This window comes from Eretmochelys imbricata, chromosome 20, assembly GCF_965152235.1.
Source record: "Eretmochelys imbricata isolate rEreImb1 chromosome 20, rEreImb1.hap1, whole genome shotgun sequence".
NCBI classification, from domain to species: Eukaryota; Metazoa; Chordata; order Testudines; family Cheloniidae; genus Eretmochelys; species Eretmochelys imbricata.
The window spans coordinates 20,927,485-21,068,647 of record NC_135591.1 but is presented as its reverse complement, the minus strand read 5'-3'; the positions used below and the strand labels follow the sequence as shown (position 1 = coordinate 21,068,647).

Genomic DNA, 141,163 nt, shown 5'->3' with positions numbered 1-141,163 from the left:
AAACCACCTCTGTTAGCCCTTCCTGGGACTCTGAAAACTTTGTCATTGGATCAGGACAGAATTAAGGGCGGCATCAAATGGACTCTCAGACAAACTGTTCTCAGGCCTGTTGTTTCCACAGCTCTGTCCCAGAGATTCGTGGATTTGTAGGACTGAGCTGGGTCTGGGAGCTCCAGGACATGACGCCTGGTGCAACACCGTCAGCTGTGGTCCCTCTGGCTGGCGCAATAGCCCTCAGCAGACTCTGTGCGTCTCATGAGGATGGTAACGTCCCCAGTCAGCAACACACATGGACACACCCGTAACTTTCTGCACACGAAACCCTAGCAATGTCGGGCTGGAAGAGACCTGGAGAGGCCAGGTCATCTAGGCTTTCCCACTTGCTGAGGCAGGACCAAGTAAACCTGGATCATCCCTGACAGGTGTTTGTCCAGCCTGCTCCTAAAAACCTCCAATGACAGGGCACCACAACCCCCTAGGTAACCAATTCCGGTGCTTAGTTAGCCTTAGAGTTTGAATGTTTCTCCTAGTATCTACCCTAAATCTCGCTCACTGCCAACTAAGTCAAGTTTGTCTTCTCCTAGCCTTGCTGGACGTGAAGAGCGATTGATCACTATCCTGTTTATGACAATCTTGTCCACCTCTGAAGACTGATGTTACGTCCCCCTTTCAGCTTCCCCTTCTCTAGACTAAACATGACCCAGGCTTTTAATATTTCTTCAGAGATCAGGTTTTCTAAACCGTGGATCAGTTTTGTTCCTCTCCTCTGACACTCCAATTTGTCCCCGTCTATCTTACAGCACAGTGCCCAGAAGTGGACACAGGTCTCCAGTGCCGAGCAGAGTGGGACAGTTACTTCCCATGTCTTAGATACAACCTTCCTGCCCCTACAGCAGCACTTGGGTCCTGCTGGCTTCAGTGGGAGGCATGGTCCCGAATGCTTTGCTGAGATCCAACCCACATCTGTGTGGGAGTCCACCTCAGGTGCGTAGTACCAGGCCGCTACGGTGTGTCAGGACAGCTAGTGGAGGTCTCTTTCTTTGCCAACGTACTCGGCGCGTTTTATGAGTCCAGCGCGCTGCGGGGAGCTCCTTGCCAGGCTGCAGGGAGATTGGCAGAGAAATCTCTTGGGAAATAGCCCACATCTCATGCACCGTCCCCTCCATTGTATATTTACCGACTAGCCCCTGCGGGAACCAGAAATTCTCACATGGACCAGGACTGTCTGAGAGAAGCCCCAGAGGCTCCAGGAATCATAGAATCATAGAATATCAGGGTTGGAAGGGACCTCAGGAGGTCATCTAGTCCAACCCCCTGCTCAAAGCAGGACCAATCCCCCATTAAATCATCCCAGCCAGGGCTTTGTCAAGCCTGACCTTAAAAACTTCTAAGGAAGGAGATTCTACCACCTCCCTAGGTAATGCATTCCAGTGTTTCACCACCCTCCTAGTGAAGAAGTTTTTCCTAATATCCAACCTAAACCTCCCCCACTGCAACTTGAGACCATTACTCCTTGTCCTGTCCTCTTCTACCACTGAGAATAGTCTAGAAGCATCCTCTCTGGAACCACCTCTCAGGTAGTTGAAAGCAGCTATCAAATCTCCCCTCACTCCTCTCTTCTGCAGACTAAACAATCCCAGTTCCCTCAGCCTCTCCTCATAAGTCATGTGTTCCAGACCCCTAATCATTTTTGTTGCCCTTCACTGGACTCTCTCCAATTTATCCACATCCTTCTTGTAGTGTGGGGCCCAAAACTGGACACAGTACTCCAGATGAGGCCTCACCAATGTCGAATAGAGGGGAACGATCACGTCCCTCGATCTGCTCACTATGCCCCTACTTATACATCCCAAAATGCCATTGGCCTTCTTGGCAACAAGGGCACACTGCTGACTCATATCCAGCTTCTCGTCCACTGTCACCCCTAGGTCCTTTTCCGCAGAACTGCTGTCGAGCCATTCGGTCCCTAGTCTGTAGCTGTGCATTGGGTTCTTCCGTCCTAAGTGCAGGACCCTGCACTTATCCTTATTGAACCTCATCAGATTTCTTTTGGCCCAATCCTTCAATTTGTCTAGGAATGTTAATTTCTTTGGAGAGCAAACATCCCAGGCGTTATCCAAATAAACTAAAATAAAAAATGCAGGCCCCAGAGTCGGGCCTGTTGCGGGGGAGTGAGTTATAATTTATATCCCCAGCTCTGCCAGCACCATGCCGGGGTAGACTTGGAACGAGCGTCTCATCTGTATTCCGGGCTGTGCCCTGCTGGGCCCTCACGGAGCAAATTCCAACTGAAACTCATGAATAAACCCTCTTTGGCACAAGGTAAAGTTTTATTCATAGCTCACTTCGTGAGCCACCGAAATGGAAAAAAAAAACAACCCTAGATTTATTGTTAATCTCAACTGTTAAAGATGAGAGGCTGTGGGTGAATTTCAGGCATAGTTTAGCTCCCAAGACAGGGGGAGGGGGAACACCCAAAATGCATCTCTTTAGCTTCATGCTCCCCACCGAGGGCTGAGATTTGCCCAGGACCTGCCCTCTCTGCAGCCGCTGAAGGCAGGTGAAGGAGGATGTAGGGGCCCCCAGGACCCAAGGGGCCCAGCTGCATTTCAGCCCGGCTTTACAGGCACAGTCAGGCCCCGCGTCACAGACCGGGAAGTCCAAGGGGGCAAGAAGCTGTCTTTAGTCTCAGGCGGGGAGGGAGAAGGTGCTTCCTGAATTGTTTCCTTGTGGGTGAGGCCCTGAATTGTGACCCAGGATAGCTGGACTCTGTTCCTGCCTCTGCTGCCGACGCCCTGTGTCTCTTTGGGCCTCCGTTCTGCGCTGTGGAGTGGGGGTGATGATCCTTCTGGCAGGGTTTTCTGGGCAGGGATGCTCTCGCGCTGCGTCTTTGTGCCCCTGCCTCTCTGATCCATTCGCAGATACCTGGCCTGCAAACCCAGCCAGGTTCATTCATTGGCTTCTGTTGCCGTGAGCATTGTCTGGTGCACAGCACAGGGAGTGACTTTTTGTGCGAACGGCAGCAGAGGGCCTGCCTGGGGCCTGCCTTCTGGTTCTTTTCCCACATGCAAAGAGGGAGCAAAGTGAACATGCTTTGTTCAGCAATGAGGATGTCCCTGTTCTGCAGCCTGAAATGTTCCTGGGCTGTAACGGGACCCCTTGTCCTCAGGGCAAGGAGCCGAGGTGCTGCAGTCTGGCAGCCTGAGCTGCAAACCTTCCCCTGTGCTTGACAAAGGATGCAATTTCCTTCCTTCTCTGCAGGGCACTGAAGTTCATACCCGCCAGGCGCAGGTTACAAGCAATGGCCAAAGTGGTCAAGGGACGAGTGACTGTGGGGGCCTGATTTAGGACACCTTAATGGGGTTTGAGTTCCATAAAACACTGTAGCTCACAAAAGCTTATGCTCAAATAAATTGGTTAGTCTCTAAGGTGCCACAAGTCCTCCTGTTCTTTTTGCGGATGCAGACTAACACGGCTGCTCCTCTGAAATAAAACACTGAGCACCCATCCTTTGGAAATCAGCCTCCTTCAAGGTGTCTGAGAGCTGGCTTCTGTTCCCAACTCTCCTCCTGACTCAACGCTTTATCTTTGGGGCTGCCTCCGGGACTCTGGCAGGGATTCCTCATTTCACCTGTTGCCAGCCCTCCGGTGTCACCACGAGAGGAGATCTGGGAAGAGCAGAAGATTCTAACATGAGCCAGGAACACGCTTTGTTTGCGTGTGTCCATTTCCCCCCCACTTCACTTTGACAGGGCTCTATCCATGTATAAAGCCTGACCTGTTTGTCCTCCTTTGAGTCGCTTGCAGCCCACGTTTGTGTGCTCTGCATTTAAAGGGATCAGTAGAGGTCTGGTTATGCTAATCTGCCCAGCAGCACTCTGGATCCTAAACACTGCACCTGGATTAGAAATGTCACACTCAATATTCTGCATCCTTCATTCCCCCCTGTCATAAATATAAAGGGAAGGGTAACCACCTTTCTGTACACAGAGCTATAAAATCCCTCCTGGCCAGAGGCAAAACCCTTTCACCAGTAAAGGGGTAAGAAGTTAAGATCACCTCGCTGGCACCTGACCCAAATGACCAATGAGAGGACAAGATACTTTCAAATCTGGAGGGGGGGGGAACAAAGGGTTCATCTGTCTGTGTGATGCTTTTGCCGGGAACAGATTAGGAATGCAGCCTTACAACTCCTGTTAATTAGTAAGTAATCTAGCTAGAAATGCCTTAGATTTCCTTTAGGTTAATGGTTGGTAAAATAGCTGTGCTGGAGGGAATGTATATTCCTATTTTTGTGTCTTTTTGTAACTTAAGGTTTTGCCCAGAGGGATTCTCTGTGTTTTGAATCTGATTACCCTGTAAGGTATTTACCATCCTGAGTTTACAGAGATGATTCTTTTACTTTTTCTTCTATTAAAATTCTTCTTTTAAGAACCTGCTTGATTTTTCATTGTTCTTAAGATCCAAGGATTTGGGTCTGTGTTCACCTGTACAAACTGGTGAGGATTTTTATCAAGCCTTCCCCAGGAAAGGGCGTGTAGGGCTTGGGGGGATATTTTGGGGGAAGACGTCTCCAAGTGGGCTCTTTCCCTGATCTTTGTGTAAGACGCTTGGTGGTGGCAGCATACAGTTCAAGGACAAGGCAAAGTTTGTACCTTGGGAAGTTTTAACCTAAGCTGGTAAGAATAAGCTTAGGGGGTCTTTCATGCCGGTCCCCACATCTGTACCCCAGAGTTCAGAATGGGGAAGGAACCTTGACACCCCCCCAGCCACTCTCTCTCTCTCTCTCTCTCTGAGGCTGTAGGTAACCTTGCAAACTCTGCACTTTGTTCTGGTTTCCAGGACTCCGCGGATGAAAACCAACAGCTGTTAACATTCAGGGAAGCAGCAGGTTCTTTTCACTGCGGATGCAGGCATGACTGGAGTGGCTCATCCTTTCCGAAGGAAACCTGATCCACCAGTCTTTTCAGGAAAGAGAAGCCACTTGGATGTTGCTAAGGCAGAGTGGCTGGTCCCCTTCCCCTCCCCCTGCCTTGGTTAAATCTCAGGGACACAGAGAGACAATTATAAAGTTAGCAAAACAGTGATTTGTAGCTCAGTGGCCCTTGCAGAGGGTTTTGTGTCTGAATTCACCAGGAACAGCAGGTCCTCTGGGGCCGCTCCTTTAATCTTCATTTTCTGCACAATTAAGTTTAAGCGCAGACAACATTACAGCCTTCTCAATGGCCTTTCGTCCCTGCTTCACAGAGAGATCCCCTCCCCCCCACACACACACGAAGTCACACGTTATCCTGGAACTAAAAGAAAAGGAGGACTTGTGGCACCTTAGAGACTAACAAATTTATTAGTCTCTAAGGTGCCACAAGGCCTCCTTTTCTTTTTGCGGATACAGACTCACACGGCTGCTCCTCTGTATCCTGGAACTGTGTGTCTGGTTTCTCACCGAGGAGGTGGAAGATGGTTGGAGAAGAGCCAGCCAGGGAACAGCCAGGCAGGACAGGAAGGCCACTTTACACCATTTTTATGGCAGCACCTAAGGAACCTAATGGAGATCTGGGCCCCCTGGGGTCGGGTGCTGCACAGCCAGTCAGAGACAGCGCCTTCCCCAGAAAGCTTCCTGTCTAAATATCAATCCAAAGGGAGGGGAAAAGAGCTGTGAATGATCCTGTTACAAATGGAGAACTGAGGCCCTAGACAAGGGTCTAGGTTTGCCGAAAAGCTAAGGAGTCCGAGCATGTGAACAACATGGACCTAAGTGACTTGCCTCAGGTCACACAGCAAGTCTGTGGCAGAGCCAGGCGTTGCAGCCTGGTCTCCTAAGTCCCAGCCCAGGCCCTTCCCCACAAGACAGGCCTCCATTGCTGCTTGACCAGCTGTTACCCCAGGAAAGTATCATTCTGCGGCGCTCAGGCGCGTATCTGTGATGCAGGCACCTCGGTCCCATTTTCCAAGGGGACCAAGGTGCTGAGCTGCCCTGCATGGCACTGAAAGGCAGGGGGAGTTGAGCTGCCGAGGGGCAGATTTTCTAAAGTATTTAGGCACCTAACGCTGCAGTGAGGTGCCGGGGGGGGGGGGTAGTGAGACCTGCCCGAGCACTTAAATCCATGGGAGTCAGGCGCCCCCGTCGGCTTCAGTGCTTTGAAAACCACAAGGGGTGGGTGTATCTCTTTAAGCACCTGAAAGCTATTGAAAGTCTGACCCTTTGGCACCTAAACCTCCCTGACTTTCAATGAGACTGAGGCTCCTAAATCACACCTCAGCTCCTAAATCCCATAGGCATTTTGGGAAACGTTCCCTGCCCTCGAACAGCCTGGCTGGGCTGTTGGGATAATGATGCACGTTCTGCTCTTTGCAAACCTAACAACAATTATGCCATTCGGGGCAAAGGGCACCAGCTCTGTCTTCAGGCTGTCTGGTGCCCTGGCCCCAGATCAGCCACCAGCCTGCTTTGAGAATGAAGCTAACCCCTTCCTTTGCCTGGTGTAACTACATTACCCCCTCCTCTGGCGCTGGCCCGGGGCCCCCCCGGGGAGACAGGAGAATGTGATTGCCTTCCCCAGCATGTAGATTGAAATGCATTCAATTTTTTAGTCTTCCCCTAACCAATCTCCCAGCCCTGACAGCTGGCTACAGAGCCTGCATCCTGAGCAGCTCCTCACACCTGCAAACCATCAGGAGAGAGGCTGGCAATAAAGTGGCTGCAGATCTGTTTGCTTATCTATTCCAGCAGCATCCTGGGCCGGGGGGGAAGCACGGGAATTGTCTCTGAAAGCCAGGGGCCAACCACCCTGCCCCTGCTCACATGTCCTTGTGTCTCCAGCGCGGCTCTGTGCACACCAGACTGGGTCACAACACTCCAGCTCTCTGCAGCCTCACAGACTAGAAGCAGAAGGGAGAGAGAAGAGAAGGGCCTGGGTGTTCAAAGGATCTGAAGTGCCCGACTCTCACTGAATTTCCATGGCACTGGTTTGCCAGGCCTGTTGGGAAAGCCCCACCTGAGTCAGGCGCAGAGGTGAACCTGGGGTGGTGTGCTGGTGTTGGGATATCTATCTATCTGTCAATGCACAGTGTGATTGATGTCTCCATGTAATATGTTATCGGGCACTGAGGCCTGGTATGACTGACACATGCTTGGCATGAATGCGTGCGTTGCAAGTTAGCAACCGAAGCAAGGACTTAAGGTCAAGGACTATTAGAACTCTGTGCAAAAACAATCTTCTGTTCCGAGAAAAATACAGAAAATCATCAGAAAAGGAAATAACACCAGCTGGACTGATATAAAAATTCCTGTTAGACCCGCAATAGCGGTCTCCCTGCGGGATGGGGAGCAAGCAGATACCAGACACAGTGTTGGTATATAATACTCTAAATGCTCTTTATTGATTACAAAACAAACCTTACTCACTCCACATTCGCACCCCAAACATACTATACCGGAGTTCAAAGGTCAGAATGGTCCCAATGGCCAGTTGAGGTTCCTTCCATCGGGATAAGATCATAAGATGCGGGGAGCCGGTGAAAACCACATCTATATCCACATGGGACTCTGGATCAATAAACGACTCCGATTTGCAGAAATCGTAGGCACCCATTTATAGTCCATTCCGTTGCATCATCGGTTCTTTGCCTTTGTTCGCTAGGCTTTCACCCGCACAACTCCAAAGCGACAATCCTGGGCGAGCTGCCATGATCCAAGGCGTGACATCTCCTGAAATTCTTATACGATTTTATATCCCACCCTCTACCTCCTTGTGCTTTGTCCTCTACCAGGGCCTCTTCCTCTCCCACGGCACCCTGATCGATCAGCACTCTCCTCTGAATATGTTACTGCTTCAAGGAAAGGTACTCTGGGTTTCAATCCTTCCACCTGGCGTCCCCCTTTCATCGTTTGTTGGCACATGCTCCGGCGCGTCCATAACCGTTAACCCCTCATCCTGAGCTGCTGGGTTCACCAACTTAGTAGACAGCGCTAATAAATTTCTGTCCAATCCTTCAAACACATTGTCACAGAGTGTGGGGGAGTCAGGGCCCTGCAACCCCCACTTCTGCGATTCACCCTGACTCTCAGCTAGTAACACAGAAGGTTGATTAGACGACAGGAACACAGTCTAACACAGAGCCTGTAGGTGCAGGGACCAGGACCCCTCAGTCAGGTCCCTCTTGGGGGGCAGGGAGCCCAGACCCAGGTTCTGGGCCTCCCCCCCGTCTCCCCAGCCAGCTCCAAACTGCAACTCCCTCCAGCCTCTCACCCAGCCACACACCCCGGCTCCTCCTCCAGCCTTTGTCCAGTTTCGGGGCAGAAGGTGTTCCCTGGCCGCAGCCCCCTCCTGGGCTCAGGTTGTGTGCCGGCCGTCAAGTATCGTCCCTCAGTGAAGTCACCCCCTGATATCCAGTGGTGAGCTGGAGCCGGTTCACCCAAACCAGTTGTTAAATTTTGAAGCAGTTTTAGAACTGGTTGTGAACAATTGTTAGGGCTCCCTGAGCTCCCGGCAGGGGAGGCTCCCCCGGCCCCTCCTCCGCCTTCCCCCCTCTCGCAGAGCCCCAGCGTGCCATGCCGCCAGTGCTCTGGGCTGCTCCTGGGCCACTCGGCAGCTCCTGCCGCGTTGAGCAGCATGGTAAGGGGGTGGGGCTGCGAGCTCCAGCGGGCCGCGCAGCATCCAGACACGCTGCCCTGAGCAGCATGGCAAGGGGGCTGGGCCGGGGCTGGGAGGGGGGGGTTGGATAAGGGGCAGGGAGCGGTTGGAGGGGGCCGAGGTTCTGGGGGGCAGTCAGCAGACGGGGAATGGGTGGGGGGGTTGGGTAGGCGTGGGAGTTCCAGGGGTCTGTCGGGGTGGTGGTGGATGGGGTCAGGGCAGTCAGGGGACAGGGAGCGGGGCAAGTTGGGTAGGGGACAGTCAGGGGGGTGGGAACAGGCTGTTTGGCGGGGCACAGCCTTCCCTACTTGGCCCCCGATACAATTTTGCAACCCTGACGTAGCCCTCGGGCCAAAAAGTTTGCCCACCCCGGTCTAGTTTATTATTTTATTAACAGGGGTCGCACTTGCCTCATTCATTATGTTGATATGCATTTAATAAAGTACTACTTTGTGTCTATTGCAATAAACATGTAAAAATGGTTTTTATTTTTTTGATTGTTAAGTATGATTCCCCATGACTCCATGCATCGCCGCTTCTTATGGGGAAAGCTACAAAAAACACACACCGTGGCACATCCCTTCAATCAGGACTTTTCATAGGGAACCGGTGGTTAAGATTTTGGCAGCTCATCACTGCTGATATCCCACCACCATCTAGTATCAATCCAGACAGTAAACTAGTAAAACTCCCATGCAACATCACCAGGTTAATACTCCCTGCTCCGTCACATCCATCTTTCCAAATTCCCCCTGATTCAAACCACCTGCCATCAAAGAATCAGCTGTGACATGTCTGATGACCTCCACCCTGGGATTAGTCACCAGTCGTATTTCTCCAGCCAATAATCCCAATGTTATTCTCTTTAACAGGTAATCCCTGGATGAATCTCCAGGCTTCATGTAATCTGCACTGGATAACACCTTCATGGGTCTTTGACCTCTCTCTTTTCCTAACAGCATAATAAATCGTGGTATCAGCTGGTGTGCTTCTGGCTGCCTGTCCAAAACATTTTTCACTTGATCTACTGCCTGTCTAATCTCTCCAGTGGTAACTGCCCTGATTAACCAACAAGATTCACTCATATTTAAATTCTCTGTTCCTCCTAATTCTGCCCACTGTACTAGACATGTAGCTAAATTTTTCATATTCACTGGGCCTAATGACTTTACCATCAACTGTAAGTGTGACGAACTCGCAGGAATTATTAGTGTTTGCTCTGACTGTATCTCCCCCATTGCATCCTTAATGGTTGATTTCCATTCTACCACTGCTGCAGACTTTTCTGGTTTACGTTCTCCTGGCCCGTTTCTTATTTCTTCCCTCAACTTAGTATAAAACCCCTCTCAAGGTTGCCCAAATTTCCTTTTCTCTTGACCCCCTCGCAGATTCTCTCCATACCAAACATCATTGGAATCCAAATCCAAATCTCTCTCTTTTTGACACGTAGCCGTAAGTCCCAGGTCCTGTATTTTCACTTGTTTTTTCAATTCTGCTACAGTTTTCTAGCACCATGTGTGAGCATCGCTTGTGATCTCCTCTTCCTTTTTCTTAGTCAAATCTCGAATTAACTGTTTCATTCCTATCACTTGATGGTCTAATTTATCTTTGTCTGCTTTAATCTTTTCCCAATCCATCATTCTTTTCTCCAATTCCCTGTTTTGTTTCCCCATCTGTTCTAACTGAGTTTGCATTATCTGTGCCTGCCTCACGTCCCGTTCCAAATTTTCCTGGCAAGTTTGAAAGGCCCTAGGGCCCCTGGGCTGGGACCTGGAGTAGAGGGAGGCCCCGGATCCCTCACTCTCCACTCCCCTCCTCTAGGACACTAGTGGGGCAGTTAATACCCCAGTTCAGGGGCAAGAAATGGTGCCCTGAACGCCCCCCCAAGAAGAGAAAGCGCAAGACCCCCTCACACTAGTGTAGGCAATTTGCCACCGTTTGTAACTCTCAGAACATATGATTGTTTTTGCACAAAGCGTTCTAATGGTCCTTGACCTTAAGTCCTTGCTTTAGTTGCTAACTTGCAGCGCACACATTCATGTCAAGTGCACGTCACTCGTACCAGGCCTCAGTGACCTATAACATATTAAAAGGATACATGAATCACTCTGTATATTGAGATATACACCCCAACACTGGGGGTGGGTTAACATACTTGGTCTGGGGCAGCAGAAAGAGCTCCTTCTCTTATCCATCAAAATAAACAAAAATGAACCAACATGCAGGGCAGCTGCTAGTGCAAAAGGGTGTGAAACACTCCCATTCCTGCTGGGTAGCATTTTACACTCACTTTGCAGGAGACAGAGGGCAACCTGGCGAGCAGGTGTACAAGCCCCAAAGAGCTTACAGTGTCAGCAGCTTGTTCACGCTGTGCAATGCGAGGCGCATAAATCCCTGCCCTGGGATCAGAAACGTCCTGTCACGGGGTGGATTCCACTGGGCTTTTTTTGGGGCAATCAAGCTCTGCTCGGACACAGCCCCCCCAGTCGCTCGTTATGGGGATTTGTTCACATAGACCACGCTTCACTGAAGCGGTCGTGTCCTGGGAACGTCCCTGCGACAGGGAGTCTCAATGACTCCGCTCCATTCCCATAGGTCCCGCAGGGGGGCAGCCACCCCAGCCGGTGCTGACATGCAAACAAAGGCTTTTCAATGGCCCAAGGAGCCCAGCGTGAGATCAGCTGCATCAGTGAAGAATGTCTCGGTTAATAGGCTGAACCACAGGCAGGTGTGTGACTTTGTGTTTGTGTGTGCTTTTGGGCATGGGTGCACGCACGTGTGCGTGCGTGTGTGTGTGAGCCCACAAGTGAGCAACACGTGGCTGCAAACAAAAATAAGCGCTGGCTCTCCGTACAGCCGTGAAGGCGGTGGGAGTGAAACGTTCGGGAGGCCGTGATCATTCGTTTAGCCCACGCAATAACCTGCAGCTGGAGAGAGACAGCAAGGAGGGTCTGGAAGCAGCCAGCCCCCAGCCCTCCCAGCGTGGAACTAGGTTTCTCTAACTGCGGCCATTCAGCCCAGGTGGGGATCCATAGCTATCAATTACCTCCGACGTGCGCGCCCCCCAGGGCTGCTCAGTCCTTTCGGCTGAACATTCCCTGCTTCTGAAGGATGATAAAGGCCTCACAGCGGCTGGGACTGATGGTGGCCTTGGAAACACAAGGGGGGTCCCTAAAGGGGCAAACAGATACTGGAAGGCAGCGTGAAAAGCGATTTACAGTCCAGCCGAGGACAATTGCTTGAGGTTCGGTGCTTTCCTTTACGGGACTGTTTTAAAGGTGACAGTTATAAGCGCCTGCTGCGAGCCGCTTCCCTTCCATAAATAAGCCTCAATTATCGTGCTCACACTGCATTTTGTTAGGGGAAGGTCCCTGGCGGGCTGTGAAGGGAGCAGCGGCTGCAAACACAACAGTAAGTCTCTGCTGTAAACATGATTAGTGTGCGTCCCCGTGCAGGCGGGAGCGGCGGCAGATCTATGGCTGCTTAACGATGAAGCAGGTTATTAATGGGGAACTCAGTGTTCCGTGAGCTGGGATTCCAGCCGGTCTCGGAGCAAGCATCACACAAGAGCTGTTTGGAGTTTGCAAAGTTAACCGCCAGGGTCTCCCAAGTGTCTGAGCCGCAGCAGGGCATGTGGGGAAAACGGTGTGACGAAGTGGGACTGTTCTTAATGTTTCCTCTGAATATTGTGGGGGTGCCTCAGTTTCCCCTAGGCAGTTCTTAAGTATCTAGGGGGTGGGGTAAGGCTGTATGATCATTGCAGAGCCCTAGAGGGCAGGTGTGTGCAGGGGTCTGGATACAGAGAATGGCCGACACCCTCTTTCCTGGCAACTGATGGCCTGGGCCCTTCCCCCTGCAAGGTGAGAGCTAAAGGGTTGGAGAACGAAGGAATCAGGTGACCTCCTGGCCCGGGAAAGGGACAAAGCCCAGAGGAGGAGGGGCTGGAGAGAGTTTCAGTTTGGGGCTGGTTGGGGACGTGGAGTAAAGTGCAGACATGGTTGTCTGGCTCACTGCCCCCACAAATGGACCTGGCTGAGGGGTCCTGTTCTCTGCACCTGCAAGCTCTGTGTTAGACCATGTTCCTGTCGTCTAATAAACCTCTGTTTTACTGGCTGGCTGAGAGTCACGTCTGACTGCGGAGTTGGGGGGCAGGACCCTCTGGCTTCCCCAAGACCCCGCCTGGGCGAACTCGCTGTGGGAAGCGTACGGATGGGCAGAGGAGGCTGAATGCTCCAACGTCAGACCCAGGAAGGTGGAAGCTGGGTGAGCTGTGTGTCCTGCAGACAGGCTGCTCCCAGAAAGGAGACTCCCCAGAGTCCTGACTGGCTTCGTAGGGAGCAGGTCCAGAGCATCGCCCAGGGACTCCATGACAAGTGTCCAGACCCCTGCACACACCTGCCCTCTAGGGCTCTGCAATGATCATACACCCTTATCCCACCACCTAGATACTTCAGAACTGCACAGGGGAAACTGAGGCACCCCCACACTATTCAGAGGAAACATGAAGAACATTCCCGCTTCGTCACAGGCAGCACAAATGATTCCCCAGCATTAGGCCGGGAAGGCGCCATAAATCACCGGGCGCCACCGCTGCGGAGCTGAGAGGGTAAAGGCCTTGTGCCATGCAAACCCCACGGAAGCCATCGCGCAGCGAGCGCCGGGGGCAGACAGCTGCGGGAGGGAGGGCGCGTCACAGGGAGATGCTGGAGGGACCGGTGTGGGCCGGGCGGCAGAAGACTGAGGGGCATCAGCAGAGCTAGGCATGGGGGGAGCCCAGGGCTGGGATAGCAGGGGGTTTGTGCGTCAGGATTGAGGGGCAGCAGCAGAGCTGTGTGCATGTTGTGGGGAGAACCCCCCAGCTCTGCTGGTGCCCCTCAATCCCGACCCACAGCCCCCTGCTGTCCTAGCCCTGGGTTCCTTTAGTCTTCCCCTTCTAGACATCCACCATGGCTCCAGCCCCTTCCTGCCAGTTCTCCCCTCTTTAGGATTCACGGGCCTTTACAGGCCCCTGGGAATTCGTCTCCCATTTCTTACAGCTCCCTGGGTGAGGGCAGGCGGCCTGTGCCCCTCTGCAGAGCGGGGACAAAAGACCTGGGACACATCCCAGCGAGTCTGTATTAAGCCCTGTGGGTGGACGGGGGTGTGACGTTCTCCAGGCTCCCCGCCTAGGAGCAGCTGGGCCACGCCCTGCCTGCTAATGCACACGTGTCTGGGGGGGCTGGCACGTCGTTCCACACAGGGCAGCCATTCTGGGAGCGCGGCTGGAGCCTGGCGGACCGATGGCCTCCACCGACCCCCTATGAAACACCCTGTGCATGGCCCGTGTAAGGCCCCAGCTGCTGCTGGGGTGAGAGGTGGCCATGAAGTCTCCCCGTCTGGCTCTGCCCTGTGTCCCAAGGCGAGGGCCGAGGCTGGCAGAGCTGCGGGGCTGGAGTTTTCACCGCAAGAGAAGGGGTGAAAAGGCTGCAGCTTGGGGAAGCGGCTCCTCTTGCAGGCAGCTCCCGGCAGAGGTGTAGGGCTGCGAGGGTGGGCGTGTTATGGCTTGTATGGCGGGGACCACAGGCTGTGGCCCAGGGTTCTGTCTCTGTCCCTCGCTCTCCATCGGGGCCTCTAGGTGTGTCTGTGATCCAGACATGAGCCCCCAGCCATGGTATGGCTCATGCCTGGTGCAGATTCAGCTGCAGCTCTGCAGCTTTGCTCAGCCCCATCCTGCTAATGTGATATATTTAGATCCTGGTCCCCGCTCCCCAAACGTTCCCTGCATGAGGGGCCTCACACTCTCAGCATCCCCCTTCCTCTCACCGCCAGCTGCTGTGAATCACAGACTTCTTCGGCAGCCCATAACACCGGCGCAGCCAGGAGAGACCCGGCAGCGGGGGTGGGTGGCGTGATCGCGGACGCTCTGCCGCAGATGGCTGGTTAAACGCTGTCCATCAGCGCTAGGGAGGGGGAGACGTGCTCAGAGACAACAGCTCTGCTCCATGGAGCAGGCAGCAGAGATTACAGAGAGGGATGGGCTGGCTGCATTCAAAGCCACTTAAATATGGGAAAACCCTCTGTGTCCCCGGCTTATGCACGCGCTGCAGCAGCTCCTCAGCGTCGCGCCTCCCCGAGGGGCGAGGGACCCTGCCCTGACCCACGCCAGGAGCCGAGCGTAGGAGCTGCGATGACATAGACTCGCTTGGGCAATAAGGGTCATTTGCAGCCCAGGTATCCTGGGAAAGACACGTCCTTCCCCATGCTACCTCCTGGCAGTGGGTGCAGGCAGAGGATGCCAGGGCTAGGTACGTGCTGGCGAGGAGGCCCAGAGGTCAGTGTTCCTGTGTAACAAGGCCCACGGTGGGTATCGAACCCAGGACCACTGGCTCCTGTTTGCGCGAAGCACACAGCTCAGCCGCAGCAGCTGCGAGGGGGCAAGAGTGGGTCCCTGCGCCAGCCAGGGGGATGGGTGCACTGTGCCGTGGGCAAGGCAGGGCGTCAGGAGATGAGCGAGTCCACGGGGGCCCTGGTTTCCAAAGTGCTCAGCTCCCTGCATGCTCCTTCCAGGACACGCTTTGGAAATCCAGCCCTGCTGTGGGTGCTGAGACAGGCTGGGACTCCAGCCTGAGTGTGGGAGCCCGCACCCAACGGGGCCTGTGACCAATTAACCCTGGGGGTTCCAGGCCAAACCAGCGAGCCGCCCACACCCCGACACTCGCAGGTGACAGAGCTGTGCCTGGCTGGGGGGGCTGCTGCCCCTTTGCTAGCACAGCCCCAGGGGTGGAAATCCAGGAACACACTTTGTCCCAGATGCAGTGAGATGCGGCGTGTGCAGTACGCGGCTTGCACTGGGCCTGGGCTGTGGGAAATCTCCTGGCTGATGCGTCCTCTGCGTCTCTGTCCTTCACACTGGCCTGGCGCTGCGCTCTATCCACCCCGCCTGCCCTGCACAACACAGACAAACCAACAGAGCTAACGAACCCCTCGCTCGCCCTCCCACCTTCCCGGCGGAACCTTTCCAAAGTCTCAGCCCAATCAATCCTCATTACATAAGCTCAGGATCTCTGCACGGCCCAGAACAAACGTGGCATTTGGCGCCGGCTTGCAGAGGGCTCTGTCCTTGGGCTGAAGGTCGGGAGTGACCCCGCAGTCAGAGGATGCCGGCCGCGGGAAGGGCAGAGCGGCACTTGCAGGCAGACTGGGGCTGGGTGCTAGGTCGATGCCAGACAGCAGAGGCCTGAGCGAGGCTGGGGGTCACTTTGATCGGCAGGGTGTGTGGGCTGCTCTCCTGCAGTGCAGGGGCCTAGCTGGAGCACACGGACCTTTTCTGTCCACTCAGCAGCTGCTGGAGGCCAAGCCAGAAGGGCCCATTAGCTCCAGCCTGACCTGCCTAACACAGGCCACGACGTGGCTCCCAGGGACTCCTGCCCTGTGTGAGAGACGCTCACCCCCATCACCTGTGGCCAAGGACTTGACACTCGCCGCTGGGGCTGGCTTTTGCTGCCAGCTCAGCACCCCCCACCCAGGGCTGTTCGGGAACTCAGGTGCGCATGTTCAAACCTGGCTCCCGGTGCGGGTGCTCAGCCCCTCTGGAGATCTGGGCCCCGGGTGTTTCTGCGCCTTGGGCCAGTGCGGCCCGGTTTGCTGCAAGACACCATCTTTTGTGGCACTGCTAGCATGGGGCTGTTCTGGGAGCAGGGGCTGGATTGGGGCACAGGACACCTGGGTTCTCTTCCCAGTGCTGACCTGGTGTGTGAGCTGGGCAGGTCCCTGTCCCTCTCTGTGCGTCTGCCCCCCCCAGCGTCGGGGGTGCCGGGTGCCACGGGGGCCTCACCATGCTGCTGCGATGCCGAGACCAAACAAAAACTGAATTTGCATTTAAATCACCAAAGCCCAGCGAGATGCCTCAGCAGAGGGCTGAATCAGCACCGGCGGGCTGCCAGCGTCCTTAGGGCTTTTAGCACCTGCAGATGCGACAGCGGGAGAGTTAGAGAAAGCCAGCTGAGGGCTGCCAGCCCCAGCAGCCGGGGCCCGGCCCAGCCCGGCGCCCACCAAAGGGGCTTTATGGCTGCTCCGGCAGAGGAGTAAGTCAGCTTGGAAGGACACGTCGGACTTTTAGGGCCTCTTCCCACAGGCAGGATGCCAGATATGACCCCGGGCCAGGAGTGCTTCTTCCGGGGCCCATCTGCCACATGCGATCTGCTCAGGGCTGGGGCTGGGGCTGAGGGAGTGCACCACCCCGCACCTGAGCCCAGTAGGCCAGACTGGAACAGGAGCCTTGCAGCTGCATGAGGTGCGGGGTAGCGGATACAAGGCGTCCTGGCAGCGTTGGCTATTTGGGTCCTTCTCTGGAGCATTCACCTGTCCCCCACGACCGGCCTTCGGTGGCCCCTGAGCCCCACTCCTTCAGCTGCCCCGGTGGCATAGCAAAGGCCCAGGCCATGGGCAGAGCCGCTGGCCCTCGCTCCACGGTGTGTTTATTCAGGGCCCCGCCAGCACACGTGCCGCTGATGCGCTGGGTTCACACCGGAAGCCGCTCCACAGGCCAGAGTTGATAGCAGCTGAAATATGGCCCCATTGCTCCAGCTGGTGAAATACCCGGCAGAACCCGGCTCTGGCGCTGCTCTCCCCTCGCCCGGCACAAGGCTCCTGCACCGCGGCTTGGCGGGACCAGTCCCTTTGGGTGGCTCCAATTCATTCCGCTGTGGGGCTGGGGCCGCAGGACGCCATCTCTGAGCGGGAGCGGCCTGAGAGCTCGCGGGTTGCACATTTCACTGCGCCCACTTGGGGGCTGGCACAGCTGCTTAAACTGGTGAGACTTGAAATACAGAGCAGGCCCTAGACGCCAACCAAGTGTTTCCCTTTGGGGTGCCCAGGGGCTCTGGCCACATCCCAGCCCCACTTGGAGAGACTCTGGGGAAAGCCGAATTCGGGACACAACCCTCCGGAGCGGCCAGCTTGGTGCTCGTGTCTCCGGTTCCTGCCCTGCGGGTTTATCCCTGCGAGGCAGCTGTGGAAGCGCCTTGCTCCGCCTGAGCTGGGTCCCTGGGCGATTCACGTGTCCTGCCCAGAGACTGGCTCTCTTCATTAGCTCCTATCACTCCAGGGCTATAAATAACTGTAATTGCTACAGACTGGAGCCCGCTTGGTCTCCAGCTCACGCCTCCTCTCCTGGGCTTTGGGGAGTCCTTCAGCGCCTTGGGCGTGGAGCCGAGTTGGCGGGGCAGGGCAGCATGCCTGGAGATCTCCTGTGGGACTGGAGGCATGGTTTGCCGCGATGTTTCGATCCAGATCCAGCCTTTGGATCAAGGGCAGAGTCCCAGACTCGCTCCATGTCACTGGGTGTGACGGTGCCCTGAGCGGGCAGCAAACCTGTCACTTTAGCAATGACAGTGCTGTTAATTACAGTTGTTGTGTGTCTGGGCAGCACCCAACATGACGGGGCCCCCATCTCAGTCGCTGTGCGTCTGGGCAGCACCAACATGACGGGGCCCCCATCTCGGACACTGTGCGTCTGGGCAGCACCCAACATGACGGGGCCCCCATCTCGGTCGCTGTGTGTCTGGGCAGCACCCAACATGACGGGGCCCCCATCTCGGTCGCTGTGTGTCTGGGCAGCACCCAACATGACAGGGCCCCCATCCCGGTCGCTGTGTGTCTGGGCAGCGCCCGGCGTGTCAGGGCCCCCATCTCGGTCACTGTGCGTCTGGGCAGCACCCAACATGACAGGGCCCCCATCTCGGTCGCTGTGCGTCTGGGCAGCACCCAACATGACGGGGCCCCCATCTCGGTCGCTGTGCGTCTGGGCAGCACCCAACATGACAGGGCCCCCATCTCGGTCGCTGTGCGTCTGGGCAGGGCCTGGCACGAGGGGGCCCCCATCTCGGTCACTGTGCGTCTAGGCAGCACCCAACATGACGGGGCCCCCATCCCGGTCGCTGTGTGTCTGGGCAGGGCCCTGCGCGACGGGGCCCCCATCCCGGTCGCTGTGTGTCTGGGCAGGGCCCGGTGCGACGGGGCCCCCATCCCGGTCGCTGTGTGTCTGGGCAGGGCCCTGCGCGACGGGGCCCCCATCCCGGTCGCTGTGTGTCTGGGCAGGGCCCGGCGCGACGGGGCCCCCATCCCGGTCGCTGTGTGTCTGGGCAGGGCCCTGCGCGACGGGGCCCCCATCTCGGTCGCTGTGCGTCTGGGCAGGGCCCGGCGCGACAGGGCCCCCATCCCGGTCGCTGTGCGTCTGGGCAGGGCCCGGCACGACGGGGCCCCCATCCCGGTCGCTGTGCGTCTGGGCAGGGCCCTGTGCGACGGGGCCCCCATCCCGGTCGCTGTGCGTCTGGGCAGGGCCCGGCGCGACGGGGCCCCCATCCCGGTCGCTGTGTGTCTGGGCAGGGCCCGGTGCGACGGGGCCCCCATCCCGGTCGCTGTGTGTCTGGGCAGGGCCCTGCGCGACGGGGCCCCCATCCCGGTCGCTGTGCGTCTGGGCAGGGCCCTGCGCGACGGGGCCCCCATCTCGGTCGCTGTGCGTCTGGGCAGGGCCCGGCACGACGGGGCCCCCATCCCGGTCGCTGTGCGTCTGGGCAGGGCCCGGCGCGACGGGGCCCCCATCCCGGTCGCTGTGCGTCTGGGCAGGGCCCGGCGCGACGGGGCCCCCATCCCGGTCGCTGTGCGTCTGGGCAGGGCCCGGCGCGACGGGGCCCCCATCCCGGTCGCTGTGCGTCTGGGCAGGGCCCGGCGCGACGGGGCCCCCATCCCGGTCGCTGTGCGTCTGGGCAGGGCCCGGCGCGACGGGGCCCCCATCCCGGTCGCTGTGCGTCTGGGCAGGGCCCTGCGCGACGGGGCCCCCATCCCGGTCGCTGTGTGTCTGGGCAGGGCCCGGCGCGACGGGGCCCCCATCCCGGTCGCTGTGTGTCTGGGCAGGGCCCTGCGCGACGGGGCCCCCATCTCGGTCGCTGTGCGTCTGGGCAGGGCCCGGCGCGACGGGGCCCCCATCCCGGTCGCTGTGCGTCTGGGCAGGGCCCGGCACGACGGGGCCCCCATCCCGGTCGCTGTGCGTCTGGGCAGGGCCCGGCGCGACGGGGCCCCCATCCCGGTCGCTGTGTGTCTGGGCAGGGCCCGGCGCGACGGGGCCCCCATCCCGGTCGCTGTGCGTCTGGGCAGGGCCCGGCGCGACGGGGCCCCCATCCCGGTCGCTGTGCGTCTGGGCAGGGCCCGGCGCGACGGGGCCCCCATCCCGGTCGCTGTGCGTCTGGGCAGGGCCCGGCGCGACGGGGCCCCCATCCCGGTCGCTGTGCGTCTGGGCAGGGCCCGGCGCGACGGGGCCCCCATCCCGGTCGCTGTGCGTCTGGGCAGGGCCCGGCGCGACGGGGCCCCCATCCCGGTCGCTGTGCGTCTGGGCAGGGCCCGGCGCGACGGGGCCCCCATCCCGGTCGCTGTGCGTCTGGGCAGGGCCCGGCGCGACGGGGCCCCCATCCCGGTCGCTGTGCGTCTGGGCAGGGCCCGGCGCGACGGGGCCCCCATCCCGGTCGCTGTGCGTCTGGGCAGGGCCCGGCGCGACGGGGCCCCCATCCCGGTCGCTGTGCGTCTGGGCAGGGCCCGGCGCGACGGGGCCCCCATCCCGGTCGCTGTGCGTCTGGGCAGGGCCCGGCGCGACGGGGCCCCCATCCCGGTCGCTGTGCGTCTGGGCAGGGCCCGGCGCGACGGGGCCCCCATCCCGGTCGCTGTGCGTCTGGGCAGGGCCCGGCGCGACGGGGCCCCCATCCCGGTCGCTGTGCGTCTGGGCAGGGCCCGGCGTGACGGGGCCCCCATCCCGGTCGCTGTGTGTCTGGGCAGGGCCTGGCGTGACGGGGCCCCCATCCCGGTCGCTGTGCGTCTGGGCAGGGCCCGGCGCGACGGGGCCCCCATCCCGGTCGCTGTGTGTCTGGGCAGGGCCCTGCGCGACGGGGCCCCCATCTCGGTCGCTGTGCGTCTGGGCAGGGCCCGGCGCGACGGGGCCCCCATCCCGGTCGCTGTGCGTCTGGGCAGGGCCCGGCGCGACGGGGCCCCCATCCCGGTCGCTGTGTGTCTGGGCAGGGCCCTGCGCGACGGGGCCCCCATCTCGGTCGCTGTGCGTCTGGGCAGGGCCCGGCACGACGGGGCCCCCATCCCGGTCGCTGTGCGTCTGGGCAGGGCCTGGCGTGACGGGGCCCCCATCCCGGTCGCTGTGCGTCTGGGCAGGGCCCGGCGCGACGGGGCCCCCATCCCGGTCGCTGTGTGTCTGGGCAGGGCCTGGCGTGACGGGGCCCCCATCCCGGTCGCTGTGCGTCTGGGCAGGGCCCGGCGCGACGGGGCCCCCATCCCGGTCGCTGTGTGTCTGGGCAGTGCTGACAGATGGTCACCCGATCACCACCCAGCTCCTGCTTAGAGCTCACAGGCCGAACACTCAGAGGCGGATCAGTGGGGGCGGGGGAGGCTGTTTTACTGATGATCTGGCAAGGAACAGGCTGATGGATGCGATCATTGCCCTGTCCACGTGTCATGGCTGGAGCCCAGAGCAGGCTCCTGGCTCTGCTAGGTGGGGATGCTGTGCCCCCACACCCAGGTGCTGGTCATCGGCCGCCACGGCACTGCCAGGAGCTGGGAACCTGCTGCTATCTGTGCCACTGAGGCACCTAGAGACCAAGGGCCTGTCATGCCAGGCGCTGCCCAGACCCCGGCCAAGACCAGGGCCCCGTCTTGCCGGGCGCTGCCCAGACCCCAACCGAGATCAGGGCCCCGTCGTGCCGGGTGCTGCCCAGACCCCGACCGAGATCAGGGCCCCGTCGTGCCAGGCACTGCCCAGACCCCGACCGAGATCAGGGCCCCGTCGTGCCGGGCGCTGCCCAGACCCCGACCGAGATCAGGGCCCCGTCGTGCCAGGCACTGCCCAGACCCCGACCGAGATCAGGGCCCCGTCGTGCCAGGCACTGCCCAGACCCCGACCGAGATCAGGGCCCCGTCGTGCCGGGTGCTGCCCAGACCCCGACCGAGATCAGGGCCCCGTCGTGCCAGGCACTGCCCAGACCCCGACCGAGATCAGGGCCCCGTCGTGCCGGGCGCTGCCCAGACCCCGACCGAGATCAGGGCCCCGTCGTGCCGGGCGCTGCCCAGACCCGACCGAGATCAGGGCTCTGTCGTGCCGGGCGCTGCCCAGACCCCGACCGAGATCAGGGCCCCGTCGTGCCGGGCGCTGCCCAGACCCCAACCGAGATCAGGGCCCTGTCGTGCCGGGCGCTGCCCAGACCCCGACCGAGATCAGGGCCCCGTCATGCCAGGCCCTGCGCAGACCCCGACCCATAAAGGATGGAAATATACAAACTTCTCCTGGATGATGTTAGATTGTGATTCCTCCAGAGGGCAGCTCGCTTATTTACCAGATCAGCAGTCGGGGTCACCGATGTGGTCCGACGTTGGCTGCGTGTGTTCGTTCAGCGTGGTGTCCCATCTCTGTGCAGGTCGCGGAGACAGCAGGCCTCAATTAAACTGCCCAATAAATTCCCAGACTCTGTTTTCCGCAAAGATGCCAGGCCAGGTTTATTGTTGATGGAGCACGGTAATAGCCCCTGGCAGACTCTACGAGGAGACTAGGACACGTCTGCCTGTGACAATGGACCAGCTCAGTCAGTGGTGGGACTTTCCAGTCCCCCCTCGGGTGGCCAAAGACACCCCCTGTGAGATACCTCTTTATACCCCGGTACAAACAAATCAGTTCTGCCCCGACATAGTTACTGCCCCGACCTCGCCAGTTATCACCTATCACCTTGTACAGGTCGGTTCAATCAAAACATCTCTATTCATCACGCTGTCATCCTGACTGTATCTTTTAGGAGGGTTCAGTGCATTGCTGTTACCCTTGGGGAATGTGTCTGTACCATCCTTGACATCAGGATGTTCTGGTACCGCGGGATGTGTTTGCCTGAGCACTGTGTGCCTAGCACGGCTTAGGAATGTGTATTTTTGCAATATCAGCCCTGTTCTTGCTAAATTCTGTGAGCAGGTCCTGCCTCATTCCAGGCCTCTAATACAAGGGCTTATGTCTCAGGCTCTCTTCCAACTACCCTTGTTAAATGAAAGCTGCGTATCTGATGTCACCATGAGTTGGGGCCCCACGCACGGGCCTGTGGGGTACCTGGATTCAGGGGAGGGAGCCTTTTTAGGTACCTAGAGAGACAGAAGCAGAAACGTCTCCCCTCCCCCCCCCCGCCCCACACACTCACTGTCTGTAGTGCTGCACTTTCCCAGCTATCCTCTGTCAGGCCCCCATCCTTGCACTACCCGAGCCTCAGACTCTGCCGTGCATTCGTCCCCCGGGGGGCAGGGAAGCGTCGCCCGCATGTTACAGCTGGGCTCAGAGACTGGGCAGACACAGTGACTCCCCCAAGGTCACACGAACAGTCAGCAGCAGCGTATTGAACCCAGGTGTCCTGGGCCCCAGGATTGATGTTGCTCACCCTTCAGCAATGATTGGTTAATAAAACTGGTGGAGCCGGGCCACCCTAATCCGCGGGCTGCCTTCCCTGCCCCTTTTCCCACCCCCAAGGGCAGAGGGAGGGGGCCGGGGCAGTGTTTCCTCGGTACCCTGCCACATGCTGCCTGGAGCATGTTCTCCAAATCGATACCTGCGAAGAGCAGCTTTAGCCCTTCTCATGCCGCTGTTGCTATAGTGATGCGAAGATCCCTCCGTGCAGACGGGCCTGTGCTGACGTCTCCAGCCGCAAGACGGAGAACAAACTTTATAGCAAACGTGGAGCCTGGGAGAGCCCCCCAGTCCCGCAGTGACTGAGCAGGGACATGACCCCTGGGCTCCCTTGGCTGGGGGTGCTCCGGGCTCTCCAGCACCAGCACCTTGCACCAGCACCTTGCAGCACTGAGCCAGCATCATGCTGGTGCCAAGGGCGGCACGACAGTCTGTCTGGGTCTCTTGCAAAGCCCCAGCCCCCTGCGCCCGGCCCACATTCGCAGCTGAGCTTGGGAGTGAAAAACAAACTGGGCAGGAAGTTTCTGCCCCTGGGGGCTGCAGAGGAAAGTGCGGGAACGTGGCCCCGGCAGGCTCAGGAACCGGACAGTGAGTGGAAGGAACCCGCCACTGCTGATCCGTTTTACGATTTCACGATGTGGGGGTCTGGCTCCTGCCTGTTGCATGCCTGGGGCTGGTGATGTGGGCTCCAGGCACAGGGCAATATAGAACCAGGCCCCGCCTGCAATCTTACCCCAGAGCTCCCAGTCCTTTATCTCCCCCCGGCCCCCCACCCTCCCTGCTAATCTGGGAACACCGGCCCCCGGCATGACCCCGCCACGCTGCGAGGAGCTCACCGGCTCTGCAGCGCTTGGTGATAGAGCGAGTGATGGCTGGGAAGCCGGCGGGGTCGTTCAGCGCCATGGCCAGCACCTGTGTGTAGCCAGCCAGCGCTTGCGTCTTTCGCCAGCAGCACCGAGCCGGCTTGGGAACCCCTGGACTCACGGAGCCCGATTCCCGCCCACCCAGTACCACCCACAGCCATTGCACTAGGACAGGGTGGTCTCGCAGTGCCACTGGTCGCACCCAGGGTCACGTCCCGCCCCCTCTGGCTGGGTCCAGGGCAGCAGTCAGCCCGTTGCACGTCCAGGGCAGAGCCCAGCCCAGGCAGCCAACGCGGGGCCGGGGGCTTGGAGAACCAGCCCCCCACCAGAGCCGGCTGTAGCCACCAACCTTCTGCAGAGACGCGCCGCCCAGGAGCCCTGCCCCTTGGGCCCTTGGCAAAGTGTGAGCGTGTGCACACGTCACGGTGCGCACGCATGCCGGTAGCGTGGACGTGAGCGTGTGCACATTGTGTCAGTGACTGCACAGGGGTGTGCGGGGGCTGTGCATTGTGTCCCGGGGGGAGGGGCCCGGGCGGATGCAAGGCACGCTGGTGAGGGGTTTGTGGGCATTGTGCGTGCACCCGCCCTCATTCCCCCCGGGGAGGCTCCTGCGAGTTTAACGTGCTCGTTTGTCATGGGGAAACATAACCAGGCAGCCGCGCTGTGCCAGGCCCCTGGGAATTGCAGAGGGGGAGCAGCCGAAGGCAGGAGCCATTCAAAAGCCGAGCCTGATGGGGACTACCGTCGGCCAGGCTCCCCGGAGACGCGGGGCTCCGGGGCAGCAGCAGCCGGGGGGATTCACTCCCGCGCAAAGGCCCCAGTGCAGTCCCCAGGCAGCCCTGGCCCGTTTTGCACAGGGAAGGGAGTGGCAGGGCTGAGACGCCAGCAGCCGGGGCGTTGTGCATGCCCAGCGCGTCCGGGCTTGGAGGTCGGGCTGTCGATCGATAGCGCTGCCAGCGTCCTCATTTGGAAAACAAGGGCCCTGCAGCAGGAGCCTGCGGGGGCATCGATTGGCGGGGGCTGCAGTGACAGGGTGGTCGGTCAGGGCAGCGTGGGAGTGTCACCCCCATTGACCGGCACCGGCTGGAAGGAGCCGCGGGGCCCAAGCCCCTGCAGCCGTCTGGCACCGCTCGGCTGCCTTGCTGCTCCAGAAGGCTGGGCTCTGAGCCCCCCGGGCGCCTGGGGCCGCGTGCCGGGCTGGGCTCTAGGACACACAGGCAGAGAAATGCAGCCGCACCTCCCCATGCTCAGACCCTGCCCTGGGTCCCAACTCAGTTCCAAACGGCCACCCTGGGCAGCCTCGGCTGACCCTGCTGCATGGGTCTGCTCCAGCCCCTCCCACGCACACGCCCTGGCACCCAGGTCTGTAGCCAGCCCAAAGCGAGCATGAAGCGTGGCTCTGCTGGCTTTGGTGCAGCATCCCCAGCGGTGCTGGGAGAACCGGTGCCCTCGGCCCCTGGCCAATGCTGCTCGCCCTGCAATGCCACCACCGATAGGGCACAGCCTGCCCCTCCCCCTGCCCCTCCATCATCCCCCCCGCCTCTCTCCCGCGCCTTCGGGGTGGGGGGGATGCTGTGAACTAGCCCCTGGGTGCTCAGGCTGGGGGCATTGCTCCAAGCGCTCCTAGCAGAGCCGGCTGCACAGAGCTCAGCAGCTGGCAATTGGGAACCCCCATCTGTCTGGGCCCCGTGCATGGGGTGGGGGGAAGAGGTGTTAGAGCCCCTGGGGCCCAGACGGGATGCTCCACAGCACCCCCAGCTAATGGGCCAGTTTGCCTGGCCTAGCAGCTGCTTTGCCCCTTGGAAGAGAAGTTCATGAACTCAACTTACCTGCAAACGGTCCCTGGGTCATTCCCTCCCCAGCCCAGCCCCCCACTAATAATGCTGGGCACACACACATGCATGGGTGCATGCACTGTGCACACCCCCCCCGCCTGTGCACACACAGGCCACAGCCCCCCCCCACACATGGGGGGCACACACGGGGTGCACACACAGGACACACACTGTGCACACAGAGGGCATGCACACACATACACACACACACGACACACGCAGGACACACGGGGCATGCACACACACACAAACGACACACACTTCGCACACAAGGACACACACGCACACACATTCCTGCATGGTGCTTTGCAATCACCATTTAATCTTTCCCAGCAGCCAAAAGATAACAAATTACAGCTCTTTGCAGGGCGGTGGCTCCCTGGAACTCAAGAGCAGCAGCTGCTGCTCCAGCCCAGAGCCAGATTAATATTCATGCCCACAGCCTGTTTAGCTCCCGCAATTACCGAGCCAGGGAGTTTCTGCTGGGCCCTAATTGCTAAACAACTGTCTGGGGGCGTCTTGTTTACTGTGCGCTGCCCGGGAGCAGGAGCGGATTGCCGCGCCGCTGATTACATTTTGAATTTGCCCTTTTACCAGAATGCTGTCCCGGCTCGCAGGGAGCGAGGGGGAGCTGGGAACGGTGCTGTACAGCACAGAGCGGGGATTGCCCTGCATATGCCACAACCTGTCAATGCTCAAAGAGCCTTCCCTTGCAGGAACAGAAGTCATTATGGGAAAGCAGCCTTCGCGGCTACAGGGCGCTTGCCCCGTTGTTCTGAACTCCCTGGTGAGTGTCCCATGCCCTGGTCTCTTGCCTACCCCCGGTGTTCCTCCCTCAGGTGCTCAGCCCACCCCCTAGGTCCTCTGTCCATAGAGAGCCACTTCCGCTCCCTTATGTCCTGGCTGGATAACCAGCCACCTGCCCCTCTCCCAGCAGGAGTGATGCCTGCTGACAGGCACTGAGGGGTCTTTGGGAAATGCAGCCAGTTTGGTACCGCACACAGCAGGGACACTGACAATTGCCCAGACCGTCTAGTACTGGCATGACTGTGATGCCCAGACACCCCGCTGTGCTGGGTACTGCCTCAAAGAGCTCCCAGCCACGCCAGACCCATTTCACACATGGAGACGGAGGCCCGGAGAGACCCAGGCTGGATTTTCAAAGGCACCTGGGCCATTCTCTGACCCTCAGTGACCTCTCCAAGGTCACCGCCGGGGTGCGTGGCACCATCAGGAGTCAAACCCAGAAGACCCAAGAATCCGTCCAGTCTTATAGCCCCACGACTGTTCTTCCCCAAGGCCGTCAAGAAGCCAGCCCGGGCCATTTTCCCGCTGTAGATTTCTCTGCAGGAGGCTGAGTGGGGCTGGGCAGGTGTTTCATGGCCTCGCCCCATCCCGGTGAGATTCCAGGCAAGGCGGGCGATTCAACCGACCAAGATTTCATGGGATTCAGAGGGCAAAGCACGGCAGCGCCCCATGACTGCAGCCGTCCCTGGGGGCAGCGCGGCTACGCAGTTTGCTCCGGCCTTTCCCGACTGGGTGGGAAGTTTCACAGGCAAAAAGAGCAATAAAGAAGTGACAGACACACTGGCTGGCTCTGGGCAAAGTGCTCCCCGCCTCCGCCCGGCTGTGTTTAATAACGGTTTCCCCAAGACGTGAGGAGCTGGCTGGTGTTTCTCTCGCTCACTGTCTCCAGCAGCCCACGCACTCCTGGCAGCAAATTAAACTCCCTGCCTGCCCTGGGAGCCGCAGCCCCAGCGGGAATCGGAGCCCGCCCGCGGGGAGCCCAGCTTCCCTGCTAACAGGCGGGGGGTGCGCAGAGAGCCGCAGGGGCTGGGCTGAGCTGCAGAGCGGGAAAGGCATCGCTCCAGGGCAGAGTGAGTAGGGTGACCAGATGTCCCGATTTTATAGCGACAGTCCTGATTTTGGGATCTTTTTCTTATATAGGCTCCTATTACCCCCCACCCCCGTCCCAATTTTTCACACTTGCTGTCTGGTGACCCTAAGGGCAAAGTCAGGAAGGGCCCCAGCTCTGCCGGGCCCAGCTCACTGCTGGGTCCTGTGCACAGGGGGCGACTTCCACCCTCTGGGACCAAGTGCCAGCAGCGGGGGATACGCAGCCGGTTTGCACTCTGCTCCCACTGCAGCTGCCAGGCAGGAGCCAGCCCCTGGAAATGGAGTCGATGGGACAGGCCCTGGGTGGCTGGGGAGGCAGGGGGGAAGCCAGGTGCCTGGGGGATTTTCTGGTTCCCGCAGGCTCCCGGTCCCCTGCCCGGAGAGGAAGGGTAACGCGGGGGACACACGCTCCGGTGGGACTGAGCTGAGAGTCTGGGATTCCCTTCCAGCAAGTGCACTTTAACCCTATCCTGTCCTGGCTGCATGACGCAGCATCACTGGTGCTCATGGCCCATGGGAACCTGCCTTTCCAGGCCTTCCCAAGTGCTCAGTGCCTGCCGGGGAGGGCGGTTGCTGGAGGGAGAAGCAGTTTTAAGAGCCCACACGGATTCTGCAGGGTGCTCCCTGACCTGCAGCTGTGGTTCCAGCATACTGTCACGGAGTCCCTGGGCGATGCTCTGGAACTGCTCCCCATGAAGCCAGTCAGGACTCTAGGGCAGTCGCCTTTCTGTGAGCAGCCTGTCTTCGGGACACACAGCTCACACAGCTTCCACCTTCCTGGGTCTGACCTCGGAGCATTCAGCATCCTCTGCCCCTCCGTGTGCTTCCCCCCAGCGAGTCCGCTCAGGCGGGGCTCCTGGGGAAGCCAGAGGGTCCTGCACCCCAACTTCGCAGTCAGACGTGACTCTCAGCCAGCCAGTAAAACAGAAGGTTTATTAGACGACAGGAACATGGTCTAAAACAGAGCTTGCAGATGCAGAGAACGGGACCCCTCAGCTGGGTCCATTTTGGGGGGGCAGTGAGCCAGACAACCACGTCTGCACTTCACTCCATGTCTCAGCCAGCCCCAAACTGAAAACCCCCTCCAGCCCCTCCTCCTCTGGGCTTTGTTCCTTTCCCGGGCCAGGTGGTCACCTGATTCCTTTGTTCTCCAACCCTTCAGCTCTCACCTTGCAGGGGGGGGAGGGCCCAGGCCATCAGTGGCCAGGAAACAGGGTGTTGGCCATTCTCTGTGTCCAGACTCCTGCACACACATGCCCTCTAGGGCTCTGCAACGATCATACACCCTTACTCCACCCCCTAGATACTTAAGAACTGCCTAGGGGAAACTGAGGCACCCCCACACTATTCAGAGGAAACATTAAGAACAGTCCCACTTCGTCACACATACGCCTTGGCCCAGCTCTCTGCACAGGGACCAAGGCCGCTGTCCTGCTGGAATTAGGCAGGCTTCATGGGCCAGATCCTGAGCTGCCGGACATCAGTGCTGCTGACTTCCAAGAAGGGCTGGACATTGGCTGGTGGACGCCCCCATGCGTGGCACCTGGGCAGGAATTCTGTGCTGAAAGCCCCACTCCAGGCTGGTGCCTAGCAGCTGCCAACAGGGACACATGCAAAGTAATGCACTTTGGAAAACATCATCCCAACTGTACATGTAAAGTGATGGGGTCTAAATTAGCTGTTACCACTCACGAGAAAGATCTCGGAGTCATTGTGGATAGTTCTCTGAAAACATCCACTCAATGTGCAGCGGCAGTCAAAAAAGCGAACAGAATGTTGGGGATAATTAGCAAAGGGAGAGATAATAAGACAAAAAATATCATATTGCCTCTATATAAATCCATGGTACACTCACATCTTGAATATTGCGTGCAGATGTGGTTCCCCATCTCACAAAATATATATTGGAATTGGAAAAGGTTCAGAAAAGGGCAACAAAAATTATTAGAGGTATGGAACAGCTGCCGAATGAGGAGAGATTAGTAAGACTGGGACTTTTCACCTTGGAAAAGAGATGACCAAGCGGGGATATGATAGAGGTCTATAAAATCATGACTGGTGTGGAGAAAGTAAATAAGGAAGTGTTATTTACTCCTTCTCATAACACATGAACTAGGGGTCACCAAATGAAGTTAATAGGCAGGAGGTTTAAAATAAACAAAAGGAAGTATTTCTTCACACAACGCACAGTCAACCTGTGGAACTCCTTGCCAGAGGATGTTGCGAAGACCAAGACTATAAAAGGGCTCAAAAAGAACTCGATAAATTCATGGGGGATAGTGTTATACCAATAAATAAAAACCAGCAGGATCTTATTAAAGGGGAAAAGGCGAAATGCCACATTTATTGTGAATACAGAAAGAATCATAGTAAGCAGTTAGTTATAGCTATAACATTCCATTCAATCTCATATTTATTCACACATTCATTCACAGGTTCTGCAAGATTGTTATCATCATTACCAGCGTAAGAGTTGCTCATGCCAAGCCACTGGCCAGGTGGCCTGGACATGAGGAGGGAGCAGGGCCTTTTCAGATGCTCATCTGATGCTCCTGGAAGTTGGTTTGCAGAATCAGACCCCAAAGTTCTCACTTTCTAGAGTCCATTTTTATAGGAATTTATTCCTATGCCAGTCTATGGGAATGGCTTCATCTTGCTGTTGCTGAATCAGTCAGCAGATGGCACATTCCTGACGGCTCCGTGCTGCCAGGTGTTCTCTTGTTCTTTGGTTCTCCCATCCTTGAGGCTGTTGGGTGGATTCCAGTCTGCCCTTCGGGGGTCCTCTGGTTATTTCCACTTGACGCCTTCTTCAGCCAATGGACACTGGATTCTTAGGCTGGCACCTCCCTGATCACTCAGTTATTATCCACACCAAGCATCCATCCACATACATCCTCTATCTCTATTTTAATCACAATTGTTAACAAAGTGAGATGAATACAACAAAAGGGCGGGGAGTCTCTGGGTGCTGTTTCTGCTGTTACAGAGTATTGCTTTGAGTCTCTCTCTGTGTGAGTAGTTGTTGTTACAAAGAATTGCTTTGAGAACAGACTCTGCCTTAGAATGTACTAACGCAATTAGCAGCTTGCAAGTTTCACACATAGAGGGAGAGAAACAGTACCAAAAGCCAAGAGACCTCTGAATTAGTAATACCCTGGAATTTAAACTATGGAGAATCAAACTCATTTGTGATTTTAATACAGAACTTCTTTAATATGATCCAACAATAGATCCATCAATGGCTATTAGCCAGGATGCGCAGGGATGGTGTCCCTAGCCTCTGTTTGCCAGAGGCTGGGAATGGGCAACAGGGGGTGGATCACTGGATGATTCCCTGTTCTGTGGCCCGCGTTGTGCAGGAGGTCAGACTAGATGATCATAATGGTCCCTTCTAATGTCGATGAGTCTATGTTCATTCTCTCTGGGGCACCTGGATTGGCCACTGTCAGAGGACAGGACACAGGGTGAGATGGGCCTTTGGTCTGACCCAGTCTGGCTGTTCTTATGTTCTTATGGGAATTCTGCAGTGCTCTGTGCTCCAGAACTGCCCCCATTCTGTGGGGTGGTCACGTCCCCCCCGCCCATGGCCTCCTCGGTGGGTCTGGGGGAGGTGGCAAACAAGCAGCGAGAAAGGGAGGTTTGAAAGGTCCTGCAGGATGGGCGTTGCCGCGAGGCCCAGCCAGACATTGGAGTTGCAGAGAGACTCACGGGAGAGAAGGCTGCTCCTCTGGGTGCAGAGCGAGAGCAGTCGAGCGCCTCGCTACTTCACCTGTCGCCGGCGGAGGAGGAAATAACGAAGAGGCTGGTGGGGGTGCGAGTGCGCCCTAGGGAGGCGCAGACCCAGCAGCTGTCTGCCAGGTGACCGCCAGGTGCTGGACTGCAAGGCTGATTCAGGCTCAGGCCACCTCGTCTCCCCCTCTGGCGGCCTAGTGGCGTGGCTGGCACCGAAGTGGTGTGGCTGGCTCTGTGCCAGCCATGCCCAGGGGAGGGGGCATGAACGCACTGGCCTGTCGTGCTGGTCCCCAGCACTGGTCCCCTTGGGGGCGCACGGGGAGCAGCCACAACTTAGAGCAGCGAGAGGCAGCGGGCATAGGGGCGCCGGACCTAGGACTCCTGGGTTCTGTTCCTAGCTCCAAGCTGCTCCCCACCTCAGCGTCTCGGTTTCCCCTCCTGCCTTTTGCCTGTTTAGACTGTCAGTTCATCGGGCCAGGCGTGTCTGTGTCGCATCCAGCACCGTGGGCCCCTGATCTCAGCTGGGTTCTGTGCCCTGCCGCTCTCGTCCCCGAGCCTGCAGTGCAGGGAGACTGCCCCGGCACGGATGCTGCTGCGACATGTCATCGCCGTAGTTAGCACGGTTAGCCTGTGAAAGTGCAATGATCTACAGTCGCACTTGGAAGCAATTTACGCGCCTCTCCTGGCACATTAGGCTGGTGGGAAGCAGAGGGCTCGTTAAAAGGAAATTGATTAATCCTCTAGCCTGCAGTGTCTTTGCTCCAGAGAGCAGCCGTGCAGGTGACACCAAGCTCACAGGGGTCACGTCCACTTTATCTCTTATATTTCAGCAGCACCTACCTAGCACCCCCCATTCAAGACAAGGCTGAACCATGCGGGGAGCTTGCCCAGAGAGAGGATGGGACGGGCCCTGCCCAGAAGAGGCTGCAGTCTAAGCAGCCAGAGGAAGGATTAGCCCCGGAGAACCGAGCCCCAAAGAGTCACTCGAGAAGCCTAGAACTGAACCCAGCTCTCTGGAATCTCAGCCCAGTTCCTGAGCCACCAGCAGGCCAGTCTTCCCCTCTTCACAGCCACAGCTCAGCCTCCCCTTCCGTGAGCTGTGCAGTGGGGCACACAGGCCAGCGGGACACTGAAGCCCTTCCACCACCTTAAATGCAAGCTTTGCAAACAGTCTCTCTCTGGCTGGTTTCAGAGGAGCAGCCGTGTTAGTCTGTATTTGCAAAAAGAACAGGAGGACTTGTGGCCCCTTAGAGACTAACTGGCTACAGTTATCTGCTGCCCCTGCAGCCCCAGCAGGCTGCTGCGTCTCACCCAGTCAGGGCTCAGCACAGTTGTTTCCTTCCTTGTGCATGAAGCTGGAAGATCAATAACCAGAGACGAAGCGAGGCCCTGGTGTAACGCTGGGCGATAATGATTAGTGGGACCACCTGGGGAGCCCGTGATGAAAACCCAGAGCGGCTGTGGAGGCGTGCCAGAGTCATGGGCTGAGCTGTGGCCGGGATCCAAACATCAGGAGAAACTCGGTGCCACAAGGGAAATTTCATCAGTAGCAGGGGTCTGAAAGCAGCCACCTCACTGCCCAGGGAAAGGACAGTGCCCACCAAGAGCCAGCGAACCAAACTGTAAGCCCTGGAGACGATGGAAACCGCTGCAAGCCAAGGGATGCAGCCACCGCCCCCAGCCCCAGCACCAAGGCACTGGACAGGATCGGCTGTGAGGGGGCAGAAGTCTCTGGCCAGACTGGACGGACAGCAGGGGCAACAGCATTGAGCCGGTGGGCACCCACAGCTGGGGCTTTGCCACGGTGACAGGCCCTCCCTGGAATGAGATTAATGGCTTTCCACAGTCACAGCCCTGTTGGGCGGAGAGAACACCACTCCTGCCCCCCAGGCAGTACAACCAGAAGCTGGCTCCAGCAGCTGCCCCCCAAAAGGAGAACCAGGCCAATTCTGGGTACAGCCTTGTGCCCCGAGCGCTATGGCTGGGACTCACCCTGGCATGAGGCCAAGTCACCCCCCTTGAGCGCTGATACTTCCTCCCTGGGCACCTCCAGCATGGCCTGGCCGTCTGCAATAAGTGGCAGGAAGGGACAGGAGTGGCCCCTGGGGGGTTCTCCCCCTCCCAGTCTGGAACTATGGGGAACATGACCAGGGTGCTTTGCTGTTCTCAGCCTGGAAGTTGGGGTGATTAATTCTGCCCCCCCCCCGCCCTCCAGCCTGCACCTCGGCCCCGCACTAACCACGCTCGCTGCGCCCTGCCGCTATAAAAGGCGTCTGTGGAGGAAGGCAGGAGTCCCAGCCCGCTGGCCCCTCTCCTCCGTTCCTCTGCACCCGGCATCGATGGCCAGTACCTCGCCTGCTCTAACAACGCAGAGTCACACCCTTTGCACACGCGCCCCTGACTGATTCCTGCCCTCCTGCCCGCACTTCGATGGCACCTCCAGTACAATCCCCAGGGCTGCTCTCCTGGGCTTGCACGGGTGGGATTCCTAAGAGAGGCAGACACCCAGTTCAGGGACCACGCTTGGTGTGTATGCGTGTGCACTTCTTGCTCACATGCCTTGCGGTTAGCCGCACCCTCTTTCTTGCACACGCATGCACACTTCCCTCTGCATTTCTCCCCACTGCCCCTCCCCGCGCCAGCCCTCGCGGCTCACGCTACGGTGGAATTAGCAGCCGGGTGGAGCCACGCTCCCGATCGAAATGCCTCCTCCAGTTTGGGAGGGAGTCCCAATGCCCAGCTGGGCTCTGTGTGCAGACGGCCACTGGGGCAAGCCCAAATCTCGGTCCCTACAACCATCAGGCTGTTGGAAAATGGCATCCTAGTGCCAACGCATGTGCCCACCACCAGAGTTGCCATCCTGGGGCAAAGGAGACAGAGGGGGTTTCACCCATTCCCCCAGTGGCCCCCTGGCTGGGAGGAGCAACAACAAACACCAAGTACCTGGTTTCCATCAGCAGCACCCCCACGATACAAATTGTTCCTGCCTCCCTGCACTCAGCCCTGCCGAGGCCAGATCCGCCCCCTGCTTCAGCAAGTGCTGCTGGCCTCGCACATTGCACTGTGACTGAAGCCAGGGCTGGGAGCGGGACAAGGAGCGCTTGGCAGGACTCGCTCACAGATTGCGCGGCCACAAGGGACCACTGTGATCAGCTGGTCGGTTCTCCTGCATCGCACCAGCCAAAGACCTGCCCAGAATCGTTCCACCCCAACCCTGGGTAAGTTGTTCCAATGGTTCATTTCTCTCACCATTAAAAATGAACACCCGATTTCCAGTCAGAATTTGTCTGGCTTCCACTTCCAGCCGTTGGCTCATGTTAGCCCTTCCCTGGCTAGACTGACCCATTGACATAGTTAGCTATTTATAGAATGGCATCAAGTCACCCCAGAACCTTCTCACTAGATGAAGCATCTTGAGACTGTCACGACTAATAATTTAATCCTTCTCGTGGCTCTTCAGTCTCTCAGCCTCTGTCACCCCAGAACTGGACACGCTATTCCAGCAGGGATCGCACAGCGCTGCAGCCCCGTCTGCCCTCGCTTGCCTGGCTTTCTGCCAACCCTGGCCTCTGGGCTCCACCTCCAATCAGTGCTTTCTTCATCAGCCCTAGGGCTCCCCCCAGGTGCAGCCTAGCAGGTTACTTTGCCCCTTCTGAGCCACCGTAAATTACCCCTTTGGGGGTGGGGTGAGCACGCCATCACACGGCCAGAAGTGGGAGTGGATGACAGGGGAGGATCACTTGATAATTGCCCTGGTCTGTTCGTTCCCTCTGTGGCACTGGGCATTGGCTGCTGTCAGCCACAGGAGACTGGGCTAGATGGACCCTTGGTCTGACCCAGTCTGGCCCTTTAATAGAACTGGCCCAGGCTGGAACCGCACGTGAGGATTCCCTGTGCGATGCTACACTCCATAATGTTTTACAGAAATATGCTTATGAGTGTGAATATGAGGTGACTGGAATATGCTTCCTGCAAAAGGTCTCTTGTAAGGCACCATTACAAAGCGTGTGATCTACTGAGTGTGGTCACCCCAGTTGTCTGCGTGTGTCGTTTCTGTGTCTGGCGTCAGGAGAATAAGAGATAAACGTGTATCACTGATGCAAATATATTAAGTGGAGGCCATTAAGGGCGCTTCAGAAATCGTGACCTGTGAGTGGCTGTTTACTTCCAAACCTGCCTGGGTACGTGCAGGCCAGCCCAGGAAGAACGGAAGCTGGGGTCTCACAGTGACATGCGACCATGTCACCTGAACTGGAATCAATCTTAAACCTGGTGCTTTTCCATTGAGAAGGAGGGGTGGGAACCCAGAGAGAGACAAAGGGTTCCCGCCTTTTGCGAAAGATATAAAAGGGGGTGGAACAGAACAAAGGGAGGTCCCAGTCATGAGAAAGCCCCTAGTTACCACCTGAGATGTCTGCTGGAACTAACAAGGACTGTACCAGGGAAAGGATTGGACCCAGACTAGGAAGGAGTCTAGTCTGTGAAAGAAGCTTTTTGGAACATCTCTGAGGGTGAGATATTATCTGTAATCAGTTTCTTAATGTATCAGGCTTAGACTTGCGTTTTTTGTTTTATTTCGCTTGGTAACTTACTTTGTTCTGTCTGTTATTACTTGGAACCACTTAAATCCTACCTTTTACACTTAATAAAATCACTTTTGTTTATTAATAAACCCAGAGTAAGTGATTAATACCTGGCGGAGCAAGCAGCTGTGCATCTCTCTCTATCAGTGTTATAGAGAATGGACAATTTATGAGTTTACCCTGTATAAGCTTTATACAGAGTAAAATGGATTGACCTGGGGGTTGAATCCCACTGGGAGCTGGGTGTCTGGGTGCTGAAGACAGGTGACCTGCTGAGCAGGTTTTGGTTAAAGTCTGCAGCTTTGGGGGCGTGGACCAGAGCTGGGTGTGGGTTGCGGCAGGCTGGCATGTCTGGCTCAACAAGGCAGGGTTCTGGAGTCCCAAGCTGGCAGGGAAAATGGGCTCAGAGGTAAATTCAGCACGTCAGGTGACAGTCCAAAGGGGGTCTCTGTGACCAAACCCGTCACACCCTGTGGCCAGTTACTTTAGGCCACCGGTCAGTTAGCTGAGCTGGCTTTTAACCATTCAACGTCTGCCATGTGTCTGGCGGGTTTTTTTAATCAAAATATTGTGCGTCCCGAGACAAATGCCCTATGGAAACCTAAGTGTATTGTGTCAACACTGTTACCTTTAACAAACAAACTTGAGATCTCATCCAAGGAAGCCAGCCAGTCAGCCTGACAGGCACGATTGTCCACAGACCCACAACGATCCGCTTAATTCTATTCACCTCCTTTACTTCTCCAGGAAGGCTGAGCAAAAGGCCCAGCTCCTGGCAACTCCTCCTCTGCTTTGGCCAGTATGGCTACTGCCCACTCCAGAGCCAGAGGATGAAGAACAAACAAAGCCAAGCCTCTCTATGGCTGCTAAAAAATCCCCAGCTTGACCAGACTCGAAATACAGACGCTGAAATTTCCCTGCCTTCTAATGGGGCTGTGAGCTGAGGCATTTCCTCCCCGGGGATGCTAGGCTGGCCACAGGGCGGAGCGCTGCGCTCCCTGCTCTGGCACATCCCAGCCTCTGTGAGAATTGCTGGGAGTCCCCCAGGTGCTGAGAGACAAGGGCAGCAGTAGCCCTGATGGACGGTCCCTGGTCAGGCTGGAGCAAGCCAGACTGGAGGAAGAGGAAGCTGTCCTCTTGCTGCCGAGTAGGGAAAGCCCTGGCCCCAGTGTAGCGCTTTGGTTTGAGGGAGGAGAAGGGTGTGCTGGACTGCTTCCTTCAACACCCGCCTAGACCGTGTCCCTGCTCCTGGGCCTTGCCTGCATCCGCACCCTTTCACCCGCCACTGCAGAATTCTCTCCAGGGAACCCCCCGGGGCCCGAGCCCCAGGGCAGCTGGGCGGGTCATTCCCAGACACACCCGCACTAGCCCTGCTGATAGGGGCACCTAAAATTACAGCACGGCTGCAGCAGCTCAGACCCCTGCGTGCAAACCCAGCTATCTTTAGGTGCTAGCGGAGGTCTTTGCAGGCTGGAAATTGTGCCTCCCAGCTGTGGGGCAGACACGTCCTCAGAGACATGAATTTAGCTTCGCTTGTGGAAGGAGCATGGTCCCCATTTTGGGGACCAGGCCCAGAGAAAGAGTCTCCCGCTGCGGCAGAGCCAGGAATTGAACCGAAATCTCCGGAGTGCCAGCCCACAGCTTTGCACACAGCATCCGTGAGCTCACGCGTGCTTTAACCTATGGCTTTTGGTGCGTGTTACAAATGCTTGTTAGCAGAGCCACCAACGCCCAGGAAAGGAGTCCCTAGTTCTCATGGGTGGAAACTGAGCGGCAGATGGGTAGGTGACGTAGCCAAGGTCACAGAGAGAGTCAGTGGCAGAGATAAAAATCTCTCTGCCTGCAGCTCAAGTAGCTGGATTTCTGTCCCTGGACACGGCCCTGCAGCACGTGCACAGCTGGGCATTGCTCAGGCATCCCAAGGATTCCTTCCTCTGTCCCGGCTTGCCGATTCCTTGTCAATTGGATTAAATTTTGCATTTAAAGGAGGCTGCGGCAAATACAAGCCAGCACAGCACAGAGGCAGGAAGAGCCGATCTCTCACCAGGGTGGAAACATGCATCTGAGCAGAGTGCCCAGGTCTCCAGTCTCCAAAACCCTCTCAGTTGCTTCTCCAGCACATAAGCACATAATGGGATTAGCAGGGGATTAGCCGCTTGCTCCCCACTCAAATGGGGATAAACAGGCCATGGACCAGCCAGCCTCTCCTTGCTTCAATCCAAATGCAGTAAACTTTGCTCCTGTCTCCTGCGGCCAGGCAGCAGGATAAGGGAGGGGTCCAGAACTCAGCCCACAAGCAGCTGGCGGTACCAGGAGCCCGCAGCATTCTAGGAAAGCCAGGGAAAAGCATTCCCAATAAATACAAGTGCCGGATTCACCACTGCCCTGCACCTCATTGTACCACCATTTTCACCAGTGCAAAGTGCGTGCCAAGCACACCCAGCGCAGAACAGCAGGGCCTGACGTCCCCCTGGCCCCGCGGCAAACGGGGGCACACGTTGCAGGGAAGTGACAAATTAGGCTCTAAAAGGGGGGGGGGCAGCCCTGGAGCATTGACTGCAGGGACCCCCCAGCCCTGGGGCCGGGAGGCACGAGAAGAGGCCAGGAGGTGAACTGGGGGTGCTCTCCTCGGCCCACCCAAAGGATAAGTTCCGCCTGCCCGGCTGTGGTGCTGCTCACCGTCGACTGTGCAGACATTTCAGTGCTGTTCTGCAGTGTCAGTGGGGCCATCGGGCTTTGATCCAGAGCCTGTCACAGGCAGACCTGTGCCTCGCAGGCTCGTGCAGGCTCTGAAAGGAGCCATTCCAGCCCCTTTCGGTCGCAAAGCTGCCGCCCAAAGCAACAGGCTGCATGGCTGCTCAGAGATAAGCCAGGTGGGCTGAGGGGTTTTCCCTCCTTGCAAACGAAGGGGTTAGGAGATCGGTGGCAACCACTGTGTGGTGGCGAGAGAAAGCCGGAGGAATGGTAAGCAGGCATCTGGAGGAGCCGATCCAGGGAGAGGGGGTCTTGGGGTTGGTTCTGCTGCAGGACGTCTCCCCGCTGATGACGTAGGAGGCAGGTGAAACTGGGCTGAGATTCCAGGCCCCGGAAGCAGGTTTCCCTCAGCTTGGAGGAATCTCTCCTACCTCATAGCCCTGAGCACACTCCACCTGGCGGAAATCAGTCACAGGCCTCATTCCTCCCACCTCTGCAGCGGTGCTGGGGGGCAGCCGCACCCCCTGGCTTGCAGCGGTTTCCATCACCTCCGAGGGTTACAGTTTGGTTCAGTGGCTCTCGGCACCCCCCCTGCACAAACTGTTCCACGTCCCTGCCTCTCGGGGTATCAGTGCGCTGCAAGCAGCCAGTGCAGGCTCCGCAGCTGGGAAGGGAACCCGACCTCCCCCACCTCTCACCCCATGCCTGGTACCCGCCCCAGTGCTCCGCAGTCTGGGCCAGGCCGGCTATTCCCCGGCTGCTCCTCCACTGCTAATTGTTTTGTAAATAATTAAACTTTTATCGTGAATTATTCACAGCCTCCTGAATATCAGTGCCCCTCTCTGTGGGAAGAATCCATCATCTCTGCCAAGCCGGCCGCTGCTGCTGACTCCCTGTGCTGGCTGAGGGGGCTCCGTTCCCCTCCCCACGGACCCCCCCAGTTGGCACTAGCGAAAGGTTCTGGATTCTCAGCCCTAGAGGCTGGATCCTGCTGGTCACATCGACTGGGCAAGCTCCCCCCGGCTGCCCCTGCAACAAGAGCCCCACAACCAGGGGCAGCCACCCTGGCCTATTCACCCTTTGCCTTTGCTGCAAAGGCCAAGTGCATCTGGGTGCTGGGGCCCACCCAGCCCCATTCACGTGGGGGCCATCTCTGTGACTGGCCTTCGCAGTGCCAGAGAGGTGAAGGGCGACCCCTGCTGTCAGTGACCCCCAGAACCGCCTGCCCACCCGTGCGGCTGCCGCACAAGCCAGTCACTGTCTGAAGGTGCCCCGAATCTCCCTTTAAGCAATTCTGAGGCCAGAGGGACAGCTGTGACCTGCGGCCTGACGTGGCCCCTCGAAGTCCCCAGACTAAACCCAGCTGGTGCCAGAGCAGATCTGGCAGGAGTCCAGCGTCCACTCCCCGGCTCCAGCTCCGACGGGAGCCTTGAACGAACTCTAACCCACCCCCTCGGCCCAGTGCGACACCCCTCAGTGTGTGGCTGCTGTGTTGTCCTCGATAACCGGCCTGGCACTGCACGCCGTGCAAGAGCTGGTCTTGGAAGAATTACCTTCTGCAGACCCCCGCTCCGGCCCACGTGAGCTGCCACTTGGCCCCAGCCTGTTCCTGGCACAGTGCTGCTTGGCCAGCGCTTTCGTTGGGGCCCCGGCCAGCTGCCCAGAATGGCAGCGACCCCATTTGGTGACATGCAGCTGCAGTCGTTGCCGTATCAAAACCAGCTGAAACCAAAGCTGAATCTTGCACGAAATAGCAACAAAAGCTACCAACGGATTTGAAAGGACCCATTTACGTTTTGTTCAGCCCAACAGGAACCCCGGAGCCGAGACCCGCCAGAGCTTTGATCATGGGAGACTGAACCCCCAGAGATGACGGCAGCTGGTTATTCCCTCAGCCGCTGGGCAGCGGTCGCAGGCACCTGAGGAGGACGGTACTTAGTGCGTGTCTGCTCCAGCGGGAAGGGAACTGGGCTGGAAGCCAGGACACCTGGGTTCCAGTCCCAGGGCTGCTGCATGTGCCTCTGGCCTCTGTCCCGTCGAGTTAGGGTGTACGATCTCTGAGGCAGGGGCTGTCTCTTGCCAGGTGTGCGTGCAGCACCTGGCGTAATGGGGGGCTGATTTTGGTTGTACTGCCGTAGTGTGAATGACAACAATTTGCATGGTCAAAGCACTGTGTGGGCATTAGTTAGCTGATCTCCACCAGCCCACTCCTGTGAGATGTCACTATCGTTGTTGCTCCTAAAGGATACTGGGGACCCACTGCACCGTCCCGTGGGGCAGGGACTGTTTGTTCATTCTCTGCACGTACAGCACCTGGCAGAGTGGAGCCCGAGTCTTTGATTAAGGCCCCTAGGTGCTATTGCACTGTTAATATCCCCACAGTACAGACTAGGAAACTGAGTCACGGAACAGAGGCAGGTTAGGAACTCAAAGCCACCTGCCTTCTGACCCTGTGCCCATTCCTCCACAGCATGCTGCCTGAAACAGGGCAGCCTCCCGGGGAGAAACAGCTGCCTCTTTGGACGGGGTGTGGAGAGAGTTTCTGCCTCCCATGTCAGATCTCTCCCACTGCAGACTTTTCTCTCGCTGTGTGAGCAGGAAACAATCCTCAGGGCGGACTTCCTACCAAGAACCCCACTGCGATATCCCCCCGAGAGCTGAGTATCGCAGCCACTGGAAACTCGACCCCATGGTGCCCTAAAGCCAGTGGGCATCAGGTCTCCCGGAGCAGATCCGCTCTCAGCTCAGTCACGGCTAGAGAGTTCCAGCCTCCTCAGGAAACCCTTCTGCCAAGGGGCCTGGCAGCCATGAGGGGCCCTTTAACAAGGCTGGCTGGAGCCGCTAGCCAGAGTCTCCCTGGTGTTCCTGCTCTGAGAATGAAATAAACACAACCAAGCGCTCTGGTCGCCTGCCCCATTCTGCCCAGAGAACAGAGGGGAAAGGAAACACCAGAGGAGAATGTGGGAAACTCGGAATGATTACGCCCTTGGGCTAAGGAAACCCAGGCTGATTTGTCAGGAGTCCCTTGAACTCTCAGCCTACCTCCTCCACCTGGTACCTGGCTTGCAGAAGCAGTTGTTCAGAGCTTTCTGGCTCCTCCTGCCCGGTCTCACCCTATGGTGTGGCTGCAGGCTCAGCTCACCCCCACTTCCGTCATCACTGCCATGTCACCTCCTCGAGGAGTTGGCTTGGCAGGTCCGTCCAGGGCCTCTCAGCCACGCAGATCAGCTCAGCATGGCTCCTACCACCTGCAAGATCTCTGCATTGCACCCATCACCACAGCACCCACACACCTTGCAACGTTCGTTCAACGTCACTGCTCTGCGTGAGCCAGGCCCAGGCTGCTATCCCTGCTATATAAGCAGGAACTAAGCTACAGAGGGGTTGAACTCAGAGCTTTAAGCAAGATCATGCAAAGTCTACAACACAGAGAAGGGGACACCAATTTCTGAGTCCTAAACTAGTATCTCTACCCACTCCACCAGCCTCCCTCTGACCTCAGCTAACTCATTCAGACAAGTCAACTCAATAAGCCCCTTGTCACCAGGAATGAGCACTCACATCATAGCCCTTTTCTGTTTTACTGCTAGCCACACACCATGGCTCAGCTGTGCGTGACTGGAGTTACGGTTAGGGTGACCCCTCACTCAGGGCATATTTCATACTGTTCTTTGGCCCTTTTGCTGCACAATCAGGAGAACTGAATTCCATTACCTCACCACTCCAAACTTAAATGAATTTTTACCAAAATGACCAAAAATTTCACAGTAGAATGGTGCGTAACAAAAATGCAAATGAAGCCCAGGCCCACACCGCTTTTTCCCTTGGACACCAGCAAGGGGGCGGGATAGAGACAGCTGAGGCCCAGATCCTCCCATTGGTTTTCCTGAGAGCTGAGCAACCTCAGAGCCCTCAGAGCCCCAGCTATGGGGCTTGCATCTGTCTTTGGCTAATGGCCATGCTCCCACGCCAGGGGTGCACATGGGTCAGGACAGTCTCACTGTGCGTCCCTGATAAAAGAGGGGGGTGTTGCCTCCGCACAGAGAGATTCTCTGGTACCAGCTGAAATCCACTAGCAACATCAGGGCTGGCAGCCCGAGCAAATGTCTCCTTCACGGTTCAACACCAAGGAGAGAGGCCCACGCACGGCGAAGGGGCGGGGGGGGACAGGGTCGCTGAGGCGTAGCAGCAGCAAGGTCTGGCTGGGCGTTTATCACCAGGTAATAACACTGTCTCCGGCCCATGCAGTCCAGTCGGCCCTCACTCCTCACCCCACAACAGGACGACTGGCTGGGAAGCAGCGGCGGTCTCAGACTTGACTCCTGGGAAAGTGTGTAAATGTGCATGTGTGCACTGAGCATAGGTGGGCACGTGCATGCATGAGTGTGTGCACGTGTGTGTGAATGCGAGTGTGTCTGCATGTGCACGCAGACGCGTGTGTGAGAGGGCGAGAGCCTGCGAGCATTTGCAGGTGTGACAGCATGTGTGCACACAGACAGCCACGGGTGTGTCTATGGGAACAGGTGTGGATGTGGATGTGTGACGGTGAGTGTCTGTTGTCCTGAGGATCCCCCTTGACTGTCACTCGGCTGGGGAGGCAGCAAGTCAGAAATGAGCCGCCCGCCCATAGAGATGGGCCCTGAAATCCCCCTTATTCATTGGCTGTCCCTGAGTCCCTGACAGCCTGGGTACTTGTTTCCTGCAGACCTCACCCTTCACCAAAATCAATTAGAAAGAAAAAATAATCCTGCTCCGACAGTGCCCAGTACCCCACAGCGTCCTCCTTAACAGAGCTGGACTCAATTTTACTACCAGGGAGCCTGGAGGCCCCAGCTGAGACGAGAGCCCCGTCTCGCCAGGCGTTGCCCAGACGCACAGCGACCGAGATGGGGGCCCCGTCGCGCCAGGCGCTGCCCAGACACACAGCGACCGAGATGGGGGCTCCATCGCGCCGGGCGCTGCCCAGACACACAGCGACCGAGATGGGGGCCCCCTCGTGCCAGGCGCTGCCCAGACACACAGCGACCGAGATTGGGGTCCCCTCGCGCCGGGCGCTGCCCAGACGCACAGCGACCGAGATGGGGGCCCCATCGCGCCGGGCGCTGCCCAGACACACAGCGACCGAGATGGGGGCCCCCTCGCACCGGGCGCTGCCCAGACTCACAGCGACCGAGATGGGGGCCCCGTCGCACCGGGCGCTGCCCAGACACACAGCGACCGAGATTGGGGCCCCCTCGTGCCAGGCGTTGCCCAGACACACAGCGACCGAGATTGGGGTCCCCTCGCGCCGGGCGCTGCCCAGACACACAGCAACCGAGATGGGGGCCCCGTCGCACCGGGCGCTGCCCAGACACACAGCGACCGAGATGGGGGCCCCGTCGCGCCGGGCGCTGCCCAGACACACAGCAACCGAGATGGGGGCCCCGTCGCACCGGGCGCTGCCCGGACACACAGCGACCGAGATTGGGGTCCCCTCGCGCTGGGCGCTGCCCAGACACACAGTAACGGGGCTTGGGGGCCTCGTCGCGCCGGGCCCTGCCCAGACACACAGGAACCGGGATCAGGGCTCTGTCGCACCGGGAGCTGCCCAGGACCCCGACCTCCTACACACAGCACCAGAGCATTTCTCTGCACACTTCTCCCAGCAGCCCTGCCTTCCCCTGGTCACTGGGGAAATTTCCTGTTTCACGGGGTACAAGACCAGCCGCTGAGCCGGTCTGAGCTCCTGCACAGGGCAGGCCAGAGACGGGCACCCAGTCCCCATGCATAGCGCCCTGTGTTTGGCTGCACAGCGGCAGGGTTAACACGTTTCGGTTAGCTGGTGCGGAGCAGCCCCTGGCTCCACCCGAGGCGGAACGTGGAACAACTGGCCCGCTTGGCTGACACTTCGGCGAGCCCCTGCTTTTTGCCTTGGCATGCCTTGTTTGTCAGCGCAGCCTTTTGCCAGCAGGGCATGTGCGCCGAGCACCGGGAAGGGGTGCGGGGCTCATCCCTGAGTCAGCATCTGCACCGAGCCGGGACCGTGTCAGCAGGCGACATCTGACCCCCTGGGCCCAGGCTGAGCCCACAGGGGCTTTTGCAGGGGCTGGGCCGTTCTCAGCCAGTGCCAGGGGGCAGTGCCCAGGCTAACAAGGGAGGTGAGACGAGGCTGATACAGAGCTTAGCCCTGGAGCCTCTGGAACGCTGCAGGCACTGGGATGCCGGGAGAACCAGCCCCGTCCCCGAGCGCAGATGTGACCCAAATCCCCTTGACAACAGGGTGCTTACAGACTCCAGGGCAGGCAGGGCAACCCAAGCGAGCAGCTTGAGCCTGTGCCCTGCCAGCAGCCTCAGCGACTCCTTGTGTGGGACCCAGGAGGCTCCACCCTCCTGCAGGGAGGCTTTGGCTGAGGCCCATGGCGAGAGGCTGGGTCCTAGAACAGAAAGCAGCCTCACGCCTGACAAGACGTGGTGCAGGTGAGGTGCCGGGCCGGGCAGTCCTGTAATGCCAGGCTTCAGCTGAGAGTGCCATGGCTCAGCAGGGGAGGGCGCAGGGCTGCAGCCATTCCCCCATTGCACTCCAGCAGCCCAGCTCCCTTCTGCCAGCTGCCCAGGGCTCGTGCAGACGCCGGTGTGACGAAGTGGGACTGTTCTTAATGTTTCCTCTGAATAGTGTGGGGGTGCCTCAGTTTCCCCTATGCAGTTCTTAAGTATCTAGGGGGGTGGGGTAAGGGTGTATGATCCTAGAGGGCAGGTGTGTGCAGGGGTCTGGACACAGAGAATGGCCGACACCCTGTTTCCTGGCCACTGATGGCCTGGGCCCTTCCCCCCTGCGAGGTGAGAGCTAAAGGGTTGGAGAACAAAGGAATCAGGTGACCTCCTGGCTCGGGAAAGGGACAAAGCCCAGAGGAGGGGGGGCTGGAGGGAGTTTCAGTTTGGGGCTGGCTGGGACATGGAGTGAAGGGCAGACGGGGTTGTCTGGCTCACTGCCCCCCAAAATGGACCCAGCTGAGGGGTCCTGTTCTCTGCACCTACAAGCTCTGTGTTAGACCATGTTCCTGTCATCTAATAAACCTTCTGTTTTACTGGCTGGCTGAGAGTCCCGTCTGACTGCAGAGTTGGAGGGCAGGACCCTCTGGCCCCGCCAGGACCCTGCCCGGGCGGACTCGCTGGGGGAAGCGCGGGGGGGGCAGAGGATGCTGAATGCTCCAAGGTCAGACCCAGGAAGGTGGAAGCCGGGTGAGCTGTGTCCCCTGCAGACAGGCTGCTCCCAGAGAGGAGACTTCCCCAGAGTCCTGACTGCCTTCGTGGGGAGCAGGTCCAGAGCATCGCCCGGGGACTCCGTGACAGCCGGTGCCCGCTCAGAGGGCGCAAGAGGCAATGAAAGCAGCCTGGCAGCAGCTCACACCTGCTGGGCGTGGGGGTAAATGTCTGCACCAGCATCTGGCACAGCGTGGGAGGGCAGCCGGGAGGGCAGGGCATTGGCCAGCACCTGCTGGAACTGGGCCTGGTGTACTCTCACGTGGGGCAGGACGAGAGAATCCACCTGCGGGCAGACACGTTACATGCACGGGGGGCAGCCGGAGACCCAGACACCTCGTATGCCCTGGGTGTGTTATGAGCTGTACAGGGTTACCACCGAGGAGCCCCAGTCCTGGAGCAGGACCCCACTGGGCTAGACGCAGTACGGCATCTATCAGGCGTATTACTGAAGTGCCTGGAAGCCCCAGGCCTGGGCCAGACCCCATTGTGCTGGTTCCTCTGCACCGAACGACCACAAAAGAAGAGACATGTTACAATCTCTACCACAGCAAGGGCTCTGGGTGACACTGGACTAAGTCAATACCAACAAGGCGCTCGTTCTGTTCTCGCACGTCTAGGGTTTCACACTGACCAGCAGTGTACCCGTATTGCATTTTAAAACCCGTCCTTTCGAACACTTGCCAGTATTTTACTTGCACGTATCGTTTTGAACATTTGTCATTTTAGCTGTATACATTTGATCTCTGTCATTTTGAACATTCACCATTATTCTAGCTGGGTGCTTCGGAGCTCAGCTGTGATGACGGCTGTTATTTCAATATTTAACTCTGGCTCTCGAATCTTTACATTTCTCACCCCTCTGCTTCTACGCACTGGATGTATAATGCACTTTTTGATGTTTGCCATTGTTCTGTGTGCGACTCTCACCAATTTCTGTATTTACGGGGTGAATACCCCACAGGAATTAGAAACCCGTGTCCCCTGCACAGCGGCAGAGAGACATGGCCAAAATCGGAAAGAAAAGGCACAAGCTCCATCAAATGTCAAAGAGATCATTTTTATTTGCCACCCAAAAGAAAAGAAAAGAATTGACCTTGCCTCCAACGAAAGCAGACGAGATCCATGCGTCATGTGAACCACAGGAAGAAAGAAAAAAACAGCAAAGAAGAACCTCTTGGCTTTGCTTCACGAAAAGAACGGTCGATCCCGAGGTGTAAAAAACGAAAGAGCGAAGAACCGAGTCCGGCAGCGGTTTCACAACTCGCCCGAAGTCTTTATGACGTGGAAGAGCGTGACGTTGTACACGACCTGGTGGCCATTGTTCCACGTGTACAGCACCCTCTCCCGCGGGTTGTAGTCCAGCATGGAGATGTGGGAGTACTGGTTGTGGAACGGGATGTCCGTGTACTCGTAGCTAGAGGTGTTTGTGTAGTAGGCAAAATAGACCTTGGCCCCGGCCAGGTGGGAGTTTGTGACGTAGAGGGTGCCGCAGATCATGAAGGACTCGCCGGCGCTGCGCTTGGGGTAGCCGGTGTCCCAGCTGCGCAGGATCTCCAGCGTCTGCGGGTCCACCTTGCTCACCACGATGTTGCCGGCGTTCTGGTTGGTGGTGTAGACCGCCCACAGCCCGTTCTCGTCCACCATGAAGTCGATGTCGGAGAAGCCCCCCCAGGAGTAGGGGAAGGTGTTGTTGTAGCCGGCGCCGTTGAGGCTGCGTTGCACCAGGACGCTGCGCGAGCGGAAGTGGTACTTCACCACGATGTTGCTCTGGTACTTGTTGTAGTAGAGGGAGCCGTTGAAGACCACGTGGCCCGTCCCGGCCCAGGGGTGCGGCAGCAGGTGCTGCACGAAGTTCTGGCCCGTGATGAAGTCGTTCAGGGTGCGGAACTCCAGCACACGGCGCCCCTTGTAGTAACCGTCCATGTACCAGACCTGGGCGGGAGGGAACAGCCGCGCGGTTAGACGGGGTGGCGGTTCCCGGGGAAATTCACCCCTGTTTGGGGCCCAGACCCCTCCAGCCCCCAACCCCTGAGCAGGGCCCAGCACGAAAGCAAGTGCCCCCCCCCCCCCCCAGCAGGGTACTGACTGGCGACACGAGGCGGCCAGGGCAGGAGAGAACAGAGCCCCGTGCGCTCATGCCCCCAATCTTAGCACAATTCTACATTGTGGCTGGAAATGCCACTTACCCCCCGCTGGCCCAGCCAGCCCGGCTCCCCCAGGGCCAGCACTGGGCTGAGCCCTATTCTTAGGGCAGAGGAGTCCAGGCACAGAGGATGCCCATCCCCACTGGATGCTGGGGATAGGCACCGGGGCTTGGGGGCTGGTTTGGTCCTTTGGGACGCCCCCAGGCCGCTTCCCATCCGGTCTGAAAACACAAACCCCACAGTCAAAAAGGCCGATTTCTGAATCAATGGCTCCTTCCTCTGTCGCACGTTAGAAATCCAATTTCTCCCAGTGGCCATCCATCAGCCCCCGCCGCTCACCCGAGCCATACACAAAATGTGCCATTTGCAGTGACACGCAGCTCTCCCATCCATCCTGAGCCCTTGTTAATGAGCCAGGCCGCTCAGAGCTGCCAGCACTGGCCAAGCTCCCACGCAGCGCCAGAGCTATGGAGGGCCTGAGCTCTGGCCTCATGGAAGCCTCTCTTCCTTCCTTAATTCAAACCATCAGCAGCATCGGTTACATCTCCACTTGTTACAGCCACGCCCGGTGTGCCTTCGCGCTGCTTTGTGTGGGTGCTGTCTGCGACTCACCCACTGCGCAATTCTTGGGGTCACCCCGTCGTATTGCCAGCACTGGGCTCTGACGTGCCGGGCGCTGCCGACACAGGGCAACAAAGGAACGATGCTTGTCCTGAGGCCCAGAGAAAAGTGACTTGCCCAAGTGCTGGGAACAGAATCCAAGAGTTTCTTGCTCTAAACCCGCTCCCCAAGGCAGGGCCGGAGCCCAGGAGTCCTGGCTTCCTTCCCCCCCTCCCTCGATACAGCAATAGAACCCAGGAGTCCTGGCTCCCTGTTTCACTTCCTGAAGCAGTAGGTTCAGTCCCTCTCTTTGACAGCTTATGGCCTTTGGAGCTGGTGGGGGTCACCGAGGACTCCTCCAAGCCCGGAGGCTCCAGGCTCCAAGGCTCACTGATTAACATTAAAAATGTGATGAGCAGGGGCGGGGAGCAGCGCCCACGCGTGGGCAGCAATGTAACACTGCACCAGCTCGGCAAGAATCCGCCACTGACTTGAGTCCGGAGGGCCTGGTCTAGTGCAGTCCCGCAGCTGCCTGGACACAGCCTCTGCTCTCCTCTGGGGCACAGGGTGGGGCTGTGCGTGGCAGGGGGCGGGCGTGCAGGGCTGGCCTTCTGCCCCAGCTGGCACAACCCCTACACAAACAGCCCGGGCTGAGAGTGTCTCACCTGGAGGGGCCAGGGCAGTGAAGCACCGTCGCATGGAACGGAGGGCAAACACCCTCTGCAAAACGCCAGCTCCCCAGGAACGTGGGGCCGGGTGCACCGCCTCCGGCACAGAGGACTCTGGGACACGCACAGAACCTTGCGCCCCGCTTGGGTAACTTCCCCCTGCATCTGTGGCAGGTTCCATCACAAGCGGATGCGTGACACAAAGCGTCCCCAGGGGCAATGCACAGCCCCATAGAACCCCGCCCCCCGCAGCCGGCTCTAGGTCAGCCGGCTACAGCTGGAACAGCTCTGCCACTGGCTCCAACATGGCTCTGGCTGCGTTCACAAGGCCCTGGCTACGGGCCTGCATGGCAAGCAGGGGCTTCCCCAGCTTCATACAACCAAGGTCCAGTTTGTGTATTGACGGACACACAGAGAAATAAGGCCCCAATTCCCCCTGCACACGGCCACGCGTGCGCCTGCACGGAAGTAACCCACAGCATGAGCTGCCGCCATTGGCATTAGTCTGGCTCCACTTTCCAAGTCGACAAGGCCTAGGATATCTTTAGGCTTCAAGACACCATCTCCGTGGTGCGTGCAGCATGCTTCCCTGCCCCCATTCCCTTCCTAGTCCGCTTTATCCCAACTCCCAAGACCTGCTCCCGGTTGTTCCCAGCCCCGAAGCCAGGGCAAGGTGAAGCCAGGGGAGTCATGCCAGGTTATGCCAGCTGAGGGTCTAACCCCCTTTGTACCAAGGTGTGGCCAGAGGTTTCTCCAGGCACCAGGCTCACTCTCCGGCTACGCACGTGTGACATGCTGCTAGGGGGCACCCGACACTGGTTGCAGCATGTGCAACAGAAAGACAATTAATGAGAGAGCTGTGGAATTAGAAACAGGATCCTCTGCTTCTGCTCCAAATTGTTAATATCCTCCAGCGTGCGGCCCTAGCACGCCTGGCAGAAAAGCTGGAGTGCATGGCTGCAGAAACGGGCTGCTGTCTCTCACGGGGACCGGGACTTCTCTGCAATAGTAATTGCCTCTCCCGAGCTCTGCTGGGCTCGCTGTGCTGAGAAGCTGAGCTCTGCGGAATGAAGATGCTGCACCTTTGCGGGTGTTTCACTGCGTTTTCTTAGCTCTCCCCACCCCCCATTACTCTGCTACATCACACATGGTTTTGCTCTTTCTGCAGAGCGAGCGCATGACGCCGTTTTAAGAGCTAAAGCGGCATCGTGAGAGAAATGCCTGATTTCAAGCTGTCTGAGCATCACTCCCACCCCGCCGGGCTCCGTCTCCTCCGCCCACGGTTACAGGCGTTTTGTAAGGGGTGCGTGTTTCCCGATGCCTGGATTAAATGCTGGACTGGCCCTGGGCACGTAAATACACAGAGGGGGGCTGGAATTTTCACAAGGGCTCCTTGTCCAGGATCGGGGCCAGCAATCCTTTAGGCCAGGGTTTTCAAACTGGGGGTTGTGACCCCTCAGGGGGTCATGAGCTGTCAGTCTCCACCTCCAGCATTTATAATAGAGTTAAATTTAAAAAAAGGTGCTTTTAATTCATAAGCGGGGTCGCACACACAGGCTGGCTGTGTGAAAGGGTTCACCGTACAGGAGTTTGAGAACCGCTGCTTTAGGCACCTGAGTAAGTGGCCAGATTGTCGGAAGCACCCAGCACAGCAGAGCCACACTGGATGCTGAGCTCCGGGGAAAACCCTGCCTTGAGTGACACATCCGGAGCTGCTGGGAGTGGAGAGATCCGGTCCCGACTGCGGGTGCTGCGGCCTTCTTGGGGGCTGGAGATCAGACCCCTTCCTCCACTTGTGCACCCAAAACAACCCTGGAAGCCTTGGGCTGCAGCCATCTGAGGCTTTGCAGAGTGATGCAAGCCAGGTGGCTGGATTGCAAGAGGAGAGGAGCCATGGGAAGGCGAGGCAGCCCCCGGACTCCTCCCGCCCCAGCCCGGCACTCACACGCCAGCACAAGCCCTCGGCACTCACCCTGCTGTCAGCGCTGGGAGCCATGGTGTCGGTCATCCACGAGCCAAACCGGGATCCCGACGCCCGGATGGTGATGGGGTTACTGACACCCGTCAGCTTCCCACAGCCTGCGGCAGGGCAGAGAGAATGGTTACAGGAGAGAAACCTGCCCAACCGCTGCAATGCAGGGACGGAGGAAAGGGGGGCAGGGATCAGTGGGGGGCAGAGCAGGGTGCATGGGAGGGGGCTCGGACTGCAGTGACAGAGACCCCTCCACACTCGGCAACCTCCTGTCCGGGCTGTGCAGTGCTTTGAGAACGTCGCCTACCGACAGCCAGCCGTTTGGTGCCTCCCTGAGCCAGGCAGATGCTGCTCCTGTCCCTGTCTTCATCCCTCACCAGACACCGGCAGCAAAGAACTGCGTGCGTCTCTAGCACTGAATCCCTTTAAACCCCGATTTCTGCTAAAGCAGTGTGACTTTGGGGGGAAAGGCACCCCCGCATCTCCACGTGGACCCCCAATCCCAGGCCAGAGCTAGACAGGAACGGGCTCGAGTCAGACCCCCGCTTCAGCGGGTGTAAATTACTGCAGCCCCGGTGCCTTCGAGGGGGCAGTGTCGATTCTGGCCAGCGAAGTCTGACGTCTTTACAAGGCTCCTCGCCCTCCCACAGTTGATCTGGACCCCTGGGATTCAAATCCAAGCAAAGCAGTGACCTTTTGGGGGGTTGTAGCCCCAAGCCTGATCTCAGTTAATCCAGTGTAGATCTGGAGTAACTGGGTTCACACAGGCGTAATTCCAGTCCGGGTCCCTCTCCATCGTCACTGACCCGGCTGAGAGCTGGGTCCCAGATTTTGTTCTGCCTGGCGAAATCAAACCCTAAAAGCGCAGCTCAGAAGGGAGCAGGCCCAGGAGCCTCAACAGGCAATGCACGAAGCCTCCAAAAAACACCAGCAAGATTGGGCTGAAAATCCGACATGCAAATATCACTTTGCTTTGGGAGAATTCGTCCACCCCTGGAGCCTTGTGCCCGACTTCCACTGCCCTGGGCACAGCTCCTCACCGCCCGCCCCGGTGAGGGAGTGGCAGGGTCTGAGCCGAGAGGACAGGGTGCAATGGTCAGGGCATGCCCCCAGGCCTTGGGGGCCCTGGGTTTAAGCCCCTGCTCTGCCACAGGCTCCCTGTGTGACCTGGGGCAAGTCAGTTAGCCCCTCTGTGCCTCAGTCCCTGTCTGTGCAATGGGGACACCAGCTCTGCCCTGCCTCACAAGGGAGCAGAACCGCCCCCAAACCCCCATCTATCACCCGCTCATATTGCCAGGGATCAGCGCAGCCTGCAACCAGGCTGCCTTGTATACAACAGCCTTCATTTGACACTCCCCCCCACCCATTGTCCCTGTGCAACGCCGGTAGCCAGCGAGCCCGAGCAGGGCTGGGGGAAAGCGGCTGAGTCCTGCCTACCCTGGTTATTACACTATTACGCAGAGACTGGAGCCCCGCTGTGCCGGGCGCTGCCCAGACCCCAACCGAGATCAGGGCCCCGTCGCGCCGGGTGCTGCCGAGACCCCGACCGAGATCAGGGCCCCGTTACGCCGGGCACTGCCCAGACCCCAGCTGAGATCAGGGCCCCGTCACATCAGGTGCTGCCCAGACCCCGGCCGAGACCAGGGCCCCGTCGTGCCAGGCGCTGCCCAGACCCCGACCGAGATCAGGGCCCCGTCGCGCCGGGCACTGCCCAGACCCCAACCGAGATCAGGGCCCCGTCGCACCGGGTGCTGCCCAGACCCCGGCCGAGACCAGGGCCCCGTCGTGCCGGGCGCTGCCCAGACCCCGACCGAGATCAGGGCCCGTCGCGCCAGGCGCTGCCCAGACCCTGACCGAGATCAGGGCTCCATCGCGCTGGGCGCTGCCCAGACCCCGACCGAGATCAGGGCCCCGTCGCGCCGGGCGCTGCCCAGACCCCAGCTGAGATCAGGGCCCCGTCGCACCGGGCGCTGCCCAGACCCCCCCCGAGACCAGGGCCCCGTCGCGCCGGGCGCTGCCCAGACCCCAACCGAGATCAGGGCCCCGTTATGCCGGGTGCTGCCCAGACCCCAACTGAGATCAGGGCCCCGTTATGCCGGGTGCTGCCCAGACCCCGGCCGAGATCAGGGCCCCGTCGCGCCGGGTGCTGCCCAGACCCCGACCGAGATCAGGGCCCCATCGTGCCGGGCGCTGCCCAGACCCCGACCGAGATCAGGGCCCCGTCGCGCCGGGCGCTGCCCAGACCCCAGCTGAGATCAGGGCACCAACTGTGCCAAGTGCTGCATGGGCCCAGCCACGACTGGGCCCCCCATTGCACGAGGTGCTGCATGGATGGAGAGCGAGGGACAGCCCCGGCCCCACAGGGCTCACAGGCTAAGCAGGCATCAGGTGGGAGGGGAAAGAGGCCCAGAGAGTGAAGTGTCAGGCCTAGAACCCAGCTCTCCCACTTTCCAGCCCAGCACCACGCTGGCTCATCACACACACAGGTTAACTGGGGGACGCGCAGCCTGGGAGACGCCAGGGGTCTGGGGGAGTTTTAAGGAAAACGGCCTGATTCCCTCTGGCTCTGCACGGGGGCAGCGCTTCCTGCCAGCACAGAGCGGGCACAGAACAATCCCGTTCCACTCCTGCTCTGCAAGGGTGCGGGGGAATCGGGCCCCAGGGTCTAAGCATTAGCACTTGAAAGGGATCAGCAGAGCGGCAAACCAGCCACGTGGACGCCCGGTTGCACTGGGACAGCTCCCAGCGCCTGCTGCCTGCATACAGACAAGGGGTTGGCACCGGAGAGCAAGCACAGCAGCGGCACGGAGAGGTGGCGGAGTCCTACCCGCAAACTGCCTCTGTCTCGAGAACCAGGCCTCAGGGCGGCATCCCAAGGCCAGCCCAGCCCAACCGAAGCACCTGCAGCCCTTGGCTACTGATGTATTTGGATTTCTAGCTTGTAGCAGCAAAGCCCGTGGGCTGGGGTCCAGGACAACGAGACACGGGTGAAAAGCAGCCGTTCCCAGCCCGCATCGGAGGGCAAGCAGGGACCCAAGCTGAGAGGGGAAAGCCAGGCAGCCCGGCAGAGCTGGGGAGTCATATGCTCATCAGAGCTCCATGCAAGGGCTGCCCCTGCTTCATGGGGAACATGGCGCCCCCTTCTCTCCCCCCCCCCCCCACTCCTCCTGGCTCTCATCCCAGGCTGGTCTTGCCCAGGGAAAGCACTCAGGGGACAGGAGACCTGGGTTTCTTGTCTGCTGGGTGACCTGGGGCCCATCACTTCCACTCTCTGTGCCTGCCCCCTGCCACGCCCATTGAATGCTCAGACGGGAAGGGATGGTCTCGCACTGCGCCTAGCATGGTGGACCGCTAAAAGCTGCTGTAATGGTGATGCAAATAGCACTGTAGGAATAAACGCTGGGCTGCTCTCAGCATGGGCCAACCCCGTACAATAGAGTCGTCTTCCAGGGCAAGGCTCAGCTGGATCTTCTGGTCTCCCTATCTCATAGCAAAGGGACGCTCAGTGAAACAAGAAAGTGGCAAGTTCAACGGTAGTGAGAAGGAAACACATTTTCTGTTGGCCAGTGGAACTCTCTGCCACAAGGTGTCACTGACACAGAGCTCAGCAGCGTTCACAAAAGGGTTGGACATTCATACGATACAGAGACTATCCACTGAACAAGCCGGTGTTCTGGAAGGCTAGAAATCTTCCTGCTTCAGGGTATAACTACTGGGGGTCAGGAGGGGTTTTCCCTGAGGGCAGATTATCCCATCGCTGCCTCCTGCAGAGCTCCATACAACTTCTGACACTGATGGAGACGGGACTGTGACGAAGTGGGAATGTTCATAATGTTTTCTCTGACTACTTTGTGGGTGCCTCAGTTTCCCCTAGGCATTTCTTAAGTATCCAGGTGGTGGGATAAGGGGGTGTGATTGTCCTAGAGCCCTAGAGGGCCAGTGTGATGCTGTCTGCACAGAGAATGGCCGACACCCTGTCTCCTGATGGCCTGGGCCCCTCCCCTGCAAGGTGCCAACTGAAGGGGCTGGAGAACAAAGGGATCAGGTGGCCTCCTGGGCCAGGAAAGAGACAAAGGCCAGAGGAGCGGGGGCTGGAGAGTTTCAGTTTGGAGCTGGCTGGGGAAATGGAGGGAGGCCCAGTTGGGGCTCTGGCCTCCTGGCCCCCAAGAGGGACCCAGCTGAGGGGTCCTGTTCTCTGCACCTACAAGCTCTGTGTTAGACCATGTCCCTGTTGTCTAATAAACCTTCTGTTTTCCTGGCTGGCTGAGAGTCACGTCTGACTGCGGAGTCGGGGGGCAGGACCCTCTGGCTTCCCCAGGACCCCACCTGGGCGGACTTGCTGTGGGAAGCGCACGGAGGGGCAGAGGAGGCTGAATGCTCCGAGGTCAGACCCAGGAAGGTGGAAGCTGTGTGTCCTGCAGACAGGCTGCTCCCAGAGAGGAGACTCCCCAGAGTCCTGCCTGGCTTCGTAGGGAGCAGTTCCAGAGCATCGCCCAGGGACCCCGTGACAGGGACACTGGGCTGGATGGGCCCCAGTCTGCACCGGGCTGGTGCTTCCTGCTCCTCGCTCTGCATGTGCCCGCTGCGGAGTCTAACCCGGCTGTCTGGCATCAGTCCCTCGGCTGGGGCTGAGCCTGGGAGCATGTGGGAATGAATCAGCCACAATGGAGATGGCATGAGGGTGACACCGTCCCAGGTGCTTTGCAATGGGAGCTGGCACTCCCGGCGCCCTTTGCTGTGGGAGCCCAGGGGAATTCCCGTCACCCTCCTGGTCTGGCCCAGGCGTCCAAAAGTGAGAGAGGACTGGGAGCGTCCCCAGACTCAGCCCACTGGGGTTGAGCTCCTGGAACCAGACTCAGAAACCTGCATCACCTTCCCCAGCAGCAGGCGACACCTCTGCCTACTGTAACACCTCAGCCCCTGCTTCCCTCCCACAGCTGGGATAGAACCCAGGAGTCCTGGCTCCACCCCCTGCTCTAACCTCCCAGAGCTAGGCAGAGAACCCAGGAGTCCTGGCTCCCAGCCTCCCTGCGCTAACCCACCAGACCCTGCTTCCCTCCCAGAGCCAGGGATGGAACCCAGGAGTCCGGGCTCCCAGCTGTGCTAACCCCTAGACCCCATTCCCCTCTGTGCAGAAACAACACAGGGAGTGAGATTAGCGAGACCCTGGCAGGGAACCCTGTGCTCACTCAGCAAGCGGAAACCACACCCAATGGACGTGAAAGAGGCACTTTCATGCCACCCCCCCGAGCTCTCCCTCTTGGCCCTTTGCGAAGCAGAGAGGGGAGCCCCTGGGTGCTGTCCCAGGCATGCGAGAGGGAGAGGAAGGAAAGGGGAGGGAAAGGCGGCTGGTTCCATACCCAGTTTCTGCATACAGGCATGTAACCGGGCCTCCAGGACCAGCACCCTCCGCTGCAGCTCCTCATAGTCATACGCGCCCATCTCCTCCTGGATTGCCAGCAAGCTCCCTGAGACGTTCCTCACCTCGTCCTTCAGCTGCACGATCATTTTCGTGTCCGCTTTGTATTGATCCAGGACGGGGATCAGAGGCAGCAGCTCCGTCATTTTGTCCTTCAGCTCCTGTCAACATGGCCAGAGGAATCGGTGAAGGGAAAAATGCAACTTCCTGACAGCAGCCAGGTCCCTCTCCCTGTGCCCCCTTTGGACACGCAAGCATCAGTCATCCCCTGCTCCCCCCCAGACACTCCCCCTACCTACCTACCGCCCGCCCGGGTGCCTCTGCTTCCCGGCCAACGCCAGCACCAAGGGCTTCCAACATCCCTTACTAGCCTTCATGCTTTAGCTTCCAGACTAGACTTAAATTATGTGTATGTCACTAGTGCCTGGTCACCCCACATCCCAGCTCCACGGTGCCGGGCGCTGCCCAGACGCACAGCAACCGAGATGGGGGCCCCGTCGCGCCGGGTGCTGCCCAGACACACAGCGACCGGGATGGGGGCCCCGTCGCGCCGGGCGCTGCCCAGACACACAGCGACCGGGATGGGGGCCCCGTCGCGCCGGGCGCTGCCCAGACACACAGCGACCGGGATGGGGGCCCCGTCGCGCCGGGCGCTGCCCAGACACACAGCGACCGGGATGGGGGCCCCGTCGCGCCGGGCGCTGCCCAGACACACAGCGACCGGGATGGGGGCCCCGTCGCGCCGGGCGCTGCCCAGACACACAGCGACCGGGATGGGGGCCCCGTCGCGCCGGGCGCTGCCCAGACACACAGCGACCGGGATGGGGGCCCCGTCGCGCCGGGCGCTGCCCAGACACACAGCGACCGGGATGGGGGCCCCGTCGCGCCGGGCGCTGCCCAGACACACAGCGACCGGGATGGGGGCCCCGTCGCGCCGGGCGCTGCCCAGACACACAGCGATCGGGATGGGGGCCCCGTCGCGCCGGGCGCTGCCCAGACACACAGCGACCGGGATGGGGGCCCCGTCGCGCCGGGCGCTGCCCAGACACACAGCGACCGGGATGGGGGCCCCGTCGCGCCGGGCCCTGCCCAGACACACAGCGACCGAGATGGGGGCCCCGTCGCGCCGGGCCCTGCCCAGACACACAGCGACCGGGATGGGGGCCCCATCGCGCCGGGCGCTGCCCAGACACACAGCGACCGAGATGGGGGCCCCATCGCGCCGGGCGCTGCCCAGACACACAGCGACCGGGATGGGGGCCCCGTCGCGCCGGGCCCTGCCCAGATGCACAGCGACCGAGATGGGGGCCCCGTCGTGCCAGGCGCTGCCCAGACACACAGCGACCGAGATGGGGGCCCCATCGCGCCGGGCGCTGCCCAGACGCACAGCGACCGAGATGGGGGCCCCGTCGCGCCGGACGCTGCCCAGACACACAGCAACCGAGATAGGGGCCCCATCGCGCCGGGCGCTGCCCAGACACACAGCGACCGAGATGGGGGCCCCGTCACGCCAGGCGCTGCCCAGACACACAGCGACCGAGATGGGGGCCCCATCGCGCCGGGCGCTGCCCAGACACACAGCGACCGAGATGGGGGCCCCGTCACGCCAGGCACTGCCCAGACACACAGCGACCGAGATGGGGGCCACGTCGCGCCGAGCGGATGGGATCAGGACAAGGCTGGATGCCCCCTGCTAGGCCATGGCGCATCTTAAGACTCCTCAGGGCTGAAGTGGGATTTAAGTGGTGCCCAGACCTCCCATGGGGCCTCTGCCCAGGGCCAACGTCCGGCTCAGCACAGAGGGAGGGTTCCCACGGCCTCAAGTCCCCCAACCCCTCCCCTCTCTGGCCGACTCCCTCTTTGAACCCCCCAGCCTCCCTGGGTGGCTGCCCTTCACTCCTGGCTCACAGGAAGGCAACTCCTGTAACACAGAACCCCTGCAGCTCTCCGACACTCCAGGAGACGTCGGCAGTCCCTCTCTCATCTCCCCCTAATGAAGATCAAGAGGCTTGTGCGCTGTCTACCTCAGACACGATAATGATGACAGAACTCTGGCACCATCGTTAAGGGCTCATTAATATGCCAGAGGCAGGTTCCGGCCCCTGGGTTAGAAATTAATAATAATTACAAAACTTAGCACTTTGCATCTTCCAAGGAGTCGGTGAATATGAGCTAATTAATATTTTGCGATCTGTGTTGTTGTCTCTGTGTTACAGGGGAGAAGGGGCTCACCCAAGGTCACAAAGGGAGTCAGAGTCAGCGTCGGGACCCACTCAGCCTGGATGGCTCTTTCGGAAAAATCCACGCTAGCTCCATCACAAGATATGGGCTGGGTACATAAATCACAGAGTGAAATTCTGCATCCTGCATTCCACAGGAGCTCTGACTAGGTGATCTGAATGGTCCTTTCTGGTCCCAAAAAGCGATGAAACTCAGCACCTCCCAGAGCACATGGCTGGTGAACAGCAAACCACCGGCAGCGTTGGCCAAGGTTTGGAAGACAGCTTACAACGAGACACAAGCTGCTCACTTTGGGTGGTTTCTCAAAGAGAGATGGTGAAGAGCTGACTTGTCCCCATCTGGAGAAGATTCCCTGTAGCACAGGGCTCTGGAACCCAGCAGACAAAGACAGACTGGAATCCTGGAGCTGGACGCTGAGGCCCGACACAGCGGGGAGGAATTAACCCGGCAGAGTTTTACTAACGGGTGTGGTAAATCCATGGACGCTTTTCTTGGCTCACTTGCACCTGTATTTCCAGTGACACCGCTCTCAGGGGACATCTGCCTGGCAGCTGGAGGGGAGCAATGGCCAGCTCGGGGAGACCGCCGGACACTAGTTTTGATCGAGCTAGAGCTCTAAAAACAGCAGGGCTGGCTGCCCGAGTGCGACCGCACCCGCGACCCTCACTGCGTTCGCCGGGGGGAGCCCCGGCTGCCGCCTGCACCACTGTCACTGCACGGCGGCTTTCGTGCGCGCCGAGCTGAGCGGGCGCGGGAAACGCTGCGTCTCCAGCAGCAGAACCGGCTGCGGCGTCGCACGGGCCGGGCTTTCATCTCAGACTGGGGGGGCCGAGCAGGTTGCTGCCCTTCCCCGTTTACACCAGTGCAAAGCAGATCAGAGCAGCAATGATCTGCACTCACTCGGCGCTGGTATAAGGTGCCAGGCACCGGAGAATCTGGCCTTTGGTGGCTGGCTACAGGATCTGTGCTAGCCCCTGGGAGGGGAGCTCTGGCCTGCGCTATGCAGCCAGCCAAGGTGCTCCCATGGGCCCGTCTGCACTCGGGGGCTGGTCCTCCCCTCCCGACGACCCCAGGAGGATGGTGGTGTTCCCAGGGGTGAGCAGAGGGAGGGGAATCGGGCCCCAGGGCCACGGGCTTGCTAGTCCCCACTGCTTCTCTGAGTCCAGATGCTGCTGTGTGTGCTGCTTTGTGCTCTCCCCCCCGCCCACGCCGGCGGCGAGACACGGTGCAGGTCCTGCCTGCTGTTGGCCTCCATTATTCCCCTGGCATTTCCTCTGCCCTCCCCAGCTCCCTGCACCTTGCAGACCTGCACTGAGTTCTGGGCAAGGTTGGCTGCACAGAGAGACGCACGCCAGGCCCTGGAAAGCCAGCACAGTAATTGCTGCTGCGTTTTTTATGACCGCTGCTGGAGTGCCGAGTGTGAAAGAGAAGGCCCTGGAACGAGCTGAGCTGCCGAGATCCAGCCTCAGGGACAGGCGGGGGGCGGGCAGTGCCAGCAGGGCGGGGATGGGGGCGTCCAGTGAGGCGGGGGCAACGCAATAGCACTGGGTGCGTGCACGTGGCTCTGACCTGGATGCCTGACTTAAATCACAGGAAAATACCCTTCGACTTGGGGAGCCCAAAGCCAGTGACCAAAATCACCGTCCAGATTGACGGGACCGAATCCACCCTGGAGCTAAATCCAGGCGGCTGCAGCTGAGCGGTGCTTAGCGCTGGAGATGGGAATGAGTCAGACTCACGGCCGAAAGTCCCTCTGCGAGTCCAAAAGCCCCGGCTGGGCTGTGCAGGCAGCCGGCAGCCCTGAGAATTAACGGCCACCCCGGGGGAGTAACATTCCCAGCAAGAGCTGGGGTGGGGGGGAGAGAGCGAGTGAGGGACCCCATCCTGCGGATTAACCCCTTGGCACTCCACCCCCACGCGGCCAAACCCGGAGACCTTGCATCCGAGCACAGACACAACCCCCGCTGAAACCAACGGGAACCGCGCGTCCGGACCCCCAGGTGGCTTTGACAATCCCGGCCCATGGGGACAGGCGCTTCCAGAACATGCTGAGCTCTCAAGGGGACAGCCCGAGCCCTGGGCTCTGTGGTGCTGCACGGACATCCCAGGCGAGATCAGGGCCCCACCGTGCCAGGCGCTGCGCCGATGGAGAATGAGAGACAGTCCCTATGCCAAAGAGCGCTCAGTCTAAACAGACAAAGGGTGGGAGGGGAAACTGAGGCATGGAGGGAGGCAGTGACTTGTCCAAGACCACCAGCAGAGCCAGGAATAGAACCCAGAAGTCCTGAGTCCCTTTGCAGGGCCCCACCCAAGGGAACACGCGCCTCCTGCAATGCCAGGAGCCTGTGGACAGCAGCAGAGATGGTTTAACCGCTGCAGAGCCGGGCAGCCGCCGGGACCTCCGGGGCTGGAGAAAGGCTTTGGGGCACGTACTGATGCTTCAGGAAGCAGTCGAGCAAAGCTCCCACCAGGCACGAAGCCAGGGGGAAGGGGGGGAGCTTGTCACTGAGTTCCCCACTGACAGTCCAGAAGCTGCGATTCCAGGCCATCGCCCAAGGTTCATGTCACTCGCCCTGGGCTGCTCCACAGAGGCTCCCTTGTGCCCGAGTGCTGTGGACAGAAGCACAGACACCCCCGTCCATCCATGCCAGCCTCATATGCCATCTCCGGGCTTGCCAGGGCACGGGTCTGGCCTCGACTCAGTGCCACAGGGTCAGCGACTGTTGCTGCATCAGCTGCCTCCCCCCTCACCTCACACGCCTGCCTCTGCCCAGTGAGTTACCGCGGCCGGACACTCGTCTCATTGGAGATGCCGTGGGCTCCCCAGGAACAACGCCCCGCTCGTGCCACGCACCGGAGGCACTGTGTGTGACTTGCCCTCTGTCTCGGGGCCTGGAGACTCGCGCCCCTGGAGCGCTGCTCTTAGAAACCAGGGTGATAAACCTGCCAGCCAAGAGCACAACCCAGATGCAGGGGTGAGGGGAAAAATGAACAAGTGACTCCCCGGTGGGAACCAGCTGCTCTGCTCGGGGCAGTTCTCCAGCCCGGGCACAGCACCTGCGTACGTCTACACTGCAATTACAAACCCACGGCTGGCTGGAGCCAGCTGACTCAGGCTCCCGGGGCTGTTTGATGGCAGTGTGGCTGTCTGGGCTCTGGGACCCTCCTCGCACTACTGGACCCTGCAAGGTCAAGTGTTCTCGGTCAACACCTCGACTCACTCACTTGGTATAGCCTCCTCTGGTTTTATTGCATATGTGAGGGGTGGGGGCTCGGCAGGGATCTCGGCCTGCGAAGCAGGGTCACCTTGGGGGAACGTGGAGAATCACCGAGCAAGAGGAAACACTCTCGTTTGTCGATTTCAGGTTCTTGGTGGAGCCGTGGGAGGTAGGAAGGACGTACTGGCGAAGAGCTGGCGATTTCACTGCCAAGAAGGAACCCTTGTGATTATAGAGCCTGCCCTGAACCACCCAGGCCAGAGAACTCACCCCGAGAGGCTGGCACCCAGCCCCAAACGTCCCTAGTAAGAGCAGTTGTTATTTACTCCTTCTCATAACACCCAATGAAACTAATAGACAGCAGGTTTAAAACAAACAAAAGGAAGTATTTCTTCACACAACGCACAGTCAACCTGTGGAACTCCTTGCCAGAGGATGTTATGAAGGCCAAGACTACCACAGGGTTCAAAAAAGAACTAGATTAGTTCACGGGGGATAGGTCCATCAATGACTATTAGCCAGGATGGGCAGGGATGGTGTCCCTAGCCTGTTTGCCAGAAGCTGGGAATGGGCGACAGGGGATGGATCACTTGATGATTCCCTGTTCATTGCCTCTGGGGCACTGTCAGAAGACGGGATACTGGGCTATGCGGACCTTTGGTCTGACCCAGTCTGGCCGCTCTTACGTTTTGAGCTACAGCCTCGAGCACAGGCTTTCTCTTCCACGCCCGCCACCAGCCGCTCTGGTCAACGGCAAACGCTGCCTGCCTGTCCTAGGGCGCTGGGTTTGCGGAGGGCAGGTCTGCACTTCAAACGCCGCATCGCGCCGCGGCAGCACGTCGCAGAAGACGTGGGAGGTAGGAAGGACATACTGCCGCTGCCAGAGCGCTGAGCACACCAGGGGCAGGTCGGGATAACGATGCCGCTCGTTTCTCATCCCCCTGCGCGGCCCAGTTGTACCGATGTACGTCTCAGCGCAGACCCGGCCTGAGAGTCACCTCCCCTGGGCTGAGGCAGGAGGGCTGCCTGAGCAGATCTCGGCCTTGGCTCCCCCTGGGCCACGCTGACCTGCGCCTGGCTGGAAATCGCTCTCCAAGTCGCCTTCACTCAAGGACTCCGTAAATCCACCTGCCTTTCAGCGAGCGTCTCCTCGCCCTCAGCAGCCGCACAAAGTCAGGAGACGACTGCGATTCCCCTTTTCTTTCCTGCATGTTACTGCGTTTTGGGGTCCCTAACAGTGAGTGAGCCAAGGCCCAGGGCTCTCACCTCCCGCTGCTGCAAAGCAAGCTGGAGGGACCTCTCTGCTGGCAGCGCTCGGCTCCTAGACCTGCCAGGGCCTCTTCCCTTGATTTGTGCTTTGACAGCTGGCCCTGGACATGACCATCAGCCCAGGAGGGTGGTGAGGTTTAGCCAGAACCATGCCATGCTCCCTCTGGAGCTGGGCAGGAGGAATTGCTCAGAGGAATGGCCTGGGATCCCGTCGCCACCAGGGGCCAGCACCAGCTGCTCCAGAGGCAGGTGCATGAAGCCCCACGGAGGCAGCACTGGGATTATCTGCCCCCTGGGGAAGTTCCCTCATGACCCCTGGCTGTTAGAGGTTGGAAGCAGGAGAGTTCAAGGCCATTCCCGAGAGCCTGTTTCCATCATTCCCACCGGCCTACGAGATGTGCCCCCTTTGGGAATAGCCACAGGACTCTCCTTTTGGTTCCTCTGTCCCTGCAGCCAGAACAGACACTGCTGGCTTCAGGCTCTGGGCATCTGCCTACAGGGACGCACGCACTGACCCAACTCAGCCTCTTGCAGGGTACCAAGCTGCCTGCCTCACCCTGCCCGCTGCCCCTCACCCCCCCCCATCCCTCCACATCTCACCCTCTGCCCAAGGCGAGGCCAAAATGAGAGACATGTAAGAATAGGTGTCTGCATATGGCACCTTGTTAGCACAGGGATGGGCGCATCCGTATCCAATAGGACAGACAGATAGCAGGGGCGCGTGGTGACAGACAGACAGCTAAAGAGGTGTGAATGGGGATGGACAGCTAGACGATAGCTGTACCCAGCTGAGGTTCCTTTGCCAGTGAATTGACGGATCTGTACAACCCCATTCTCCTACGCTGGGCTCCCTCCTGCAAGCAGCTGGTGCTGGGCCCTGGGGGCTGTGTCCTGCCCGGTGGCCGTGGGTTTGTCCTGACCTCTGCCCTCCCTGCAGCCTGGCAGACCCGCTTCAGTGAAGCAGGAAGGGATCCCAGAGAGCAGGGAGACCTTTCCTAACCAAAGCTTGCAGGCTTTGCTGGGAGAATGGCTCCAGCTCCTCTCTCTCCCACGAACGCAGGCAGCCCATGTGAATCCCAGCCCCACCTTGCTCAGCACCATCTGCAGAACGGCTGGTCCCCCCCGCCCCAGCTCCTGGCAACGCCAGTGCCAATAACCACGAGGCAGTAGCAGGGGGCGGTCACGCTTGCAGGCCCGCGGCTGCTTGGTGGCAAGCAGCAGGCACCTGGGCCCCGGCGTCAGCTGGGAAGGGTTTCATCCATTCCACTGCGCCTGGCAACATGCAGCCTTCCTCAGGGCCTGACCCACCAGGACTGGGAGCAGTGGGCCCTGCGGGTAATTAGCAGCTCTTCACGTGCCCCGGGAGGTGGGCCAGAGTCCCTATCCCCACCCTACAGGGGGAAACTGAGGCACAGAGCAGTGATGTTACTTACCCACAGTCACAGGGGAAGAGAGTGGAAAAGAACCCAGGAGTCCTGACTGCAAGCGCCTTGCTCTTAACCACTACAACACGGCCCCCACCGGAGCAGAATTAGAGCCCAGCAGCCCCCCATTGCTGGTCCCTGCTCTAGCCACTAGACGCACGGGACCCATCCCCCTCACGGACCTCATACCTCCCACCCTTCACAGGCCGGGCGGGCGGCTGGGGGGTTACTGCGGCTGGTGCGGCTTGATGCAGATCTGGGAGGCCCAGACGACAGACAGATGGATAGATGGGCATGTTAGGGCTGGACAGACGGACACTGGCCTGGGGAACGGGACTGGCCAGAGCACCCTGCGGGGAAGGCTATTTAGGGTTTTGGACTTTAGGACGAAACCCCAGCTGCAGAGGGGCCCAGCAGGCTCTGACCCTACTCAGCCCCAGGCTAATCCCTGGGTCTTGGGGCACCCCCCCAGCGCCCGTATCAGCACAGGGTGCACCTCAAGGGGGTCAGTTGGGCTCGGGTGCCTGGGTCACTGGTGAGTTACCTCCAGACACCCCCATGCTCCCGTCCCAGCTGCAGTGGGGAGATTGCAGCTCTTGGCAGCTCTGCTGCCCGGTGGGTCTGGCTGGGTTACAGTTCCTCTCCCATCTGCTGCAGAAATCAACAGCCATCACTCCCAGCAAATGGTTTCTAATCACAGCGGCTTCGGAGCACCTGAAAAATGACTGGGGGGGGTGGGGGAAGGGAAGGTGATTGAATGGAGAAGAGGCTGGGGAGGCGGCCGGGCTGCAGTCATTTATCAGCACAGATTCCTCCCCAGGGGCTGCAGGAAAACCATTTGTTTGTTTACTTATTTTTAATTGCAAATGCCAGGCCCTTCTCCTGGTGTCAGCCTGGCGCTGGCCCATGGCCCTGCCTCCCCCGCTGACTCCTGAGCGGAGCTGGTGGAGGCAGGACCAAAGGGCTCCTGGCAAGAGCTGAGCGGCAGGGGCTTGCCTGTAAAGGTGCAGCATTAACTCTGGCCCCAGAGGTACCAGTCTAGTGTCACCTCCTGTGGGCCAGAAAACACCCCCACGAGCCCGGCATCCTGCCCAGGGGCCTGCGGTCTGAGGAGACCACGTCATCCAGAGTCCCCTGCACCTGAGGGTCAGCTGTTCCACGGTCAGTCCCCTCACTGGTATCAGCGCGTGCCTTTGTTCTACACTGAATTCGTCTAGCGCCGCCTGCCAGCCGCTGCCTCTTGCTCTGCCTAGTCTGGGATCGGAAATCTCCTCCCCACGCAGGCAGCGCCGTGATCAAGCCGCGCTGTAACCTTCTCTTCCGTAAGCCCAGCAGATTATCCTTTCGCTGTCAGGCAGGTTTCGCAGAGCTCGAGTCCGTCTCCTGGCTTATGCTCAATTAAATTGGTTAGTCTCTAAGGTGCCACAAGTCCTCCTGTTCTTTCTGCGGATACAGACTCACGCGGCTGCTCCTCTGAAACCTGGCTCTCCTCTGAAAGCTCTCCAACTTCGCAGCTCCCTTTGCCCAAGCTATGAGGCCAGCAGTGGATGCTGCTTTTTTGCAGTTGGGATTTGCAGTGCTGGGGAAGGCTCATGGCAAGCAGAAGACGCTAGACACGCAGAGACCGCAGACCATGGAGAATCAGCAGCCGGGAACAAGCCCGTATTGCCAGCAGAAATGGGACAAGGTAGCCCGGCAGGGTCTTTCCGTCTGTAATGTCCATGATCCTCCACAGGCATCACTGCAGGCTTCCCAAGGGAGGGGCTGTTTGTGTGGGGACCTCACCTTGCCGCCTCCCATGTGAAATCTGTTCCATGCAAGGGGCTGGCAAGACGGCACCTTTCACCAGACCCCACCATGCCGGGCTCCATGGCACCGCCTCCAGAACGAACAGCAATCCACACGAACCCAGCAGGGGCTTTGTCCCTCTTCAGCGGACACGGGAGGTTAACAGCTTACTATAGATACTAGCCGGAGGAGCTGCTCCCTTGGCTTGTGTGGCAGCTCAACGACTGACATTTTCAGATGCAACTAGTAGTTCTGGGTGGCCCCATTTGGGGCACCTTAAAGGGTCCTGATCTCCAGGGACACGTACTTACCACATAGTCCCTTTAAGGCAGCTCACCGCTCGGGGGCCCGAACCGCGGCTTTCACAATCAGGCATTGCTTTTGAAAACATAGCACGCTGAAGACCGCGGGTTCAGACTCTGCTAATGATGCCGGCTGAAGTTTGCCAGGCTGGGGGGGTGAGAAGTTCTGAATGTACGTCTCAGCTGTCGGAGCATCTCTCGCTGAGCTGTAAAATGCTGCTGAACCCCAGGCGTCCCCTGCTTGCGGAATAGACGCCCGCCTCTGCGGCAGAGAGGAATCGCGGGCTCCTGAAGAGTCTGTCTGTACCTGCGACGCTTTGATTCCACCGAGCAGGACTGTTCAAAGCACCATCGGGGGAGAAAACAGGATGAAATATTCATGTGTGCGGCTCGCGAACAGGCAGGTGGCAGCTCTGGGCAAGGATGCCACAAGCTCTCTCATTAGGGAGGAAGAGATGAGAAAACAACTTTCCAGCCAGCATCTCCCTCTCGGCAGCTCCTGCCCGTTCTGTGGGAGACACCTCCTCCACTGAGCAAGCCCGACAGCACTATGCTTTCCTGGCAGGGGCACAAAGGACACAGGGACGGCCAGACCGGAGCAGCTCCGGGTGCCATCTACCCTGGTATCCCATCATCTACAGTGACCAGCACGAGCTGCTTCACAGCTAGGCGTGACCCCTCTTGCAGTCGGCAGAGATGGGGGGCAGTAGGCAGGGGTGGACCTAGGGCAGGCCAGCCGCAGAGGGTGCAGGGAGCTTGTCTTTGGGGCGTGGGTGATGGGAACGGGCCCACGGCCAGGGAAGCCACATTACAGGTCGACTGAGATCCCTGGGCCTCCCAACTCAAGGGCACGTGAAGACGCTTCACTCTGCAGCATTCACTGCCTGTTGCTTCTGCTCGTGTGAGGTGAAATTGACCCCCAGGCAGTGGGCCAGCCAAAGGCCTAAACCCAGCAGGACTTAAGTGATGCCTGGGTCTGGAGCTGGGCCCTGCCCCGGGGTGAGGAGCTGTGGGGGGAACAAGGCCTCATGCCAGGGCCTGGCCGGGGTTTGTGGGGGGTGCATGCTGGTACTTCTGGAACGGCATGGGCCAGCCCCGGTGCATGCGCAGTCCTGCAAAACAGCATCCCCCAGAACCCGTCAGGGACAAACTCCTCCAGAAACAGGCCTGGCCGGTTTAAACCTGGGTAATTGGCCTGCCTATGGGGGCACTGGACCATCACCGCTGTACCAGCAAGGACTCCAGATGGACACGTCTGAGATCCTGCTTCGTCTTCCCCTCCCTCGGGTGGCCCTTTCCAACCCACCAGCCCAACACATCCCTCCGTGATGGAGCAGCCGCCCTGCATTCGGAGAACAACAAAACCCATATTTCCCCATCTGTACTGGCCTAGTGCTGCTCCCCCTCCTGGGTCCGGTTTGTCAAAAGCAGGCAGGTGCCCATTGCTCCCAGCCCAGAACCGACCACCACCACGGAGGGCTGGACAGCACGAGATGCTCACTGACGTCCAGTCTCTGAAGAGAGACCACGATAGGCAGGGCGTACGTTTGCTTTCAGTCCTCACTCAGTTCAATTTCAACCGGCCTTTTGTTTGGGTTTCATTCCTTGCCCCAGCACATTTGCCATGGCGCTGAGCAGGCTGAGGTCTCTGTGCCAGCCCCGAACCCTGGACAGCGACAGGGTCGTGTTAACACCTTCCACTCTTTGGGCCTTTATTCCACTCAGTTTAATACAACAGGCTCAGGCCCGGGGCTGGCCCATCCCCTGGGGTGAAGGGTGGGAGGCCAGGCCTGGTGCTGGGCCCTGCCCGGGGGTGAGGAGCTGGGGGGTGGCCCTGGGCCTGGTGCTGGCCCATCCCCTGGGGTGAATTTCACTCACCAGGTGCAAGGCCCCACCCTACCTCTTGTCCTCCTTCAAGGCATGTTTTGGTACCTGCAGCCACCCCTCAGGAGCTCCCCCGCAAGCCAGGGTCTCCTGGAAGCCGCTGACCAAGACCAGTCCTCAGCCTTCAGCTCCCATCAACTGAGGCTTTTCTCTCCGGTTCTCGCCAGGGCCATGATTCCCAGCCGGTGTCCTTGGGCCACAACTCCTGCCTCTTGACAGGATCGTATTCCAGTCCCAGGGGCCTGGCACCTGCCGCTGTGATTAAACCCACGAAGACATTTGCTACAGCTCAGATGTTTGATCAACGCCTCGTCTCTGCGACTGTCAGCTCCGGGTCCCTGCTCCGCCTCCGCTTCCTTTGGCCAGGTTTCAGCATTTGGCACTGGCCGCTCCCGAGACACAAACACACTTTGGCTGTCAGGGCTCAGGCTGACAGCTTCAGAAAGAACCCCATTTCCTCGAGGGAAGGTCCCTGTGTGTAGGGATCAGCCTGGTGCTTACTCGGTGTTCGGTCACAGAGTCCACCCATTATGGCACATGGGAGCTGGTTGTCACTTGCTGGGTAGCAATTGCACATTTGCCAGGACAGAGCCCTATTTCATTGACTCATGCACTTATTTAGGGACACCTAAATGTGGCTAAGGCTCTGGACTGGGAATAGAGACCCGGGCCCGGTCATTCCACTCCCTGCACCTTCTCGGTTAGGTGTGATTTTCCCACCGACATCTCTCTGCTGGGAGAAGCTCCAGTGCAGAAACAATTCTGCCACCACGAACGCACATAACCCAGCACAGACCAGAATAAGCGACACTAGCATAAGTGCTTTTAGCCCCGACAGAACTGTCTACGTTGTCACGGAGTTGGGGGGAGTCCGGGGCCTGCATGCCTCTTCCTGGCATTCACTGAGACTCTCAGCCAGCCAGTAACACGGAAGGTTTATTGGACCACAGGAACACAGTCTCAAACAGAGCTTGTGGGTACAACCGGGACCCCTCAGTCACGTCCTTCTGGGGGGCAGGGAGCTCAGACCCCAGCCCTGGGGTTCCCTGCATTCCTCCACCCAGCACCCAACAGAAACTAACCCCCCCAGCAGGCCCCCTCCTGCAGCCTGTCTTCACATTCCCCTCCCCCTCCCGGCTCAGGTGACAGGCTCTCAGGTCTCCCCTCCCCAGGTCAACACTCCCCCCTCCCTGCTGCCTCACATCCTCACAGATGTGCCGGGGCATTTGAAGATGCTCCCTTCGGCCAAAGGCCGGGGTCTCCCACTGACGCAGGCACGGAGGCTGACAGGAGAATTCGGTCTACACCAGGGGCCAGGTCGGTTTAACCACGTTGCTCGTGGGAGATGAGGGCGGTGGCGGATTTTTCACGCCCCTGAGCGACGCAGTTATCCGGCCCACATTCCTAGCGCCGACCAGGCCAAGGGCAGGTTTGTGGCTGGCATGTTACAGCAGCAGGACATGGGCCTTGGCCTCGTCCATTTAGGCTGTGAGCTCGTTGGGCAGGACGGTCTGTGCAGCCCCCGGCGCCATGCGGTGCTGGTCACAGCTGGTGCCTCTGGGCACACCTAGCAGACGCAGAATGGGATTTGCAAAGCCACCTCGACGCCCAAATCCCGCCAAGGCCTGGGCATCACTTATGCCTCTCTGCCTCTTGCCCCATAGCCTCAGCTGGACCCACGTAACAGCAGCACCATCCCTATGCTCCAGGCACTCCTGGCATCACTCAGAACCACAGCGCTGACTGCACCCAAGGGCAGCAGTACCAGACAGCTAGACCACTGGCAAACGGGAGTCTGCAAAGGGTTACCTGGAAGCTTTTAGTGTTCAGGCTTTTCTGGCTTTCGGTGGCCACCTTCAGCCTGGAATCCAGCCCCTTCATGAGGGACTCCGTGTGGCGCACGTACTGCAGGTCGCGGTAGGTTCTCAGGTCCAGCACCTCCATGGACTGGGAGACGTTCTGCACCTGGACAAGCAAAACAGAGCGGTGAGAGCAGGTGCGCTCTTGGGGTACGGCCCCTCCTTCCCAGAGCAGCCCTGGGGACTGGTACAGGCGAGAGCACGCGGTGTGGTCGTGGGACACGTGCTCTCTCTCTAGGTACATTCGTCACCTCTATCGCTGTTCCCGGGGGAATTCCCTCCTACAGGAACTCAAGTTCTGCTGAAGTTCAGCAATATTTCTACTTCCCAAAGCCCAGAGCTCAGGACCCGCAGGATTGTCCAGCTCCTTCCCCATCACGCAAAACAACCCAGATCCATGCAATATAGATCCCGAAATCAGAGCTCAGCACGGATGAGAGCGGAGGAAGAGTTGGCCACCGGAGTTGTTCTGAGTGTTATTAATAAGGACCTGGGAACAGAACGAAGCTCTGATTTAATACCAGCGCTCCAGGGAGATGCCTCATTAGCAGCGCACTCCTCTGCCTTCCCTGGGAAGGCTGCAGGTGACTTTCCCATTTGGATTCTGCAAAGAGTTGGCCAGAATTGATTTGATACGCCCTGCTCCCTTCCCTGATCTCTGTTTAATTAATGAGGCCCTCTCCCAGCTCTGCACCTCCTGCCCATAATGAAAAGATGATTGTGCTAAATGAATTACAGGCATGCAAGCAGAAAGCATTTTCGCTCTGCACCAGAGAGATGGGGAAGCGAGCAGGCAGCTGGCCTGGCAGCATCAGCAGCCATTAGTCACTCATTCGAGCATAGTCACTGCATCCAGCTCCCCTCCTCCTTTTGATCACACTCAGTGTGGGAGCAGATTCTCACTTACAACCAGGCCTGTTTGTGCTGCCAACACCATGTAAAGGGGTTACCGGGTGAGTGACAATGAGGCCCATTATATGCTAAGCCACAGGGCACCAGGAGCGGTGTGCGTCGGGGTTTGTTTCAATCCATTCATATCCACGAGTGGATGGCAACTGGGTTACAGCCAGAAGTTTTGGGATTGGTTTTTTTTAAATAAATGTTTAGATTCTGGGCACTGCACTGGAACCTGCTGGCGAGCCTTGTGCCTGGGGAGGGAGCGCAAATTAGCGGGGAGGGCGCTGGATTGAGACTCAGCAGATCTGCCTTCTATTCCCAGCCTCTCTGGGCCCGTTTCTCTTTTGTCCGTCTTATCTAGCCACCCTGCGTGTTTGCTACGGCAAGGAACCGTCTCTCCCTACCAGGGCTGGGCACGTTGCTGCCTGGAACAGCCATGGAACGGACCCACGAAAAAACCTTTCACTTTGGGTCAAACGGAATCAGAATTTTTGGTGACTTTGAGTCTGTTCCAGAACGAGAATTTCAACCTGCGTCGCCCACCTCCCAGGTGAGCGCCCTAACCCCTGGAAACCGTGAGCCTAGTGGGTTAGGGTGCGAGCCCCCGCCCCCATCTCCTCCTCCTGCAGCCCTTTCACGAGTGGCCGAAACTATTCATGTCAGAGTCACGAGTCAGTTCAAGTCGACCACAACTGCATTTTTCGCTGAATAAAATATTTATCTGACAAATTTCACCCAGGGCTACTCCGTGCACGTGAGCAGGCCCCAGCGCACGGGGCCGGTGTAGCTACTGGCCAGCGGACTGGAGGGGAGCGCTCCCGCCCTGGGACAGCCGGCACCACACCGCCCTGCTGGCTCCTACCGCACACGTCACACAGCACAGGTGTCTCCAGGCGGCAGGGGGAGCGGGCGGGCTGGGGAGGGGAAACGAGGCAGCACAGGGTACATCACCGGTTCCCAGTTCATCACCCCGCACCGCCCAGTCTCGATGCCAGCTCTTTAATTCCCAGTGTGGCAGTGATGTCTCCGGGATGCCTCTGCCCCAGTGCCCCGCTCCCACCCTGCACCCCGTGGGAGGAGAAAGGGACCGCGGCAATGTTCTCCACTACCGCCTGGGCTGGAGAACGAGCAATCCCCACTGCCCAGCGTTACGGTCATGTAAACCCTGCGATAAGTGGCTCCAAACCCCAGGCACGGCACGGCCAGGCTTCCTCAGCACCTGGGTAGACACTGACATAAGCCCAGCAACGGTGACACTGAAACTGCCGGGCCCACCGTTCCGGCAGAGGGAAGTTTGCCGTAATCGCACAGCAGCAGAACACAGGTGCTGGCCACGGATCTCCAGCTCTGTGTCCTGTGGGGAAGGGTCACGCTACAGCCTGATTTCCCCAACCTCTGCCTGCCCGGGGCTCTCTCTTTTCCTGCTTTCCTCCACCAGCATCCGCTCCCCGTCACACGCTGCAGTGCAGCGTCCGTAGCCCGGGGTGCGCGCGAGACGTGTGTGAAGATCTTTGCAAATGCAATTTGCTTGCTCACTTGGCTGCGCGCGGTGTCTCGGCCTGGCTGGTGCGTCACCCCCGTGCACCGGTTCTGGGTAGACAAACTGCCTGCTGAACGAGAGGTAGCTCTGAGGGGACTGCTCACCGCAGAGAGCAGCACCGAGGTCACTAGCAAAGCCCATCCAGCCGCGGGTATTTAACAAACACCCAGCTTACCTCCCAGAGGCCAGGACAGAGCAGCTATAGGAGGCTAAATAAATACAGCACTGACTGATTACACACTACGGTCGCACCGACAGGCTCCCAGGAGACCAGGGCGCTGCGCAGACACGGAGATGGACAGAAAGTCCACCCCAGCCGGAGGGACTGAATTCTCCTGCAGGTCTGTCTAAGGCACCACGCCGCGCCAGGCAGAGAAGCTCTCCAGCTCAGGCAAAACAGGATGATCACAATCCCGGCCTTGGAATCTCTGCAGCCCAGCTGTCCCGATTCCTGGTCTCGCGCCTAGGGTGCATAGTTAGGCCACTTACATAAACGCTGCAGAGAAGACTCCTCTTCCTGCAGCTTTCATGTATAAACTCCCATCTTTTGTTCAGGGCTGCCGCTGTTCTTTGGCTCTTAAACCACCCGAGTGCTCATTTCTTGTGGGCTTCGGTTCTTTCATTTCATCGGCCCCCGCCACTAAAATTAGTTTATTTCAGTGCCTTAACGAGGCGAGAACGCAGCCACGTTCCCTCAGTGGTTATTTATTTATTGACAGGGGCCCTTTTGGTGTTTACAGCTGCGGCTGCAGCCTCGGAAGGCTTCAGAGCCGTTTTGCAGCAAGTTATAATAAAAGTTTAATCATTTTTTTGTGTGTGAATGTATAAAAAGCCGAGAGGAAATGAAAGGAAAGCCGCCTCCTCGTGGACTCTGCCCACCGCAGATGGGGGAATTGAGACCAGTTAGAAAACTTAACAGCTTTTATTAACATTTACCGCGGTAAAGCGACCCAGGGGGCGATTCCTACGTGGGGAGAGAGGGCAGGTCTCTCTCTGCAGCACCTCGCAGAGATGCAACGTCATCTCCAGAGGCTGCATCCCCCTGTGGAGCACTGCCAGGCACCCCGGGATGCCAACCTTTGGGCAAAGCCCCCCGACCTCCCAAGCTAAGCCGGAGGGGAGACCTCCAAAGGCAGCGAAAGTCTCGGTGGCACATTAGCACCGTGGGCAGGTCTGCACTGCGATCAGAGGCCTGAACGCAGCCCAGGGAGCCACAGCACAGTTAGCTCGGAGCCAGCCAGCTCCGGGAACAGCAGCGGGGCGGGGTGACTGCTCCAGGGCGGGGCAGGGTCCCAGGCGGGGCTGCGTGCTCGTGCGGCATGCTCGTGCGGTTGTTGTTTTCCATGCTAGCTAGGCCCAGGTCGCAGCTCACATGGCAGCGGAGACAAGCCCTGTGTCTCTGCTGGAAGTCCAGGGGGAGCAGGTCATTGGAGCCAGGTCCTGGGGGGCACCCCAACCCCTCCACCCCCCTTCCCCTAGAAACGTCAGCTCTGCGTGCACCCTGGTGCCCCCTTCCCGGCTCGCCTCTGCTGGAATGCCGCAGAGAGCTGCCATCAGCGAGCGCTGGGCTGTGGTCACAGCTCCAGACTGGGACTCCTGCACATCCTGCTAGCTTTGGGACCTTGTCCCTCCCACCCTGGGCAGGTCTCGTCTTTGGGGCTGTAGTTCAGTACGTGTTTGTACAGCTCCTAGCGCAGCAGGGCACCATCGTGGCTAGCCTCTGGCACGACTGCAATGTGGACATTAAACAACCACCACCAACACCCTCGCATTGGTGTGACCGCTGCCTCGCCAGGGACCGGACTGGGGGCTAAGCACTTGAGCTGCTTCAGCTGTAACCGCCTCTCACGCTCTGAAGAACAGGCACTAGGGGGACCCGTAACACCCGCTCCCCAGCAGCTCACACTCACACCTTTGCTTCTGCCGCAGCCTTCCTCTTGCAACCAAAACCCACTCACGCCGATGCAGCCCCAGGCAGAGCAGAGAACAGTGTTCATAATTCATCGGGGGCCCCCCACCCCCAAGTTGGGTCTGACCTGCTGCTTCAGCACGCTGCTAGGGGGCCTTTCAGGCCCGCTGTCAAACTGAGCCCCTGCCGCCCACTTTCCACAAGCGCTCACGGGGTTAACCCTAATGTCTTCTCTTCTTAATCCTTAGCCAGCCAGGGGCAAGAGTTACACCTTGCCAGGAACAGGTTACAGGGCCCTGGGTGCGTCCCGGCTGGTGGGATCCTACTTCCCCCGTAGCGCATTCCGAATGCCGGAGTCCCCTCTGCGCCCTGCCCCGATGCCCGGCTGTTAAACTGACACTGCCGCTCACCCTAGAAGTAGCTGCATGTTAGCGGTGGGGGAAGTGCCCCTCGTGTGTGTCTGGGAGGCTCCACCTGACTGGGCTGGGTGCTGCGCACGTTGCCCAGAGTTTACAATCTAAGCAGACAAAGGCAAGATACTGGGTGGCCCCATGCTTACACCGGGGGGAGCTGAGACCCACCGTCACATACACAGTCAGCGCAAAGCTGGGAGCCGAGACCAGATCTCATGCATCCCCGCCCACTGCTTCAATCCGCCAGGCCAGCCGGCCCTCAGCCAAGGGCCCTGCCTGGAAAGAGCCCACAGGGCGAGCGGCGCTGTTAACGTCCACGAGTATCTTACATCGGAGGCTGCACCAGCAGCAGGATCTCTCGTCCGTCTCCCCTCCCCGCACGTGGAACACGGGTCCTTCCTTTCGCAGCTCTCCCATCTCCTGCCATCCCAGCTGCCGCTGAGAGGAACAGACGGCTGGCAAAACGGGCAGCGTGGCTGCAAAGAGACTTCCCCTTCCAAGATGCTGTTCCCCAGCCCCCTCCGCTCGCTGGGCATGTTGCATCACGCAGCCAGGGCTTTGCACGCACGCAAATGGGCGGTTCGGGCGACAGCCTGTGATCGATAGCGGTGCTTAGCCGGGATGTTACTGACGGAGCTGAGCAGAGGCCAGCTCTCTCGCTCGCTCGCTGCTTCCAAGCTATTTTAATTCCCGCCAAGGTCAGGAGCTGACTTCCCTTCACCACCACCTGAGCCCTCCTGCCACTCAGGGAAGATTTATGGGTCTTTATTATTTATTTTTGGCTGGGAGCATTTATCTGGGTCTGTGCAGACGTGGGAGCTCATCTCCCTGCCAGACCTCCTGCCGTCAGTGTCTGCAGCCCCTTCCGTGAGCAACAGGAACCCAAGGAGCAGAGCTGACTAAGGAAAACCACCTCCCTACGTTCCACTCTGACTTGCCGTCCAAAGCCCGGAACGCGAGGCCCAGGCTCCCAGTGGGCGAGGGCAGAACAGATCCAGGCACCTCGGTCACTCGATCTTCTCTCCATGCCGCGTGGAGTCGGGCTGGATGGCTCGGCAGGGGATCCGCGCTGCCCAGGGCTGTCCTGAGCTGGGTGAAATGAGGGCGTTGGGGGGTTGTCACGGTGTCCCTGGGCGATGCTCTGGAACTGCTCCCCGTGAAGCCAGTCAGGACTCTGGGGAAGTCTCCTCTCTGGGAGCAGCCTGTCTGCAGGACACAAAGCTCACCCGGCTTCCACCTTCCTGGGTCTGACCTCGGAGCATTCAGCCTCCTCTGCCCCTCCATGCGCTTCCCACAGCGAGTCCACTCAGGCGGGCCTCCTGGGGAAGCCAGAGGGTCCTGCCCCCCCAACTCCGCAGTCAGACGGGACTCTCAGCCAGCCAGTAAAACAGAGGTTTATTAAACGACAGGAACATGGTCTAAAACAGAGCTTGTATGTGAAGAGAACAGGACCCCTCAGCTGGGTCCATTTTGGGGGGCAGTGAGCCAGACAACCACGTCTGCCCTTCACTCCATGTCCCAGCCAGCCCCCAAACTGAAACTCCCTCCAGCCCCTCCTCCCCTGGGCTTTGTTCCTTTCCCCGGGCCAGGAGATCACCTGATTCCTTTGTTCTCCAACCCTTTAGCTCTCACCTTGCAGGGGGGAAGGGCCCAGGCCATCCGTTGCCAGGAAACAGGGTGTCGGCCATTCTCTGTGTCCAGACCACTGCACACACCTGCCCTCTAGGGCTCTGCAATGATCATACACCCTTACCCCACCACGTAGATACTTAAGAACTGCATAGGGGAAACTGAGGCACCCCCACAATATTCAGAGGAAACATTAAGAACAGTCCCACTTCGTCACAGGGGTAAAGAACAGTTTGCTCCACACAGTGGTGAGATCTAGCGGCCTGGGACTCCAGACCCCTGGATTCTTTCCCAGCTCTGTGACTGTAGGCCAGCGCTCCTCCTCTTTGGAGCGGAGCCTGTCTCTTCTCGGAGTCTGGGCAGCTGTGGCCACTGGGTTTGTTGTAATGCAGATGTGCTAAGATCTCCGAGCGCATGGCGATGTGGGACAAGGCTTTCACACGTGGCTGCGTGACGATGAACACATTAAAGTAAGCGTGCCCCAGTTTCCAGGGGAGCGGCGTGCTCACACCTCCAGCGAGGGCAGTGGCAGCTCAGAGAACTGGGACACGCGTCCAGCCAGGCACCTGCGTTTGGAAAAGGTTGACCCTGTCCCTCAGGTAGAATCTGCTTTCCATGGAGCACATATAGCTTGACACACGAAAGCCAGTCGAGATCACAGCCTGCACTGCAATCAGCAACAAATGCCCAACGCTCAGCCCTCCACCAGAGCCACAAAGGATTTAAACCCGCTTAAAAATACCCACACCCAGGCCCCTGCCAGTCACCCATTGTGGGAGAAGCACGCATGACCCTGCACAGGGCCCAACTATGGAGTCATCCCAGGTCCCACCCATCCCGCAGGGGAAAGAAAACTGCCCTGTTCTCCTCACTCCAAACCAAACCCACTGACTCCATCCAGACAGGGCTTGTTCCCCTGCTCAGCGCCTGGGACGCACCCCCCGGTGCAAGGTCATCTGGAGAAACGTCACTCCACTGGTCCGGAGGAGCTCCGAGGCTGCGAGACCAAGGGGGCCCTGCATCTCTGAGCGCGGCACTCCCTCCACCTCGCCCATGGCGCACAAAATGATAGCAGTGTCTCCATGGTGGGGAGCAGCCATTCCAGAAACCATGAAGGATCCCTCCCCGCAACCCACCCAACCCTGGCAGCAGGGATCAGAGCCACCCGCTCCCGAGACATTCAGCACATGACTCTCCAGGCTAGAGGGCTCCCCGGTGCTCACGCCGAGGGATCAGGTTAACGGGACGTTCTACCCAGCGCTACCCAACGTCTCATCTGCAGCCGCACACGGCAAGATGCGGCGCACTTGCAAGGCATCTCTGCAGCAGGAGCAGCCCCCCCATCTGCATTGCTATACGCCTTACGTGGGCATCTGAGAGTCCCCAGGGGAGCTCCGAGCCCTCGCCAGAGGGAGAGCCAGCCCTGCCCTGAAGAGGTGATGGTCTAAGGGTGCGAGGGACAGAGAGGTGCAAAGCGGAGAAGTGACTTCCCTCGGGTCACCCAGCAGGTCAATGGAGAGCCCAGCTCTGCTGTGCCCACCGGACTGCCCTGCCCGCAAGCGTCGCACCCAAGAGAATGACAGGGTGCATGGCGGGGCGTCACACCTCCCTCTGGGCAAGCACCAGGCGTCATGGGCAAGAGCAGGACCCAGGGTAGCTGGCACACGTGTGAAAGCCTTGTCCCGCATCACCGGGTTCTCGGAGATCTTCGCACATCTGCCTTACAACACGCCCAGCGGCCTCAGCTGGGATCTGGGCCCCGCTGCGGCCCTAGATAAGACTCCCTCTGTGGCAGTGCCTTCCACCGTCTGCGAAGCCCGGGGCTTCAGGCTGAAGCTCCTTGGGGCAGGGGCTCTCTTGCCATGCAGCTGCTCAGCGCTGGGTGCCAGGGGCCCAGGACGCTGCCAGGGCGCAGATGCTCAGGGCTCAGCACCGGGCTGGGCTGCAGGGGCAGCCGCTTGGAGGCAGAGGGTGGCCCCTTATTAAACCACGTGTCCCGCCAGCCTCGGCCCTTCTCCGTCCCCTCTCCCCCCTTTGCCCCCTGCCCCACGGCACCGACAGGGAGGGCTCTGCGCCTCTTCCGCAGGCTCTGGGCTCCTGCTTCCGTCCATGGAGGCTAAGCAGGAACATGTCCTGTGCGGGGGGGACCGGAGTGCGGCACGCGGACGCTCTCTGAGTGACAGGTGACCTTTGCCGACTCCCCTGGTGGCGCAGGCCGGGGGCTGAGCATTGCTCCTTAGCTAGGGGTCTGGGGGAAGGCAAGCGGCGTTCCACCTTCCCTGTAGACACTGGGGCTGCCGGAGCTGCTGCTTCCCAGAGAGATTCAGCTCGCCCCCTCGGCCGCCCGCTGCCCTGGGTCCCAGCAGCCAGCCGCGTCTCTGGTAACGTGCAGGGACAGAAGCAGATGCTCATCGCCGTAGCCCGGGTGGGTGGGCGGGCGATCCCCCATGGCAGGAGGCTCTTAACCCTTCAGCCATAGGGGGCTTCGCTCCCCGACCCCGACGCATCCCTCAATGAACGTCTCCAACATTCCCGGGCTCCTGCAGCTGCTGCCTCCGAGAGGCAGCGGGAAATGAAATGTCAAGCGCGTCTAAGCGCCAGGCCCCTACGGCTGCAGAGGTAACGGCTGTCCAGCTAGGGGGCCCAAAGGATGTTTATAAAGCCAGGAGCAAAACTCCCCCCAGCCTGTTTTACCCTCTTTTACCAGTGTTTCTGCGCGCCTCGCCATCTCCAGTGGATTCATCCTCACAACCCCCCGGGAGGCAGGGCAGAGCTGTTGACCATACTGTGCAGATAGGGAAACTGAGGCACAGGGAGATGTTGGGTTTGTCTACACTACACTCAGAGGTGTGACTGCATACCATGCTACCTTTCACCAGGCCACCCCGGGAATAGGCAACAGGGGATGGATCACTTGGTGATTCCCTGTTCTCGTCACTCCCTCTGGGGCACCTGGCATTGGCCACTGTCGGTAGACAGGACACTGGGCTAGGTGGACTTTTGGTCTGACCCGGTCTGGCCGTTCTCATGTTCTTATGTAAAAAGAGCAGGGAAGATATTCCACATAACATCGACTAACCCTGCCTCGCGGGGTCCTGTGCCCCCTCCCCAGTCTGTCCGCACCCATCACGCCGACCAACCCGGCCTCACGGGGTTCTTGTGCCCCCCCCGTCTGTCCACACCCATCATGCCGACCAACCCGGCCTCGCGGGGTCCTTGTGCTCCCCGGTCTGTCCGCACCCATCACGCCGACCAACCCGGCCTCGCGGGGTCCTTGTGCTCCCCCGTCTGTCCGCACACATCACACCGACCAACCCGGCCTCGCGGGGTCCTTGTGCTCCCCCGTCTGTCCGCACACATCACACCGACCAACCCGGCCTCGCGGGGTCCTTGTGACCCCCGTCTGTCCGCACACATCACGCCGACCAACCTGGCCTCACGGGGTCCTTGTGACCCCCGTCTGTCCGCACCCATCACGCCAACCAACCCGGCCTCACGGGGTTCTTGTGCCCCCCCCGTCTGTCCACACCCATCATGCCGACCAACCCGGCCTCACGGGGTCCTTGTGCCCCCTCCCCAGTCTGTCCACACCCATCACGCCGACCAACCCGGCCTCGCGGGGTCCTTGTGACCCCCGTCTGTCCGCACCCATCACGCCGACCAACCCGGCCTCGCGGGGTCCTTGTGCTCCCCCGTCTGTCCGCACACATCACACCGACCAACCCGGCCTCGCGGGGTCCTTGTGACCCCCGTCTGTCCGCACACATCACACCGACCAACCCGGCCTCGCGGGGTCCTTGTGACCCCCGTCTGTCCGCACCCATCACGCCGATCAACCTGGCCTCGCGGGGTCCTTGTGACCCCCGTCTGTCCGCACCCATCATGCCGACCAACCTGGCCTCGCGGGGTCCTTGTGACCCCCGTCTGTCCGCACCCATCATGCCGACCAACCTGGCCTCGCGGGGTCCTTGTGACCCCCGTCTGTCCGCACCCATCACGCCGACCAACCCGGCCTCACGGGGTCCTTGTGCCCCCTCCCCAGTCTGTACGCACCCATCACACCGACCAACCCGGCCTCACGGGGTCCTTGTGCCCCCTCTCCAGTCTGTCCGCACCCATCATGCCGACCAACCTGGCCTCGCGGGGTCCTTGTGACCCCCGTCTGTCCGCACACATCACGCCGACCAACCCGGCCTCGCGGGGTCCTTGTGACCCCCGTCTGTCCGCACCCATCATGCCGACCAACCCGGCCTCGCGGGGTCCTTGTGACCCCCGTCTGTCCGCACCCACCTTTTTTCTCTAGGGCTGGCAGCTCTTTGGGGCAGGCCTGTGTCTTTGTTCTGTGCCTGAGCCGCGCCCAGCACAGTGGGGTTGTGGTCTGAGCCCGGGGCTCCCAGACGCTACTGTAGCACACCTAATAAATAATGTTCGGGGCCAAGTCCAGGGGGCCCTGGGCCATGACTAGAGCTCCTAGGCACTAGGGTAACCTTCCCCAATGGCCCCCTGCCCCCCCACGCGGGGGTGCAGTACGGGGGCCGTGAGATACACTTACTACATAATTATAAAGATGCAGGGACATCGGCTTCATCATGGGTGGCACAAGCCAGCCCAAGAGAGCCAGCGCCCAGCGTAAGCAGCGTAAACAATTGCTTAGGGCCCCGAGGAGCTCAAGGAGCCCCCTGCTAATTGTTAGTGGGTGTTTGGGGGGGGGGGGAGGCGAATACATTCCTGCTTCGGGCCCCAGGGGCCGAGCCCCGGCTCTGCAGCCCAGAACACTGGGCACGTTCTTGCGGTGCCCCGTCTTCGCCGCTAGCTGCAGCTGGGCTCCTTGGAGTAAAGCCGGCAGGGATGGGCCAAGCCATGCTGCAGCCCACCTCTAACAGCAGTTGAGATGCCTCTGAGGGACTCAGCCAGAGCAGCCGTGACCTGGGGCTCCCGAACCTCGGCACTGGCCTTTGACGCCGCGCTCTGTGCTTGTCTGCCGGGAGGGAGGGGACACCTCTGCCCGGGAACGTGAACAGAGGCTGCAGAAGGGAGCCTGCTGGGGGGGGGGTTAGTTTCAGTTTGGGGCTGGGTGGAGGAACGCAGGGAACCCCAGGGCTGGGGTCTAAGCTCCCTGCTCTCCCAGAAGGATGTGACTGAGGGGTCCTGGGTGTACCCACAAGCTCTGTTTTGGACTGTGTTCCTGTTGTCCAATAAACCTTCTGTTTTACTGGCTGGCTGAGAGTCTCAGTGAATCCCAGGAAGGGGGGTGCAGGACCTGGACTCCCCCACACTCTGTGACATCAGAGCTGCTGAGCACCCACAAATCTTAAGGGACGGGAGCTGCGTGTGCTCAGAAATCAGCTGCTGTTACCGAGGGGGCAGAATGTGGACTTAGAGCCTGAGGCTCCAGCAGGGCTCCTGGAATCGGTTTTGGAGACCAGGCCCCAGGCTGGGAAAGCTTGATCCAGGCTCTCTTTTCCCCGAGTAGCCACAGAGGCAGAGTGTCTTCATTCCGTCACCACGCGCTGGGAGGCGGTGGGGTGCAGCGGGTAGGGGTGTGAACCTGAATTCTACACCCAGCTCTGACGCCCATCCACTGGGCGAGCTTGGGTAAGACACCTCCCCTCCGTGTGCCCGCCTCCCTTCCCACCTTTTGTCTGCCCCATGAGCATCTCGCCCTGGGGTCTGCCAGCATCTCGCACAATGAGGCCTCTGGAAATCGCCTGCTCTTTTATTGCACATGGTCAGTCGTGATTTGACTCTAATCTTCCCCTTCGCTGGAGGTGCGTCCGTGTCGCTGCCTGAGATTCCCGGTCTTGAAGGCAGATGATAGAAATCAGTGGCTGCCTTGTTCAACCCCTTCCCTGCGAGGCCCGACCCGGCCGCCAGGAGGGAGCGCGTTGCCTGACGGGACTGCGGCCTGAGAACCGCTTCGGGTTAGCTGTCCGTCAGGTTGATCCATTATAACACCATGGCGGGCTCACTGCGCGCAGGGCTGATGAACCGTGTGTGCCCGCCAACCTTGTCACTCCCATGCTCCCAGACACACAATGGCCCGCGCTGGTGGTCGTAACAACTCACTGCAGTCACGTTACATCTCTGATAGCAGCTCTCCATCATTCGAATGGCTCTGGGGAACCAGGACATTCCCATCTCCGCATCTCAGACAGAATGTAAAGGCATTAAAGATGCTCATGCCAGCAAATAGCCACTTTCCCCACAGATGCGGGGGCAGGGGGGCAGAGATAGAGAGAGCACTGCCGTCATTTTTAGCATTGAGGAGTGCTCAGCTACAGTGAGGAAGGGGCCACCCAAAGACAATCGCCAGCTAGCCAGAGGGTCTGAGGCCAGGTGGACAGATCAGAGAGAGGGGTGCGTATAGGTAGGTAGAGAGGGAACTGGAGAACTGGTCTGAATTCAACAAGGTGAAATTCAATAAAGAGAAGTGCAAAGTACTGCACCTGGGAAGGAAGAATCAGATGCACGATTACAGCGTGGGGATGCCTGCCAAGTACTGCTGCAAAGAGCTGGGGCTTCTCGTGGATCCCACACCGAAGGAGTCAACAACGTGATGCAGTTGCAAAAAAGGCAAATGTCGTTCTGGGCCGTATGAACAGACGTGTCGTCTACAATGCATGGGAAGTCACTGTCCTGCCCTCAGCTGGAGCCCTGCGCCCCTGTCCGGGCCGCAGGCTGCAGGAAAGCTGTGAACAAACTGCAGAGCATCTAGCAGCAAAGATGGTCCAAGATTTAGAAAACCTGACCCATGAGACAAGGTACAAAACCCTGGGCACATTTAGTCTTGAGACAAGAAGGTTCAGCAGGGATCTGACAAGTCTTCAAACCTGTGACGGGCTTTTATAGAGAGGACAGTGATCAATATTTCTCCATGGCCACTGGAGGTAGGACAAGAGTCTGCAGCCAGGAAGATGTAGGCTTGATATTCGGAAAACCTGCCTAACTCCCCAGGGTGTGAAGCTCTGCGAGAGGTTCCCAAGAGGGCTGGGGAATCCCCATCACTGGAGGGTTTTAATTACAGGTGGACAAACCCGTGTCAGGGCAGCTCTGGGTTTTCTTGGTCCTGCCTCAATGCCAGGGATTGGATGTGACTTCTCGAGATCCCTCCCAGCCCCACATTTCCAGGATTCGGCGGGAGCTCGCTCACCCTGTGAGCAGGGGCTGTCTCTCGCTCTGGGTCTGCCCAACGCCCAGCACCACAGGGCCCTGATTGCTGACTGGCCCCACCAGCCGCGACTGCAAATGAATATCTGGCCCCTGGGGCTAAGTGGGGCATGGGCCTTTACCTGCACTCTGCGGGGGGCTGCTTCTCACCCCCACCAGACCTGGCTCTAGTGGGGAGGAGGCCGCTCCCCACTGTTTCACCACATCACGCTGACAGAGGGGCTTACGCCCACCCCAAGCGCCACCCACCCCTCTGCTCCCCGCCAGCTGCTCCCCTGCGCTGGTGCTGACATCAGTAGCTCCAGGCACAGCCATAAATCCGGGGACTCGCCCCTCCCTGATCGGACTAATAAATACCTTATTTGCAGGTTCAGAGTCAATAACAAGTTGGCTTCCTTGGCAGGAAGCGACAGGATTAATTGCATTCAAATCAGCTAGGATGGATTTGCTGCTCACCCTCCATTAGGAGCAACACAGACCCCATTTGAATGTCATTAGCGGAGGGAAGGGAACTCCTGCCTGGCTTCCCCCACCACCCTCTCTGTCCGTGGCTGCACTGGGCTTTCAGCTCAAAGCAGCCTGCTGCCAACATTTGCACGGGGCTGGAGAAAAACCATTGCAATTAGGTGTTGGGGAAGTGGGTGCTAAGGACTTCCAGGGACATGAGCATTTCCCAGGACAGAGAAAGACCAAGCCGCTGCTCCACGCCCATTCCTATTGGTGCAGAGGGGAGGAGGTGCGCCGCGGCACACGGCTGCAAGGAGCAGCTGGGACAGGCTCAACACCACCCTGAAGGCCGGGGAACTTGGACAGCCCGTCCGTCCAGAGGCAGTGTAACCCCAGGTCTGCGTGCAGGAGCAAAGCCGAGTCTCTTACCTTTTCCATCAGCTGCCGAAGCTGCCGGCTGCGCAGGTCTCGGGAGCAGGTGCCCTGCACTGGGATGACCGCTGTGCAGAGGCATTTGCCATCGGGGGCTTGAGCGGAGGTGTAAACTTGCCAACCATCATCGGGGCTTTGGAAGAGAGTCTGCAACAGAGAGGGAGGAGACTCATCGGCCTGACTTATCCCATGGCTGCTACTTGGCTTCAGAGCCTTTGGGGAGGGACCCTGTCAAAGGCTCTCTTGAAGTCCAAGGATACTCTGTGCATTGGATCCCCCTGGGCCACCCCTTTGGCGACCCCCTCAGAGAATTCGAATAGATCGGTGAGGCGCGATTTCCCTTTTACAAAAGCCGGGGCGACTCTTCCCCACCACCCTGTGGCTACCTACGCCGCTGATCACTCTGACCTTCACTACAGTGTCAATTGATTGGCCTGGTACTGAAGTCATGCTCCCCGGCCTGGGATTGCCAGGATCCCCTCTGGAGCCTGTGTAAAAACCAGTGTTACCTTAGCTCGTCTCCCGTCATCGGGAGCAGAGGCTGTTTAAGCGAGAGGTTACACGTTACTGTCAGTACTTCTGCAGTCTCAGATCTGAGTTCACAGAATCAGAAAACATCAGGGTTGGAAGGGACCTCAGGAGGTATCTAGTCAGAACTCTGGCTTAAATACCATCTGTTCCTCATGACTTCCTACTTCAGGTTGTTCTAAAATCTCCTTTACTGACACCTCAGTCTGGGACAGTTCCTCAGATCTGTGACCTAAACAGAATGGCTCAGATGTGAGAGTCTCCCTCCCATCAATCTTCTGCAGTGAATCCTGATGCAAAGAATTCATGTAGCTTCTCTGCAACAGCCCTGGTCTTCCTTGAGGGCTCCTTTAGCACCTCGATTGTCCAGGGGCCTCACTGATTGTTTGTCAGCTTCCTGCTGCTGATGCACTTAACAAGTTGCCCTTCAAATTCTTTTTTGGCCTGTCTTGATTATACTTTTACATTTGACTTGCCTGAGTTCATGGTCCTTTCTATTTTCAATTTGACTTACAGTTTTTACAGGATGCCTTTTTGCCTCTAACTGCCTCTCCTACTGTGTTGTTCAGCCATGGTGGCATTTTTTGGTCTTTTCTTTTTAATTTGGAATATGCATTTAGTTTGAGCCTCTATTATGGTGTTTTTAAGATGTTTCCATTCAGCTTTCAAGAATTTCACTCTTGGGACTGTTCCTTTTAATTTCCCTTTAACTAGCTTCTTCATTTTTGTGTAGTTCCCCTTTTTGAAGTTAAACGCTACTGTGGTGGGCTTCCTTGGTATTTCCCCGAGTACAAGGGATGTTACATTTAATTACACCATGGTTGCTACGACTGAGCCGTTCAGCTACGTTTACCTCTTGGATCAGATCCTGTGCGCCACTTAGAACTAAATCAAGAATTGTGCCTCCTCTGGTGGGTTCCAGGACGAGCTGCTCCAAGAAACAGCCATTAATGGGGTCTAGAAATTTTACCTCTGTATCCCATCCTGAGGGGACGTTCCCAGTCCATATGGGGATAGCTGAAATCCCTCATTATTACTGAGTTTTCTATTTCTGTAGCCTCTCTACTCTCCCTGGGCATTTCACAATCACCGTGGCCATGCTGGTCAGGGGGTCGGTAGTACATTCCTACTGCTAGACTCTTACTTTTCAAGCAGGCAATTTTCTATGGTACCATTAGATTCATTTAAGATTTTTGCTACATTTCACTCTATGCTTTCGCTTGCACCCAGTGCCCCATCCCCACCAGCACAACCTCCTCTGTCGTTCCTGCACGTTTGGTACCCTGGCACTCCCGTGCCCCACTGATTATCACTGTCCCACCAAGTGTCGGTCACGCCTGTTATATCAGGATCCTCAATTAGTAGCAGGCACTTGGGGTCACCCAGCTTGGGGACTCCTAGCACTTGTACACAAGCGTCTATAAAATGTGTCAATATTCCGGCATCTGCCTTCACGGGATGTAACGGACTGGGACTGGTTTTCGTTCGACTGTTTCTCTTCAGTTCCTACCAGTCCTCTATCAACTTCTATCCTCTCCTCGTTACTAGGAAATAGAGAATCCCCTTCAATAAATCCTCCCCTCTGGGATGGCTCTGTCTGTGCACCCCTGCGCCTGTCGGCTTTCCCCTAGCCCTTCGGTCAAAAACTCCTCTTGGGCCTTTTTAATTTTCCAGGCCATCCAGCTGGTTCTGGTTTGGTTTAGGTGGAGCCCATTGTGCCTTTGGAGGCTCCTCCTTTGCCAAAAGAGTCCCCAGTTCCGAATAAACCTAAACCCCTTCTCCCTACACCATCGCCTCACCCGCACATTAAGACCCTGCAGCTCCGCCTGTCTGCCCGGCCCTGCGCATGGAACTGGAAACATCACCAGATACTTGCTACCCGCAAGTCCCTAATCCTAGGGGTGACGTATGGGCAAAGCTCTCATGGAGTCTGTCCCACGACTGCCGGCTTTTGGCTAGAGCTGGCATCCAACACCTTGGATCCCGGCACTCCATGGACACCTTGTGGTCTTTGACGTCACGCTAAGACACATCACTGATCCAAAGTGGCGCTGAGGGTTGACGCAGGGACTGGCAGCAGGGAGGAGGAAGAAGGGGAGGGTAGAGTTACGCTAAGAGAAGGTGTGGGCAACAGAGGTGTGGTTGGCAACCTAATGCATCATAAATCCCCTGGCCGCAACGCAGACTTCCTAGTCACTCCATCTCTCTGTGCCTCTGCGGATACCAGCCCTGCCCTGCCCCAGGGATGTCAGGGTAAATACGGTAGAGGTGGTGAGGCTCAGACAGCAGAGAAGGGGGGGGCAGAGATAGAGTTAGGGGCTCAGCTTCTGACAGAATTCTCAGGTGAGCTGGATTCTTCACTGGGAACCTTTTAAATCCCTCCCACCTCCGCCAATGTATTGTTTTACTCTGTGTGTCAGACCCACACGCCTCCATCCTCCCTTTCCGGGCAAGGAGCAAGGTGCAAATTAACACCGGTTGCTCCTGCAGGGCCAAGCGCACGGAAAGCCCAGCCCAGACACAGTGCAAGTGCACAGAGATCTGTGATGTGTGTACCCGCCCACTCTCGGTGCTGTACAATAAACAGGAACGTCACGCAGGAGCGAACGGCGGGATAACATCCACGGAGCGGGCTACAAATATCGTACAGGGACCATGCGAGGCCGGGGCCCCCGCGATGATGGGCTCACACAGAGCGAGAGGAGAAGTCGGACTAGCCAAGGGAAGGATCAGTTCCCCATTTTACAGAAGGGGCCCAAAGAGATGCAAAAAGTCCCAGCCACGAATCAAACCCAGGTTGCCTGCATCCTGATCCAGCTCCTTCTCCTCACAGCGGCCAGGAAGCCAGTGGGAGCCTTTGCCCGGACTCCTGCGAGGTTTGGCCCAGGGCCGAAGGACAGGAACAGGGAGCGACGGCCCCATGGCACTGACTCTGAGGCCTTTATCGTAGTTCCCACCAGGCCCTTTGGCTCTCCAAACACCGGTGCTGCACTATGCTCTGTTACTCAATCTTTGGGGGGGGGCCAGTCTTGGGCTGGGTGAAGGACAGGCGTTATTTGCCACCCAAAGTTCTAAACAAAGAATAAATTCATTTGCTTTAAAGTTTTTCATGGAACATTTCAATTTTTCAAAGAAATGCTGGTTTAGCATCGAGGGCTGAACAGTTGTTTTGGTTTGGTTTTTTGCATCTCCGGGGGGGGGGGGACAAAAGGGAAAGAAAGAAAGGGGAGAAAAACAAAAAAACAAAATGAAAAATGAAACTTTTCCAGTTTTCAAAAACTAACTATTTGATTTGAAACAAGAGAAAAGGAAAGTTTTCACTTTGCTTTTACCTAGTATTGAAAAAAAGCAAAGAGCATCATATTTTGGTCAGAATTTATACTTTGTCCTAAAAGCCTTTTTCTGCCCCAAAACCACCCCAAGAGATTGGGGCAAATGCTATGCAGCATCACAGGACCAGCACCCCCCTTCCAGAGCTTCCAGCAGCCTAGAACTGGGGAGACCTGGGCTATACCCTACTCCACCACCAACCCCGCGTGGCTTTGGGAAAGCCACTTGCCTTTCTCTGGGTCTCAGCTCCTGCCTGTGAGAGATATCACACATCTCTCGTACTGCCTTCGCTGACAGTGCAAAGAAACACATTACACGGTTGTGAGGTGCTCAGATCTGGCAGTCACGGGGCCTGATAAGTACCCACAACACCGAGGCTGCAAACACCATGGTTTAGCTCATTCGCAGGACCAGACCCACGCAATGCCTCCTCTGTGTTTTAAACATTTCCACCTCTATTCCTGTGCTTGGGACCTGGTTCCCATTCAGCTTGGATGGATTATCACTTTCCTGTTCCCAAGACCTGTTCCCACTCAGCTGGAGCGGATTATCACTTTCCCATCCCCGGGACCGGTTCCCACTCGGCCGGGACGCCAGGGCGGATTATCGCTTTCCCGTCCCCAGGACTGGTTCCCATTCGGCCGGGACTCCGGGGCAGATTATCGGTTTCCCATCCCCAGGACCGGTTCCCATTCGGCCAGGACTCCGGGGCAGATTATCGGTTTCCCATCCCCAGGACCGGTTCCCATTCGGCCGGGACTCCGGGGCAGATTATCGGTTTCCCATCCCCAGGACCGGTTCCCATTCGGCCGGGACTCCGGGGCAGATTATCGGTTTCCCATCCCCAGGACCGGTTCCCATTCGGCCAGGACTCCGGGGCAGATTATCGGTTTCCCATCCCCAGGACCGGTTCCCATTCGGCCAGGACTCCGGGGCAGATTATCGCTTTCCCATCCCCAGGACCGGTTCCCATTCGGCCAGGACTCCGGGGCAGATTATCGCTTTCCCGTCCCCAGGACCGGCTCCCATTCGGCCGGGACGCCGGGGCGGATTATCGCTTTCCCGTCCCTGAGACTGGCTCCCATTCGGCCGGGACGGATTATCGCTTTCCCGTCCCTAGGACCAGGCTCCCATTCGGTCAGGACGCCGGGGCGGATTATCACTTTCCCGTCCCTGGGACTGGTTCCCATTCGGCCAGGACTCCGGGGTGGATTATCACTTTCCCGTCCCTGGGACCAGTTCCCATTCGGCCGGGATGCCGGGGCAGATTATCACTTTCCCATCCCCAGGACCGGCTCCCATTCAGCTGGGACTCTGGGGCGGATTATCGCTTTCCCGTCCCCGGGACCGGCTCCCATTTGGCCAGGACGGATTATCACTTTCTAACAAATGCCGACAAGTGGGACACAAGCGGGGCTGGAGCTCTCCTTCCAGGCCAGCTCTGAGAGAGCTGCTAACTGGGGCCTGACCTACTTTGTACGTCCCAGCCCCCCGCCCCGCTAAGTGCCGCAGCTTCCGTCCCTCTGCTCCTTCGCCCCCAGCCCAGGCCTTTCGCAGGCCCCTGGAGGACGAGCTGGGGGTGGGGGACCGGCCAGCCCACCTACCGGAGGACGCGCCCTTGTGAAGAAGCACGGCCTGTATTCCACAGCAAACGTCTGGGGGGAACCCCCAAGCCAGGGTGCGGGGGACGGAGAGGTGCTGAATGGGCAACAGAGCTGCACTGAATGGGAGAGGACAGAATAGGTCACGCCCCAACTCGTTGCACGAGGGCAGCGCCTCCCGGAGCAGCAGCAGCAGCAGCTAAAAACAGGGGCGGCTCTGTGAACAGCGGGATTCCAGTTATGGATCAGCAAAGCCCCCGACCGCTGCCGCGTGCACAGGGCTGGCCCCTGCGGCTCTCTCGGTCCGGCCACCCCCGCAGGCGGACGCCCCTCAGCTGTGCGTCCTGGCGTGCTGCGGCTCCCCCAAGCGGGCTGGGGCCGACGCAGCAGCTCCCCAAGCAGCAGGGCCGTTAGCACTATGCCAGAGGCAGGCTTGTTACCGAGGCAGCAGGAAGGGCGGATACCCGTGTTTCAAGCCCAGCATGCCCAGCTCGGAGCAGGGCTGCCGAAGCCAAGCGCTCAAAAGCTGTGAGCCAGCTCCCCCCCGATCATGAGATTGGCTCAAAAGCCAAGAGATTTTATAAACACCACTGGGGTTCGGCACACTCGCCACTTCGTTTCAAGCCTCTACGGCCACGTTTCCGGGCCACGTTTCCGGGCGTTCCTCCCCAGATTCGCCCGCGCCATGTTTCCGGGTGTTCCTCCCCAGATTCGCCCATGCCCGGGCCACATTTCCGGACGTTCCTCCCCAGATTCGCCCGCGCCCGGGCCACGTTTCTGGGCGTTCCTCCCCAGATTCGCCCGCGCCCGGGCCACGTTTCCGGACGTTCCTCCCCAGATTCGCCCGCGCCCGGGCCACGTTTCCAGACGTTCCTCCCCAGATTCACCCGCGCCCGGGCCACGTTTCCGGACGTTCCTCCCCAGATTCGCCCGCGCCCGGGCCACGTTTCTGGGCGTTCCTCCCCAGATTCGCCCGCGCCCGGGCCACGTTTCTGGGCGTTCCTCCCCAGATTCGCCCGCGCCCGGGCCACGTTTCCGGGCGTTCCTCCCCAGATTCGCCCGTGCCTGGGCCACGTTTCCGGGCGTTCCTCCCCAGATTCGCCCGTGCCTGGGCCACGTTTCCTGGCGTTCCTCCCCAGATTCGCCCGGGCCACGTTTCCGGGCGTTCCTCCCCAGATTCGCCTGGGCCACGTTTCTGGGCGTTCCTCCCCAGATTCGCCCAATTTTTTTTGCCAAATCAAGGAGCAGGGGCTGGGAGGGGAATATAACGGATGGTTTTTAATATGAAACGTGGATCTGTCCTTCATCCCGATGACTCCGCATTAACGGCTGGCAAAGCCCCCCACAAGCTGAACAATGACTTTCCCTACGATGCTTCTGCTGCTGCTCTGCTGCCAGCCGGCTCCGAGAAGGCAGCCGAAAGTTGTCCTGTACTCCAGGAAGTCCTGGAGAATTCACGGCTTGGAATTCCTCATGGAAGAGCAGTTAGGTGAAGCTGCTCTACCCCACCTGCCTTTGCATAAAGTCACCGGGGCAGACAGAAAACAGCCTTATGCCTGGAATCTCTCAAGCCTGGCCGTGAGCTCCCTTTCTCCTTGCCGGGGCTGGGCAGACAGCTGTCGTTGTGAAGTAAAGGAACGCCGCCCTGTGCCAGTACGTGACAGACGCAGGTACGGCCTCCGTGCAGTGCTCAGAAGAGTCGCGCTCCCGCGGTGCCTGCCGCCTTTGGGTGGGTAGCTCCGGCAGCACCTACAGTCACAGACACGCAGGGCTGCAAAGGCCCGCAAGGGGCCATGCACCCCCCACACACTGCGGCAGGTTCCGGGAGCAGGTGGCCCCGGTTCAGCAGCGCAGCACAAGGGGTGAAGATCACCCTCCTTCGATGCACGCTCCTGCCCACGACGCCGGACGGGAGCTACAGGAGAAGCCTGGGAACTCTGTGCTGCATGGCTTGCTGACTGTTTGGGTCGCACCTTCCAGAGCAGAGGGTGTGTGCGGTTTTCTTCCCTTGGCTCAATTGTGGGGACTCCCCCCGCACGACCTGGGGCGAGTCGCTGCAGCTCTCGGTTCTCCACCTGTACCGCACGGATGATCATTCTGCCTTGTCCACGTAGGTCGCAAACTCCCTGGGGGCCAGGGCTCTTTTGGAGTTCGTGCAGAGCCTGGCACCAGGGGACTCCAGTGGGACCACAGGGCTGCTGCTAACACCACCTCAGGGATGTGTTTCTCGGCCAGTTTCCAGACTGGTGTAACTGCACTGACTCGAAGGGAATCTGGCCCTGTGTTTCCCTGGTGGCGACCGTCTGCACCTGGTAGAGGAACGAGACAATTTCCCCACAGTCCCGAACCGTCCGTGTCTCGTGCTGACACATGAACGACATGCGGTGCCTTCGGGGGAGAGGCACTGAGCGAGCCCTCTATCAAACTGCAAAACTCAGACCCTTTTATCTAACAGTCATGGGATTGATGTTTCGGTAATTCCCTGTGCTGAGGTGACTCTCCCCGCAGGGGAGAAAAGCTACACGAACAAATTGCTAATTTATTTCCTCTAATTTCAGGTCCCTTTGGACATACTTGACGAGTCCGCCATGACTGAAGTGACAAAGAGCCCTGCTCATCACAGACCGGCGGAGAGGTGAACAGATGCCACCCCGGAGCCTGGGCAAACTCTTCCCTGCCTGCATGGAGGCCACAAGCAGTGAGAAAGGACTGACGAGGGAATGGCAATTAGGACGGTGCCTTTTAGGAGGAGGCAGGGGACCAATCAGCTGTTTCAGCCTCTGCTCCTCGAGGGTGAGTTCAGGGCCTGGCGTCCCAAGGTCCCTCACCCCTGGGAAGGGCCCAGCACGAGCTGCAGCAGGGCTGAAGTGGGGCCTAGCCCCTGCCCATGGGTGAAGGGCTGGGTGGGCTGAGGCTTTGTGCTGGACCCTGCCCCGGGTGTGAATTTCTGCCCTCTGGGGCCCATCCTATTGCATTATATCGGCTGGGGGTGCTGCCCACAGGCCGCAGCGGGGTGACCAGACCCCTGCTGCCACGCACTCGCTGCGAGACGCCCACAACAGGGAGCCAGGTGGTGTGAACAGGATCATGAAAACGCAGCTCCCTCCCCCCACACACACTCCGATTTCCCTCATTCACCCCCCACCTCCACACTCCCTGTCCCCCAACCTCCCCCGATTGCTAGGCACAGACACACCAGACTCTCCTGCACCAGTGAGCGATCGGGTCCCCCATCACGTTGGTCAGGACAACGCTTCTGCCCCACCCAGCACTGCTGCAGGCCTTGCGCCCGGGCCCTCGGGGGCTGTCTGCACGCCCAGCACGCCCGTCCGTCACGCTCTCGCCCGTCAAGGTGGAGTCCTCCCCAGGTCACACATATGGCCTGGCTCAGCTGCCCTGCCTAGTCACAGCGTGTCCCAGCAGTCCGCCCTGGGGGTCAGGCAGGCGTCTGGGACCAGGGAGATGGTTCAGTTCCTGGCTCTGCTGCTGATTCCCTGTGTGACCTCGAGCAAATCATTTAATAGCTCTGTGCCTCAGTCCCCTCGTCGGAAAAAGGGGTAAGAATCCTTCCCGTGCAGTGAAATCAAGGCGAAAGCACCTGGCACAGGGGCCAGAGGGTGGCTCTGTGGGAGTGCGAGCTACAGCCTCAGACCAGCCCCATGTCCCCTGCTCAGAACGACATCGGAGGCTCTCACTAGGCAGAATTTTCCAAAGCACCTTTGGCACCTAAATCCCATTCAATCAGGCTCCTTAATCCCTTAGGCACATGCAAAAATATTCCCCGTTCCCCAGGGAGAGACCAGAACCTCCCCATGCTGAGTGGAGGACTGGGCAGCCCGCAGGAAGGGCCTCCGACACCGTTCCCTGCTCAGCGGGCACCAGCAGAGACGAGGAGTTTCATAGGAAGGAGAATATCCAGAGTTACCCCATTGAGCGTTAAAACGACAGGACACACAGGAGTCCTGGCTGGGCTGTTGCTCTGGGGTGCAGGCTGACCCCTAACCACTAGACTGGGGGGGAACTTCCACCAGGCCCAGGTTACCCCAGGCACTTTCCTCGGCAGCCAGAGAGCACAGACTAGGCTGGATGGCCCCTGCTCTGAGCCGATCTGGCAAATCTCTGCTCCCGTCTCGAGGCTCCCATGAGGCTGCCTCTCCCCCGCCCCGATCTCCCTGTTCAGGGTTTCCGGCCAATCCCAGCGTCTTTTCTTTGCTGATGGCTGCAACTGAGCCGCTGACCAGGCCCCGCTGGGCTGGCAGGGGCTACTCCCTGTGGCAGCGTGCATGCCAGGAGATGCCCCTTCCTTCCCCGCCTGCCTGATTCATTCAGGCCATAAGCCGGCATTTCTGCACTGGGTCGTTTAACATTTCCTGGGCAATTCATCATGATTACTTATGAAAATCAACAGCAAACTCGTCTCTCTTGGCTGCCACTGCACTGGGCCAGGCAGAGACAAATGACCTGGTGCCTGTAATGAGCCGGGGACGATACTTTGCTCAGCGCACAGTGGTTTTAACATCGTGTTTCACATGGGAAGGGACTGATTGGACACGGCGCAGGATAAAACTGCTCTCAAATCTCCAGCCCAGTGGGTAGAAATTAGCAGGCAGTGGGGTAACACGCTCCCTGATGATATTGCACCCCGGAGTCATCGCAGGGGGAGCAAACGCCCGAAGACAGGAGCAGAGCGACTGCCCACGTTCCTCCAGCCCAGGCCTGCCTCTGTCGGCAGCACATGGGAAACGACGCCTCTGAGACCTCGTCCAGGCTGGGAACGAGCCCCGCTTTCCCCACTCGATGTCGGGCATCAGTGGAGTTCAGCCCCAGGCTAAGTCTGACCGATGTACCCCTGGCAGCGTCACTGCTGGGCTGATGTCAGGGCAAACCTCCCATGAGAGCTGCCAGGAGGCTGGACGGTTAAAGCACTAGGCTGGGGCACAGGAGATCCGGGTTCAAGTGGGGCAGAGCCCTCTCTGCTTCGTCTGTGAGCTTGTGGGGGCAGGGGCTGTCTGTCCCCCTGTCCGTGCAGCGCCCGGCCCGACGGGGCCCCAATCTCAGCTGGGGTTTCGAGGTGCGACCATCAGGGAACGGGCTTTGAACTCTAACCCTGCCTGTCCCCTTCTCCAGCCAGGGGCTGCTGCAGAAACAAGCGAAGGAGATTAAGTCTCTCCGGGGGTCTCTTCGCTTCAAGCTGCCGTCTGAATGGTCACAAGGTGGGGCTGAGGTTTCAGCGCACGAACAAGGACGGGGTGGATTTCACAATGAACCTTTGGGGGAAAAGTGAGATTTCAAACCCAGAGCGCTTCTGTTCTCCACCCCACCAAATCTTCTCCTATCTATAGCCCCTTCCCCTGGGGCGTCACCTCACATCTGGCTGCACCATCAGCACCTGCAAACAGATGGGTCCAGAGTCAGGCACCGCATTGTGCAATTCTGCCTGGGATCAGCGTTTGCTCCCAGAGGAGGGGGTCACAGCTGTGCGGGCAAGGCCCAGTCCACACAAACACAGCACCAACCCCCTGTGCGGACTCACCTACTTCAACTCAAAGCAGGCTACTTGTCCTGTGATTGTCGAGCACCCGGCACTGCTGGGCTGAAGCCTCTGGCTGCTGCCACGGTAGAGAAATAATTAAAAGCTACGCCTGCAATTGAAGGACCGTTACGCAGGGCTGAGCAGGAACAGCAACCAAGGGCAAGCGGCTTCCTGCAGCAGCCTCCCACCAAGTTACTCCTCCTCCCTGTCCTCTCTCCACCCAGTTGTGATGAGTTGTGTCAGGCAAGGAAAGGCAGGGAGGGACTGGGTTGCTGGTGCTGGGGTGTGTTTGTGCACACTCATGGTGTGTGCGTACAGCAATCCATGCAGAAATAACCCTGCCCAAGTCCTCCCCGCAATCTCTGCGCAGCGCTGTCAAGCCGGGGAGCCATGTCTCCGGGTAATGGCTGTTTAGGAAGGAGGCAGATCTGAACAGCGATGTTCACTTACTGCTATGACAGGTGAATTAATATGATGCATGATTATCAGATGTACTTGTCAGGAAAGACTTAATGCCGACAGCGCTCTGCCTGTCATCGCCCGGGGGCTGGAGAACAGTGCTGTGCCCTTTCTTGTGGGTGTAGACGCACGACACAATTCCTCTGACTGAGAAGCTGCCGTGTCTTACGGAAGGTACTAACCAAACACGGCAAACGGGGAAACGTCGCCCACGCCCACCCAGCCTCGCTGCCCCGTGTGCGGGCCGATGCGCAGGGGGGCGCTGGCAGGCTGGTGATGCACTTGGAGAGGAAAGTGCCACCAAGTTTTCCCGAGCCCCACGTGTGCACGTTTGCACGCGCCCTAGGGACACAAGATGGGTCCTGAACTGGCTGCAAAGAGTTCGCCACACAGCAAACTGGGCACCATGCGGATTGACACCAAGATCCGCCTCCCAGAGCTGGGAGCAGAACCCAGGAGTCCTGCTCCAGGCGTTACAGCACATGGGCCCCCAGTGTGGTACAACAGACAAATTAGGAATCAGCAGTTGGGGCCTGTCAGAAATATAAAGGGAAGGGTAAACCCCTTTAAAATCCCTCCTGGCCAGAGGAAAAATCCTCTCACCTGTAAAGGGTTAAGAAGCTAAAGGTAACCTCGCTGGCACCTGACCAAAATGACCAATGAAGAGACAAGATACTTTCAAAAGCTGGGAGGAGGGAGAGAAACAAAGGGTCTGTGTCTGTCTGTATGCTGCTTTTGCCGGGGACAGAACAGGAATGGAGTCTTAGAACTTTAGTAAGTAATCTAGCTAGGTATGTGTTAGATTCTGATTTCTTTAAATGGCTGAGAAAAGAACTGTGCTGAATAGAATGACTATTCCTGCCTGTGTGTCTTTTTTTGTAACTTAAGGTTTTGCCTAGAGGGATTCTCTATGTTTTGAATCTAATTACCCTGTAAGGTATCTACCATCCTGATTTTACAGAGGTGATTCCTTTACTTCTATTAAAAGTCTTCTTGTAAGAAAACTGAATGTTTTTTTATTGTTCTAAGATCCAAGGGTTTGGGTCTGTGGTCACCTATGCAAATTGGTGAGGATTTTTACCAAACCTTCCCCAGGAAGTGGGGTGCAATGGTTGGGAGGATTTTGGGGAGAAAGATGTGTCCAAGCTACGTTTCCCAGTAAATCCAGTTAAAGTTTGGTGGTGGCAGTGGATCCAGGGGCAAAGGATAACATTAATTTGTACCTAGGGGAAGTTTTAACCTAAGCTGGTGAAAGTAAACTTAGGAGTTTTTCATGCAGGTCCCCACATCTGTACCCTAGAGTTCAGAGTGGGGAAGGAACCTTGACAGGGCCCCAAAAGTCCCTTGATCCAGACTCGCTTGGACAGGGGTTCCCCCATGCCTGTCTCATCCTGGTATCAGCCACCCCAGAGCCCGAGTAGCCAGAGGGCTGCAGTGCTTTCCGGTCCTCAGGCCAAAGCCTGTGAGCTTCCTGTGCCCTGAGCTCCAGCCAGGGCCAGCTCACCCAGCCACCCCTCCAGAACAGAACACAACCGCCTTGCACTTGGGGCAGGTGTAAAAGGCTTTAAGCCTGCCCTTGGTGCTTCATGTCTGGGACCAGCAATATAAAGCGGAGCAGCCTCAGGGCTGCTGTAACTCCAGCTCTGCTCCCACTGGAGGCGCGGGGGAGCTGAGAAGACCTGCAGACTCTGAATCTGGGCCCAGCATTTTAAGAAGGAGCTGAAGTGCCCCACACTGCCATGCTTTGCTGAATCAGCTGCCCCCCTGTGCTGTGGGGTGGGGCCTTTCAGACAGCTCCAGGGGGGAGGGTTCTCAGGGGGTCGTGTCCACTCCCCAGAGTGGGGCCTTTAGCGTCACTGACAGTTGGTCCTGGTGATTCCCTTTTAACCCCCGTCAGGGGGTTCCCAGCACACGAAGCTCTGAAACCAGCTGGAGACGCTAGACCAGGGCCACGGGGAGCGGCTCGTCGCCCTACGCCCAGGCCCAGCCTCTGCACAGCGCTAGAAATTCCTCCACAGCGCGGACTGGGCCCCAGCACACAGGTCCTCCAGCCCGTCGGGCCTCTCTGGTCCCGGGGTCAGCTCCCCTCTGACCGCCTGCGCCCGAGCCCAGCTGCACCGTGCCCCCAGGAGCTGCCGGTGCAGTTAGGATCTAGCAGGCGGTGCACGAGGTTGCCTACGGCTCATCTCGCTCGCTGCTCTCCGGACGAGGCGGTGAAGGCGACCGCGGCTGCAGCAAGAGCTCAGTGCCCCGGGGGCAAGAGCCCCCGGCACAACGCCGCGCCACCCCCCCCAGCACAACACCACCCCCCCTCCAGCAGCCTCGCGCCCTCCAAGGGCCCAGTCCTGTCGGACGTCTCCTCCACTCCTCACGTGCTCAGGGCGCGTCTGAGCAGCAAACCAACCCCTGAGGTGCCGAGTCTCAGAGCCCAGAGTGACTGGCTGGGCCGCAGGGCTAACGGTAGCCACGGGGCCATTCCCGCTCGGGCAGGGCTCTGAATCTCAGACGCCAGGCTCCAGCCCAAGCAGCGCTGTCCACACGGCTTGCAGCGCTGTCCACACGGCTTTCAGCCCTGCAAGCCCGAGTCAACCGACCCAGGCTCTGAGACTCCCTGCCCCAGCTTCCCTCTGCAGCATAGACGCGCCCTGATGTGACGTTATTGACATAATCTGGGACCATATTGATCGTTGTTGCAACCAAGGTCCTGTAGTGGCACCAAATCCTGTATAAAGGGGGTCAAATCAGGTGCCTAAGGTTAAGGTTTGCTGGTTAGGATTATGCTGTCTGTGTGTGTGGGTATCATTTTTGTAGTTAAAGTTATGAATAGTGGCTCTATAGTGTCTGTATTTCAAACTTATGCTCTGCTTCCGGGGGACGCCCCAGACAAGTTGGGGTCAGCTCTGCCTAGCCTGCTGGGTGGCCCACTAAGGACCATCAGCGACACAACTGACCCACTGAGGGAAGGCAGACACGCCTGGGGACTCAGCCAGGCATCCAGGGACCTGCTTATGCACAGAGCTCTGGGGTGTTTCCAGGCCAGGGGATGGGCAGCGTGTCCTTGGGACACAGAAAGCAGAGACCACCTGGCAAGAGACTATACAAAGCTGCTGCAGCTCCTCCATCTGGTCTTCAATCCTGCTTCCTGCCTCTGGGGGGACTTGGCTGCACTGAAGCTTTGAACCAAGGACTGAAGGACCCATCCCCGCTGTGGGTGTTTCCCAGAGACTTGATTTGAACCTGCAATGTATTCTATCACTGCTACAAGCCTGAACCAAGAACTTGGCCGTTACTGTATGTCATTGATTCCATTGAACCCATTCTAGCTCTCGTCTCTATCTTTTTCCGATTATGAGTAAACCTTTAGATTCTAAAGGGTTGGCAACAGCGTGATTTGTGGGTAAGATCTGATGTGTATATTGACCTGGGTCTGGGGCTTGGTCCTTTGGGATCGAGAGAACCTTTTTTCTTTTACTGGGGTATTGGTTTTCATAACCATTCGTCCCCATAACGAATGGCACTGGTGGAGATACTGGGAAACTGGAGTGTCTAAGGGAATTGCTTATGTGACTTTGGCTTTACCCCACTGGCTAACCACAAGTCCTCTCTGTCTGGCTGGTTTGGTTTGCCTTAGAGGTGGAAAAACCCCAGCCTTGGGCTGTAACCGCCCTGCTTTAAGCAATTTGTCCTGAATTGGCACTCTCAGTTGGGTCCTGCCAGAACCAGCATCGTTACAGTGCCCTGCCGACTACACCACTGTAACGATGCTGGTTCTGGTGGGACCCAACTATCATAATAGGAAAAAGATACAGATGAGAGCTAGAATCGCTTAAATGGAATCAATGACATCCAGTCATGGAGAAGTTCTTGGTTCAGGCTTGCAGCAGTGATGGAATAAATGGCAGGTTCAAATCAAGTCTCTGGACAACATCCCCAGCTGGGATGGGTCTTTCAGTCCTTGGTTCAAAGCTTCAGTGTAGCAAAGTCCCTCCAGAGGTAAGAAGCAGTATTGAAGACAAGATGGAGGAGCTGCAGCAGGTTTTTATAGTCTCTTCCCAGGTGGTCTCTGCTTTCTTTGTCCCAAAGACAAGCTGCCCATCCCATGGCCTGGAAACACCTCAGAGTTCTGTCCAGAGGCAGGTCCCTGCACGCCTTGCTGAGTCCCCAGGCGTGTCTGCCTTCTCTCAATGGGTCAGTTGTGTAGCTGATGGTCCTTAATGGGCCACCCAGCAGGCTAGGCAGAGCTGACACCAACTTGTCTGGGGTGTCACCCAGAAGCAGAGCATAAATTTGAAAAGGATACACACATATAGACAGCATAATCATAACCAGCAACCCATAACCTTGTCTTAGACACCTTATTTGGCCCCCTTTATACATGATTTGGTGCCACTAGAGGACCTTGGTTGCAACAATGATGGGTACGGTCCCAGATTATGTCAATAACATCACACCTGAGTGATGCTCACCACTACTGCAGCCAGAGGGGCCATGGTGCCAGGCCCTGCCCAGACACAACCCCCCACCCAGAAGAAATTACAAACCAATTAGACAAAGGGCACAAGGTAAAACTGAGGCACAGGGAGGGGAAGGGACATACTCCAAGTTGCCCAGCAGGTCAGTGGCAAGGCCAGGAATAGAACCCAGGTGTCCTAGCTCAGTCCCCCATACCCCCTGCCCTGGAGCAGGCTACATAACTTGCCCAAGGTCACCCAGGGCAGAGCAAAGAACCAATCTCAGGCCCACGCTCCTAACCCCTGCCCCATCCTGCTGCTCAGCTGGCTCACGTCCAATTCCTGGCTCTGCCAGTGATGCCCTGAGCGGCCTTAGGCAAGTCCCTGTGTCTCTCTGTAGCTCAGCTCCCCCCATGCACAATGCATGTAACAATCTTGCCTTTGTAGACTGGGAGCTCTTCAGGGTAGGGACCGTCTCCTGCTCTGCCTGCAGCGCTCAGCCTGCTGGGGCCCCCGCTCTGGGCGCTGCTGGACACTCAGCACCTCTCTCCTCGTTATCGCCAGCCGCCCCGTTGGGGTGAAAGCTGCAGTCGTTACCCTCAGCAGCCAGAGGCCCCAGCAGCTCATGGCCTGCGTTGGGCAGCAGACCCGGGCAGCAAGAGGACGAGAGGCGTGGAGGCTGGGTGCGGCAGACCCCGAGCCAAAGCAGAACACCAGCCCCGCTCGGCCGCACAGCTGCTCTCGGGGGTAGACAGCCTGCGGCAGCTCCCACCATCACCAGCGACTTGTACTGTGTGCGGTGCCCCGACAGCTGGAGCGGGGGGGAGGCCCAGCCTCGCCTCCGCCAGATGAGGAGTCCTCCCCAGCCACGGGCTCCCCCCCCAGCCTGTCATTCCTCTCCCGCATCTCACCTGGCAGAGAGCAGTTTAACTTTGTTCTCGGCAAACAGGGCAGTTTTCCACGGCAACGTTCTTCCCGCCTACCAACGGGCTGGGAATTATTCTGGTGCCTTGGCTGCTGTAGCCGCAGGCAGAGGTGCTGGGTGACCTCGAGCAGAGGAGGAAGCAGTCCCTCTGCCCTCGCCAGACGTACGGACACCGAACGGCCCCGTGCCCCTCCTGGCCCCGCGCCCCACGGCTGCAGAGGCAGCTGGGAAGCGACAACCAACCGCTGTGCGGGAACTCGTTTCTGGCTGGGACACCTGCCAATAGCCCGGGCGAGTCCCTGCCACGGGCTGGGGTGGGCAGCTGCCACCGGCTGCCAGGCCACGGTGCTGCCCAAGCCCAAGGCGTTGGCTGGCTGCAGGAACCCTGGGAACTCCACAGGCTGCACCACGCAGGACGCCAGGCCAGCGTGAGTCTCGCACAATCGGTGAGCTTCCCCCCACCAGATTCCGCTCCCGCATCAGGGGTTTGCCCGCCACCGGCAACCGACTCCCAGCCCTCTGGGGAATGGTCCTGCACAGCCCACTTGACCCCCAGGAGGCAGGACAGCTGGGCAGGGGAGGCTCTGGGCCGGGACCCAGGATGCCTGGGTTCTATGCCAGGCTCCCCACGTGACCTTGGGTGAGTTCCCGAGGGCCGGGGTCTCGAGAATTCAGCTCCCAAGCAGAGGTCGGGGTTCCCTCTCGGGAGCTTCGGGAAGCCTGGCCCTTTTACTGACTGGGAGCTGAGTTTGCGGGGCGGGCGCTGAGCCCCTGGTAACCCGGCCTGGGGGCTCTGGGGATGCTGCGGGAGGAAGCTCATCTGGGGGCACTGGGGCGACCAGAGCCAGCGCAGCACAGACATAGACCGAGCTTTGCAATACAAACCCCCGGCCAGAGCCAGCCGCAGAGGGCTCTTCGGGCCCAGCCCGCTGGTTCCGCCCGCTTTCGCAGGGGAACGGAGCGTGCGGGACGTAGTATTTATCCCCCCTAAACCCCCACCCCTTCTGCCCACGCTCTGCTCTGCCGCAGCACAAGGGCCCTGCAACAGCGGCTCGTCACATTACCGGGACAGGGGGTATCGATTAGCAGCCGCCAATGGACGGGAAATCAATCCAGGAGGGAGCGGCACGCAGGCCCTTTCTCAGCCAGGCTGTTGGCAGCCAGGCCAGAGAGATGAAACCACTGCTGCATTCATCAGCGTGGGAGAGCCAGGAACGTTCACCCCCGCGCATAGTGGCAGGGCTGGAAGGAGCCAAGCGGCTGCTGTGCGATTGCTCATACGGATTTTCCCTGCAGGTGAGCTGCAGCCAGGGCCCCTCTATTGGCTAATTGCCTCCAGAGCGGCATCAGAGCACAGGCATGAGAGACCCCATGCCTGGAGTCCCACCATCATGGCACGGTTGCTGCTTTCCTCCGAAAACGTCAGTCCCATGCGCTTGAGATCGTGAGACTGAAAAACATGAACTGAGCGTCACTAATGCAGTGACCCTGCCTGGGTCTGCAGAGAGCCTGAGCCCATCGCTCTGGGGGGGGAGGGGGGGCTGCCCCAGATGTAACTGACATAGCGACACGGCCTGGGTCTGCAGCGAGCCTGAGCCCATCGCTCTGAGGGGGGGAGGGGGGGCTGCCCCAGATGTAACTGACATAGCGACACGGCCTGGGTCTGCAGCGAGCCTGAGCCCATCGCTCTGAGGGGGGGAGCTGCCCCAGATGTAACTGACATAGCGACACGGCCTGGGTCTGCAGCGAGCCTGAGCCCATCGCTCTGAGAAGGGGGAGCTGCCCCAGATGTAACTGACATAGCGACACTGCAGCGAGCCTGAGCCCATCGCTCTGGGGGGGAGGGGGGGGCTGCCCCAGATGTAACTGACATAGTGACACGGCCTGGGTCTGCAGCGAGCCTGAGCCCATCGCTCTGGGGGGGGAGGGGGGGGCTGCCCCAGATGTAACTGACATAGTGACACGGCCTGGGTCTGCAGCGAGCCTGAGCCCATCGCTCTGGGGGGGGAGGGGGGGGCTGCCCCAGATGTAACTGACATAGTGACACGGCCTGGGTCTGCAGCGAGCCTGAGCCCATCGCTCTGGGGGGGGGGAGGGGGGGGCTGCCCCAGATGTAACTGACATAGCGACACGGCCTGGGTCTGCAGCGAGCCTGAGCCCATCGCTCTGGGGGGGGGAGGGGGGGGCTGCCCCAGATGTAACTGACATAGCGACACGGCCTGGGTCTGCAGAGAGCCTGAGCCCATTGCTCTGAGAGGGGGGAGCTGCCCCAGATGTAACTGACATAGCGACACTGCAGCGAGCCTGAGCCCATCGCTCTGGGGGGGAGGGGGGGGCTGCCCCAGATGTAACTGACATAGCGACAGGGCCTGGGTCTGCAGCGAGCCTGAGCCCATTGCTCTGGGGGGGCTGCCCCAGATGTAACTGACATAGCGACACGGCCTGGGTCTGCAGCGAGCCTGAGCCCATCGCTCTGGGGGGGGAGGGGGGGGCTGCCCCAGATGTAACTGACATAGCGACACGGCCTGGGTCTGCAGCGAGCCTGAGCCCATCGCTCTGGGGGGGGGAGGGGGGGGCTGCCCCAGATGTAACTGACATAGTGACACGGCCTGGGTCTGCAGCGAGCCTGAGCCCATCGCTCTGGGGGGGGAGGGGGGGGCTGCCCCAGATGTAACTGACATAGCGACACGGCCTGGGTCTGCAGAGAGCCTGAGCCCATCGCTCTGAGAGGGGGGGGCTGCCCCAGATGTAACTGACATAGCGACACGGCCTGGGTCTGCAGCGAGCCTGAGCCCATCGCTCTGGGGGGGGAGGGGGGGGCTGCCCCAGATGTAACTGACATAGTGACACGGCCTGGGTCTGCAGCGAGCCTGAGCCCATCGCTCTGGGGGGGGAGGGGGGGGCTGCCCCAGATGTAACTGACATAGCGACACGGCCTGGGTCTGCAGCGAGCCTGAGCCCATTGCTCTGGGGGGGCTGCCCCAGATGTAACTGACATAGCGACACGGCCTGGGTCTGCAGCGAGCCTGAGCCCATCGCTCTGAGAGGAGGAGCTGCCCCCAGTGTGACCTCAAAGTAGCAATTATTCTAGCCCTGGTCCGATCCAGTCCAGCGATTCTACCCCCTGTGTCTGTATTACGTGCTCCCAACACAGCCCTGCTTAGCCGTGCTGTGCATACAGCAATAAAATAATCCACATCCCAGCTGACAAGTCCCAGGGCACCACATCCCAGCAGGCCATTTCCTGTCACATCCCTTCACACCAAGCGCCAGGCTGGGGTGTGACAGGAGCCTGTAACGTGATGCGACAACGTGGCAAAGAGATGTGCAGAGACAAGGGCTTGCTAAGAAATCCAGCTGCTAGGCAAGAGATGTCTTGGGGAGTCTGCTGCCTGCCAAGCATCTTTGTGACAACTCACCATGACGGGGGGCCGGGGGGGGGGCAGCTGCAGAGAATTAAGGACTCTCGGTGCTCCACAATCCGGGGCATCAGCTGGGACAGGGGGAAAAAATTTCCTGTGGGAAACTTCAGGGGGGGAAATGGTTTTCCCCCCTAAAATTTCCAGCATTTTCCCCCTTTTTTGGATGAAAACCCCCAAACTGAAAACTTAGATTAGGAAACCAGAAAAATTCATTGGGGGGTTAGAAGGGGGCTGTTTTGTTTTCCCCTCCTTCCTCCTCCCCCATTTCTTTCTAATTTTTGGAAACAAAAAGATTCAGTTCAAACAGAATGGAACTTCTCTGATCATTTTCTTTCCTTTCAGCCATGAACCAAAATATCCAGAAAGACGCAAACCTTGCCACAGAAATGCTCCTTTCTCCCAGAAAGCCATTTCACGCTCTAACCCAGGCTCAGACGAGCAGCAGCTCTGGCAACAAGGAGATATTTGCTTTGGGGCTCCTTCAGGTGCATGCCGGAGAAGAGAGGCCATTCCTCGGCACGCGGGAACCGTTCTGCTGTTGCGGGGGGGGACTCGTTGTAAGGGACCCATGTCCAGACCGTTTACTGAGGGGTAAGAAATGCCAAGAGCTGGTGGAAGCACATTGCAGACGGGGCAGCCTGTGTCCGGAGAGGGTTCCCTAGGAACACGGGACTGGAAGGGGCCCTCTCGGGTCACTGAGCCCTGCACCTGCAGGCAGCCCCGTTGCAGCCGCCTGGTCAGAACCTCAGCAAGCCCCATCCTCCTGGAGTCACGGATTGCCACGGGCACCCTCCAGCCCGACCCCCTGGGTAGCACAGGCCAGAGAATCTCAGCCGGCACCCCTGCACCGAGCCCAGTACCAGGGCAATAGCATCATTCGTATTAATTAGCTGTACAGTGGAAGCACCTGGGAGCCCCAGCCATGGCCCTGGCCCCCCATTGTGCCAGGCGCTGTACATTATGTATTAGGTGTATTACAGTAGCACCCAGTAGCCCGATTTAGACCAGGCCCCCCATTGTGCAGGGTGCTGTACGTTAGTTATTAGGTGTATTAAGGTAGTGCCCAGGAGCCCCAGCCATGGCCCAGGCCCCCCCATTGTGCCAGGTGTGACGATGTGACGCAGCAGGGAGGGGCGAGTGTTGACCTGGGAATGTGCCCTGGGGATGGGAGACCTGAGAGCCTGTCACCTGAGCCAGGACGGGGAGGGGGAGGTGACACCTCTGCCCAGGAATGTGAAGACAGGCTGCAGGAGGGAGCCTGCTGGGTGGGTTTTAGTTTCAGTTTGGGGCTGGGTGGAGGAACGCAGGGAACCCCAGGGCTGGGGTCTAAGCTCCCTGCTCTCCCAGAAGGACTTGACTGAGGGGTCCTGGTTGTACCCACAAGCTCTGTTTTGGACTGTGTTCCTGTTGTCCAATAAATCTTCTGTTTTATTGGCTGACTGAGCGTCTCAGTGAATCCCAGGAAGAGGGGTGCAGGGCCTGGACTCCCCCACACTCCGGGCCACTGGGTGCTGTACATTATGTATTAGGTATATTACAGTAGCACCCAGTAGCCCGTTATACACCAGGCCCCCCATTGTGCAGGGTGCTGTACGTTAGTTATTAGGTGTATTATGGTAGTGCCCAGGAGTACCAGCCATGGCCAAGGCCCCATCGTGCTGGGCGCTGCCCAGAAAATTACCAGCACCCCCTGGCCCCATTGCACTCGGCAATCAGAGGTTTATGGTCATCCCCAGCATGCGGCTGCATCCCTGACCTGGTTAGCAGACACTAATGGACCTATCCATCATGAACTTATCTCCTCCTCTTTCAAATCCAGTTATACTTTTGGCCTTCAGAGCATCCCCTGGCAAGGAGTTCCACGGGTCTTGTGTTGTGTGAAGAAATACTTCCTTTTGTTTGTATTAAAACTTCCTGCCTGTCCATTTCCTTGAGTGACCCCAGTTCTTGTATTTTTGTTTCCAGTGCCATGATGCCCTTTCTGAGATGAGGTGGAGGGGTGGGGGATCAGAACTGGCCATAGTATGCAGGCTGCGGGCAAACCAGGGATTTATACAGTGGCATGATGATATTTTCTCTCTTGTCTAAGAGCTCCTACTGAGTGTTTCTGACCACTGCTAGGCACTGCACGGCCACTCCCCCAGAACAATCCCCGTTGAGTCCAAGACCTTTCATGTGGGTGCTACCAGCTAATTTAGAATTCAGCCCTGTCCTCTTCAGAGCTACCCTTTCCATAACGGTCAACTCTGACCAGCCCCCTCCTCCTGCCTCCTCGAGAGTAGACAGGCCCAGTTCTCAGGCTTTTCTCACAGGTCATGTTTTCTAAATCGCTGCTCCCTGGAGCCTTCCAAAGGCTGACACCGAATGCCCCTTACTCCAGTGGGTCAGAGAATCAGCCTCTTCCAGGGGCCAGGACCCACCATTCACAGCGCCGGTCCTAGAGAGGCACAAACTAAGATCGGGGCCCTGTCATGCCGGGCACTGCACAGACACTGCAAGGTCTCAATGCGTGGATGAGACGACGGTGTAGGCAGGAGGGGTTCCAATTTATTAGGAACTGGGGAAACTTTTGGGAAAGGAGGTGCCTATACAGGAGGGATGGGCTCCACCTAAACCAGATTGGAACCAGATTGCTGGCACTTAACATTAAAAAGGTTGTAGAGCAGTTTTTAAACTAAGGGCTGGGTGAAAGCAGAGAGGTGCGGAGGAGCACATGGTTCAGAAAGAGACATCCCTTAGGGGGAGGATCTATTAATGGAGATTCTCTATGTCCTAGTAAGGGGGAGAGGATGGAAGATGATAAAATACAGGTAGGATTTTAATGATGAGAAACAGTCAAATGAAAAAGAGTCTCATTCAATCACATCATGCAATGGCAGACAGCTAAAAAGTGACAAGTTCTTAATGTGCTTATATCCCAATGCTAGAAGTCTAAATAACAAGATAGGTGAACTCAAGTGCCTCATATTAAATGAGGATATTGATCTAATAGGCATCACAGAAACTTGGTGGAATGAGGATAATCAATGGGACACAGTGATACCGGGGTACAAATTATATGGGAAGGACAGAACAGGTCGTGCTGGTGGGGGAGTGGCACTATATGTGAAAGAAAGCGTAGAATCAAATGAAGTAAAAATCTTAAATGAACCAAACTGTACCATGTGTCATGGGGTAGCCATGTCAGTCTGTATCCACAAAAATAACGAGGAGTACGGTAGCACCTTAAAGACTAACAGATTTATTTGGGCATAAGCTTTCGTGGGCTAGAACCCACTTCATCGGATGCATGGAGTGAAAATTACAGATGCAGGCATTATTATACTGATACGTGAAGAGAAGGGAGTTACCCCAAGTGGAGAACCAGTGTTGACTGAACCATAGAGTCTCTCTGGATAGCAATTCTGTGGTCGAGTAATAAGACTATAGCAGTAGGGATCTATTACCGACCACCTGACCAGGATGGTGACAGTGACTGTGAAACGCTCAGGGAGATTAGAGAGGCTATTAAAATAAAAAACTTAATAAATAATGGGGGATTTCAACTATCCCCAGATTGGTTGGGTCCATGTCACCTCAGGCCGGGATGCAGAGATAAAGTTTCTTGACACCTTAAATGGCTGCTTCTTGGAGCAACTAGTCCTGGAACCCACCAGAGGAGAGGGAACTCCTGATTTAGTCCTAAGTGGACCACAGGATCTGGTCCAAGAGTTGAATATAGCTGGACCGCTTGGTAATAGTGACCATAATCTAATTAAATTTAACATCCCTGTGGCGGGGAAAACACCCCAGCAGCCCAACACAGTAGCATTTGATTTCAGACAGGGGAACTCCACAGAAATGAGGAAGTTAGCGAAACAGAAATTAAAAGGGGCAGCACCAGAAGTGAAATCCCTGCAAGCTGCATGGAAACTTTTCAAAGACACCATAATAGAGGCTCAACTTCAACGTATACCCCAAATTAACAAACATAGTAAGAGAACCAAAAAAGTGCCACAGCGGCTAAACAACAAAGTAAAAGAATCAGCGAGAGGCAAAAAGGCATCCTTTAAAAAGTGGAAGTTAAATCCTAGTGAGGAAAATAGAAAGGAGCATAAACTCTGGCAAGCGAAGTGTAAAAACACAATTAGGAAGGCCAAAAAAGAATTTGAAGAACAGCTAGCCAAAGACTCAAAGTAATAGCAAAAAAAAAATTAAGTAGATCAGAAGCAGGAAGCCTGCTAACAACCAGTGGGTCCGCTGGATGATCGAGATGCTAAAGGAGCACTCAAGGACAATAAGGTCCTTGCAAAGAAACTAAATGAATTCTTTGCATCGGTCTTCACGGCCGAGGATGTGAGGGAGATTCCTAAACCTAAGCCATTCTTTTTAGGTGACAAATCTGAGGAACTGTCCCAGATTGAGGTGTCATTAGAGGAGGTTTTGGAACAAACTGATAAATTAAACAGTAACAAGTCACCAGGACCAGATGGGATTCACTCAAGAGTTCTGAGGGAACTCAAATGTGAAATTGCAGAACTACTAACTGTGATCTGTAACCGATCATTTAAATCAGCTTTTGTACCAAATGGCTGGAGGGGAGCTAATGTGATGACAATTTTTAAAAAGGGCTCCAGAGGAGACCCTGGCAATTACAGGGTGGTAAGCCTGACTTCAGTACCGGGCAAACTGATTAAAATGATAATAAAGAACAATATTGTCAGACACAGAGATGAACATAATTCGTTGGGGAAGAGTCAACATGGTTTTTGTGAAGGGAAATCACGCCTCACCAATCTACTAGAATTCTTTGAGGGGGTCAACAAACATGTGGACAAGGGGGATCCAGTGGATATAGTGTACTCAGATTTTCAGAAAGCCTTTGACAAGGTCCCACAACAAAGGCTTTTAAGCAAAGTAAGTTGTCATGGGATAAGAGGGAAGGTTCTCTCATGGATTGGTAACTGGCTAAAAGACACGAAACAAAGGGTAGGAATCAATGGTCAGTTTTCAGAATGGAGAGAGGTAAATAGTGGTGTCCCCCAGGGGTCAGTTCTGGGACCAGTACTATTCAGCATATTCATAAATGATCTGGAAAAAGAGGTAAACAGTGAGTAAAAATTTGCAGAGGATACAAAATTGCTCAAGAGAGTTAAGTCCCAGGCAGACAGCAAAGAGCTACAAAAGGATCTCACAAAACTGGGTGACTGGGCAACAAAATGGCAGATGACATTCAATGTTGATAAATGCCAAGTAATGCACGTTGGAAAACATAATCCCAACTATACATATAAAATGATGGGGTCTAAATTCGCTGTTAATACTCAAGAAAGATCTTGGAGGCCTTGTGGAGAGTTCTCTGAAAACATCCACTCAATGTGTAGCGGCCGTCAAAAAAGCGAACAGAATGTGGGGAATCATTAAGAAAGGGATACATCATAAGACAGAAAATGTCACATTGCCTCTATATAAATCCATGGTACACTCACATCTTGAATACTGCGTGCAGATGTGGTTGCCCCATCTCCAAAAAGAGAGATTGGAATTGGAAAAGGTTCAGAAAAGGGCAACAAAAATGATGAGGGGGATGGAACGGCTTCCGTATGAGGAGAGATTAATAAAACTGGGACTTTTCAGTTTGCAAAAGAGACGACTAAGGGTGGGGATACGATTGAGGTCTATAAAACCATGACTGGTGTGGAGAAAGTGAATCAGGAGAAAGTGTTATTTACTCCTCATAACACATGAGCTAAGGATCACCAAATGAAATTCATAGGCAGCAGGTTTAAAACAAATAAAAGGAAGTATTTTTTCACACAACGCACAGTCAACCTGTGGAACTCCTTGCCAGAGGATGTTGTGAAGACCAAGACTATAACAGGGTTCAAAAAAGAACTAGATAAGTTCCTGGAGGACAGGTCCAAGAATGGCTAGTAGCCAGGATGGGCAGGGAAGGTGTCCCTAGCCTCTGTTTGCCAGAAGCTGGGAATGGGCAACAGGGGATGGATCACTCGATAATTGCCCTGTTCTGTTCATTCCCTCTGGGGCACCTGCCATTGGCCAATGTCAGAAGACAGGATATTGGGCTAGATAGACCTTTGCTCTGACCCAGTCTGGCCGTTCTTATGGCACAGGGAGAGCCAGAGCCTGCCCCAAAGGGTTGAGAGAGGTCGCCTAGGGGCACCCAGGAGCAGACCGGTCTCCTGATTCCCAGCCCAGTGCCCTGCACTCGACCACATCATCTCACGTGAAACAGCTGCTCTATCCTAGTCCAGCACGGGCTGCATGTCAGTCGTGGGCGACACACTTCACCAATCTCGTTTGGGGTGAAGGATGCTATATAAAAAGGTGGGGCCAGACCCCCCACTGCCCTCCCCCTTTGTTTGCACTAGTGCAGAGGGGGCATAATCCTTCCACTCGTGTGAACAACTGCACAAGGCAGCTGAGACTCTGCCCCCAGAGCTAAGGGCCGAGCGCTGCTGAGGAGCACGCGGGCGAGATGGCCCGTTCCAGCCACATCAGCAGCGTTACTTCATCCTGAGCAATGATTTTGCGAGGAACACCACTGAGTGCCCAGCGATTAGCCAACTACCGTAAAGCAACAACTGCTTCCCCGGGAGTGACAATAATGACCGGGCCACACAAGCACTGACCGTGTAATAACGGGGCGGTTCCGCTTGACATGAGCCAGCCCTGGGCCAGATCCGCAGGCAAAGCTGCCCCGGACGAGCCGGCTGCATTCAGGCCCGAAACGCGACTCTGGGCACGTGGGAGCTGGGGGTTGGGCATTCCCAGGGGCGCACACGGGACATGTTTGCCGCATGAGCCAGCAGCGTGGAAGCAACTGGGGCGAGCAGTGGCCAACGCCAGGTGCCCCAGAGGGATTGAACAGAACAGGGAATCACCAAGTGATCCGTCCCCTGTCGCCCACTCCCAGCCTCTGGCAAACAGAGGCTCGGGACACCATCCCTGCCCATCCTGGCTAAAAGCCATTGATGGACCTATTCTCCATGAACTTATCTAATTATTTTTTGAACTCTCTTATAGTCTTGGCCTTCACAACATCCTCTGGCAAGGAGTTCCACAGATTGACTGTGCATTGTGTGAAGAAATACTTCCGATGAAGTGAGCTGTAGCTCACGAAAGCTCATGCTCAAATAAATTGGCTAGTCTCTAAGGTACCACAAGTACTCCTTTTCTTTTTGTGAATACAGACTAACACAGCTGCTACTCTGAAACCTTCCTTTTGTCTGTTTTAAACCTGCTGCCTATTAACTTCATTTGGTGACCCCTAGTGATTGTGTTATGAGAAGGAGTAAATAACGCTTCCCTATTTACTTTCTCCACACCAGTCATGAGTTTATAAGCCCCATTACAGCAACGAAATACACTGAGCAAGATCTGATTGAACACGAAGCCCACGACACCTCAACCATGAGTTAGAAAATGGGAGAGGCAGGATGGTCGGCTGGCCTGGGACTCAGGCCTCCTGAGTTCTACTCCAGGCTCTGGCAGTGCCCTGCTCTGTGCTTCAGTTTCCCCTTCCATCCTCTCTCTTTGGACTCTGAGCTCTCTGGGGCACGGTCCATCTCTTGCTGTCTCTGCAGCACCTGGCATAACAGCCCCCCCCATCTCATTCAGGGTCTCTAGGGGTCACTGGAATATCTACAATCTCATCTCCTGTGTCGAGGACCCTGCCAACTCCAAAGAGGGGCTCATGCAAAGGAGCTCAGTAATTACAAGGTTAAGAGGCACGGCCCAGGTTCCCACCCGGCACCCAGCCCAGCCAGCCAAGGGGTCCCGCTTGAGGGGGCAGGCAGCAGCCCCGCCCCGCACTCTCCCCCAAGCTGGTGGCTTCCCAATACTTTCCCATTTGGGCAGCACGCAGCCTTCCCCGCGATCCGGAGGTATTTCCATGCAGAAGGAGGGCGGCCTGCAGGCTTTTAATAGCATTCGCACACAGCAGCTCTCCGGGAAAGGCAGGAGCTGGCATGGGGTCGCCTGCGTCAGCTCTTAATGTGGAAGGAAAATCTCTGCCAGGAGCAGTTATTGGCTGGCTGGAGCCAGATGCTGGGAGGATGTTTGGCAGCAGGAGCAGCCTGGGGCACGGAGGCAGGCACCGGGCTGGAGGACGGGCACAGAGCCGGAGCTCCCATAGCCAGGAGAACTGAGAGGCTATCAGGGGTACGACTGTGCTGGCCCCGTGTGCCCAGTCAGAGGGAGAGCCGGCGGGCCGTGTTCCCCCTGGCGTCTGACCAGAGAGCCGAGCACGAGAGGAGGAATCCAAAGGCAAACCCAGCTGGAGCCGCAGCTGGAGCCGCATTGGCTCCTGGAAGTTGGAATTACACAACGCAGACAGCTTTGAAGACAAGTCTGATCATCTGGAGAAGAACCATCCAACAAGCCCAACGCGTGGCCATGGAGGAGACCTATTTCCCCAGCGTAGCTCTCTACCTGGGGCAGCGCAAGCAGGGGATCCGGAGATCAGGACTCCTGGGTTCTTCCATGCTCTGCCAACAACTCCCTGTGCTCACAGGCAAGTCACTTAACCTCTCCATGGGGACAATGGGCTGATCCAGCTTTGAGGGCTCTGGATGAAGGCTGCCAAAGCTACCAGGGGCACCCAAAACTCCTCCTCAGGCCTACTTGGAAACTCCAGCCCTAGCCGCCGGCTGTGTGGGGGGGTCTCAGGCCATTTCTGCTGTAATGGGACAGCCAGCAACTCAGAGCTCAACAGAGCTGCTAGCCAGGGATCCAGGCCGGCCTGCATTACCTCAGTGGACCCACAATAACAGTGGGTTGGGGCTACATGGTCTAGACAAGGACTGAGACCCAGGACACCTGGGTCAATTCCTGGTCTGCCACAGGTTTATTTACATTGCAACAGCATCTAGACAACTGAGATGGGGGCCCCGTCGCGCCGGGCCCTGCCCAGACGCACAGCGACTGAGATGGGGGCCCCTTCGCACAGGGCCCTGCCCAGAAACACAGTGACCGAGATGGGGGGCCCATCGTGCCGGGCCCTGCCCAGAAACACAGCGACTGAGATCGGGGCCCCGTCACGCCGGGCCCTGCCCAGACACACAGCGACCGAGATGGGGGCCCCGTCACGCCGGGCCCTGCCCAGATGCACAGCAACGAGATGGGGGCCCCGGGGCGCCGGGCCCTGCCCAGACGTACAGCGACCGAGATGGGGGGCCCGTCATGCCGGGCCCTGCCCAGACATACAACAACCATGAAGTCTCTCTCTCTGTTTTGTCACAGTGGGGCACTGATCCCCACTTATGGCTGCTGCAGGAACGCAGGTAAGGGAAGCACCGGTGGGTGTTTGCGTGAGAGCCGAGTTTACTGGGCCTGTCCTGCGGCATGCTGGCTTCTGGCCCAGAGACGCACCCCAGGCTGTCCTGCTGTCCTGCGCCGGGCTCCCGCGGGCCCCGAGCAGGGAGATAAGAGGAGCTGTCCAGAGCACGGTGGTCCTGAAATGCTGAGTTAGCACCAACAGCCAGAGCCACCCACGCCTGCCAATGCCAGGGCAGATGGGACCAGGCTCCCGGCTGAGCCCAAGCCAACAAGGGGGTGTGGGGAGGTGGGGGAATCTAGCTCTGCCCCCGCAGGGCACCCCATTGGGAAACATGCCAACTCCACTGGCATCACCCCATCAAACAGCTTTGAGCCGCCGGCCAAGTCAAACCACAGGTGCCCTGGCTGGGGGGGAGGGGGTGGTTTCCCAAATGTCGGCGGACGCAGGTCGCCCCAACAGGGCGCTGCAGGCAGCCCCAAGGGGGGTCCAGACCCAGAGCCCAGCGAGGCATTTCTGGCTGAGCTCGCGGCAGGCCAGCAGGCATGGGAACAACCCGGGAACACACCCAAGGGCTCGTGTGCACGCCCCGGTCTGTGCACACCGCATGTGCACACACGTGCGTGTCCATGACCCACTCCTGCTGCCCCGTCTCCCCCTCACACCACAGCAATCGCCATGGAAACCTGCCACAGGCAGAGGGGCTGCCCTACACCCAACAGCTGTGGGGGGCCGCCACAGCGAGCTCTGAGTGCCCCACGGGGAGGGACTGTGAGCAAAACGCCTGATCCGGAGGCTCCCCGTTACAGTGAGAGATTTTACGATGGACGGACGGGGTGGACAGACAGCAAGCAGAGCCCCGCTTGCCCCCCAGCTCTGCTGGCAGGGAACGGCAGCAAAGCCGGGCACAGGGGGTCAGAGCACACAGCATGGTGCCCCCCAGCCCCGGCGGCTGCCGCCCTGCTCTGCATGGCCACGGCTGGTGCCCAGTCGCTGTCCGGGCAAGGAGCAGGGCTCAGGACACTGCCTCCCGGGGCCCCGCGCTCCAGCCCCGGCCGACGGGTGCATTAACTCAAACTCACTCACGGCAGGCAGCCGCCAGCACCGGGGAAGGAACCCAGGCGTCCTGCAGGCAGGCAAGTGGATCATTATTCCCTGCGCAGCCCCAGCGCGAAGGCAGCCCGCGCTGCAGGGTGCTGCCAACCACCAAGCCGGAGAACCAAACCGCGCCCACGGAGCCGGGGCTTCAAACCAGCCTGGGCTAAACATGCCGACCCCCACCCCGAGCGCTTCCCCTCAGTGCCGATGCCCCAGGAAGCCGCCTGCAATGTGCGACCCCCCCACCCCAGCAGAGCCAAGGGAGTGGTGCCCATTCACATCGGCGCAGCCCCCAGCCCCCGCCGGACCAGGCAGCTTGCACAGGAGAGACAAATCAGCAGTTTAGGGCTTGGGTGAGGGCTGCGGGGGGGGAAGCACGGGGCGGCCATTACAATCACTTTCCCCCCTGCCAGCCCCAGGGTGCTTTGCTCTCCAGGCTGTGCTCTGGGGCAGGGAAAATTCCCCCCACAGTCACTGCCCCACCCTTCCACAGGGCCAGCACCCACACAGCCCAGCTCCTTGGGGGGGGGGGGGTAGCAACCTCTACCACACCCTCCACACTCGTTAGGGCCGTAGCTGGGGTTAACGAGGATCTGAGCAAGCTGGACCAGCTTCACAGCAGCCACTTCCCCTGAGCTGCTCCCGATCCACACAGAATCGGGGCCATTCCCTCCTCTCCAGCAGCGGCGGCAGGTCCCCCTGCAAATGCCACACGGGACCCGCAGTGGGCCCAGAGTCCACCCCCCACATCCCCAGCCCCTCCAACTCCCTGCAGTCCCCTCACCCCCAGCTCCTCCAATCCCCCCTCCAGCTCCCCAAACCCCCTGCAGTACCCTCCCCAGCTCCTGCAACCCCGGATCTCCCAGCCCCCTGTAGCCCCCTCATCCCCAGCTCCCCATCCCTGACTCCCCCAGCCCCCTGCAGTTCCCCCCACCTCCCCAGCCCCCTGCAGTTGTGTCCCACCCAGTTCCTCAGGGCAGAAAAGGTGGGGGAGTAGCACTGTATGTAAGGGAGCAGTATGACTGCTCAGAGCTCCGGTACGAAACTGCAGAAAAACCTGAGTGTCTCTGGATTAAGTTTAGAAGCGTGAGCAACAAGAGTGATGTCGTGGTGGGAGTCTGCTATAGACCACCGGCCCAGGGGGATGAGGTGGATAAGGCTTTCTTCCGGCAACTCGCAGAAGCTACTAGATCGCACGCCCTGGTTCTCATGGGCGACTTTAATTTTCCTGATATCTGCTGGGAGAGCAATACAGCGGTGCACAGACAATCCAGGAAGTTTTTGGAAAGCGTAGGGGACAATTTCCTGGTGCAAGTGCTAGAGGAGCCAACTAGGGGGGGAGCTTTTCTTGACCTGCTGCTCACAAACCGGGAAGAATTAGTGGGGGAAGCAAAAGTGGATGGGAATCTGGGAGGCAGTGACCATGAGTTGGTTGAGTTCAGGATCCTGACGCAGGGAAGAAAGGTAAGCAGCAGGATACAGACCCTGGACTTCAGGAAAGCAGACTTCGACTCCCTCAGGGAACGGATGGGTAGGATCCCCTGGGGGACTAACATGAAGGGGAAAGGAGTCCAGGAGAACTGGCTGTATTTCAAGGAATCCCTGTTGAGGTTACAGGGACAAACCATCCTGATGAATCGAAAGAATAGTAAATATGGCAGGCGACCAGCTTGGCTTAACGGTGAAATCCTAGTGGATCTTAAACATAAAAAAGAAGCTCACAAGAAGTGGAAGGTTGGACATATGACCAGGGAAGAGTATAAAAATATTGCTCGGGCATGTAGGAATGAAATCAGGAGGGCCAAATCGCACCTGGAGCTGCAGCTAGCAAGAGATGTCAAGAGTAACAAGAAGGGTTTCTTCAGGTATGTTGGCAACAAGAAGAAAGCCAAGGAAAGTGTGGGCCCCTTACTGAATGAGGGAGGCAACCTAGTGACAGAGGATGTGGAAAAAGCTAATGTACTCAATGCTTTTTTTGCCTCTGTCTTCACGAACAAGGACAGCTCCCAGACTGCTGCGCTGGGCATCACAACATGGGGAGTAGATGGCCAGCCCTCTGTGGAGATAGAGGTGGTTAGGGACTATTTAGAAAAGCTGGACGTGCACAAGTCCATGGGGCCGGACGAGTTGCATCCGAGAGTGCTAAAGGAATTGGCAGCTGTGATTGCAGAGCCATTGGCCTTTATCTTTGAAAACTCGTGGCGAACGGGGGAAGTCCCAGATGACTGGAAAAAGGCTAATGTAGTGCCAATCTTTAAAAAAGGGAAGAAGGAGGATCCTGGGAACTACAGGCCAGTCAGCCTCACCTCAGTCCCCGGAAAAATCATGGAGCAGGTCCTCAAGGAATCAATCCTGAAGCACTTACATGAGAGGAAAGTGATCAGGAACAGGCAGCATGGATTCACCAAGGGAAGGTCATGCCTGACTAATCTAATCGCCTTCTATGATGAGATTACTGGTTCTGTGGATGAAGGGAAAGCAGTGGATGTATTGTTTCTTGACTTTAGCAAAGCTTTTGACACGGGTCTCCCACAGTATTCTTTTCAGCAAGTTAAAGAAGTATGGGCTGGATGAATGCACTATAAGGTGGGTAGAAAGCTGGCTAGATTGTTGGGCTCAACGGGTAGTGATCAATGGCTCCATGTCTAGTTGGCAGCCGGTGTCAAGTGGAGTGCCCCAAGGGTCGGTCCTGGGGCCGGTTTTGTTCAATATCTTCATAAATGATCTGGAGGATGGTGTAGATTGCACTCTCAGCAAATTTGCGGATGACACTAAACTGGGAGGAGTGGTAGATACGTTGGAGGGTAGGGATAGGATACAGAGGGACCTAGACAAATTGGAGGATTGGGCCGAAAGAAATCTGATGAGGTTCAATAAGGATAAGTGCAGGGTCCTGCACTTAGGACGGAAGAATCCAATGCACAGCTACAGACTAGGGACCGAACGGCTAGGCAGCAGTTCTGCGGAAAAGGACCTAGGGGTGACAGTGGACGAGAAGCTGGATATGAGTCAGCAGTGTGCCCTTGTTGCCAAGAAGGTCAATGGCATTTTGACAGGTTTCAGAGTAACAGCCGTGTTAGTCTGTATTCGCAAAAAGAAAAGGAGGACTTGTGGCACCTTAGAGACTAACCAATTTATTTGAGCATGAGCTTTCGTGAGCTACAGCTCACTTCATCAGATGCATACCGTGGAAACTGCAGCAGACTTTATATATACACAGAGAATATGAACCAATACCTCCTCCCACCCCACTGTCCTGCTGGTAATAGCTTATCTAAAGTAATCTTCAGGTTAGGCCATTTCCAGCACAAATCCAGGTTTTGGGCTGTATAAGTAGGGGCATAGCGAGCAGATCGAGGGACGTGATCGTCCCCCTCTATTCGTCATTAGTGAGGCCTCATCTGGAGTACTGTGTCCAGTTTTGGGCCCCACACTACAAGAAGGATGTGGATAAATTGGAGAGAGTCCAGCGAAGGGCAACAAAAATGATTAGGGGTCTGGAACACGACTTATGAGGAGAGGCTGAGGGAACTGGGATTGTTTAGTCTGCAGAAGAGAAGAATGAGGGGGGATTTGATAGCTGCTTTCAACTACCTGAGAGGTGGTTCCAGAGAGGATGCTTCTAGACTATTCTCAGTGGTAGAAGAGGACAGCACAAGGAGTAATGGTCTCAAGTTGCAGTGGGGGAGGTTTAGGTTGGATATTAGGAAAAACTTTTTCACTAGGAGGGGGGTGAAACACTTGAATGCGTTACCTAGGGAGGTGGTAGAATCTCCTTCCTTAGAAGTTTTTAAGGTCAGGCTTAACAAAGCCCTGGCTGGGATGATTTAATTGGGGATTGGTCCTGCTTTGAGCAGGGGGTTGGACTAGATGACCTCCTGAGGTCCCTTCCAACCCTGATATTCTATGATTCCTCCAACCCCAGATCTCCCAGTCCCCTGCAGCCCCCTCAGCCCCAGCTCCCCCAGCCCCGGATCTCCCAGTCCCCTGCAGCCCCCCCTCAGATCCCCCAGTCCCCCCCCAGTTCCTCCAACCCCAGATCTCCCAACCCCCTGCAGTCTCCCCCAGCTCCTCCAGCCCGGGATCCCCCAAGCCCCTTACAGCCCCCTCATCCCCAGCTCCCTCATCCATGGCTCCCCCAGCCCCCTGCAGTCCCCCCGCAGCTCATCCAGTCCGGGATCCCCCCAGCCCCCTGCAGTCCCGATCCCCCCCCCACTCATCCAGTCGAGAATCCCCCAGCCCCCTGCAGTCCCCTGCCCGCCCCCCCACACCAGCTCATCCAGTCCGGGATCCCCCAGCCCCCTGCAGTCCCCTGCCCACCCCCCACCAGCTCGTCCAGTCCAGGATCCTCCAGCCCCCTGCCCCCCCCCCACCAGCTCGTCCAGTCCAGGATCCCCCAGCCCCCCTGCAGTCCCCTGCCCCCCCCCTCCACCAGCTCGTCCAGTCCGGGATCCCCCAGCCCCCTGCAGTCCCCTGCCCCCAGTGCGTTGAGTTGGTTTGAGGCAGACAGGTTTCGGACGCCGTATCTGAGCAGTCGCGGGAGGATCTGACACCCGGCTCGGGGAAGGACACACGAGCCAAGACGGCTCCAGTTCACGAGTGAACAATTCACCCCAACGAGGCCCCAAGGTGCACAGGAGAGAGGCAGGGGGCGCATCCCATCGCAAAGCCTGGATCACGTCCCCAGCCCATGGCTGCCCCGAGGGGCCCGGCTGCTGGCTCTCTGGCTGGCAGAGCCGGGACCCCCTGGGCCGGAGCCCATAATTCAAGCCAGAGAAAGCACAAAGTCTCTGGCGCATCCAGTGGGTGCAGAATCGACTCGGGCAGGCGCGAGGTTGCCAGTGCGAGGGGCTGGGGGGCACGGACGGCTGTCCTCCTCTTTTCGGGGGAGGATTTTTCAAGCAATTAAGGAGCCCCAAGCGGGCCCCGCCCAGCACTGCCCCACTCCAAGCCAGCTGCCAAGAGCCGCGAGCGGCCGGCCGAGCCTGGGGGAGCTCCAGGCGCCTCAGGAGACGGAGCTGCTCAGCCCGGCGGGAGTCATTTAACGAATGGGGGGGGTCTACAGTTCGTTCAGTGCCTGCACCACCTGCCCCCCAGAGGGGCCGGCTGGCAGGGTCACTAACACTGCCCCATCGGCCCCCCTGCAGCAGCCGGGGGCCACCAGCCCCTCGCCTGGTCTCCCGCAGGGGCCAGGGCCGGCTGCCTTGCGGGGGGGAACCACAGCAGGGACACGTCTCTCCACCGTGCCATGGGTGCAGGAGGGTCTGAAAATCCCACTCCACCCCACAAAGGGAACCGGAGCCAAAGGGGTCTGGAAACGCAGGAGCGTGACCGCCGGGGCCCCCGCCGGGCTCAGCACCGCGCTCAGACAGATGGGAGCGAACGCTGCAGCCAGTAAACCTGTAACAACCAGCCCCTGCCACCCACAACGACGGGGACCCACAGCACAGAGCAGTCGCTCGTCTGTTGTCCCCCCAGGGGTCCCGCCCTGCTCAGCCCCAGCGCACTGCTCTCCGGGGGGGGCTCTCCAGGCAAAGCGGGGGGGGGGGGGGACATGGAGATCAACGGCAGGGGGGCAGGGAGCAGAGAGGCCGGGGCATCCCCCACCAGGCTGGAGCTGGGGCGAAACGCAGACGGCCCCAATAGGGTCCCTGCACAGGCAGCCGGACACAGACAGACCCGGACTCCCCCGAGTCAGCCACCTGGCAGCGTGCGGGGCACCCGGACGGAGGGACAGACGGACGGACACCCCATCCTCCCCCCCACACACACACCCACACCCCCAGCTGCTCACGTGGGCACCTGGCCATAGGGACTCACAATTTTCTCTGAGGTGCCAGCCCGGGAGATTGTGGTGCCGTTGAGCCCCACCAGGGAGGGCAGCGTCTGCGACATCCAGTTGGTGACCATGGCCATGGTGCTGAGCACAGCTCCGATCTTCAGCAGCGGCACGGTCATGTCGGCCCCTGCCTCATCCCCCCTTGGTGGGGCGGCAGCCTGCTTCCCGACCCTCGGCCCCCGGCCTGGGGAGCCCCCGCGAGCCCCCGCTCACCAGCCGGCCCCCCGGCCTCCTCCGGGACTGAGAGCGAGCCGGAGAGAGCCGCGCGGCTCCGCTCCCGTCCTTATAAAGCGCCCGGCTGGAGCGAACCCCCGCTCCGCTCCCCATCTCTTCCAGCCGAGTGACGTCAGCTGGGGCTGGCCACGGGCCGGCTGGGCGGGGGGGCCTGAGCAGACATGGCATCGGGAAGCCCCGGCCATCTGGCCCGGTCTCAGCGGAGCCCCCGGGGGGGAGGGGGGCTCCTCTCTGAGCCTCTAGCACCAGCCGGGAGCTTAGGGGGTTGTCGAGGAAACGGGGAGGAATCCGGGGAGGGAGGTTACGACAGCTCAGCCCTGTCCGGGGTGGGGGGGGGGGAGGACACATCAGAGCGGTGAGATGCGGGGGGCTGGTCACTGGGAGAGCGTCACACAGGGGGCCCGTCAGTCACCTTGCCAATCGTCAGCAGGCTGCAGGGAGAGGCCCCAGACCCGCATGGGGTCTCCGGGGGGGCAAGGCCCCGGCCCCGCGTGGGGTCTCCGGGGGGGGAGGGGGGAAAGGGGTAGCGAGAGGCCGGCAGGATGGGAATGGCCCAGCCTGGGTTGCCCCCAGAGCAGGAGGGAGGGCGAATGGCAGGCGAGGCCGGGACTCCTGGCCTTTGCAGCCCCCACAGCCCTGCCGCCCCCTCCCTGGAGGGAACCCGAGCCTGCCCTTGCTGCTGACTCCCCACCCCCCATGCAGGGGAGAGGCAGCGGCTTCAGAAAGTGCCCAGACGCCATGGTGGTGAGCACCGTATAAGCCCCAGACAGAGGAGAACAGCACAGGCCACCGGGCCAGGGGAAGCTGGGGCTGCTGCCAGAGTCCTGCCGAGCCCTCCAGAAAGAGCGGGGAGGTTTGCTTCATTTGTAAACTCCCCCCTCCTCAGCTCTGCTGGTGCCCCTGCTAGGTCAGCCCTGGGTTCCCCCCATACAGTTCTGCCTGACCCTGCCCCAGACAGTGGCCCCGGGGCCCGCACGTGCCCCATCCCTGTAATTAGCGGGACTGGCCCCTTTGCCCCCGGGCTGCGGCTGCTGTGACTGCAAGAGCCGGTTCAGAGGCTACAGGATCGTCCCCCCCACCCCTCGTTCCCCTGCACCTGCCTCAGCCCAGCACCCCCCCGCCCCCCAGCGGATTATTCCCAAGCCCGGCGTCTCCACCTGCTGGCCACACTGACGTCTCGCTACCTCGCCTTCCTACAGGATCGGCCACAATTACAGACACTCCTGCCAGGGGCCCAGCAGCAATCGGGGCCAGAGAGCAGCTCCCTCTTCCTGCTGGGACAGAACCCACGAGTCCTGGCTCCCAGCCCCCTGCTCCAACCACTGGACCCCACTCCCCTCCCAGAGCTACAGCTAGAACCCAGGAGTCCGGGACCCTGCATCCACAGAACTCAGTACACAGGAAGGAGTTTCAGAGTAGCAGCCGGGTTAGTCTGTATTCGCAAAAAGAATGCATCCGATGCAGTGAGCTGTAGCTCACGAAAGCTTATGCTCAAATAAATTGGTTAGTCTCTAAGGTACCACAAGTACTCCTTTTCTTTTTACAGAAAGGAGTGTTTCCTTTGTTCACATTAACGTAATTTCTGTGATGGGAGCACTTGGAGGCCCCGGCGCGCCGGGCCCTGCCCGGAGGCGCGGCGACCGACATCGGGGGCCCCGGCGCGGCGACCGACATCGGGGGCCCCGGCGCGGCGACCGACATCGGGGGCCCCGGCGCGGCGACCGACATCGGGGGCCCCGGCGCGGCGACCGACATCGGGGGCCCCGGCGCGGCGACCGACATCGGGGGCCCCGGCGCGGCGACCGACATCGGGGGCCCCGGCGCGGCGACCGACATCGGGGGCCCCGGCGCGGCGACCGACATCGGGGGCCCCGGCGCGGCGACCGACATCGGGGGCCCCGGCGCGGCGACCGACATCGGGGGCCCCGGCGCGCCGGGCCCTGCCCTGAAGAGGTGTCGGCTGTGAGACTTAGGGCCCTGGTTCAGCACGATGTAACGCTCGGTGCCTCCGTCCTGAGTCAAGAATCCGCATTCCCTGTGCCCGGAGCGCCGCTGTGGCCTTTCCGCGGGCAGAGGGGCTGGGCTGGGCTCCGGCGCCGTTCCCCGTCCCCAGGGGCTGCGTCTCTGCGCTCCGAGGTGGGGCCCCTTGGGGCTGAGGCGCTCTGGACGTGGTGCGAACGCCCTGGCCAGGTAGGCACCTCCGCCCAGCCTAGCGCCGGGAACCCAGACCAGACGGACCGGACGGTCCTGCAGTGCCACCTTGTGGGGACTAGCCGTCACTGCGTGCGCACGCCCACGCCCACGCCCACGCCCACGCCCACGCCCACGCCCAGCATCCCGGCTCCGGCAGCACCACTGCAGTGGAGAAAGGCGCCCGGAGCCCTGCAGCCGGCAGCGATGGGATTCCCGGCCCCGGGGAAGCCCCCGCTGACCCTGGGAATTAGACGTCTCCGGCCCAGCCAGGCCTCTTGGGCCCGTTCTGCTCCTCGCTGCACTAAATAGGGATGTTCTTGTTAGCCACAGAAACGGCCGGGCCCTTTTCTCGACCCTGCCCAGCTCTCGGCTGCATGGAGACTGTCGGTTCTTCAAGGCAGGGCCCGTCTTCATTCAGTACCTGTGCCGTGCTCTCACCCTGGGGCCCTGGGCCCTGGCCGGGGCTCCTGGGCGCTGCCATAACTCCCGTAAACAGCACTCCTCAGCCTGGGTGAGCCCTTGGGGCAGAATCTTCCACCGGCCCAGCGCACGGCGGTGAGGCCACGCAGCTTCCTCTGCCACCTTCCAGCCTCACTGAGCCTCGCCCAGGCCACGCGGACAGGAGTGAGACAGCCACCCCCCCACCCCCCCCCCAGCATTTATTCATCACGCGAATCCCTGCACCAGGCACCAGCACCAGCTGCTTGGGCTCCGGCTCCCCACATTGGTGGGGGGAGTGGAGATGGCCCCAGGCCAGGCTGGCTGCAGGGATGGGGGCTCTTCCGAGTGCTGGGGGGGGTGCAGCATGGAGACGGGATGAACCGGGGGGGGGGGGGCAGACTCCAGTGGGCAGAAAAACAGAGCACAGGGGAGCAGGAGGGGAAAGGTGGGTGCAGCTCTCCCCCCTCAATCAGCCCCCCCAGCTGGGCAGAGCTTGCAATGGGATGAGACGCAGGGTAAGGGGGGATCGGCGTCCCTGGGCTCTGCAGCCGCTTCCAGGCAGGCGGTGCCCAGATGCTGCAGGCGGCTCCCCCCAAGCCCCCTGGAACCGGCACCCTGAGGGTCGAGGTCCTGCCCCACGTGGCGAACACCAGAGACCCCAGGTCTGTCGCATCTTCCCTGCCCCGCGCCAGGCTGCACGCCAAGGACGCTGCCCTGTGCATGGTGGGCTGCAGCGCCCGGCGCCCCAGCGCTGCCCTGCCCTGACTGAGACGGGGCGGCCTGGTGCCTGGCGCAGGCAGGGAGCCAGCGAGCGTCGGGGGGCGGCCGCAGCCCGCGCCTCACACGCCTCCCCACGGGAGCCAGGCAGGGGCTCAGCAGCCACCGAGTGTGGGCAGCACCGGGAGACCGTGCCGCTCAGCCCCGCCCCTGCCCCGCCCTCAGCCCCGACCCCGCCCCTCTGCCGGCTCCCTCCCAGCCCCGGCCCTGCCCTGCCCCTCTGCCAGCTCCATCCCAGCCTCTGCCCCTGCCCTGACCACGGTCCCGCCCCTGACTCCGCCCCTCTGCCGGCTCCCTCCCAGCCCCAGCCACTGCCCCTGCCCTGATCCCGGCCTCAGCCCCACCCCTGACTCCGCCCCTCTGCCGGCTCCCTCCCAGCCCCTGCCCTGGTCCCGCCCTTGGCCCCGCCCCTCTACCAGCTCTCTCACAGCCCCTGCCCTGGCCCCGCCCTTGGCCCCACCCCAGCCCCACCCCTCTGCCAGCTCCCTCCCAGCCCTGGCCCTGGCCCTGCCCCTCTGCCAGCTCCCTCCCAGCCCCTGCCCTGCCCCGACCCCACCCCTGACTCCACCCCTCTGCCAGCTCCCTCCCAGCCCTGGCCCTGGCCCTGCCCCTCTGCCAGCTCCCTCCCAGCCCCTGCCCTGCCCCAACCCCACCCCTGACTCCACCCCCTGCCGGCTCCCTCACAGCTCCTGCCCTTGGCCCTGCCCCAGCCCCACCCCTCTGCCAGCTCCCTCTCAGCCCCTGCCCTGGCCCTGCCCTTGGACCCGCCCCTGGACCCGCCCCAGCCCCACCCCTCTGCCAGCTCCCTCTCAGCCCCTGCCCCAGCCTCGCCCTCACCCCTCTGCCGGCTCCCTCCCAGCCCTAGCCCTGGCTCTGGCCCTGAACCTGACCCTCTGCCGGCTCCCTCCCAGCCCCTGCCCCAGCCTCGCCCTCGGCCCTGCCCCTCTGCCGGCTCCCTCCCAGCCCTGGCCCTGACCCTGACCCTGACCCTCTGCCGGCTCCCTCCCAGCCTCTGCCCCAGCCTCGTCCTCGGCCCTGCCCCTCTGCCGGCTCCCTCCCAGCCCTGGCCCTGACCCTGACCCTGCCCCTCTGCCGGCTCCCTCCCAGCCTCTGCCCCAGCCTCGCCCTCGGCCCTGCCCCTCTGCCGGCTCCCTCCCGGCCCTGGCCCTGACCCTACCCCGCTGCTGGCTCCCACCCAGCCCCTGCCCCGGACCCTTCAAGCTGCTGCTGTTCTGTGCCCCGTGTCGAGCCCAAGAAGGGACCATCCCTGCCCCAAGTGCCCAGCCCTGCCCACTCTCTGCAGGACTCTGGCCAGCTGGGGAAGAGAGACCCCGTAGGAGGGAAGCCCCTTGTGCCACCTGGGGCACCCAGCTCCCGATGGGCATCCCAGCAGCACCCACAATGGCCGTCCTCGCTGAGATACGACACCGAGCCCCACTCTCCAGGTCGCCAGCACCTCTGGGAGCACGAGGGCCAGGCCTGCCGGTGGGGAGATGGCACTGCCCGGGGGGCCAAGGGAGCGGGAGGCACTGAGGTACCCACCCCACAGAGGGGGCACAGACACCCAGACGGGAAGTGTGTTTTGTTACGCTACAAGCCAGAGACAAGTGACGCCCTCCGGGCCCAGCGCTGACTTCCGGCCCCCGCCCACCCACCCCTGCTCATTCTCTTCTCATTTGCCCAGCCATAGTGCAGTCACTGGGAAACTGCATGTAAATTGCTCGTTAATTCAGGCTCGTTATGTGGCATTTAGCGCCGTGCTGGGGAATGAAACGCGGTCATAAGGAGAGAACGAGCAGGGAGGCTGCGCAGCTCCCGGGGGAGGGAAGAGTCAGACACATGCATATCCCCAAACGTGTCCATGGGCACCAGAGCCAGAGTGGGGCAAAGGCGCCCTCAGGAGACAGAGGTAGACCCTGGTGGCCCAGCAGCTCTTCTCGCTAGAAGGCGGGGGTAACAAGGACATACTGCTGCAGGGTTCACAAAGAGCTGGTGGAACTCTCTGCCACAAGACCTCTCCGAGGCCGAGAGCCCCACAGGGTTCAGGAAAGGGCCAGACGTCACTACAAGGAACTAAAAATACCCAGAATTAGCTCATGCATCCTCCTGCTTGAGGGCATGAGCCCCAGCCTCTCCCGGGGGCAGGTCACCCCATCACTGCCTCCTGGTGCTGCTCCTCTCAGAGATGGATACCAGACTAGAGGGGCCCTGGGCTGCCCCATGACACACACACACACCCCCGCCCTCGAAATTCCTGAAGTCTGTCCCTGTCTCCCAAGAGCTCTGCAGCAATCCGCAGGCGCAAGGCCGTGGGAGTGGGGCACTGGGGTATTATGCACTGTGATAGCACCTACAGACCCTGACTGGGGCCCCCCGTGGCACCAGGCGTCGCACAGACCCAGGCCAGGACCAGGGCCCCCTGTGGCACCAGGCGACGCACAGACCCGGACCAGGGTCCCCCAGTGGTGCTAGGCACTGAATAAACCCCTGGACCAAGCAGGAAATTTCCGTACTACGTCTATGAACCATGTGTGCCTCAGTTTCCCCTATATTTTCAATGGCTCCCCGTGGGGGGGGGGGGGGCTGTTTGTGCTCAGGTCGCCCGGCTGCGGAGCCCGAAGGGATTACCGAAACAGATGGGCTGAGACAAACCCACATCACTGGAGAAACGGAGCAGCCAACGGCCACGAACACTCGGAGACCCAGGGGGAGACTGAGCAACATCCCTGGTGAGAACAAAGGACGGGGGGGGCGAGGTGGGGGGGTTGGAGCTCCCCCCGGGAACTGGCCAGCGAGGTCAGATGGAGACAGACGGATGGAGTTGGAACACGGGGTGGCTGCAGCATGGACAGGTCTGCCCTACGGACACCACGCTGTGTCCGGGTGACTGACTGGGCGAGCATCCCTGCACGAGCTGCACCCTCGCTTTGCACACCAGGCCCACCCGGCCCTCGTTCACCAATCCCAACCACCGCACCCTCGCTTTGCACACCAGGCCCACCCGGCCCTCGTTCACCAATCCCAACCACCGCACCCTCGCTTTGCACACCAGGCCCACCCGGCCCTCGTTCACCAATCCCAACCACCGCACCCTCGCTTTGCACACCAGGCCCACCCGGCCCTCGTTCACCAATCCCAACCACCGCACCCTCGCTTTGCACACCAGGCCCACCCGGCCCTCGTTCACCAATCCCAACCACCGCACCCTCGCTTTGCACACCAGGCCCACCCGGCCCTCGTTCACCAATCCCAACCACCGCACCCTCGCTTTGCACACCAGGCCCACCCGGCCCTCGTTCACCAATCCCAACCACCGCACCCTCGCTTTGCACACCAGGCCCACCCGGCCCTCGTTCACCAATCCCAACCACCGCACCCTCGCTTTGCACACCAGGCCCACCCGGCCCTCGTTCACCAATCCCAACCACCGCACCCTCGCTTTGCACACCAGGCCCACCCGGCCCTCGTGCACCAATCCCAATCACGGCACCCTCGCTTTGCACACCAGGCCCACCCGGCCCTCGTGCACCAATCCCAACCACCACACCCTCGCTTTGCACACCAGGCCCACCCGGCCCTCGTGCACCAATCCCAATCACGGCACCCTTGCTTTGTACACCAGGCCCATCCAGCAGCGAGTGACAGGCTCACTTTACACAGGGGTGTGAGCAACAGCAGAACTAGGTGAAATCAGAGCAGGGCACTAACTCCCCTCCCCGCACCTGAGGGCAGAGAGGGGGGCAAGGTTGGCTTAGCAGGGGCTGTCTAGCCAACCAGAGCCCCAGGCGCATCATGCATATTCAGCCGGCAGAGCTGGCCAGTGGTGAGCAAGCCTGCCCTGGTGCATATTCAGCAGGCCCAGCAGTCTAACCAGGAGCCTGGGAGCAGCTGCAGCCTCCACACCCCGGGACAGGGCTTGCAGGTGTCAGCTCTGCCAGGCTGACTCAGCCACCGCTCGGCGGCGTGGGGTGGGGGCCAGGGCTGAGGCTGGGGGACCAGAGTCTGCAACGAGCAGCTCAGGGGACCCCACCCCCAGGGAATCCAGCCCTGCAGGCAGCTGAGCCTGAGCCCAAAAGGCCACCGCAGGCGCCCACTACAGATCCCGGCTCTCCGACGGCTGCTCCCCGACAGAGCCCTGCCAGCCCCAGGCCGGGGGCGTCCCCTCCTCCCCGACCACAGCCCCTCTCAAGGGGCTCCGGGCCTGGGCAGCACCCGGATTCCCCGTGGGGCTTACAGCCTGGCTTCCTGCGTGGACGTCTGCACCGGTGCAGCCTGGGCACCCAGTGCCAGCGACTCGGGGGGATTGGGGGTGGGGGGGAATTCCGGTGCAGCACCGCGGGCAGAGACCCAGGGGGAGGCGTCGCTCGTGTTTACAGCCAGGATCCCCCTTCTCTGGCAGCTCCTCCGGCCCAGGGACCCCCAGGCACTGGGGCTGGGAGGGAGGGAGACCGGAGGAGCGGGGGGCACAGAGGCTCAGGGAGGGAAGAGCAGGGGAGGTTGGCTGTCAGCAGAGATGGGTGTCACGGAGTGTGGGGCAGTCAGGGCCCTGCACCCCCCACTTCCTGCAATTCCCCATGACTCTCAGCCAGCCAGTAACGCAGAAGGTTTATTAGACGACAGGAACATGGTCTAACACAGAGCCTGTAGGTACAGAAACCAGGACCCCTCAGTCAGGTCCCTCTTTGGGGGTGGGGAGCCCAGACCCCGGCTCTGAGCCTCCCTCCATTTCCCCAGCCAGCTCCAAACTGAAACTCTCCCGCCCCTCCTCTGGCCTTTGTCTCTTTCCTGGGCCAGGAGGCCACCTGATCCCTCTGTTCTCCAGCCCCTTCAGCTGGCACCTTGGCAGGGGGGGCCCAGGCCATCAGGAGACAGGGTGTCGACCATTCTCTGTGCAGACAGCATCACACTGGCCCTCTCGGGCTCTGTAATAATCACACCCCCTGTTCCCCCCACCTGGACCAGTGTCCCCAACCTTTCTGTGGGAATAGCACATTCCTATTTTCAGAAGACTGTGGCGGGCACCAGACACCCCGCCGCCGAGAAACTGCAACGCTTCTCGGCAGCATTTCGGACGGCGGTTCTCCGGCGGCCGCGCTTGGCGGTGGCTTTTCGACGGCACGGTGTCCTGCGGGCACACACGACTGCCCTGGCGGGCTCAAGCACCGCCTTGGGACCCCTAATCTAGAGACTTAAGTACTGCCTAGGGGAAACTGAGGCACACACCCAGCATTCAGAGAAAACATTAAGAACGTTCCCACTTCGTCACACCGGGCCTCTGGGGTCACGGCTCCCCCTGGGTGGACTCCGCCCTGCCCAACCTCCCCGGGGAACTGACAGATGCTGCCCCCGCTGGGCAGCCTGGTCACTGCAGACGCTCAGCTGGACTCACCCCAGGGCCAGAGCCCTGGAGGCCGCGTGCTCGCCAGCCTGGCCTCTGGGATCAGAGACGCAGCAGCTGCTGCACCCAGGCCCCATTTCCTCCCTCGCCAGCCCCCACCGTAAGCCAGGCCCACCCGTCACCGACACAGCCTGGGAGCATCTCCCACCCAGGGTCATATGGGTGGGAGCCGGCCCCCAGGGGAACCCGTGGCACCCCCAGCCCTGACCCCTCCCCCTGCAGCGTGCAAGCACAGGGCCAGGCTGCAGAGACCCCCACACAGCTGTATGCATGGGGGCCCTGGGCTCAGCCCAGCTGGGGAGGGGCCGCTGCACCCACTGGGAGGCACATGGGAGCAGAAGCCTGTGGGCAGAGCAATGATGGCTGGCACAGGATGGGGGGATGGGACTAGAGGGGGGGGAAGGGAGATGGGGAAGGGGCTCCTGCACAGGGGTTAGCCCCCTGTTTCAGACATTGCAGCCGCACAGAGCATCCACCCCCAAAACTCCAGTTTCCCTCTCCCCAGAGAGTCCCTCCTCCCCTTACAGCTGGGGCACCAAGAGACTGGGCCTGGCACACCCCCTGGCTCCTGGGGACAGAGACACCCCCACCATCAGCCCAGTACTGAGGCCCTGCTTTCACCCTGGCGTGGCCGTTCCCACACGGAGGGACCAGAGCCCCTTGCTCTCAGCCGGGAACCTGCAGCCTTGGGAAGCTGGAAAGAGGAACTGTGGGGCAGTGCCCAGGGTCCCGGGGGATGGGCACGGATTTCCCCCTTCAACAACGGAACAAGGTAGGAATTTTCTGTAATACTGTTACGAAGCGAATGCATGCCTCAGTTTCCCTCTGTACTGCTACCCAGCGGGTGCAGCAGGGTTAAAGCTGCTCTTGGGGCAGAGCAGGAGACGGGCGGGACCATGGGATCACACACACCCAGCCCGGCCCCTGCCCCCAAACTGATTAACCCTACTAAGGGATTTCCAGAAGGCAGCACATGGGAACAGGGCCGGGACGATGGCCCGGGAGGTGTCAGGAGGCCGGGGATGAGGACGGGCCCGCAGAGGGGCTCAGCAGCTCTCACCGGGACTGACAGAGCCGGAGATCCAGCCCAGACGGACCCCACGGTGGCTTGGCCAGGCAGAGCCCTGGCTCGGCCGCACCGACCATGTGTCTGATCCTTCGCTGCTCTGCGCCAACCTGGGGCCTTCCCGGGCCGGGGGCTAACAAGCCCGTCGCTGCTTGGGGGCTGGGGGTCGCTGCCAGTCCTGGCTGAGCTGCGCTGGTCCCGGCAGAGGGGCCAGGTCTGTGCCCAGGCGTCTGGCTCAGCCAGACCCACCAGGCAGAGCTCACGGGGGGCAGCAGGAGGGCTGGGGCCCAGAGGCTCAGCCTCGTAGGCCGTGGGGCCGCGTGGTCAGGTCTGCAGGAAGAGGGGGTCCCCTGGGGGCTCTGGCATGCCGAGGGGCTCCTGCCCGGGACAGCTGGAAGCCGGGGCTCAGCACAGAGCCTGTGCATCCTCGACCCTGGCGGCCTTTTGCCATCGGGTGGCACGGGTTACTGACTCTCCCGTGGGAACGGGAACTTCTGCCAGCCCCAGGGTGGGGCGGGAGGAGGCAGGGAACCGTGATGGGGCCTGGCCTGGGGGACAGCAGGTGCCATTTGGCCCGGGACGTGGCACAGGTGCCAGGGACAGGCCAGCAGGACAGTGACAGCCTGCCGAGCCCTCCGCAAGCTGGAGGAACCCAGGAGTCCTGGCACCTTTCTGCAGCTCTGCCTGAAAACACGCCCCGTCCCCCTCAGTGCGCTCCGGGGGCCAGCAGCCCAGGGCACTCACCAGCCCGGCTGAGAACAGGCACCAGAGGGGCCCCAAGCGCCGGCGGGAGCCGAGCTCCCCTGGGAGCCACCCAGCGCCCTGGGTCCAAGCCCCCACCTCGGCCCGGCCCGGCCCGGCCCGGGGCTCCAGCCGCACACCTGGGCGGGGGCGAACGGGGGGGGCGGGGGGCTGAGAGCCACTGACCCGAACTGTCACCCTGGGGTGTGACGGGGCTGCGCCCCCGGCACCCCTCGGTCCAAGGGGAGCCCCCCGCAGGGAGCTGGGGGCCCAGCCCCCTGCAGCCACACCCCGCCCCCCCGCGGGCCGCTCGCCCCCCCTGCGCCTACCTGGGCTGCCCGGGACCCGGCCGCCAGCAGCAGGCAGAGGCTGGGGAGGAGGCGCATGGTGCAGACGCGGAGCCCGGCCCGGGCGGCTCCGGCTCCGGCTCCCCCGCTAGCGGCTCCGCATCGCGGCTCCCCGCGGCCCCGGCGGGGACCCTCCGCCCCGCGCGGCTCCACGCGGCTCCGCCTCGCGCGGGGCCCCAGCCGGGCTCGCTGCGCGCCCCTTGCGCCGCGCACCGCGGGGCTGCGCCGAGCAGGGAGCGTGCGCGCGGGGGGCGGGGCCGGCCCGGCCCATTGGCCCCGCGCCTGCCGCTGCCGGGGGGGGCCAGGCCCCGCCTCAAACACCTGCAGGGGGGCGCTGCCCGGCTAGTGCTTAGCGGGGTTGGGCGCCGGGCTCCTGGGTTCTCTCCTGGGGAGGGGAGGGGCTGGGCGCCGGGCTCCTGGGTTCTCTCCTGGGGAGGGGAGGGGCTGGGCGCCGGGCTCCTGGGTTCTCTCCTGGGGAGGGGAGGGAAGGGGCTGGGCGCCGGACTCCTGGGTTCTCTCCTGGGGAGGGGAGGGAGGTCTAGTGGTTAGAGGGGAGGCCGAGAGTTTCACGGGGGCGTTGAGACCCCTCTCCCTCCCTCCACTGTTGTTGTGGCCTGGGCTGGGGGGGCCCTGCTCCCTGTTCCTCTACCCAGCTCCTCGTGCCCATCATTGTGGCCTCTGGGTGCCCCCTGCTGGGGCTGCACAGCGGGACCTGGCCTAGAGTCCAGCCCCCCCCCCCCCCGAGGATTGTGCCCTAACCAAGCCCGTCTCGCCTCCCAGGCGGCCGTGAGGGGTGAGCACACAGCCCCAGAGGGGTGAGCCAGGCAGATGACGCCCGGGGGAGCCGAGGGAGCTGGAGCCGGCAGGGAGGGTGCAGCTGGCCCGGGGGCGTGGGGGGGGGGAGATGCTGTGAGTGGCTCTACATGGCCCCCACCATCTCACGCAGAGCCAGGGCTGGGGCCTGGGCCAGCCAATGACAGGACGCGCCCTGCAGGGCTCTGAATCCGGGGGGGCCGGTGTGTTGCTGGTATCACAGGACCGGCACCTCCGTGTGACCACACGGCACCCAGAGCCGCCGTCTTGTGTGCCTGGGGTCGCTTGGGTTGGGGGGCAGGGGAAAGGCCTGGGGATGGGGGGGCTGCCGGGGGGCAGGTGGGAACTTGTCCTGGGGGCAGGTTATCCCATCGCTGCCTCCTGCAGGGCTCCATCCACCGTGCTCCGGAGCAGTGGGGGCTGGAGGCTGTTGGAGACGGGATGCTGGGGTAGATGGGCCCCTGGGCTGGGCAATTCCTGCGCTCCTCAGAGGAGTGGGAGCCTTGTGCCCCAGGATTTCCCGTGCTGCTCGGGGTGTTCTTCTCCACTCTGAACAACCCCAGCCGTAATTAAGCTGCATGGCGCAGGCTGCTATGAACTGCCGGGGAGCCTCATGGCACATGGGTGTCTCTGCAGAAGTGCCAGCAACTTCCCTGTCAATCAGCTGCCCCCACCCTGGGTTCCTCCCCCTGAATAAATTATCTCCTTGTTTTTAAGAGTTGCCTGGCAGCCCCTTGACAGCTCCCCCCGCACCTGCACCCGCACCTCCACCCCCACGCAGGCTGTGACAGCTCCTGGCAGGGCTGTAATTCCTTAATTATCCTCCTTCTCTGCAGCTCTGTCCCCAGGCTCCCTCCCCGGTCACTGGGGGCAGCAAAGAGCCATGGGGAGGTAACTGACTTCGGGCCGGTGCTCGGCCCTTTCAGCCACAACCCAGGCTGCTCCCTTCCCCAAAGCAAGGGACCCTGCCAAGGCCAGGGGTGGCGGCTGCTCCTCGTTCACTATTCCTGGGCACGGTGGGACCAGGGTCTAAGGGGCCGTGCATGGGGGCCGCTGCCCTCCATTGGCCTGGGGCGCAGTGGAAGCTGGCCCGTCGTGCCGAGGGGTCTGTGTCCTCCCCTCTCTTGGTGCAAGGGCGAGACTCCCACCCCTGCTAACAGGGGAAAGGGAAGACCCCACTTCGCCAGTGCCTGGTGCGCTCGTTCACACTCGTGCAAAGCAGGTGTGAGACATGGAGACAGCAGCGTCTTACACCCCCCCCACGCTGGTGCACAAGGCTCTGGTGACGGGAAACAAGGTCCCTTCTTTTTAACCACCACGTCGTTTGGGGGGGTGTATTAGAGGCAGGTCAGCCCCCCCCACCCACTGAGTCCCTGTAGCCAGGGGTCCTGCCAGCTGAGCCCCAGTCCCTGTGGGATTCACAGCCCCACGAGTTCTGACACCCGATGTGGGGTCAAGGGTCACCCGGTGGCTTTTGGGATGCAGGGAGGGACGAAGGAACTTCCCCCAGTAGCCTCTCTCGCCCCGAGCCCAACGAGCGAAGCCTGTTCAAAGCGCGGGTTTGTTCTGGCCCAGGAAGCGGAAATGGCTGGTTTCATGCCAGGCCCGGCTGCCCGGAGCCAGGGGAGCTGCTGGGGGGCTGATTCCCCCAACCCGGGCCTACGCCGTGGGGCTGCCAACCTCTCTGCACCATCAGCATATCAGCAGCATGAGTCTTTGGGGCAGAGGCTCTGTTGTGGGCATCTGCAGCGTCCGGCCCATGGGGCTCGGGGCAGCTCTCGCTCTGCTATAGCGCCGAGGGTGATTTTCACTCTCTTGCCCCCTTCTCCGTTCCCTTGAAAATCTCTCCCGCTAACAACCCCCAAAGCAAGCGACTTGCTGATCGCTCTAAGGACGCTCCTAGCATCCTCGTCAGATCTCTGCTGCTGACTGCTGCAGGCCGGCCCAGTGAGCAAGAGACCCAGGGAGCTGCACTCAGGCGTGGGGCGACTGCTGGCTGCTCCCAGCTGCAATGGGCAGGGCCTGGGAAAGTAGAGAACAGTGCCCAGGGCTGAGGCCTGGACTGAGCCACACGTGGGGGCCTGGGCGACCTCTGAACTCTTCCTGCAGGAATAGTAGCCACGGGTCACACATGAGCATGTACACACGCATGGACGCACGCACGCGGACGCACACGTGGACATGCAGAGATGCACACACACGGAGAGACGCACACACACGGACGCACACGCACGGACACACGCACGGACACACGGACACACGCACGGACACACGGAGAGACGCACACACACGGACGCACACGCACGGACACACGCACGGACACACGGACACACGCACGGACACACGCACGGACACACGGAGAGACGCACACACACGGACGCACGCACGGACACACGGAGAGACGCACACACACATGGACGCACACGCACGGACACACGCACGGACACACGGAGAGACGCACACATGGAGAGACGCACACACACGGACGCACACGCACGGACACACGCACGGACACACGGAGAGACGCACACACACATGGACGCACACGCATGGACACACGGACACACGCACACGGACACATGCATGGACACACGGAGAGACGCACACACACATGGACGCACACGCATGGACACACGGACACACGCACACGGACACACGCACGGACACACGGAGAGACGCACACACACATGGACGCACACGCATGGACACACGGACACACGCACACGGACACACGCACGGACACACGGAGAGACGCACACACACATGGACGCACACGCATGGACACACGGACACACGCACACGGACACACGCATGGACACACGGATGCATGCACACGGACACACGGAGAGACGCACACACACATGGACGCACACGCATGGACACACGGACACACGCACACGGACACACGCATGGACACACGGAGAGACGCGCACACACATGGACACACGGATGCACGCACACGGACACACGGAGAGACGCACACACACATGGATGCACACGCATGGACGCACGGACGCACGCACACGGACACACGCATGGACACACGGAGAGACGCACACACAGGGAGAGATGCACACACACATGGATGCACACGCATGGACACACGGACGCACGCACACGGACACACGCATGGACACATGCAGAGATGCACACACAGGGAGAGACGCACGCACACGGACACACGCATGGACACACGGACGCACGCACATGGACACACGCATGGACACATGCAGAGATGCACACACAGGGAGAGACGCACGCACACGGACACACGCATGGACACATGCAGAGACGCACACACACACAGGGAGAGACGCACGCACACGGACACACGGAGAGACGCACACACACATGGACGCACACGCATGGACACAGACATGCACACGGCACACGCATGGACACACGGAGAGACGCACACACACATGGACACACGGATGCACGCACACGGACACACGGAGAGACACACACACACATGGATGCACACGCATGGACGCACGGACGCACGCACACGGACACACGCATGGACACACGGAGAGACGCACACACAGGGAGAGATGCACACACGCATGGATGCTCACGCATGGACACACGGACGCACGCACACGGACACACGCATGGACACATGCAGAGATGCACACACAGGGAGAGACGCACGCACACGGACACACGCATGGACACACGGACGCACGCACACGGACACACGCATGGACACATGCAGAGATGCACACACAGGGAGAGATGCACGCACACGGACACACGCATGGACACATGCAGAGACGCACACACACACAGGGAGAGACGCACGCACACGGACACACGGAGAGACGCACACACACATGGACGCACACGCATGGACACACAGACATGCACACAGCACACGCATGGACACACGGAGAGACGCACACACACATGGACACACGGATGCACGCACACGGACACACGGAGAGACGCACACACACATGGACGCTCACAGCATGGACACACGGACGCACGCACACGGACACACGCATGGACACATGCAGAGACGCACACAGAGAGACGCACGCACACGGACACACGCATGGACACGGGCACACACATGAAAGCACCATGGACACAGACGCACATGTGTGGGTACACCCCCGCCACACACCCCACCGTTCTGTCTGGGGTCCTCGCTGGTTTCTCTTCATCCCTCGTTTACCAGACAGTTAATTATACAAGAGCCTGGTCATGGGCTGGGCTAGAAGCAGCCGAGCGCGTCAGCCCTGGCATGGAGCCGCCCGGCTGCAGGAACAGATTGAACCCTGGCACTCGGAGGGATTCCGCCCACCCCACGTGCACCCCCTGCTTCCCGCCACCTCTCCCCTTCCCCCGCAGTCCTGGCTTCCAGCACGGCTCTAGCCAGTGCAACACGCCCCTCCCAGAGACAGGGACAGAACCCAGGTGTCCTGGCTCCCAGCCCCCCTCCCCTCCCCTAACCACTAGACCCCACTCCCCTCCCCGAGCCAGGGACAGAACCCAGGTGTCCTGGCTCCCCGCCCCCTGCTAACCACTAGACTAGACCCCCCTGCCCTCCCTGAGCCAGGGACAGAACCCAGGTGTCCTGGCTCCCAGCCCCCTGCTAACCACTAGACGAGACCCCCCTGCCCTCCCCGAGCCAGGGACAGAACCCAGGTGTCCTGGCTCCCAGCCTCCGCTCCCCCCACCTCCTCCCCAGCAGTAGGGCCAGCAGATGGGCGTGGGTGGAACATTAAAAGGGACCAAAGACTTGTTTCCTCTGCCCGACCCCCCAGTTAAGAGGAGACTGGCAAGTGGCTCCCTGCCGGCAGCTGAGTTTGCAGCGGGGGGGAGGGACTCAGACCCCCAACAAGAAGGAATGGCTCGCTGGGCTGCTTGGCCAAGGGATCGAGGGCTCAGCACAAGAGCTGGGGGGCTTTGCCGAGTTAGCCCTGACATGCACATGGAGCCGGCTGATGACAGACACTCCTGTTACCTTTTGGAACAGGGGGTGGGGTGGGGGTGGGGGTAGGTGGGGGGGTGTTTTCGGTCTCCCCACGTTAGCCGGGTAACTAACGCTCCTGGTTCGGCCAGCCGCAGCTGGGTCTCGCAGGATTGGCTGCAAGCGGTGGCTTTGCGTGAGGGCTCAGGTGTGATTGCCCTCGGGTCAGTGGCGGGACCTTTGGGACGGTCGCTGTGATCCCTGGTGGGAGGGACGTCTGTTTGGGCAGCTTACCGGGGTGGCGAGACAGAGCCGGGCACCCACGGGGACTCCCCAGTGTGGCTGTTGCGATGCCCAAGGTGTTTACAGGTGAGGTTTGGTTGGGGAAATCTCAGCCTAGATCTCCAGCCAATTTGGAGTTTGTGGCCTGGTTCCTCCTGGCCTGCCCTGAGCCGGGCGCTCGCTCTTGGGCCACGGCACGACAGCCAGGCGCTGGCAGAGCCGTGGCAGGGCTCACATCGCACAGGTCAGCTGAGGGCATAGCCCAAAACCCCGGTGCCGGTAACGGTCAGCCCCGATCGTGCCCAGACCTGGCAAGTGGCCTGTCCGAGGAGGGTCCTGGCAGAGCCGGCCTGGAACGGCAGGTGCCAGAGAGGAACGTCTGCCAGAGGGAAACCCCAGCTCGGGAGGGAGAGCTCAGCTCTGACCAGGCGCCGAGGGGAGGGACCCCAAGGACCCCCTGCCCCGGACACCACAGAGGAGACCACTGCAGCGGGCCTGGCCTGACCGCAGCACCCGTTTGCCCAGGTGAGCGGCTTGGCTGACGCTGGAACAGCGGATCTGGGGGACTGAGGTGGCCCAAGGTGCTGTCAGGCCCCGCACTGCGGGAGCCACCAAAGCCATGTGGAACAAACGGCAGCAGCCAAAGCCAACGAGGAAACTGAGCTGGGTCCTCAGGGTCTCTGAATCCCCAGGTGTGAGCAGGGGCTGGATGAATTCGCCCCTGAGCGCTAGCTGGGCGGGGGAGAGACTCCAGGAGCAACCTGACATAATGACAGGTTTCAGAGTAACAGCCGTGTTAGTCTGTATTCGCAAAAAGAAAAGGAGTACTTGTGGCACCTTAGAGACTAACCAATTTATTTGAGCATGAGCTTTCGTGAGCTACAGCTCACTTCATCAGATGCATACCGTGGAAACTGCAGCAGACTTTATATATACACAGAGAATATGAAACAATACCTCCTCCCACCCCACTGTCCTGCTGGTAATAGCTTATCTAAAGTAATCTTCAGGTTAGGCCATTTCCAGCACAAATCCAGGTTTTCTCACCCTCCACCCCCCCACACAAATTCACTCTCCTGCTGGTGATAGCCCATCCAAAGTGACAACTCTTTACACAATGTGCATGATAATGAAGTTAGGCCATTTCCTGCACAAATCCAGGTTCTCTCACTCCCTCACCCCCCTCCAAAAACCCACCCCCATACACACACAAACTCACTCTCCTGCTGGTAATAGCTCGTCCAAACTGACCACTCTCCAAGTTTAAATCCAAGTTAAACCAGAACATGGGGGGGGGGTAGGAAAAAACAAGAGGAAATAGGCTACCTTGCATAATGACTTAGCCACTCCCAGTCTTGGAATTCATTTGCATATTGGATACTATTAATTTAGGCTTAAATAGAGACTGGGAGTGGCTAAGTCATTATGCAAGGTAGCCTATTTCCTCTTGTTTTTTTCTACCACCCCCCCCCCCATGTTCTGGTTTAACTTGGATTTAAACTTGGAGAGTGGTCAGTTTGGACGAGCTATTACCAGCAGGAGAGTGAATTTGTGTGGGGGGGTGGAGGGTGAGAAAACCTGGATTTGTGCTGGAAATGGCCTAACCTGAAGATTACTTTAGATAAGCTATTACCAGCAGGACAGTGGGGTGGGAGGAGGTATTGTTTCATATTCTCTGTGTATATATAAAGTCTGCTGCAGTTTCCACGGTATGCATCTGATGAAGTGAGCTGTAGCTCACGAAAGCTCATGCTCAAATAAATTGGTTAGTCTCTAAGGTGCCACAAGTACTCCTTTTCTTTTTTCAGGAGCAACCTGTGTTCACATGAAGACACCTAGTCTGCCTAGATCTCCAGGACAGAGCGAGCTGGTGCTGGGCTACAAATCACCGCTGGGGAGTGCCATGCTGGGATGGCGGTGACTAAAGCGGAGCAGAACCTGTCCCAAAGGAGGGGGTCATTCTCAGCTGAAAGGACCAGGGTGGCTGGCAGAGCGGGGCAGTGGCTGAGTGCCCAAGCCGCGGAGAGGGGCGAGTAAGGTGCCGCCTGACCTCCACCCACAGTGGGAGGTGAACTCTGGGTCTGCACTGACCAAGGACTGAGCCTGTGAGTGGGGTGCAGAGAGGGGCGGGCACGCTAAAGGGACTTTTGGGTCGCTGGACATAAGACCCTGAGGGGAAAAGGACACTGGCCGACTTACTTGGGGGTGGGACTTTTGCTCATGGTTTATGTTTATGAACTGTGTTTCCCCAAATTAATGCCGAGTCACTTCCCTCCTTTTATTAAAAGTTTCTTTTCTACACTGGGACTCTGGCCTTGCG

The 141,163-nt window shown here is 59.3% G+C and overlaps 1 protein-coding gene across 5 annotated transcripts; it reads right to left on the bottom strand.

Moving 5' to 3' along the window:
* Positions 1-47,199: 47,199 nt before the first annotated feature.
* OLFM2 (olfactomedin 2) lies at positions 47,200-121,749 on the bottom strand. Of its 5 annotated transcripts, XM_077838586.1 has the most exons (8): positions 121,629-121,749; positions 121,572-121,577; positions 106,729-106,751; positions 85,165-85,314; positions 70,684-70,839; positions 56,690-56,909; positions 51,330-51,436; positions 47,200-47,877 (listed from the first exon to the last, which is right to left on the bottom strand). In XM_077838586.1, the coding sequence occupies exons 1-8, from the start codon at positions 121,747-121,749 to the stop codon at positions 47,200-47,202; spliced, it is 1,461 nt and encodes a 486-aa protein (XP_077694712.1). The 5 variants fall into 5 exon arrangements, with proteins under 5 accessions (XP_077694712.1, XP_077694710.1, XP_077694711.1 ...); XM_077838584.1 differs by lacking the exons at positions 106,729-106,751; positions 121,572-121,577 and adding an exon at positions 112,734-112,736 and having other exon boundaries at positions 85,165-85,300; positions 121,586-121,749; XM_077838585.1 differs by lacking the exons at positions 106,729-106,751; positions 121,572-121,577 and adding an exon at positions 117,783-117,802 and having other exon boundaries at positions 85,165-85,300; positions 121,612-121,749.
* Between the last annotated feature and the right edge of the window lie 19,414 nt (positions 121,750-141,163).

Bases quoted from the DNA above. Each gene is read 5' to 3' on its own strand.
- OLFM2 (XM_077838584.1), bottom strand. From the start codon at position 121,749: ATGACCGTGCCGCTGCTGAAGATCGGAGCTGTGCTCAGCACCATGGCC. The intron at 56,910-70,683 runs GTAACCCTTTGC...CCATGTTGACAG, and splicing joins TGAACACTAAAAGCTTCCAG to GAGCTGAAGGACAAAATGAC. The intron at 51,437-56,689 runs GTATGGAACCAG...GCCCTGCCGCAG, and splicing joins TGCCTGTATGCAGAAACTGG to GCTGTGGGAAGCTGACGGGT.